Raw genomic sequence first — 114,195 nt, 5'->3', positions numbered from 1 at the left:
AGCGTAGGCCCCGCTAGCTGTTCCCCGGCAGACCCCAAGCAGCTGGGGAAAGAGGGCGGCTGGGTCACGGTGAGGAGGAAGCATAGTCCTAAACAGAAGCCCCAGGTACACCACCAACCCGTTCATGTGTCTAACCGTTTTTCCCCACTCTGCGACACACCCGCCGGGGGTCAAACTCTGGTAATTGGTGATTCTGTTCTCAGACATGTGAAGCTAGAGACACCGGCAACCATAGTCAATTGTCTTCCAGGGGCCAGAGCAGGCGACATTGAAGGAAATTTAAAACTGCTGGCTAAGGGTAAACGTAAATTCAGTAAGATCATAATTCACGTCGGCAGTAATGACACCCGGTTACGCCAATCGGAGGTCACTAAAATCAATATTGAATCGGTGTGCAACTTTGCCAAAACAATGTCGGACTCTGTAGTTTTCTCTGGTCCCCTCCCCAATCAGACCAGGAGTGACATGTTTAGCCGCATGTTCTCCTTAAATTGCTGGCTGTCTGAGTGGTGTCCCAGAAACGATGTGGGCTTCATAGATAATTGGCAAACCTTCTGGAGGAAACCTGGTCTTGTTAGGAGAGACGGCATCCATCCCACTTTGGATGGAGCAGCTCTCATTTCTAGAAATATGGACAAATTAATTAAACCCCCCAAAGTATGACTATCCAGAGTTGGGACCAGGAAGCAGAGTTGCAGTCTTACACGCCTCTCTGCAGCTTCTCTCCTCCTGCTACCCCCCCCAAAAACCCATCTCCATAGAGACTGTGTCAGCTCCCAAATAGACAAAAAACAAACTAAAAACCAGCAACAAACAACTTAAACATAAACAATTACAAAGAAAGAACAATAAAGTATCCACATCTGAACCAAAGAGTAAAACAGTGAAATGTGGATTATTAAATATTAGGTCGCTCTCCTCCAAGTCTCTGTTAGTACATGACTTAATAATTGATCAACAAATTGATTTACTCTGCCTTACAGAAACCTGGTTGCAGCAGGATGATTATGTTAGTTTAAATGAATCAACACCCCCGAGTCATTCTAACTACCAGAAATCTCGAAGCACAGGCCGAGGGGGCGGTGTGGCAGCAATTTTTCACACCAGCATATTAATTAATGAAAGACCAAGACAGACTTTTAATTCATTTGAAAGCCTGATGCTTAGCCTCGTCCACCCCAGCTGTAAAACTCAGAAACCAGTCTTACTTGTTATCATCTATCGTCCACCTGGGCCTTACACAGAGTTTCTGTCTGATTTCTCAGACTTTATATCTAATTTAGTTCTGAGCTCAGATAAAATAATTATTGTGGGTGATTTTAACATCCATGTAGATGCTAAAAATGACAGCCTCAACATGGCATTTAATCTGTTATTAGACTCAATTGGTTTCTCTCAAAATGTAAAAGAACCCACCCACCACTTTAATCACACTCAAGATCTTGTTTTAACATATGGCATAGAAACTGAACATTTAACAGTGTTTCCTGAAAACCCTCTCATGTCTGATCATTTCCTGATAACATTTACATTTACAATAATTGATTACACAGCGGTGGAGAGTAGACTTTATCAAAGTAGATGTCTTTCTGAAAGCGCTGTAACTAAGTTTAAGAATATAATCCACCCACTGTTATCATCTTCAATGCCCTGTACCAACACAGAGCAGAGCAGCTATCTGAATGCTACCCCAACAGAGGTCGATTATCTTGTTAATAATTTCACCTCCTCACTACGTACGACTCTGGATATTGTAGCTCCTGTGAAAACTAAGGTCTCAAATCAGAAGTACCTGACTCCGTGGTATAATTCTCAAACACGTACCCTAAAGCAGATGACTCGTAATCTGGAGAGGAAATGGCGTGTCACAAATTTAGAGGATCATCATTTAGCCTGGAGAAATAGTTTGCTGCTTTATAAGAAAGCCCTCCGCAAAGCCAGAACATCTTACTATTCATCACTGATTGAAGAAAATAAGAACAACCCCAGGTTTCTCTTCAGCACTGTAGCCAGGCTGACAAAAAGTCAGAGCTCTTTTGAGCCAACAATCCCTTTAACGTTAACTAGTAATGACTTCATGAACTTCTTCACAAATAAAATTTTTATCATTAGAGAAAAAATTACCAGTAATCATCCCACAGATGTAATATTATCTACAGCTACTCTTAGTACCATTGATGTTAATGTGGCGAGACGAGGTTGGGATATAAAGTAAATACTCTTCAGTTTTAAAGAACGACAACGCCACCCTGGGAATTTCACCCAGAGAATACTGGAAATAACACTAAATCACCAAAAAGGCACTTAGGTTCGCTATACTCAATCCAGAGACGAGGTTCAATAATAAACAAATTGACAATTTATTGGTAATTATTTAAAACACCATATAAAAGCACAATCATAAATATTCAAGTACAAATATGCTTAAAAAGGTATTCAGAGCTGAGGCTTACCAGTGGAGGGGCAGGGATGCCACACACAAACTAAAGAAAGAAAACACACCCAAAACACAAGTGCAACACACTATCACACACACTCACACTAATAAACTAAACAAGGCAGGTGTGTACACTCAAGGGATCCCACCACCAAGGCACCCTAGTCTCCTCCACGTCGGCACTCCGCATCTGAATAAAAAGAAACAAAGAAAATTTTAATATATTACAACAAACTAATGTGTAGCACCGGGGGATAACCCAACTGCAGGACCACACTGGTGATCTACAGCTAGAAAAAGGGCCTCCCACCAGTGGTGTAACAAAAATCCAAACTACAAATCAAAAGCAATAAAACAACATACAATCTGGATAAAACTCTAAAATCTGGAGCAAACGGAATCGCCGTACTGCTCCAACTTGCCGTCCACACGACGATAAGTTAACAGTCAATCAATATGCAGGCCAACTGACTCCGATAACCGGCATGCATATGGCCGTCGTCCACGCCGACGTCCACTGTAAAAGCAAGTAAGCCGGGCCACAGAACGTAAGCAGAATAGCTCAGAGGAGGCTTCTATAGCTACGACCAGCCGCGATGGAGACTTTAGAGGAGTAACCCACAAACGATCTCTACCACACCGAGGAAGTCAGGTGACCAAAAAGGAGATCACAGGCAAGCGATGCAGAGACACTCAAATGGCCACTATTTATACCAGCGCCCCCTAATGGGCCAGGCTGAAAGTGGGTTGGACCGAGGGATAACATTCATCCTGCCACATTCTACCCCTCCTTCTTGCATCGTCGCCCCGACGATGAATTACAAAGACACCCAGATTAGTCCCAAGGCCTAAAAAATGCAGAGACAGCATGTACCCTAGGCTCAGAAATAGAGTTAGCAGCCCCTTGTGCCACCTCCCCTGTTGGTCTTGGGAGATGATGGATGTTTGAATGCTGGCCAGCTGTGGACCGGGTTGTTTTTCGCACCACCACATTTCTTGTATCAGAACTCGTAGAGGGAGCAGGAAGAGAGCTAGATGGAACTGGTGCTACACTCGGAGTAACTGTACAAGTGGCTGGAACATCGGAAGTTCGGTCTTCTGGTGGAAGCAACAACTCAGGGCTACTTGGAATCACTGCCATTGGGCTGTAAGATGGTGAAACATTTACTTGAGGAGCTCCTATGCTCAGGAATAACAGGTCACTGTCACGTGATGAGTCATGTCCTGGTTCTGGGGAGGATATTTCTGGGCCATGTGAGCTACTGCTTGGAGCAGGCCCTTCTGATGGTGTAGCTGCCGTTACCACAGCCTTCAACAAGGTACGATGAACATGCTTCACACTGCTGGGATCATCTGCAGGTGCAATGGTATATACTGCCCCACCTCCTTTAGGTGCCTTCAGGATTCTATATACCACGGGTTTCCATCGATCTTGGATTTTACATCTCCCTCTTCCACTCAGATCGCGCAGGAACACCAACTGGCCATTGTTCAATGGTGCCTCTTTCACCTTTTTATCGTGGTGCCTCTTTCTGCGGTCGGCAGCCAATTGCAATCGTTCCTTGGCTCCTTCCTGTACAACCTGTAGCCGGGCTTGATGCTCCTGAATCCACTCGTGCACATCTCCACTGATGGGGTCCGGTACTCTGCCCAACAGAAAGTCCACTGGCAACCTGGGTTCTTGCCCAAACATCAATAAGAATGGGGTTTCCCCAGTAGCCTGATGGGGAGTGGTATTATAACAGTAGAGTAACTGGGGCAAACATACATTCCAGTCTCTTTTTCTGGATACTGGCAGGGTCCGAAACAAATTGTGCAAAGTCCTATTAAAACGTTCACACTGACCATTTCCAGCCGGATGATAAGGAGTAGTGTGGGACTTCTCGATACCATAAAACCTGCAGAGCTGCTGGATCAGGGAGCTTTCAAAGTTACGACCCTGATCGGAATGGATACGCGCTGGTACACCAAACTTCGAAAACCACTCAGTCACGAGAACCTGGGCCACTGTAGCCGCACATTGGTCACGAGTGGGGACAGCCAATGTATATTTGCTGAAAACATCAGTCATCACCAAAACGTTCTCCAGCCCATTCCGGGAAGGTTCGAGCAGGGTGTAATCAATGGCCAAGATTTCATTTGGTCGAGAAGCCAACAAATGTCCCATGAAACTTTGAGCTGCTGGTTGGGTGTCTTTTTCAATTTGGCAACGTTCACATCTCTGACACCAACGAGCTACCTCAGCAGACATACCTGGCCAGTAGCACCGTGAGCGGAGAAGCGCTAGGGTCCTTTCCACCCCTTGATGGCCATGGTCCTGATGAACATGAGTCAACACCTGCTCAATCAGTGCACTAGGCAGCAAAAGCTGAAGTACCACCTCGGCACCGTCAGGGCGATGAACCCGACGATACAGAACTCCTTCCCTTTCAATCAGACGATCCCATTGTCGTAGCAGCACCAGAGCAGGTGGAGCAAGCTGCTGCCGCTCCTCAAAGCTGGGTCGCTGCTTCCGTCTCCAGAACACCAAGATCTCCTTTATCACTGGGTCGACCTGTTGGAGGGCATGAAGATCAGGAGTAGTGAGATGGGGCAAAACCGTAATGGCAGCTTGTGATACCTCAGCTGGTCCCAGCCGCAAGGCTTGTTGAAGAGGTCCAGGCAAGGCTGTACCAGGAACCATGGCTTTAATCTCCTGAGGATCAGGTGGATGCTGGCGAGATAAAGCGTCTGCGTTCTTATTACTCCTTCCTGACCTGTACTTTAAGTCGAAGTCGAACGAAGCGAGCTGAGCTGCCCAGCGCTGTTCAGTAGCCCCAAGTTTAGCAGAAGACAAGTGACTAAGAGGATTGTTGTCGGTGTAAACAATACACTTATGGCCCAACAAGTACTCTCTAAATTTCTCAGTCATGGCCCACTTAAGTGCCAAAAACTCCAGCTTCATTGAGCTATAATTTAGCATATTGCGCTCAGTGGGCCTCAAACCCCGACTGGCATAGGCTATTGGCCTCACCTTACCTCCCTGCTCCTGGGAAAGCACTGCCCCTAGGCCGGCATGGCTGGCATCCACTTCTAAAATAAAAGGCAAAGAGAAATCTGCATAAGCGAGCACTGGTGCTGTTGTCAGTTTAGTCTTTAATGCCTCAAAACTTTGAGCACACTCTGCAGTCCAGTTCTCCACGACACCATGCTCTGACCTCTTCTTTGATTTTCTGCCTCCCCACTCTGCCACCAGTCTATGCAGAGGTGCCGCCAACTTGGCAAAACCCTCCACAAAACGGCGATAATAGCTGGCAAACCCAAGGAAGGAGCGTAGTTCCGAAACAGTCTTAGGAGGCTGCCAGTTAGCCACCACTTCCACCTTGCTAGGGTCCGTAGAGACACCTTGATCGGAGATGACATGGCCTAGGTAGCGAACCTCCCGCTGGAAGAAGGCACATTTGGCAAGCTTGGCTTTTAAACCTTCCTGCTGAAGCCGACCTAGCACCACATCCAGCCGCTCAAGATGTTGCGATACTGTTGATGAAAAGATTACAATGTCATCAAGATAGAGAAGCAGAGACTGGCACTGTTGATCACCGAAAAGGCGTTGCATTAGTCTCTGGAAGGTGCTAGGGGCATTACAGAGCCCAAATGGCATTCGGTTCCATTCAAATAGGCCGAAAGGAGTACAGAAGGCAGTCTTGGGCCTATCCTCTTCCGTAACTGGGACCTGATTATAGCCACTTGCTAAATCCATGGTGGAAAACCAACGGGCACCAGTCAGCGCATCTAAGGATTCTTCAATGCGCGGCAGGGGGAATGCATCTTTCCTTGTCTTGTTGTTCAGTTGCCGATAATCAACACACATGCGCGGGCTGCCATCCTTCTTCTTAACGAGCACAATGGGAGAAGCATAGGGGCTGCTACTCTCTCTAATCACCTCGGCCCCTAACAACTGGTTAATATGCTCTTTCACAACCTCGTACTCTGAAGGGGGGATGCGCCTATAACGCTGCTGCACGGGGATATCGTCTAAGACTGGAATGTCATGGGAGATCAAGTTAGTGCAACCCAAATCAGTGTCATGAGCAGAAAAGACCGAGCTGTATTTCTTAAGGAGAGACCTCACCTGTCCCTGTTCCTCTGCTGACAGTTTAGACAAATCAATCCCTTCCATCTGATCCTGCACAGTAGGAGTGGCGGTGTGAGATGCCATTGTGGCTACGTTAGGGAGTACTTCTGTCACACCAGCGGGCAAACTGACCACATGAACATCTTCCAGGGTCCCTATAACGGTCCTAGGGTAAAGCAAGACCGCCGTAGTCCCTACATTAACAACTGGTATGTATGCAGTACCTCTAACCACTCGAACCAATGCAGGGGACGCTAAAAGTCCAGCAGGCAAGTTAACATCAGTAGGTTCAAATAACACAGTGGCACCTGAATATTGCTCAGAACAGGTGGTGGCCACTACTTTCATTACACCACCCGGAATGCAACATGCTCGCTTACCCCTCACTCTCACATGGCCAGACAAATCCAGTGGGGCTCTTATACTAACGTCATGGCACTTTTGCAGCGCCTGCACAAGGGGTTTAGGGGCCTCGGTGACAAAGCCCAAACTAAACAATGCTTCACCGTGTTGCCCAAAAAGCTCGTGGTAACACTTCCGAATGACATTCATCCCCAATACACCCGGAACCGTGGAAGGTCCTGCACCTGGAGGATCTTTAACGACCAACACGCCACACTGTGGAAGAAACTTGTCACAGAGCTCTACACTTAGCTCGATATAGCCAAGGTAAGGAATGGACAACCCATTAGCCGCTTTAAGCTGCAACCAATGACAAGCTTGGAGACGCTCTTGACCCCAGGACTCAAAATGCTGGCGGAAAAAACTTTCAGTAATGGTAGAGACCATGGACCCCGTATCAACCAAACAAGGTACTTTTATACCGCCCATGTCCACATCTATATGAGGACAGGATGAAATTAATTTCGAGACTGCCTCTGGACCATTAGAAACAACCCTTGAGCCAATAGACACCCCACCCGAACTGTGGCTCGGCAATACGGAGGGTGCTAGTTTTCCGAAGCCGTATTTAAAGGAGAGTGCCTGCGATTATGCAGAGGGGCCTGCGAAGGAGGCCGGGAACGAGGAACGCGTTCCCCATCACACTCCCGAGCAACATGTCCAGGTTGCTGACAACGACGGCATATAATGGAGTCGCCCCGTCCTGAGCGAGGCATTCGATGGGGGCCCTGCAATCGAGCAATGCTCTGAGTGAGCTGATTAAGTTGCTCCTGCTGGCGCTTTAACAATTCCTTCATCTCGCTCATCTCAGACAAATGGGTAGACTGAGCTATTCCTGAGGGACCGCTATGGACCCCATACTGAATGCCATAAACAGAAGGGACAGAACTGCTTCTATGCCTAACGCCACTAGGCAACCCTTCACGTTCCCACCTAATAGCTTCCCCTCTAATCTCCAGCAATGTCAGTGTTGGCTGCCTCCTTACTAGCTGCTTTAACTCCCGCCGCAAGGTACTATCTAAGACCTGTTCAACAAATTGATCTCTTAATAAAATGTCAGCATTGGGCATGCCATTGGGGGCACTCGATTTAACTTTTTCCATAAGACCCAAGAGAGCGAGGGAAAACTCTTGCAGTGTCTCACTTTCCTGCTGTTTTCTAGAGAAGAAAGCTTCCTGCAATGCTACATAGGAGTCTGAACAGCCATACAGTTCTTGCAATATAGTGATTATCTTAGCAGGATCAGTCCTCTCTGCACTAGAGCGATATTTGATCTCCTCACGTGCTTCCTTCTAGGTGGTCAAACAGGAAAAATGCTTTATCAGCCAAAGACAAATGACGTGCTCTAGCACAACCTTCTATTTCCTCCAACCATTCATTCAACCCTATACCCGATTTTCCTCTAAACATAGGGCACTTTCTGTCACGGGGCACAAAAACTAGTCTCTCTGCTACAGAGACACCAGCCGTTGGGGGGTTAACAGATGATGCAGTTGAAGTAGGTGTAGCACTAGTACCTGACCCAACAGCCCTCTCCTGACGCAGCCTCTCATTGTCTGCTTTCAGCTGCGCGATCAAGTCCCTGAGTTCCTGTAACTCTTCCTCCATCTCTATAACACAGCTGTGAAATCCCACACCAAAGTAGCTGCTGCTTTGCCTTTATTCTGTACAAAATAATATAAAAAAACAATTTACGTTACACCAAACAAAAAAAGAAGAACACACGTCTCTGTTTTAAAGAGTATATCCTGTAGACAACGCCAAGTTTGTGGCGAGACGAGGTTGGGATATAAAGTAAATACTCTTCAGTTTTAAAGAACGACAACGCCACCCTGGGAATTTCACCCAGAGAATACTGGAAATAACACTAAATCACCAAAAAGGCACTTAGGTTCGCTATACTCAATCCAGAGACGAGGTTCAATAATAAACAAATTGACAATTTATTGGTAATTATTTAAAACACCATATAAAAGCACAATCATAAATATTCAAGTACAAATATGCTTAAAAAGGTATTCAGAGCTGAGGCTTACCAGTGGAGGGGCAGGGATGCCACACACAAACTAAAGAAAGAAAACACACCCAAAACACAAGTGCAACACACTATCACACACACTCACACTAATAAACTAAACAAGGCAGGTGTGTACACTCAAGGGATCCCACCACCAAGGCACCCTAGTCTCCTCCACGTCGGCACTCCGCATCTGAATAAAAAGAAACAAAGAAAATTTTAATATATTACAACAAACTAATGTGTAGCACCGGGGGATAACCCAACTGCAGGACCACACTGGTGATCTACAGCTAGAAAAAGGGCCTCCCACCAGTGGTGTAACAAAAATCCAAACTACAAATCAAAAGCAATAAAACAACATACAATCTGGATAAAACTCTAAAATCTGGAGCAAACGGAATCGCCGTACTGCTCCAACTTGCCGTCCACACGACGATAAGTTAACAGTCAATCAATATGCAGGCCAGCTGACTCCGATAACCGGCATGCATATGGCCGTCGTCCACGCCGACGTCCACTGTAAAAGCAAGTAAGCCGGGCCACAGAACGTAAGCAGAATAGCTCAGAGGAGGCTTCTATAGCTACGACCAGCCGCGATGGAGACTTTAGAGGAGTAACCCACAAACGATCTCTACCACACCGAGGAAGTCAGGTGACCAAAAAGGAGATCACAGGCAAGCGATGCAGAGACACTCAAATGGCCACTATTTATACCAGCGCCCCCTAATGGGCCAGGCTGAAAGTGGGTTGGACCGAGGGATAACATTCATCCTGCCACATTCAGTTAGACTCTTTTTCTCTAATTGATCTTTCTGAGTTAACTTCAATAATTACTTCCTCCAAACCATCAACGTGTCTTTTAGACCCCATTCCTACAAAACTGCTCAAAGAAGTCCTGCCATTAATTAATTCTTCGATCTTAAATATGATCAACCTATCTCTAATGATCGGCTATGTACCACAGGCCTTCAAGCTAGCTGTAGTTAAACCTTTACTCAAAAAGCCATCTCTAGACCCAGCAGTCTTAGCTAATTATAGGCCAATCTCCAACCTTCCTTTCATATCAAAAATCCTTGAAAGAGTAGTTGTCAAACAGCTAACAGATCATCTGCAGAGGAATGGTTTATTTGAAGAGTTTCAGTCAGGTTTCAGAGCTCATCACAGCACAGAAACAGCTTTAGTGAAGGTTACAAATGATCTTCTTATGGCCTCTGACAGTGGACTGATCTCTGTGCTTGTCCTGCTAGACCTTAGTGCAGCATTCGATACTGTCGACCATAATATCCTATTAGAGCGATTAGAACATGCTGTAGGTATTACAGGTACTGCACTGCAGTGGTTTGTATCATAAGATAAGATAAGATAAGATAACCTTTATTAGTCCCACACGTGGGAAATTTGTTTTGTCACAGCAGGAAGTGGACAGTGCAAAAGTTATGAGGCAAAAATTAGAATACAATAAGAATAAATACAGTACACAACTGTACAGAATAGAATAAAATAAAATACTATATACAGTAGAATAAAATAAAATAAATATACAATAAGATAAAAATAGAATACAAATACAAATACTATATACAACTGAGTAAAAATACAACGATGACAGAAAGGATTATTGCACTTAGTATTATTGCATATGTATGGATGTGTGTGCTTGATCAGTTAAAGTCTTTATTATGGAGTCTGACAGCAGTGGGGAGGAAAGACCTGCGAAATCTCTCCGTCCCACACCGTGGGTGCCGCAGTCTCCCACTGAAGGAGCTGCTCAGTGCTGTCACAGTCTGCTGCATGGGGTGGGAGATGTTGTCCATCAGGGATGACAGCTTAGCCGCCGTTTTCCTGTCACTCACCACCTCCACTGGGTCCAGAGGGCATCCTAGAACAGAGCTGGCCCTTCGGATCACCCTGTTCAGTCTCTTCCTGTCCCCAGCAGAGATGCTGCCGCCCCAGCAGACCACACCATAAAAGATAGCAGAAGCCACAACAGAGTCATAGAATTTCTTCAGGAGTGGGCCCTCCACTCCAAACGACCTGAGTCTCCGCAGCAGGTACAGCCTGCTCTGCCCTTTCCTGTAGAGGGCGTCTGAGTTATGAGTCCAGTCCAGTCTATTGTTCAGATGAACACCAAGGTACCTGTAGCTGTCCACAGCCTCAATGTCCATACCTTGGATGTTCAGTGGTTGCAGTGGAGAATGCTTGTGCCTGCGGAAGTCTACCACCAGTTCCTTGGTTTTACTGGCGTTGATCTGGAGGTAGTTCAGCTGGCACCAGTCCACAAAGTCTTGGGTCAGACCTCTGTACTCCTTGTCGTCCCCATCAGTGATGAGGCCGACTATTGCAGAGTCATCAGAGAACTTCTGCAGGAAGCACTGGGTGGAATTGTGGGAGAAGTCTGCAGTGTAGATGGTGAAGAGGAACGGAGCCAGAACCGTTCCCTGTGGGGCCCCCGTACTGCAGACGACCCTGTCCGACACACAGCCCTGAGTCCTCACATACTGTGGTCGGTCGGTGAGGTAGTCCAGGATCCAGGTAGTGAGGTGATGGTCCACTCCAGAGTTCACCAGCTTGTCCTTTAGAACCGAGGGAAGAATGGTGTTGAAGGCACTGGAGAAATCAAAGAACATGATTCTCACAGTGCTTCCAGCGGTCTCCAGGTGAGCGAGGGAACGATGTAGGAGGTGAATGACGGCATCATCCGCTCCAATGCCAGGCTGGTAGGCAAACTGAAGTGGGTCCAGTGATGAGCTTATTAGGCGCCGAAGCTGAGCCAGGACCAACCGCTCCAGGGTCTTCATCAGGTGGGATGTCAGAGCCACCGGCCTGTAGCTGTTGAGGTCCTTGGGGCGTGAAGTCTTTGGCACTGGTACAACACAGGAGGTTTTCCAGAGCTGTGGAACTCTTCCCAACCTCAGGCTCAGGTTGAAGAGGTGCTCCATCACCCCACACAGTTGGTCCGCGCAGGACCTGACGACCCTCGAGCTGATGCCATCTGGACCCGCTGCCTTCTTGCCATTAATCCTCCTCAGTTCCCTCCTAACCTGGGTGGTTGAGAGAGACAGGCTGGAGCCTTGTGTTGAGTGTGTATTGGATGCTGTTGTTGGGGGTGGGGGGGAGTGAGCAGGGTGAATAGAGGAGGTGTGAAGTGTCTGAGGTGGAACAGCAGCAGTGGGGGTGGGTGAGTCTGCAGCCGATGTTGCAGACTGCCTCATGGCTAAGTCAAATCTGTTGAAGAAATGATTCAGTTCATTTGCCCATCTCACATCCCTCCCAGGCAGAGAGTTCTGCTGTTTGTGGCCCGAGATGGTTCTGAGGCCTCTCCAGACTTCACCAACGTTGTTTTGTTGAAGCTGGTTCTCCATCTTCTGCCTGTAGCTCTCCTTCCCATTCCTTATCAGTCCCCTCAGCTCTCTCTGCACCCTTTTCAACTCCTCTTTGTCTCTGGATTTGAAGGCCCTCCTCTTCTGCTTGAGGACGGTTTTAATTTCTGGGGTAATCCAAGGTTTGTTGTTGGAGAAACACCGTACAGTCCTGGTAGGTACAGTGTTATCCACACAGAAGTTTATATAGTCAGTAATGCATGTAGTAAGGCTGTCGATGTCCTCTGTCGATGTCCTCACCGTTTTATTGACTCTGGTTGGGCAGGTCACATACTGGGTGAAGGTGGGCAGTGTGGAGTCCAGTGAGGCATGATTGAAGTCCCCTGATATTATGAGAAGGGCTCTCGGTGATTGTGTTTGCAGTCTGCTGACCACAGAGTGGAGAGAGTCACAGGCTGCATCCGCGTTGGCCGAGGGGGGGACATACGCTGTTATCGCGATAACATGCGAGAACTCCCGGGGCAGGTAGTACGGACGCATGCTAACGGCTAACAGCTCAATGTCTCTGCTGCAGAGTTGCTCTTTTACAGTGATGTGCCCAGGGTTACACCATCTGTCGTTCACAAAAACTGCCAGTCCCCCTCCTTTCCTCTTACCGCTGTCTCTGGTCCTGTCCGCTCGCAGCAGCTGGAATCCCGGTAGTGTCACGCTTGTGTCCGGAGTTAGCGATGTTAGCCACGACTCCGTTAGCATCATGATGCTACATTGCCGGTACTCCCTCTGTGACCAGGTTAGCGACATGAGCTCATCCATCTTATTGGGCAAAGATCTTACGTTTCCAATAATTACAGAAGGAAGAGATGGTCGATAACGTCTCCTTCTCGGGCGACGGCGCTCCTTCCCAGCACGACACCCCCGTCTTTTCCTCCTCAGCTCGCTGGGAATATCGGGTCTGTCCGCCGGCAGTACCGCTGCAGGACTCAGCGCTAACAGCTGATCCTTACTGTAAACAAAGGATCTCTGCTCTGGGTCCCCAGACACGGGTGAAAAAAGTAGAAATAAACTGAGAAAAACGACCAGGACTAGCACAAAACGGTAGAACATGGTTGCAGAGTCTAATTACTAATACGTTAGTTATAAAAAAATTACGAGAAAAAAGATAAGAAAGAAAGAAACTCAGAATGAGCAGAGCTGCTGTAACAGGCTGCCGCACACGGGGGGCGCCGGATATGTCATATCTTCATATCTTCATATCTATCTAATAGACTCCAATTTGTTCATCTAAATGGAGAGTCCTCTTCACACACTGAGGTTAATTATGGAGTTCCACAGGGTTCAGTGCTAGGACCAATTCTGTTTACACTATACATGCTTCCCTTAGGCAGTATCATTAGAAGACATAGCATACATTTTCACTGCTATGCAGATGACACCCAGCTCTATCTGTCCATGAAGCCAGATAACACACACCAATTAGTTAAATTGCAGGAATGTCTTAAAGACATAAAGACCTGGATGGCCGCTAACTTTCTGCTTCTTAATTCAGATAAAACTGAGGTTATTGTACTCGGCCCTGAAAAGCCTAGAAATATGGTATCTAACCAGATTCTTACTCTGGATGGCATTACCTTGGCCTCCAGTAACGCTGTGAGGAACCTTGGAGTCATTTTTGACCAGGACATGTCCTTCAACGCACATATTAAACAAATATGTAAGACTGCGTTCTTCCATTTGCGCAACATCTCTAAAATTAGAAATATCCTGTCTCAGAGTGACGCTGAAAAACTAGTTCATGCATTTATTACTTCCAGGCTGGACTACTGTAATTCATTATTATCAGGATGTCCAAAAAACTCACTGAAAAGCCTTCAGCTAATCCAAAATGCTGCAGCAAGAGTCCTGACAGGGACTAGAAAGAGAGAGCATATTTCTCCTGTTTTGGCTTCCCTTCATTGGCTTCCTGTTAAATCCAGAATTTAATTCAAAATCCTGCTCCTCACATACAAGGTCTTAAATAATCAGGCCCCATCTTATCTTAATGACCTTGTAGTACCATATCACCCTATTAGAGCACTTCGCTCTCACACTGCAGGCCTACTTGTTGTTCCTAGAGTATTTAAAAGTAGAATGGGAGGGAGAGCCTTCAGTTTTCAGGCCCCTCTTCTGTGGAACCAGCTTCCAGTTTGGATTCAGGAGACAGACACTATCTCTACTTTCAAGATTAGGCTTAAAACTTTCCTTTTTGCTAAAGCATATAGTTAGGGCTGGACCAGGTGACCCTGAATCCTCCCTTAGTTATGCTGCAATAGACGTAGGCTGCCGGGGGATTCCCATGATGCATTGAGTTTTTCCTTTCCAGTCACCTTTCTCGCTCACTATGTATTAACAGACCTCTCTGCATTGAATCATATCTGTTATTAATCTCTGGCTCTCTTCCACAGCATGTCTTTTATCCTGTCTTCCTTCTCTCACCCCAACCGGTCACAGCAGATGGCCGCCCCTCCCTGAGCCTGGTTCTGCCGGAGGTTTCTTCCTGTTAAAAGGGAGTTTTTCCTTCCCACTGTTGCCAAAGTGCTTGCTCATAGGGGGTCATATGATTGTTGGGTTTTTCTCTGTATCTATGAAGCGCCTTGAGGCGACTTATGTTGTGATTTGGCGCTATATAAATAAAATTGAATTGAATTGAATTGAAAAAGGCGGTACACATTAGATACCAGGTCGGTCTTTAAAGCACCTAATCAAAAATGATGCACTGGTCGTAAAAATCACAGAAAATGCTCACCTGATCTAAATAATAACAATGATAACCTTATATATTTTTGATTTTTGAACATTTAAAAGAGGCTTTACATCTTTAAATTTCAGCGTATTTTTAAACAATTAGTTCCACCTGAAAAAAATAACGATTGGTATCATGTGGTACTCACAGACAGGCCCACACAGCATTACTTTTATTGATTTTTTTTGCCCATATCCTTTTCCTTTTGTTCAATGGGGCATCAAGGAGGAATGTCTGTCCAGAGGACAAGCTTTTTAGACAGATGGCCAAGAATCATAACTGTGTGTCAGGATGGGAGGTCAGGTAAAAACCAACAGAACCTTTTTTGGCCCCTTGTTCCAATAAGCTTTTTATGACCAGCCAGGGCAAAAACCACTCTACAGACACATCCTGTACTCTCTCTCACACACACAGACACACACACACATTTTAGATATGGTGCTAAAAGAGAGATTTTTCAAAAACATAGAAACCTTTAGGCTAACTTTATAGATTGAATTTTGAATGAATAAGCAAATTCCATTTGTGTTGGTGTCAGAAAGGACATCGGTGTCGATTTCATTTTCCAAGCCTGCCTTGGACAGGCCACAAATCTGACAAAGGGGCCACCACAGAAACAAACAACCATTCACACTCACATTCACACCTTTGGGCAGTTTAGAATCACTGGTTAACCCAACCCCACTAATTGCATGTCTTTGGCCTGTGGGAGGAAGTCAGATTACCATCTTTCTGTAAAGCAACAGTGCTAACTGTAATAATGTGAATTATTGTTTGCAAGATGGTTTGTTCCACAATGGACTGTGTTGCTGCACGGACGTTTTAGAGTGACACACAAGTAAGGAGTTTGGGCCAGATTGTTAGGCTGTATGTTGCTGTTGTACATGGCAGAGGACCAATCTGAGTCGCATGACTTGTTAATAAACCTTTTACCCCATTGGGTAGGAAATAGATATTCTGGAGTCTGTCGTGAATGAGACCAGAATATAACACTAACCACAGTGTTGCTGTGCTCCCCTTTATGCTTCTCCCTTGAGATGCTCTCCCAGGCCTCTTAGTGGCACTTCAGATGCTTCAGTAGGTGTGTTTGTAGCTCTCTCTCCCTTCGGTTTTTGTCTTCATTAACTGAAAAGCACGCCATATCAGATTGAGACAGGTGACTGACTGAATATCCCATTCCTACACCTCCAGAAACTCTCTGGTTGCGTTTGCAGTATGCTTTGGGTCTTTGTTCATTTGCACTGAAAAGAACTCATGTGTGAGTTTTGTGGCATTTGGCTGAATCTAAACAGATAAAATAGCCCTGCATACATATTTTATCCTGCTACTTCTAGGAGCAGTTGCATCATCTATAAACACTAGCAACCTCCTTCCACTCCCAATTTCTGCCAAAGTCTCAAGAAATTATTGAGATTTATTATATAACCACATATAATCGCTGTTCTCAATTCTGTAACATAAAAAGGTCCACAAAACTACCATTTATAGTTATCAATAATATTTTTTAATGAATTAACACAGAGAATGTGAAACGTGCTTATTTTAAACTAGTCTGTACATTCAAAGTGGGGGTACGAAAGCTTCCGTGTGTTGGACGCATACATTTGTATCCCACACTCGCTGAAATGGGAGCTCAGGTGCCTTTATCAACTCCCTCCCCTGTGTCTTTGGACTGTGAGAGGACAGCTGCTCCAGGTAATCCAGCGTAGGTCAAACATGTAAACATTAGACAAAAAAGCCCCAGCCAGGATTAAACCAGTAACCTTCATGCTGTGAGGTAACGCCACTAACCACTCTATTTCAGATATCTTGTCTGATGGCATCATCTCACAAAGCAAACTCTCACCTCTGTATGACCTCTGTTCCTTAGACCTTTGCACCATATACCTTTATTTGAGAACAGCCTAAAAATGATAGCAACTTTTAATTGTATTGTTTTTTGGGTCACTCTGGGTCACAGTCATCAGATTTAAGGAAAAAATTTTGAAAACTTTTGTGTGTTGTCATAATGTCAACCCCAGGGTTAAAATCCACTGTGGTGACGTATGGAGGCAAAACTACAAAAAAACAAAGGCTGACTGTCCAAAAGCTTATAGACCTATTTCTACTTAAAGATAAAGGCAGAAAACAGAAGCTAATTACACTTTTTTTTGTGAAATATGCAAACCTCTATCAAGTATTGGTGCATGTTAATCATGGTGTTCTGATCTAAGTAAGCAGGTACATCATTTCTCCTTACATTTGACTGAATATTTATACAGTTCGCATTCGTCTTAGAGAAACTGAAATGTCAGCAAACTAGTCAAGAAAGGTGACCATGTTTAGTCTTTATTTTTGTCTGCTGGTTCCCAAAAAGATTGTTCTCCTGAAGTAACCCAAGCAATGTGAAATTAAAGGCATTCATTTTTTTAAAGCATAGATATCAATCAGATTATTTAGACAATGATTCCTTTTTGTTCCTGTGAGCAGTAGCACTTATGTTGTTTTGAAACCCATAGGATGCCCTTGAGCTAAAGTGGTGTCAAACACCACTAAGAAAAACTTTACAAAGGTTTTTATTAGTAAAACAGAGAGAGGCAGTGTGTGCATCGGTAGAACTTAGATCTTACTGTTTATCTTTTCAAAGGGAGCTAAATTGCCAAAGAGTATTAAACAAAAATGCACTCCTCACAATACTATAACTGGCACATTCAGCACAGACTGTTGTAGTTAAACTGTCGTCTCTGGAACATGCTTATTGTGAAGGAATGCAGAAGAGAACAGGTGTGGCTGTTGTGGTATCTCAAGAGCTGTCGGCACATACTGTTCAAGACTACTGACTGTCTCATTAAAATATTTACAAAAAACAAGAATGGAAATCTGTCACTTCTTCTACAAGAAACATATTTTGTTAACGTAATATTTTGCAGGTTGTCTAGTAATTTTTCCAAATACACAATCGTAAGCTGGGAATTAAGGTGTTGGGCGTCAAGTGACAAGTTTTAGATTGGTTATTTTACACTGAATTAAAACCTGAAGGCGCTCAGGGAATATACTTGTAATTTCTACTGAATTTAAATTTAAATGCAAGGAGTAAGGCTGTAATGTGAACAGTGGCGTCTCTAACGCCATGAAAGTCATCTGAGAGACAGGAAATGAGCCATGACTGTCATATTCCAGAGAAATTGTATTTACCGTTGATTTTTTCTTTAAAATTAATATTAAAAAAATTCTAAAAAGTACACCAATGATGTTAATTCATAGCATTAATTAGAATGGTATTTGTTCAGTACTCTGGTGGGATGAGCTACACAAGTTAATCGTGTCTGCACTCGAGAAATGAAATTTGAAGATCTTTAACCTGCAGGAAAAAAAACATTAACTCTCTTTAAGAGAAGCCAAATATTAATATGGTTATTATAGTGAGCTAGAGGCTACATAGTGGGGTAAAAAGTGTGACAAACAATCTAGGGCTTCAGTGGAGGGAGAACCCTTCCACTACATTAAACTGAAATTTTTGATGTAGTTAGGCTTTTTGTTTTTAATTTAGTGTCATAGTTACATTGCCATGATGCCATTTTCACCCTTTACAAATCATATAAAGTAACCTAGTCCACCCTGCACTCAGACTCACCTTTATAGCACAGCTAAGTTATTCTGAGTGACTGCTAATGCACAGTGTGAGTCATGTATTTTTCCCAGAAAGCAAAAGACAGAAAAAGGAGAGGGAGAGAAAGCAAAGTGAATGAGTTCAGCTGTTACCTTGTTTCAACAGAAAAAGCAGCTGGTTTAGCTTTGAGCAGCTGTTAAAGACGTTGAGCCAATGACAGATGTGAAGCTATATCTATCAAAATGTGCTAGCAAAATGTAACACCATGGGCAGAGTGAGTGCAGGAGTGCACTGTTTCTTAACTGGTGTGCCACGAGGATGATCATGGCATTTTGTCTGTCTGTTTCAGGCATTTTAACTCCTGCTTTTTATTTTAAAAACAAAGAAAGAACTGTTTGTAGGTCGTTACTTCTATACATGCATTTATTTTAGATTTTGCTAGTTCTAATGAAACATGAGCAGCACACCAACATACTTGTGTAAACTCTAACAAATGTTTTTATGTGTTACTAAATCATCCACTATATCTGCAAGACTATTATACACCCTCATATAACAACTTTGAGTTTAATAAAATCAGAGGAACAGTAATATATCATATCATAGCATGTACAAATACCCTAATTTAAGCAAATGCATTTTAAAGCACTACCATTATTCCTACTCATCCAAGTTGCTATAATTGTTGTGCTTCATAAAACTTGCACAGTTATGAAGATAATTACATTAATTAATATTTTATGATGTGCACTGGTTTGACCGCTGATGTGAATTACCACAAAACAGACCGAAAAGACTATGAGGTTGTGAACAGGTTTAGCAGTCCTGTGCTTCAGCTCAGTCACGGGGGGGCACAAGTCAGTGTACACCTAGTGTCAGTCCCAAGCCTGGATAAATGAAGAGGGTGGCATCAGGAAGGGTATCTATCCAAATCAAACATATGGAAAAATGTGGTCTGAGGCCAGGTTAACAATGACCACCATTGGCCAACAGGGTGCTGGTGGAAACTGAGCAATTGTTGACTAAAGACAAAAAATGAAGAAAGGGGGAAGGTAGTTAGGAGCCAGTGAGAGAGAAGCAAAGGCAGGAATTTGAAGGTGATAGTTGGAAGTTCAAATGTAGGGACAAGGACTGGTAAAGACAGGGAAGGAAAGTATTCAAAGAAAGAGTTTGGCAATGAAAAAGTGGGATAATCAGAGAGATTAAAATAGTAGACAGGAGCACTAGGAGGCTAAGCATACAACAAGAGACATGGCATAGACAAAGGGAGAGTCTTAATGTGAGAGTGTAGGTGGAGAAGGTCAGAAAGAGCTGCACTGTATTTTTGCGGATCTATAGAGAGCAGATGATAGAGTGCCGAGAGAAGCAAAGCGGTGCTGCAGGAGGAAGTCAGAAGTGTCAGAGATGTGAGGTTCAGGACATACATGAGGGAAATAGTGTTGAATTCTGTGGTCAGAGTGAAACACCGAAGGTCTGCTCTGAGCCTTTTCTTATTTGCAGTGGTGATTGACTACTTGACAGAGGTCAGGCAGGAGTTTCTGGTGTTCAGAAATGACATTGTGATCTGTAGTGAGAGTAGGGAGCTGGTAGACAAGAACCTGGATGTTTAGATGAGTTAAGATGAGTTTAACACACGAGGTCAAGAGAGGTGAAGAATAGAGCGCAGTCAGGGTGGAGTAAGTGTCACAACTTAGGGCTGATTTGTGAAGCAAGGATAGCAGCAAGTGTGAAAGTGAAGGTTTACGAGATGGAACTGAGAGCTGCTCAGTCTGTGTAGCAGGCTGGGAATAAGAAGATGTGATAGAGGATAACTGATGTTTGAATACAAAACTAAGATTGCATTTTTTAAGCTTTATGTATCCTGAGAATCGTACTGAAGAAAAAATGAAGAAAATAATCCACTCTTAATTTTGATGCGCCAAGTAAAACTAATTTAACTATAAAATTAATTGTACACTAGTATCTTTAGGAGGAAGGATGAAATGTGAGGAGATTTCCAGCTGTGCAGACTTATGTATTTTTATTAAATGTTGCATACAAACAGCTCATTACTGGCTACCATAGCAGCCACTACAGATTGTTGCATACAGTTATTGGCATAATTATTTGTTAAAAATTATTTTATTTTAAGAGATATGTGAGAGAAGGAAGGGAACCTACAGAGACTGCGTATGTATATGACCCAGAGTGTTGTGCTACATCCTTTATGAGAGGATGACAGAGTCGCTCCGGATGAGTGAGAGGTGACCTTGTTGCTACCGATGTTCAGTTCACCACTGAATATGCTGATATGCAAGTTACCCATATGGAAAAGAAATAGTAAAAACTTATAAAAGACTTGCATAAGATGTGGCGTACTTCATACAGTGAATCATATAAGGCTAATATGATTTACTAATGAAAGTGGCCACTTTCTCATTACTTTCACATGTATTGTTTTAGGAAGTTTCATTTATGTAATTTTTCAAGGGATCTTACATCTGTTTTCACTCTTGTATGCTTTTCATACAAGTTTCACACAAGACAGATACAAAATGTATAAGATTTATATATATCTTTTCCATATGGGTATTTCTTATCCCAAAAAGTTGATTCTATTCATCTGGACGCAGCATTTTCAGTGGGAGAAATGTTTTGTCACTCATTCAAGCGACTTCTTCAGTCTCAGCTGACTGCAGGTTTCCCCAACCTTATAAACAGTACCTCTGCAATTTTTGTTACCACAAAACAGACCGAAATTGTCATGACAATTGACCAACAACCACTGATCAAAGACCATTTATCAATGACCATTGATCGATCAGTACTCATAGATCAATGGTCCATTCACAGAGAGTTAGGGAATGGCTGCAATCACAGCATTGTAAGATGATAAAAGATGTACCTTTAGGCCCCCTTCTCGATTCAGAGATGGTCTTTCCCTTTTCACGTAAATGGCGTCCTTGACTCCACGCTCAAACCAGCGTTCCTTCCTGTCCAGGATGTGTACATCCTTGTCACTGAAAGAGTGTCCACTGGCCTGTAGGTGTAAACAGACTGCAGAGTCCTGGCCTGACGAGGTAGCTCTTCTGTGTTGGGCCATCCATTTAGCCAGAGGTTGTTTGGTTTCCCTGCTCTATAAATCATGGCAATCCTCCTGGCACTTTACAGCGTACACTACATTACTCTGTTCGTGCCAGGGGACTGGATCCTTGGGGTGGATCCGCCTGTTTTGGGGTTTGAAAGCCACAGAGATGTGATGTTTAAATAAACCTGCAGTCAATTGAGACCGAAGGAGTCACTTGGGTGAGTGATGAATAGAATCAACATTTTGGGATTTCTTTACCTGGATGATTGAGCATGCATCGACAAGTTATTTCCATGTTACTGGCTCCTTATTCAACCAAACCCTCTCATAAAGTTATACAAGTATATTATAAAGGACAGCTGCTTCTCTGTGAGTGTAGCTGGTCAGAAAAGGCGGAAATAGGTAAATGAAAAGAAATAATGAGTGTTCCAATCTGCTAAACTAGCAATGATGTATCCATATGTCAGTTGGAGAAAGAGCTAGACAGACACACTTAACCAGCACAGGTGCATATAAATAGAAACATTTCTACAGAAATGTTGGCTCTCAAAGAAAAATACCACAGAAAACCTATTGGGCTCATCTACAAGAGTCATAGCAGGCTTCACTTATGACTGTGTGTGTGTGTGTGTGTGTGTGTGTGTGTGTGTGTGTGTGTGTGTAGGTGTGTGTTTGCTGCGCTGAAACGATGATCTGAAATGGTGCAAATATCTGTCACTTTAAAAAGTAACTTAGTTAATGCTTGTTCATCTTCTGTAGTGCTACCTAAATGCTGAAGTATCACAACCCCAACTTTATTGACATCTACCTATATGTACGATAAGTACAACAAGGACAAAGGACGGACAGATGGTGGTGAAATTATGTTTTAGATTTATTGACAAAGCATCTAAGATCATTTGGATCACTTTTACTCCTACCAACGATGATCTTCACCACAGCTTGTCTTGCTTCTATCAAGCTGAAGTAAGAGACCATAATATAAAACAAAATAACAGGGTGGATTTCCCCTTAAATATTGGCCCGAAGCGATACACTTCATTGCTCACAAAACACTCAGTGCACTGTGCAAAAAGAAATGATGCGTATGTTTCGGTAAACAGGTCATACAAAGTCACCTGTTCACATAGCTGGGGTCTGCTGAGGCTTGTTTCACTTCAGGTCAAACTGAATGAAGGGAAAATGTAGCCTTTTTTGTGTACACAGGATGAAATGTGCATGAGAAGTTTTGGCAATTGTTTTAATTTGGTAATTGTATAATGCATCTCCCCATCTATGTCTGTCACTCAGTCTCACAGATACACAAAAACCCTGGGACGTGAAGTACCTGATGTTTGCTTTCCAAGCCGCTGCAGGGAAATAGTTTGCAACTGTCAAGACTTGTTCTTCTAAAGCTTATGTTAAAACCGCACCAGTGCGAACTGATGAGCATAATTATAGCCGTATAAGTGTCTGAGGTTCTTTATGAATGCACTGATTTAGAGGGAAAAACAGGGGCAGGTTAAAAACAAGATCTAAAAGCAAGAAGAAGTCAAAAAATAGACACACACGTATAGAGATTCCACTTGTCACATGTCCTCCCCACCCACATGTGCAGGACGTCCAAGAAGAGAAGTGATGGGTCAGATATGTGACATGACTGCTGGGCCTCATCTTTCAACACACGGTCACACACGCTCCAACTCTCTATACTTGTGCCAGCAAAGATAAAACACTGTTTTCTTTCCCTTTTAAGCAAGAGCTATCAAGTAAGCAGAGAACAGGCTGTATGTTCTATCTACAAAGTCAGTGTTACTGTGCGGTGATTCATGACACAGAAATGCTACATCTGCTCAGGCGTGGGAGTAACGCTACATATATGACTTGTGCAAGTGAGTGTGTACTGTATGCTGCATTCCCAAGGTTTATCTCCCAAACTGCCCTCCTTTTGCAGCTAATATTTTCAAGCATTCTTCCTCTACCACCTCACCATTCGGTTCAAAAGCCCTGCTTTCAAACACTGACTATAATTAATACACACATACATGACTTAAGTGTGTGACACAATAACAAAGAGTGTGTTTGTTTTCATAAAGTCTGGATCAAATATTTTGAGACACACAACACAGGGTACTCTCTCTTCATCACCTCCCACACAAACTGTCATACCTTGTCACTTAGTGAGTTCCCAGTAATTATGACATTTAGTGCAAATGCATAATTTGTGTTAGGTTTACTTGAGTTTTCAATTATTGTATCGTAGATGTCCTTGTCCTGGAGATGTCTCTTCTAAGTTGCTGTCCTGTTTTGTTCATAAATAAAGTGCAAAGGAAAAAAATAAAGGTCGTTTACCATAAAAAAACAAGGTTTACTTTACTTTTTTCACAGTCTTGTTCATCATGCCCTGCTACCAGTGTAAAACCATGCATCCTTTTATTTTAGCATTGTTGCAAAGAACCAACAAATGTTGCAGAAATGCAAACTTGCACTTTTGCAACTTCATTTGTAATCAGAAATGCACTTGCAAAAGTATCTATCTATCTATCTATCTATCTATCTATCTATCTATCTATCTATCTATCTATCTATCTATCTATCTATCTATCTATCTCTCTCTCTCTCTCTCTATATATATATATATATATATATATATATATATATATATATATATATATATATGTATATATGTATATATATATAGATAGATAGACAGATAGATAGATAGATAGATAGATAGACGATTTTCAATTTTCTTGTAGTTTATTGCACTTTTTTGCAATTAATGTAGTTACTATGGACTTAATGCATACATATTATTAAAATATGGGCTATAACAGTTGTATAGCAACTTGAAATGCTCCCACAAATGGCACTACAACATGTAAAAAAATTATATAAGCTCTGGCGGACTTGGTTCTATAGTAGGTCTTAAAGGGTTAAATAAATATCGTCAAATAATCGAGATCTCAATTTCAGTGAAAATAATCGTGATTATCATTTTTGCTATAATCGAGCAGCCCTACTATACGCTTCTTCTGGGCAGAGGTGGAAAGAGTACTAAAATATTTTACTCAAGTAAAAGTACTATTACTTTGCTGAAATTTTACTCAAGTACAAGTAAAATTACCTGTCTAAAAATGTACTCAAGTAAAAGTAAAAAGTAGCTCATTTAAAATGTACTCAGAGTAAAAGTTACATAGTTACTTTTCTGTCAGCAGGAGGACAGCCGCTTCTGAGTAGTGCAAAAAAAGACAGTGGGATATAAAAGTAGTTCTTTTTTAGTGAAAAGAAAAACTTTACATATTAAAGTGCAGTGGCAGTTAAACTGCAAGTCTATACATGAAAATGGATAATGGTCACCAAACCAATCAACCAAACTGTCAGGTATCACAGTGTTTTCAATACAAAACCATATCATTCTTTCACATGAGAATGTGTTCTAAACTGTCAAATAAGAGAACAAGTACTGAACTGAACGGCAGCTGCTTTAAAAAAATTTTTTAATTTTTTAAACTTGGCCCTGCCCTACTGTACCTCTAGATTAAAGTTCCTTTGTATCCATCCTAGAGTGTTACTCTCTGAACTTCCTGTTAATTTTGAGGAGCAGTTGATTTTCAAAGTTAGTAGAGTTCATACTTGCTCACTTTGCAGTGAACAGTAGTCCAGCACAGCTAAAGAGACACTCGAAGGCAGCTGAGGCAGGCCAGTGTTACCGTAAGTTTGAGAGAAAGTTTTTTGACGTCCCTAATAAGACATCCATGCATTACATAGCTACCACTGGTAAATTATGCCAATATACCTCGTGTTTTTTTTATTGGAGGTTGCAAGTGCTAATTAATTTCCCCTTCCTACGCCTTCGATGCTTACCTGCCCCATGATGTGGACGTCGGGTCAGCTGGCAGCGCAGCCGAAAGATTGCAGCAGTTCCCAGATCAGATGTACACACTGTGTTTATTGTGTTATGATATCCCCTACCCAACCCTGTGGCTTGTCATGTCTTTCACTATGTGGTGATGTGTCCATTATGCTCTTTTTTTTGTGCAGAGGAGTTTTTTTGTTTCCTGCTCTCGTGCTGTCCTGCCATGGAAGCACAGCATGAGTGGGGGTCTCTTTTTTTCCTCTTGTACCATCCCGTTGTTGTGTATATTTCAGTGTTTTTCCTTCTGTAACACTGCCAATCTCCGACTTGTAACCCCATGTGATGTCTGTGTTATGTGTGTAATGTCGGGGGGGGGGGGGGGGTCCCATTTTCGCTGCAGGGCAACCTGCTTGCGACAAATAAAGCTTGATGATACTGATACTGATACTAATTAACAAGTGACAGAAGTCAGCTGTCTTTGACTAATCTAAGGTAAGTGAGCGCTCTGTTATTCTTTTGCCTGCAGTGTGAACATATGTGGGTTAAGTAAGAAAGTAGCCGCTTCTGTCTTTAATTTAACTATTTTTTAAAATAAACTGTTATTATTAACAAACAGGAAAAACATAGGTAAACACGTTTTCTTTTGGCAATTTACCAACCCAGTAAAAAAAATGTAAGTTGCGTGGACAACAACGTGCCCGATTACAGCAAGTTGCTAGTACCAACCAACGTTATCTGTGTTCTTCACAGATGTCTTAACTTAATGTGATTAATTTGAACACAGCCTTTTTGCTACCATAACGGTACGAGTTGTATTTAACTTACCTCGACATGCTTGCGCAGGTTTGATGTGGAATTTTTAAAAGCTGCTAACTCAGTATCTCTGGGCAAACACAGCTTACACTGCATAATAAAGCTGTTGCCTTTCTTGCACTTGAAGCCGAAATGGTCTCTTAAATACGGCCAGGGGTTCACATCCGTTTCTTCGAGTTCAGGGTCAGCAGAATTCGACGGGGCTTCTTTTTTCACTGGATCCGTAACACCGATGTCAGACTCCATCTTTAAAGTGACCTTAGCGCCAATTTGTTCTACTACCCATCATTCCCTGCAGTATTTCCGAAGCGCAATGGGTTTTTTTATTTTTAATTTACTCTGTAACGGGTGTGATCGAAAACGTAGCGAACTACAATACTTTTTAAAAAATATACTTAAGTAAAAGTAAAATTACAGACTTGAAAAATGACTTTAAAAAGTACAAATACACAAAAAAACGACTCAATGACAGTAACGCAAGTAAATGTAATTCGTTACTTTCCACCTCTGCTTCTGGGGTATACTCTCAGCAGCATATTAAACATGTCAGGTCCCCATAAGGAGAATCATGTGCTAACAGCTGTCTAAATGACTCGGGTAAAGTTTGTAGCATGCGTGCTTGTTGTTTTTGTCTGCTTCCACTTGTCTTTGCACTAGGATGATGTCGGTGTAAATGTGCAGTCATATTTGTTGTGTTCCTAGTAGTGCTGTCAGCGTTAATCTCGTTGAAATGACATTAACGCCATAACGCGGCAAATCTCCGTTAACAAGTTACCGCGGTTCGCCCCGTGCGTGGGGCTGGACGGCGTCAACACATTAACAAGCAAGCTAACTGCGCTAACGCACTAATTCCCACCAATTGAGCATTGCGTGGCACATCCGACATACTGTTTTACTTTTGTCCATGACGTGCTTACCATCATGGTCATACTTCACATGAAAACCAAGATAGTTCCAAACGCCAGATCTGAATGAGGGTGGGGGAGGTTCAATTTGCCATGTTGCAACGAGCTTAGCTTCTGTCTTGCTAGCTTGCGCTGCGCTCAGTTGATCTGCACTCGACAGTGCAGCCTAGGCGGAGTAGTCGAACTCAGATCCACTGATCGCTCAACACAGACAGCATCGTCAGAAGAAAAGTTGATAAAATAAATTTAAAAATTTGTATTGTTCGATACATATGCGTACCGAACCGAAAGCACTGTATCGAACGGTTCAATATCGATGCGAGTATTATTGCACCCCTAATACATATGTATATGGGAGACAGAGAGAGAGTTGCTAAATTATTAGTAAAATAACAAGTTTTAGGAGGACAAACTTCTGTTCCACAAAGGTTAAACATTAAACACAGCGATTACGCTCAGACCACAGGCACTCAGCCAGTATATAAATGACATATTATGTCTTATGTATTACTGCATAGGAATACTAAAAAGAACAAACATTTATCACATGTAAATATTTATTTGTGTATTTAGTTAAAAGGTAAAAGATGTCACTGCTATAAAGCTATCACAGATTTTTTATGTTAACCTCTTATCAGCACTCTGTCAAAAGCCCAAGCTGCAGCTTTTTGCTGTCACGTCTCCCTCAGTGTTTACCTTTAAATCTTTTCTAAAGATCCCACTGCTAACACAATTTTTGGATTGTTTATTGGGGTAAACTCAGAATACATCCACATCCCCATAGCTCCAGCTTTAACCCGAGCTGCTTCACAGGACTAGGGGCAGTAACCTGAGTCTCCAGGGGGTTTACTCCTTTCTAATGACGTGGGAAGGTTGTGTGGGGTGGTGTGATAATAGCTGGACTTTCTCTGGAGCAAACACCCAAGAAGTTTAAGCCATTTTTGGTGCTTGGCTTTTCTCTCTTTATTGGCAGTGTCATGATTCCACTGTCTTTTTTTTTTTTTTTTTTAATTTAAATAAGAACTGGCATGGAGTAAAGACAAATCCGGACTTGCCACTCAGACATTCATCCCCTTATTTAGAACTGAGAGGATCTTCAAGCTGTATTGGGCATCTTCAACTCTTGGCAAACTCCGAAATGTTAGAGCATAGCATGCATAGTCATACACCGCAACAGTAAAATAAACAACATAAGACAGATCTGCACTTGTACAAGAGAAACAGAGTACGCGATCCTCACTGACACATAAAATGATAATTAATTTTCTCTGCTGTACTCATGAAAATCTATCCTATGCTCTCAGGGGGTTACAGTGCAAATGCATTTCTGGAGCCAATCTGTTCTTATGATAAATTCTGTGTTCATTAGTCCTCCGGGGAAGTCCACACTAAAAAGGAATCTGAGGATTTGTCACATGACCTGACTTACACTTGGCTCAACTCCCCAAAGTGGACCTGAGTTCATGATGAGGAAGAGAAAAAAGGATGGGAGCATGGGGGCTGTGGCGGGTGGTGATCTCGGTGCTTATGCCTCCCTGGGGAACTCAAAAATCTGTATGGTTTTCCCAGGCTGGGACAAAGCTCCTTTTTTTCTTTTCTTTTTCTAGGATCAGCATTCCTGTGCTACATGTACACACACCCATGGTAGTTTATTCAAGTTGAAAGATTTCAACCTATGAACTCGTCACTCTGTGCACATCAGTCTTATAAATTCAGTTTTGCTCCAGTTCAGGTGCAGGTGAGAACTGACATGTCAAAGATCCCAAAGAAAATGCCTAAACATATAGTAACGATTTACAAATCCGATCAAATAGTAACACTCCAATGAAAAAGGAGGAAAATGTAATTGCTAAACTAAAAAGACTTTTTAAATACTCTTATATTTACTAAAGCAATTAATAACTGCCGAGTGAAGTGGCTTGTTGCAGTTGTCCCAAATGCCTTCTCTCAAATAGTTAATCATTTGTAATTTTTGCATTTTACTTTGGACTCTGCTCTGGGCTGTTGCCATTTACTTTTTCAGCCATTCTATTGGAGATTTGCTGTTGTGTTTTGGATTATTGTTCTATAACATGAGCAAATTTCAGCCCAGCTTTAGCCATTGGACAGATTTGGCTCTAGAATACTTTGGTATATGATTCATGATTGACTCAATGATGTCAAAGTGTCTAGGTTCTGGGGCTGCAAAACAACCCAAAATCATCACCCCCTCAAACACTGTGCTTGACAGCTGGTATGAGGTTTATGTGCAAATATATTATTATGTTTATGTGCCTTGTTTGTGCCTCTTTGGTCGGTTGTTTCAAAGGACATTGTTCCATAAGCCTTGTAACCTATTCAGAAGAGACTTTGCAAATCTAAACTGTGTTTCCACTTTTTCTTTAGAAAGCAAAATAAGCTTTCCCGTGGCAACCTTTCCAGACAAACCATACTTGTTTAGTCTTTTCCAAATTTTCCTGTTATTTACTTTACCAATAAACAGGCTAATTGAGTCCTGTAGAGTCTTAGATGTAGTTTGTTGCAGTTTCTCATAGTCTGACCTTGGGGTGAATTTGCTTGAACATCTATTCCTTGGAAAATTGCAACATTGCATTAACACATACCCAATGGTTCAGACTAGCAGGTTTTCAATACCTGTGGTTTCATGGAGATGCTCACACTTGTCGATGATCAGTAAATCAACTGCTTTTGATTAGCAACACTTGGCTGCTGCTTACCCTCCTAATTCCCATGGAAGCACCAAGGGTCAACTTAATTTGTCACAGGTATGCATAGAGTCCTGTGAAAATTTCTTTTTTTACTAGACTGTACACAGTCATGTCATGAATGAAATGTGAGGTTTTTGGAAAGCCAGTGGTTAGTTCACCTGATTTTCGGTCAAGACAATGAACCGCAAACTGTTTTATTATTTAGCTTGGTGATGAATCTAAAATGAAACCTAGGCATATCATGTTTACCACAGTTGCTGTATAAACATTGCAAATGCCCATCCTGGAAGAGTATTAATGGCATATCATATTAACTCTCGGTTCTGAGTCATATTTGCAAACACTATCATCAAAAATGTTTAGCAATGTGAAACCATAAAGATCCATAAAGATTTGATCACATTTCAAATATCTAACTAATTTGCTGAAGAGCCACAGCATACACGTCCTTGTGCTTACATCATTGTTTTTGTTTTGTACTTGTGCTTTGCACCCTTGGGTATTTGCAATTGTATCACTGCTGCCAGCAGTCATGCCTCAACAGTTACAGTAAATGCTTGTTTGCCTCTTTATTACTGAGCCAAAGCCACATGAAGTGTAAGCCAGAAAGCAGTACCCAGTTGCCCATTTTGTTTAGAGAGACTAGTAGCTGCTGCCCTAAAGGGAAAAACAAGTGCAAGCCAACATACTACAAGTGTAAAACAGTGTAAAAGTGTAAAACCCTTAAATCTATATATGGTCTTTAAATGATTTGATTTATCTGCATATAGTTTAAAATGAGATCTGAAAAATATGCCACTATATATAAAAATGTCTGTAATTCTTGAAAAGTTAATACAACACTTTCAAGTGGTAAATTAATCTACACTTGGAACTCCCTGCGTCGGTGTACAGAGGCAAAATTATAAAAACTTTGTCCTCATCCAAATAGTTATGGATCGAACTGTATTTAGGAGTTATATATACTTGGTTTGCTGGCAATGTAGAGCAATGTAAACCTTTCTGAAGGGTGGGCCATTTATATGGATAATAAAATGGGAATGGTTGGTGATATTAAAGTCCTGTTTGTGGCCAGTGTTGGTCAAGTTACTTGAAAAAAGTAATCAGTAACTAATTACTGATTACTTCCCCAAAAAAGTAATCCCGTTACTTTACTGATTACTTATTTTCAAAAGTAATTAATTACTTAGTTACTTAGTTACTTTTTAAAAACACGATTTATCACCTGATTAGGTGATAAAGTGATAGATCTTTCAGCACAGTTCTACTTTTTCTGCATAATCCATCATACAAAATGTAATCAAATGGAAAAGTCTCCTTTTTTAAAACTTGTTTTATCAGTTTTAATCTTTTAACTTTATGCATCAAGCAAAAATTAAATTATATGCACCATTCTCTGACTTGAAGAAATTTGTTTAACATTTAAACCTATTTTCTGCACATTCCAGCACATAAAATAAAATATTTTTTGTGTTTACACTCAGTCTTTCAAATAGATGCACGTAAAACACAGCAGAAAATAAATAAAATCAAAGACTCAGCGGTCCTGTTGCTCTATTTTCACCTGTAAAGCAGGCAGAGGTTTACCCTGGTGCAGGTGTGCCGCAGCGATCAGTGGAAGAATCCGCGAGTTTCTCTGTGAATTTCCCATTACGTCGTAGCGCACTCGGTGCTTGTTTAGGGTTTTTTTCGCTGTAAAAATAAGTTTTCTTCCCACGCACAACAGACGCTAATATTTTTGTCACTTTTTATGGAATCAAACTCAAAGTAAGGTAAGTAAGTAAGTAAGTAAGTACTTCCACACTTTAAACGCTGCACGCTCATACTCTCTCCTGCACTCGATATATGATCCATTGTTGATCTGCACACAGCTGTTGTCACGAACGTCGCACTCGCTTACCTCACTGTCATGAGACATTCTCGCAAAAAAATCACGGTTTTAGTAACGCAGTAACGCAGCATTCCTACGGGAAAGTAACGGTAATCTAATTACCGTTTTTGCAATAGTAATCCCTTACTTTACTCGTTACTTGAAAAAAGTAATCAGATTACAGTAACGCATAACGCGTTACTGCCCATCTCTGTTTGTGGCACATTATTATATGTGAGGGGGCAAACTCCTCAAGATGGGTGGTGACCATGGTGGCCATTTAGAAGTCGGCCATTTTGGATACAACTTTTGTTTTTTCAATAGGAAGAGGGCCATGTGACACATCAAACTTAATGGTAAAGTCACAAGAAAAACACTGGTGTGCTTGGTTTTAAAGTAACTTTATTCTTTCATGAGTTATTTACACGTTTCTGACCACTTATAAAATGTGTTCAATGTGCTGCCCATTGTGTTGGATTGTCAATGCAATCACTAACCATTCCAATTTTATTACGGTGTATCCATATAAATGGCCCACCCTGTACAATAACAGGAGTGTTGAAATAGATAAATAAATAAATAAATAAATAAAATAATCTCAATAAAGGGAAATTCTCTCTTGCAATTAGGACAGGAGCAGTGAAATGTGACAGATCTTTGTCCAACCCTTTTGCCATATAAAGTGGGGTCAAACAAGGATGTTTGCTGGCTCCAACATTTTTTAGCTTATATTCTTTTGCCTACTTCTACATGACACATTCGAAGAGAGCATCACACAAGAAACAATGTTAAACTTTTCATCACTGAACATTGGAAGAAAAAGACCAAAGCATGAGAAGTTCTGATCCAAGATCTAGAATTTGCTGATGATGCAACACTCATTTCCCGCCCGGGAAAGCACTACACTGCTTGACAAGTTCGCAGCTGCTTGTGATGACTTCAAGCTGAACATCAGATTAAAGAAAACCCAAATCTTGTGCCAAAGAACATCTGCTGTCTCAAAGCTTCTAATCAACAGCTATGCAATGGATGCTGTTCCACATTTTGCTTCCCTTTGCTACACAACTACCACAAACAAGTCCATGAAAATAGGAATTTGCAAAAGGACTGGCCTAGCTGCCACCAACATGTTCAGCATGTTTCTCCAAGGAAGTGATTCCTGGACAACCTATGCTAGGCAAGAACACGGGCTGAACACTTTCTACATAAGGAATTTACAACTCCATTTTGGGCATTACATGGACAGACAAGGTCACTAATATGCTCATGCTTGCCAGAACAGTGATACCTACTACCAACTATGTACACTATCCTCAAAAAATCAGACATTTGGACTTGAACATGTCAGAAAAATGGACAATGGACGCATCCCAAAAGACCTTGTAAGAAGGCAAGCACCCCTTTGGATGTGTGTAAAAGAGACATGAAGAGGAGTGGCATGGCCACTGGCCTTTGGGTGAAGTTGCCTTGGACCATTGAAGGCAGAAGTTGAGTGACCTCTTAAACAAAATAAAGAGAGGATAGCTGCAACATCCCATCAGAAAAGACACCAGCAAAGAGAGGCTGTCAGACAATAAGCCACTCCCATAATTGGATTCATCTGCAACAGAGTGTGCCTTTTAAGAATTAGACTTGCTGGCTGCTTTAGAAAGTGTTCCACAACTTCATGGCACTAAACATGAACTTTTCTCTGATATTTGACTACAATATGAATTTGTTTGCTTTCTGACAAACTACCGGCTTAGAGACACAGCAATGCCATGAAACCTCTCAGAATATGAGACTTGCCATACCATTAATTAAACCTTTCACCTTGTACCTAGTTGTTACTAGAGCAAAGTTACCCATTAAAATGTTTTTTTCTGATATGAGTTATCTTTTTCTTTGTTGGAAAGAAAGCCTCACTGTGTGGTCAGAAGAAGTGCTACCCCTTTGAAAGTTTCACAAGTGTTGTGGTGGAGTAAGTGACACATTTGCAGACCAAGCTAGCATACAAACACTAACATCCTGCTCTAAATCATCTTGTTTACAAGTTACAAAAAACAGAATTGATTTGTTAGTCATGACTTGTTTAAATCACAACTATCACAACAACTATCAACTTCCTGACACGTGCCCTAACAAACATTTCGTTATGTACCTGCTGCAGCTGTTATTGCATCGCACAGTGTAAATGCCCATATTAAAATGTCATACATTCAGCAAACATAACATTGTGTTTGAAGTTGTATAGTTATAGCACTTTATATTATTTGGATTAATGGCTACTTTCTTAAATATTCGTGTCAATTTATATAATTGACATAGTCTTGCAAAGTTCTGAGGTGACTCAGTGGAATGTTTACAAGATGGGAAATGGTGGTTCAAATGTGTCTTTACCACAAGGTTAAAACCTACCACTGGCTGACGTAGACGTGTGTTCGACACGTTTTGATCTTTGAACGAAGTGTGAAAAGCAAATTAAGAACTTTATACAGCAATGTTTGCATTCATTGAGAGCAGCTTGGAAGCTTGTGCACATTTCCAGCTGTAGAGTGGATTCCTGTAAACTAGCATGTGTCACAATCTTTGTGTGGAAATCTGATAAGAAATGTGACAAAATACTATTTATAGATCTCTTGCCATATTGTCTTGTGGGATTTTTTTTTCTTTTTGTGATAACCTTTTATGTCATAGGAATCATTTGAAATTGTTTTGGTGTTAGCCAGTTAAATACCGGCGTACAGAACAAACTTGCTGTGCTTAAAAATAAGTCATCGGATTATTTTCATTTCTATGTCAGAGAGGGAGCACGGCAGAGGGAAGTACATTTTCTTCATCATGCTCATTAGCACTTTTTATATGACTAAAGCTGCATGAGTGTAACCCACCCAGTTAATTCTGCGTTGCTCTTAGCATAGAGCATAGCAGAATTAGTATACAGCTACAGTATACAGCTGACTCATGATAGCAAAGGTCATACATACATATATAAGCAAATACATCAGTGGGCTACATGAACAGTCTTGAAACTTTGTTTGTAAAACAAAATATTGATATGCTGCAGCATGCATTGCAGCAGCTTCTCTAGCTCTCCTGTATCAGTGTTAAAGTCTCCATTGCTTGGCAGTATGCAGCAATATCAAAACCTCAAGAACTGCAACAGAATCACTGGGAGGTGCGTGGGGTGGATGGTGGGCGTATAGAGCACACACTGAAATTTGAATACTTCCATCTGTGTTTTATTTTTTCATTTAAAAACTGCTTTGCTTAAGTCATCTTAAAGATTGTGGTTTTGGTTTAATCTTGATGGAGCAGATGTGTCTGCATGTCACTGGGGAATTCATCTGTTTTAAAAGATCTCAATCTAAGCTAAGTGAGATACTGCCTGTAGAGGTGTAAACGCAGTCATCATCAGTATTATCACTGGTTATGAATGTATTTTGAAGCAAACGTGTTTACCAATGTGGCAGCCAAACAACTGTTTCAAATTTACCTTTTATTCCAAAAACCCTGATCTTTGGCTAAATGTTTACCGTAACTGTAGCTTTGTCAAATGTTCTGTTTGGACAAGCGAGAATTGTTCAAGGCTCCTTGTTGGCTAAAGCCTTCCTGTGTCACGTTAGCATGTTCTCTGTGTACCTGCATGGGTTTCAGAGTACAGATTCATACATTTTGTTCACCAGGTACTTGCAGACATGGTGACTTTTATGACTGAGACATAATTTGAAAGAAGTGAACGTCATCAACTGAGATAAAGAATTTGGTTTGATCTTTAAAATTGTCTGATTTAAAAGAGACAACAATTTTAATCTGGCCTAAATCAAATGCTCCATATAGAAGAGTAAAACCAGACATCGCTAAACATGAATTAATTGAGTTACAGAATTTAAATAGTAAAAAAGTAAAAAGCTATTTGGTGATTGGAGTCTGATAAAGCAACAGAATGACAGGAAGTAGGACAGGGCCCTTCGAAGTCTCGGTGCTGGTGCTAGTTTAGATGAAGCAGACTGAAGCTTGGAGAGGGTCTCTGATCGACCAGGGTGAAGTGGAAATGGCGAGGAGGTGGTTTGCGCAAATGAGAGCATCAAAGGCAGAATGACAGGAGAGCACTGACATTTAAAACATATGAAACAGAAGGTGGGTGAGAATGATGATAGCTGAACTTAGTTTGACAGCATGTGAAAATGAAAATGAAAATAATTTAAACCTGGCAATGTAGACAGATGAGTCTTCTCTTGGGCTTCACTTGGGGATGTCAGGTCTGGTGATTTCAAATGCCGATTGTACATGATGGAGGTGGAGGTGGACTTACCTTTTCCCCTATGACTAATTTGCTTTATCATTTGCATATATTAAAACTCTGGAAGTAAAACTTTCCTTTGTTTTACAAGAAAAATACAGCTGATACATTTTCCCTCTCACCCAGTTCTTGGGTATGATCATTTATAGACTCTACTTACACTTTTAATCTGGGTGCTGTTTCTCATCCTGCCCCCGGGTTTATCACTGACCATGTTTTAGTACTCACCACACTTTTCTTCATTGTGACAGGTTACCATTTCACTTAATTTCACAATGCTTAATCTGTGTCCCACACCATATCAAACTCTTAGAATGTAACTAAAATGAGTTTTTCAAAATTATACCAGTCAGTTATGTTAAAGTACTTGAAAACCTGGATAAATTCACTGTGCTAATTTTCAACACACTATTAAATATTGCAAAGGCATGCAAATTAAAACCACAGGTCCCGATAGACAGGTCCCAGTAATGGGGATAAAAAGAAGAATTTTTTTTTGTGCTTTTTTTGTTTTGTTTTGGGGTTTTTTTCCCCCCATTCATTAGGAACTAAAAGATTATTCCCAGTTCACAGTGACTCATAACCTCTGAGTTTGTGCTGACTGGTGACTTTTTTGAAAAGGGATCGAACAATCTGCAGCCTTCTGTTTCCTCATTCAAACAGACGGTAAGTCAATTCTTTCTCAAGCTTATACTTAAAGTGCCAATCACAGTGTGTGTCATGCTTCGACTTTGATCATTTTACTTTGATGGAGGTATACGCACAAGTAGCAGTCGAACAAAGTAAAAAAAAAAAAGTTTAAGTACATTAAGTTCATTTTTCAGCTTAATTTTTCCAGCAGAGTGGTTTATGTTGTAATACATCAATATGACCGGGTTTATTCATTCTTTATTCATTTCTTGAAGCAAGTGAAAAATGACTACATAACCTGAAGAGTACCGTGCATCATGATCAAGATAACAGCGCATCAACACTGTATTTGTGTTGTATGAAAATAAGTCGGGAAACTGGTGTGCAGAGCTGTTTTGCAACTGTAGCGCAATAAAAAGTGCGACTTTTCCCTCTGTGTAAAGACAAAGATGAAGCAGGCTTCTAGACTTTAGTTAGACTGTTTCACATCATTTGAGTTTCCTCTGATTCTGGAAAAGCACTAAATCATCTCCTGCTATCTTTTAATTTGCTTGATAAATAAAGTCGCTTTTTCTTTTATAAACCACACTTATATACTCTATTTCATTAGATATTTTTTATGCATGGTTATTCCCAGTTTAATTAACTATTCTGGTTCAAACCAGCTGTTGTTATGACTTTTGCGGTGACGAAGACGTTGATAAACTCACGTCCTCGTAGGTGCACACTTGGAAATCCAATCATAAAGAAGACCTGAGACACTCATTTCTAACCTGCGCCTTCTTTCTGGCGGCTTCTCTGCTGCAGATGGTGTTTGGTTGTGTTGCTGCGCGAAAAGCTCGCTGGTTAAAGGAAATACAGAGGAGGAGCTGCCGTCAGTGACCCAAGAGGAAACTACTCTGTCAGATGATGGTGTAATTACAGCGTGAAGCGCAGCTCGCAACCTCGGTCGGAGCATCTCTTGCAAAGCAAAACCACCTGAGTGAACGTTTGTCTCCTGTGGATCCGTACTTTCACCAAAGATATGGAGTATAAATTCTGTGCGTAAAAAGAGCCGTTTTGGAGATATGGGTTTGGTTACTGGAGAACTGGAGGAACGAGCATTAATGGGAAGTGTCACTGCTTTGCTCAGCGTGAACAAGTGAAAGAATTCATTGCAGTTATGAATTCCACGAAAGAACAACCCGGATTTCGTACGCCCACCATCCCGGTGATTATGTTCATCTTCGGGGTGGTGGGGAATGTCATCGCCATAGTTGTTCTGCGAATATCACGAAAGGAACGAAAAGAGACGACTTTCTACACACTTGTGTGTGGCCTAGCGGTGACAGACCTGCTGGGCACCTTGCTGGCCAGCCCCGTCACCATCGCCACCTACATCAAAGGCACCTGGCCTGGAGCTGATCCATTGTGCCAGTACTCCGGCTTCATCCTGCTCTTCTTCTTCGTGGTGCAGCTAGGCATTGTATTTGCAATGTCAGTGGAAAGATACCTGGCGATAAACCACGCATATTTCTACAACGAGTACGTCAACCAGAGACTCGCAGCGCTGGCTCTTTTAGCCATATACATTTCCAACGTTGTGTTTTGCGCGATGCCCAGCATGGGGTTCGGTCGTGTGAAACTCCAGGAGTCTGAGACCTGGTGTTTCATCGACTGGAACAGCAGTGACACAAGTGTCAAGACTTTTAATTTGATGTACGCTGGGGTGAACTCGGGCATCGTGCTGGCCACTGTCATATGCAACGTGGTCGTGTGTGGAGCTCTGATCCTGATGCACAAGCGGTTCATCCGCCGCACGTCTCTGGGAACAGATCCGCGGCGCGTCGCGGAGCTCCGGCGCAGACGAAATTTTGGACGATTAGCTGGGGCAGAGATCCAGATGGTGATCCTGCTTATAGCTACATCCGCTGTCGTCCTCATCTGCTCCATACCTTTAGTGGTGAGTATGGCGAAATGGTAACGAGCAAGCGCGCCACTAGTATATGCGCGCGCACTAGACTGTCACAGAGTTGTAACAAGCTGGTTCTTTCGAGACAGAAAAACCAGGAAAGATATTGTGTTAAACTTGATCAGTGTAATGAAAAAATAGACTGTGCGCACGCAAACACAAATACCAACACAGGTTTTACGCATATGCTTTCTGAATGTTGTGTCCTTGGTTTAGAGCTTTGTGGTCTGATGACACACTTTGTGAGCCGTCACACGTTTCGCTGTTAACACCCTTTGTGCTTTCACTTCAGCATACACACGTACACACGTACACAAGGGAATACGTGTGTTTGTGTGGGGGACTAATGCGAGTATTTACAGTAACCAGTGTCGTTAAAGTTGCTAACTTCAAAAGTCTCAATTCTCAGTTTATTCTCAGCTTTATCAGCAGACGTCATTGTCCAACCTGAGATAATGTCAAGGAGCAAAGTTTTGAGTGTTTTTGTTAAAACATCGTCCTCTTTGTGTTACTTTCGCAGAAGTGAACTGTGCACTAAGAGAACTGTCGCTTCAATTAGTACAACCCAGACAAGTGGCACGTTTATCTTTTAGATCAACTCAACAATACATTTGCAAAAGCTTTATATTCTCACTGTGCCCGTTAGAAACGTTTTAGGATAAGGATTTTTTTTTTAATATCCGTCAAAATTATGATGTAATGATTAGAAATTATAAGAAGCAATTCATTGTAATGTTAGTAGCGATAACTGAGTGCTGTTTTAAATCTTAAGATTTAAACTTCCGGGCCTGCGGGTCTTGAAAAAGACAACTGACGATTAGACTCGGGGGAAGCCCAAGTGCCAAAATCTCATTTGCTATTTGAGAGCAAGAAATGTGGGAATTTCTTTTATTGGCTTCTTGCCCTTTGTACTTTATCTCAGTTAGCAGAAGTCAGATAGTGTCTGTTTATGCTTGACTATTCCATTTCAACTGTGTAAGAATATTAAATAAATATATAAAATATTACTCTTAAATGAAGGAATCAGGTGTAGCCAATCAAGTGTCGACAAAAACCAAAAAATTGAATTGTTTGTGAAATGTTATAAATAAATAAATAAAAATGTTCTTAATGCTTATTAAACTTTTCTACCTTTCTGTTTTCTCTGCTTGCCTCTCAGCTGAGGATCTTCATAAATCAGCTGTTCAGAAACCGCAAAGACGAGAACTCGATACTTGACGACCTGCAGGCCATCCGCATGGCTTCTGTCAACCCCATCCTAGACCCCTGGATCTACATCTTGCTCAGAAAGACAGTTGTTCTCAAGCTAATGGAGAAAATCAAGTGTGTGTTCTGTAAAATGGGTGGACGGGGACGAAGCAGTGGCAGGCACTTCCTCTGTGCTGACGGTTATCTCTCCTCATCCATCGTCTCTCGGGACTCACCATCACTGATGTCCCGTGAATTGCGGGAAATGGTGAACACATCGCACACCATGCTGTACCCATCAGAAAGAAACATGCAGGCGCGTGGGTCAGTTCAGGCGGGAGTGCAGGGTGACTCTAGCATTCCTGCTGTACAGACATTGCAGGTCCCCCAGGAGGTCCACGGGTCTAAGAGGGGACACGGAGTATTAGAGGACAAAGTGTCGGAAACACCACTGAAAGAGCCTCCAGTGTGTCCCAAAGACCCACCTCTACATGTCACCTTTACAGATGAGACAGCAGATATACAAGAAAAATGTATATAACCATAAGCATAATCACCAAAATAAGACTTTCCCCTCACAGATGGGAACCAGTGAAAGCACTGCAAACAAAATTTGGAGACTGAAAATTCTGTCAGTCTGTAGATATCTTGTGGACTGCTACAAACATTTGACAGATGAATTACAGACCTTCTGTAAGTACCCGTTATCAGTGTATCACTCCACATTCATTCTTTGCTATATTGCTAAACTCACATGAATACAATCACATAACTTTTATTAGTACAAGCCCACCGAGGGAGCATCATAAAGCTCTCCTGTTGCACTTTTTGGATTTCAGTTCATTGCCAGGTTGTCTTTGTTTCGCTGTGATTCAACAACCTGCATGATGTCTGTAAAGAATTTGTTGTGTTAAAATGTGAACAGTGTGCCAGGATGTTAATTTATTTTTAGTGTGAAATTGTACGTTACTGTCTTCTCCGTGAGAAGGTTCAGTTAGTTTGAAGATAGGTGCGGGATGAATGTGTGTTCGTGTTTTATTTTGTTTGTTTGTTTGTTTCAAACATTAAACTTTTATTGGTTGTCAGAGCAGCTCTTTCATCAAAACTATGATCATGCCATCCCCTGAATCCCATAACAAAGGCAGCTATACACTAGAGTTCCACAGTGCAGACACTGGAGGACGTTAGACTTCAAAGTGACTCCTAAAAATCCTTCTAATCCCGTCATTTTATTGATTTAATTTGTAATGCAATGCGTAATAATCCCAGCTAATCAGAGTTTATAAGGAAGATAAGGCAGGAAATGAAAGCTGAAGCCATGACCTCGATATACTGCTGCTATAGACGTATATAAATATAAACACACGTTCATGTTCAGTGTCAGATTTATCACAAAATGTTGTGTAAATGTGTCTAATGAAAAAAACAGCAACAACTTATGTACCAAATTTATAAACAAAATAAAAGTGTCTAAATATTCATATAAGCTAATAAACGTCAGTGTGTTGTTTTCTTTTGGAATCAACAGGAAGAGTGAATGATGATGAATGATGTGCAAACAAGTATTAACAGCAAATAAATGCTTGATGATGTACAGCTACTGTACGTCAGTAAGTTCTGGAAGAATGGCACATTTTTTTGAAGCTTCACTTCTGTACAGCACCACAGAGGATTTTAAACAGTCAAGATGTGACTGAAGCGCAGGTTCAGCTTTAATTTGTTTCATTAAGTGTTTAGAAATTACAGCTATTTTTATACACAGATCCACATTAAAAAGGATTGTTTTAATGCGTTAATGAAGTCAGTGACTGCTTGAAGTCTAGAACCCAATGTTGTGTTTGTCTTGAGATGATCTACCAGGTCCTTGCTTCAGTTGCCTTTAGTTGCGGTTCTATTTGTGGAACCGCAGTGTCTGATCAGTTTTGCAGCATTTGCTGAACCTCAGCAGAGAGTATTCATCCTCTGCTTTTAGCAGCAGTCACGTCATCAATAACCAGCAGTGACCCGGTTCCACAGGCACATAACAACATCATGTTTGACAGATGACTTGCTGTTCCTCTCCTTCTCCACGTGTTTCCCTTCATTCTGGTGCAAAATAATCTTGGTTTCTTCTGTCCAAAGTTTTTTTTTTCTTTTTTGCATTTTTTCAAAACTCTGCATGCTCTTTTAGATGTTTTCTGGTGAATACCTTGCTGGTTTTCCTGTTTTTTAGTCTGACCAGTGCTTTGCGCCTTGTTGTAAACCTTCTTGATTTCCCTCCACAAAGGTATCTCCTAATTATGGACTTTAGAGCTCTTGTTGACATCTCTTTGGACCTCGTAATGAGAGTTCCAGTGACCTGTTACCAAATACAAGATCAGCATTTGAAATGAACCCAGATGTTTCGTCTGCTGTGATGGAATAATGAAGGGACAGACATCGCCTGGTCATGAGACAGCTTGTCAGTCAAATGTCCGATTACTTCTGAGCATCTGAAAATGGGGTACTGTGTCTGCACTTCAGTCACATCTTGACTGTGTGATTTTAAAAGCTACTGCTGTGGCATACAGAGGCAAAACACAAAAATATGTGTTAATGTCCAAATACTTATGAACCTACTAACATTACAAGCAAGTGCTTCTCCGAGTCTACTGAAAACAAGATTGATCAGTCCAGCAAAGACTGAGTTAAAATCATTAGTTATCACTTCAGGGTTAATGGCGTTCACCACTTTGTCAATTAAAACAATGAGGCTGGTTCAATTCTGTTCAGTTTATGTAGCACCAATTTACAGTACTCATTTAGCACTTTCTATTCTAAGGTAAGGATCCTACAGTATTATAGATAAGGGATCATGGATTGTTGGGTGTCAATGAGCAAGTACGTAAGGACAACGGGGACAAATAACATGACTGCGTGTGTTTAGGAAAAAAGCGAAAAGCGAAAAGAAAAGGATAGAAAAAAGACAACTTACAGAACAAAGCATATACTACAGAGAGAGAGAAGACCAAAGTTAAATAGTGGTCGGTAAATGCAGAGGAAGTAAAAGGGAGTTTTTAGGAAATCCGGAGATTAAGGAATTACAATAGTCCAGCCTACAGGTAACAAATGCCTGGCCCCATTGTGGAAGTGATTCTTTGCAACAAGAAAAAAGCAAAAAGCAAAACAAAAGGGAAAGTAGACGACTTCAACACAACCCAAGTGAAATTTAAACATTTCTATGTTATGGATGTTTATAAAAGACGTAGCACCTGCCATCCCCTTGGTCAGCACTGACTGCTTTGAGCAAATTTAAAATCAATAGCCGGTTCAGACGGCAGGATATCGTTCACTTGCAGACAGCTGGTTTCTTTACCTCTGATGATTTCCAGTTCCACTGTGGCCTCCGTCCAGAGCCTTCCGAGAGCAATGAAATGCCCCTCTGAGAACAATAACCCTTTAAAGACAGCTCTGACCTCAGAAATCTGTTAAAGCTGTAGAGCCTCTCGGGAGACAGGAAATAGTGACTGACAAAACAGCTGTGACAGGATTTTAGCAGAGACTCGGAAGGAAAAACGATTCTCCTTGGAAACTTGTCCCTTCTCTCCCCATCTCATCAGCTCGCGCCGCTAACATGTGACAGCCTGTTTTAGACATTTAAACTCTCGCCATGATGAGCCTGTGAAAACAAAGGGTCATTAGAAGATGCCATTGAAAAAGAGGCCAGTTGTGACATTATGGGCTTTTAGAATAACTATTGCACTATTTTAACTTGAGCTGTTGTTACCCAATCAGGATATTTGAGGATGAAAACAGAATCAAATTGATTTAGACGATGTTTGTCAGAGAGTAGCTGATGAATAATGGCACTTATTAGCATTGCAAACCATTTAAAAAGGTTGTAATTATTTCTAGCTGATGGCTTACCAAACTATACTGTGCACTAATCGTTTTCATGAGCTGGAATAGAATGGCTGATCTTGTTTTTATCTTGGGAGTGTGTAGCTTCATGGCAACACGACCATAGCAGGAACTATCACAAAGGTTGTTCTGAGTATTTTGGCAGATGTATCTGAAGGCAGATTTTGTCAAAACAATAGCCTCTCTGCAAAACTGTGTAGGCTGCAATCATGAAACTTTAAGACGTGTAGCTTATATTGAAATAAGAGCCAAGAAAGGTGTGGTCCGACACATGGCCACTTAGTGCTCGTGCAGTAATGCAGAAAAGACAACTGAGTGACAGGTTGTGCAATCCCATCCCAGCATGCTGTCATGTGTATTCTGTTGCAATGCCTTCAGGACATATTACAGTATCGATCAGCCACTGAATAGTGGTGCTGGCTGCTTCTTGGCAGTTTATAACTTTATTTATACGACTGGAGATAAAGAGCAATGCATGACACATTACGCCATCTCAATATTTATTTCACAGAAACAAAAATGCAGAAGTATTGTGTAAAAAAAAACTAAGCACACCCCATGATTCAATAGCATGTAGAAGTACTTTTACTAATAACTGGAAGCAAACATTTTCCCATTTGATCTGATTTAGTCTCCCACACTTTTGAAGAGGAATTTTGTCTCATTCGTCTCTACAGTGTCGCCTCAATTCAATGAAGTTTGCAGTTATGCACGGCTTTTTTAAGGTCCCATTTCTGTAAGTTAGAGGTCTAGGCTTGATTGGGCCACTGTGACACCTTGATTCTTTTCTTTTTTAGACATTCTGTTGTACATTTGGTGCTGTGTTTGAGTCATTGTCCCGTTACATGACCCGACAGTTGGACAAATGGCCCAACGTTTGATTCTAGAATACTTTGGTATACAGAGGAGTTCATGGTCGACTCAATGACTGTAAAATCAGTCTAAATTATTATGTCTCTGCCACTGTGCTTGACAATTGGTCAGAGGTGTTTGTGCTGATATTTTGGTTTGTTCAGATGCAACTTTACACATTTAAGCCGTGCTGGCATGCTCTTTTTAGATATAAGAGGGTTTCTTCTGGCAACCCTGGGGATATCTGCTCCTGAGAAGATGGGTAACTATGAATAATTCTCACTGTGGAATGACTTGTGGACTTCACTTTGATTTAACATGTCCCTTTAAGCCTTCCCATGGCAGCAACAATCACTTCTTTATAACCGTTGTAGATGCCTTTGTTTGAACCCACATTAATTGTTCTAGAGAAAAAGTAAACAGAGTTATCTTAATCTGTAGGACTTTTTGTCTGGTACCAAAGCGTATTCAGCAAATAAGTAAAATTCATCCTCCAGGGATGACTTGCCTTGCAGACATCTTCACTTAAAACCACCCAATAACTGCTGAGACTGTTGATCGCAACATGAAGTGGCAGATTGACTAATACTTTTATCCCTTGAGCTACACTGTTAGAATGGGGGGGGGGAAAGTTCCCAAAACTCTGCTGAAGAGTAGGAAAAAGCCAGTAGCCAGTATATACCTGACGGCGTCAGAACAACTTCAAAGCAGCCGTACTCTTAGAAAAATAAAAGTTTTGACTTGTCCCAGAAATGCTGAGGCATCTGTGAAGTAGGAGGTGCAGGTTCGGCTGAGCAAAGCCAGTTGGTTAACAACAGTTCCTTTTTTTCATGCATTTTCTTTTATTTCTTTTGGAAAGTTTGGATTTACATTGAAATTGAACACGTGGCTTGACCAGCATTTGAACCATCCAAATACAGTGTGTTTAAAATCACTTGGCGTACCCTGATTATACACAGGTGACCTCCATTCATCTTATTATGCAACTTCTAAAAACAACAACTGCGCCAGCGATGTTTTTGGGTGTGTCTCAGACAAGCGTGTCACAACTTATATAATCTTTATATATAGTATATTATATAAGTTAGATTACGTTGTAGAAATGTCTTCTTTTTCTCTTTGCCATATTTCTCTATTTCAAAAAGTGTTAGTAGTTTGTTTTCTTTCCTGTTATTATTATTATTACACAGTGTTCCTGTCAGTCATCTGAAGCACTGACATTTATCACCACTGAGAATCAATCTATATCCCGCCTCATTACCCATCTGTGGTGCTGACTGATCAAGTAATTAATTATATGCAGTTTACGTTCACCTTCCTAATCGTCTTTTTTTTAACTGAAATGAATGTTTTTCCCATCCTTCCTACAAACCAGACAAGAAAAGGGAAGTGACTGCTCTATGCAAATAACTTCAACAGTTTCTTGGAATCAGATGTTCCAGCTAATCCGGTGAGACTTCACAGATGTGCCCCTCACTTGGAGGCATACAAATTCTGTAATGACCAAATCTGCTAATTTTTTGGAGTGTGAGAGCTGTACCTTGATCATAAAACACACTAAGCATGCACTTTATTAGGTACACCTTGTTGGTACCTGGCTGGACAGCCTTTTCCCTTCAGAGCAGCCTTAATTCTTTCTGACATGGATTTGGTTTAATATTTGACATGATAGCATCACAGTTGCTGGAGATGTGATGACTGGACATCCATGACATGAATATGACATTCCAACACATCTAGAAGATGCTCTGTTGGATTGAGATCTGCTGACTGTGGAGGCCATTGGAGTACAGTGAACTAACCATCACTATTCAAGAAACTGACTGAAAGAGCTGGGGTTCTAATACTTCCAAGACACTGATGGAAGCAGTGTGTTTGCATGGAAGCATGGCAGAGGGAGAGTCATGGTTTGGGGCCTTGATGAGTCCTTGATGACTTACAAATACTGAGGAAAAATAAATTGAAAACTAAAAAAAAAAATGTAAAAAACAATTACCAGAGATAATCGGGATAATAGTTCAAGAGATTAAGCTTGTAATAGCTTCAAATAAACAAGTTAATCAAAAACACCAAAAAACAAAAACTAAAAACTCCCTAAACAAACATTTTTTGAAATGAACAAGTGAGAATCCTGACTTTAGCATGCTGGGATCCTGTGGTATCACATAAAGAAAATGGTTCACTTACAATAGGGTCAGCAACTCACCAGCCGCAATTCAGGATTAGGGTTAAAGCCTAATCCTCTTAATACATATACTATATGTATTAATTTATCCTCTGTCTGTCTGTCCCTCTCACTTCACTCCCGTCACCTGTCCATCTCATCCCAAACCATCTCGACTTGGTTTAGGTCAGGTGACTGTGGAGGCCAGACCATCTGTAGCAGCACTCCATTGACGCTCCTTCTTGGTCAAATAACCCTTACACAGACTGGAGATATGTTTGGAGTCAATGTCTTGTTAGAAAGATAAATGATGGTCCAACTAAATGCATACTGGATGGGATGGCTGTGGGAGCCATGCTGGTTTATTATCCCCATCAGTGTCACCAGCAAAGTACCCCCACAGCACCACAGCTGCTCCTCCATGCTTTGTGGTGGAAACCATGCCTATAGAGACCATCCGTTCACCTTTTCTGCATTGCACAAAGACAAGTGGTTGAAACCAAAGATCTCAAATTTGGACTCATCAGACCAAAGCGCAGATTTCCACTGGTCTAATGTCCATTCCTTGTGTTTCTTACTCCTAAACAAATCTCTTCTGCTTGCTGCTTTTCCTTAGCAGCTATTTGACCATAAAGTCTCGATTCTCCTCTGAACAGTTGATGTAGAGATGTGTCTGCTTATATATATTTATATTGTACAGTAGATCGTACAATAATACATACAGAGAAAAACCCAACAATCATATGACCGCCTATGAGCAAGCACTTTGGCGACAGTGGGAAGGAAAAACTCCCTTTTAACAGGAAGAAACAAAGGGTGGCTACTTTGAGGAATGTAAAATATAAAACATAAAACAGAGTTTTTATTTTGAGTTATTGTTTTTTTCTTTGCTACATAATTCCATATATCTTGCTTTATATAATTGATGTCTTCAGTATGTATCTACAATGTAGAAAGCAGTAAAAATAAAGAAGAACCATTAAATGAGAAGGTGTGTCCAAATCTTTCACTAGTAGTGTACATAATAAACGTCTGCACAAGTCAATTCTTCTTCTCCGGTGAAAGTAAACTGCAGGAAACACAACTATGACATTTTTTTCATTGTTTATTTACTCACTGACAATTTGCTGAGCATAAATCGTGTTTTAATCCACATCCTATTTCACAAACAATCATATTCACAAGAGTAAAATGTAACCACAAGTCTCGTGAATTTTCTCTGTACTTTACAATCGCACATAAAGATTGTGGCTGTAGATTTTAACAAGCAAATGTTGTAATTTTCATGTAAATCAGGGAAGTTAAAGTCTCTCAATTTACGTGTCCACATTATTTTGAAACACAACTAGAAGCAAATAAAGTTAATATTTCTACAAATATCAGGATGAATCCTCAGTAATTAATGAACGGACCTTCACAGATTGAAATCTGACCCTCAGCCTGTTTTTACTGTTGTCTGAAACCACATTATGTTACAACTTAATTATCACATGCACATTTACTACTATTTACATGAATGGGATTCAGACACACATGGGTAAAACTCAACTGTCTTAATTTGTACATATCAACATTCACAATTCTTGTGAATGTTGATATGTACAAAAAAGACAAAAACAAAAGCGGAACCTTGAAAGTCATTTATATTCTCTTCAAAGTCCTCTTGCTTTGACAAACTCTTCCTTTGATGGTGTGGCTGAGTTCTCTGATCCCTCCTCCCCTGTGAGTACATTTTTTACATTCCCCTCAGCATCTATGATTACAGCGGTCCTCTTTAGCTCCTCATACCGTGTCTGTCGCTCAGCGACGGCCACACAAGCAGCTAGCACTTCGTCAGACTCAAAATCATAGTCCTGATTGAGCTCAGGGGCATTAAGGATCTCTTTTTTAGTCTCCTCCTCTTGTCGAATCTTCTCCTTGGTTGCTGTTTGCTGCTTCTGTAACCTCCAAGCCCAGGTAAGGTCTTCCTGCCACAGGGTGCGCTCTGATGGGCACTGGTGGATGGCAATCTGGAATGACCTCACAGCCTAGAGGGACAGTAATGACATGCGCTTAGGGACATATACAAGATTTCAGACTACTGTCCTAAATGCTGCAGGTGATTGCAGCATCAGCGTTGTAATGAGCACGACCACAAGCTTCATTGTGGACAGATTGATCGTTCCATTAAAAGGAGCTCAATAACTTTTATATGACTGTGGGATGGGTTCGCACATTAGTTTGAATGTTAATAGTTATACTGAACAGAAAGATTCATGGTCTATAATTATCTATGTGACCACACATCACTCCTGAAATATGCTGCCTGGTTTCTTCTTCTTCTTGTTGCTCTCTTTAAGGGGTCGCCACAGCAGATAATCTACCTCCAATCAATCTCTAGCATCTTCTTCTGTCACACCAACCTTCTGCATGTCCTCCTTCACTAATTCCATGATTCTTCTCCGTGGTCTTCCTCTTTTCAACATCCTTTGTCCTGTATACCCAATATCTGCTGTCTGCACATGTCTGAACCATCTCACCCTTGGCTCTCTAACTTTGTCTCCAAACAGCTCTGTTTTAGCAGTCCCTCTGATATACCCATTTCTAATCTTGTCCATCCTGATCTGTACCAATCCTGATCTCTGTCAGTGCCAGTGTCCCCGCACAGTATACATCATAGCAAATGGGAAGGTTTACAATCATCTTGTAAACTTCTGTCACACTCGTCTCCACCCACACCACCTTGCCTCTACTCTTCTTCACCTCTCTTGTGCACTGTCGGTTGGCCCCAGGTACTTAGGTGCTTAACTGTCACATCTATCTCTCCTTGCATTCCTCTTCTCACCAGTGCATAACTCCACGTCTCCAGGCTCTCTACCACCTGCTGCCTACTCTCACATTATTGCCTGACAATGTCATAGTCCACGGAGACTCCTGTCTGACCTCCCATTTTCCCATAAAAGTAAAAATTAGAAAAAAGAAAATCTGTTACTTGTTCATTAAAACACAATTCTTTAAAGGATAAGATAAATGGTGTTTTCTGTAATCTGGAGATTGCTTTTCATGCTTGAATTGCTAGCCTGCATTAATCTCCTGATGGGAATCTATCAAAACTACTTGATGTTAACATTCCTCACCTGTAACATAAATAACATGCGCTGTCAAAGATGATGACAGGTTAATCATAATAAGATTTCTGAAAAAAGTGCAACCGTCTGTGCCTAAAACAACACATCAAGTATAATCTTGAATCAACTAGAGCCAAATCAACCTTTATAAATGAAAGTAATCCTTCAACTGCTACTGCAGGAAAAAAAATCATCACTCTTTTCTATAAAACTCATGGCCAAACAAACTTTATGCTAAAACGCAAATCATACATGGAGACTATGCATTTTTCTTGAATTGGATTGCAGGGGATAATAATTAAAGAAGGGAAGGACTAGAGCAGAGCCATGGAAAGGAAACATGGAAATCACTGTGTTCACATTTGCACAAACATGTGCTACTCAAACATGTTGGTGCATACAAAGCTTTGAAACTCGACTGAACAAGTCAAGCTAAAAATAGATGTGCCGTATTTTTCTTTTCCATCCCAAAAGCTTCATTACAGAGGGAGGTGTGTCTATATTTGGTTTAGTTTTAGCTGTAACTTTCAACACTTCCTATTGTTGTTGTTGGTACCATAGGACAGGTTTCCCGCTCTGGGGCGTGTAGGAGCAACATTAGCTGAAGGCGTTCTGAGTTCACCCCTGTTTGTTTGGCTTGAAAAGGGCCGAGCAGCAGAACTGCGAGTTTCGAACACCCACAGGTCCCGGCGTGTTCTGGGGCAATTTAAGCAATCGTCCAAGCCCCAGGCACCTGGGTGTGCTTTCATAGAGTTGCTTTGTCTCACAGAGTTCACAAAAAAAGTAATAGTAAACACAGTAAGTCATCCATCTTAACGGCGCTCCAAATTCGAGACAACTGACTTACAAGTATCTACATAAACAGGCATAGTTTATTGCAAAATCAAATGCATAAATTAATCCTTCCAGTAAAGACCATTAGCGACTGCCTAAGAAAAAAAAAAGCCATCAACTGTTATGCAACACTACTGATACAGCACAACTACAGCATAACTAAATGTGGATTAAGGGTCACCTAATCCAGCCCTAACTGTAAACTTTATCAAAAAGGAACGTTTTAATCCTAATCTTAAAAGTAGAGAGGGTGTCTTGTCTGTCTCCTGAATCCAAACTGGGAGCTGGTTCCTCAGAAGCAGGGGCCTGAAAGCTGAAGGCTCGGACTATCCTTCTACTTTTAAATAGCCTAGAACGCCAGGGTAGAATGCCTAGAGTGGCAGCAGAGAAGTATCACAAGGTATCACAGTTGTGTGGTGGGATCTGACAAAAGCATGAGGCCTTTCCATGCGAATTTGCATGTTAGTCGTCTCTTTGCACCTGTTCTTTCCAGGTACTCTGGCTTCCTCTCACAGTCCAAAGATAAGGTTATTCGGTTGGGCGAAACTAACCTAATAAAACTGCAAATATTAGCCTGAATGATTGTCTGTCTTTCTGTGTTAGCCCTGTGATAGACTAGTGAACCGTTGAGGGTGTGCTCTGGCTCTCGTCCAATCAAAGCTGGGAGAGACTCCAGCCCCACCGTGACTCTGAATTGGATAAGCAGTTAAGGAGGTCAGTCTGCAGTAGTTGTGACTTAAAAATACCATTTATTATTTGCATTTTCTTGCAGCCCTGCCTTCACAGGACGTTTTTAATGCATTGCCAGATACACTCACTAGGTCCACCTCTCCCAAGTTGAGCTGAGCCCGACCCAAGGTCTGCCAGCCCTTCCACCACAATGGCCGGAACTTCACTGCCATCTCTGCTGCCTTCACAGCTGGAAAGATTTCCTGCAGAATGGTCAGCACCTGACAACAAAGAAGGTTAAAGATGATGCACGCATGCCATAAACAAAACAGCAACAAAATCAAAGAGAGAAAAAAAGATCATCGAGATCAGAAAGTACACAGGCTTTAAACTGTCTTTGCTTACATTTTGTAGTGTGACTATTTATTTATTTATTGTTGCTTTATATCTTTTCATATATCACACCATTTTATTTTCAGCTTGATACTGGTCAGTTACCATATTAAAAGTAAATAATTGATATCTCCGTCCCTGCAGACTGATTTGTGGTGACTCACTGAACCACTGGTCCTGCAGTACAGTGTAGAGCACCTTCACGGTCACAAGATTTCTCTCTAAATCACTGACATTTTCTGTGATCGCATTTAACAGTGTAAAACTGAAGTTGTTAACGTCTTTAACCTTGTATTATAAAGTCATCTATTATTCAGACGCTGGCCCTTTTTGATTTTGCTTTTGTCATGCCTGAAGTCAAGACCTGACAACTTTGTGCATGTATTTGCATAATAAACAAAAACTATTTTTGAAGAGGTTCTCTTTCGCTGGTAATGCCGTTAAAAATAGCATTATTGTCTTTTACAATTTTTTTATATATATGCAGAGCAAAGCGATGCTGACAAAAATAAAGCTAAACTGAGTATTGTTGTTAGGACATTTATGCTCTTGCTATTGCTGGACACAGGTTTACTTTTACTTCCTCCTTTTTCAATCACATTTCAACATGAGACTTAGACGTGAGAATAGCACCAGTGTACAGCAAGATGCACCAACACAACATGTTGAAGTCTAAAGACTGCTTTAATACCATAGCTTGATACCCACTGATACGCCAGGAATACCTACAATGTCTCTGTCAGAACACCGCAAACCAAAATGCCTTCAAAGCCATAACATTTTGAAGACATCTCATTATCAACAGGATCCACCATAGGTTGGAATCATTAATTTATAGCCAGTAAGACGGAGTAAAAGGTTTACAAACTGGACTGATTTCAGCCACACAGATATACAAGTGGCAGGACACAAGTGGCACAGATTAAATTAAACAGGAAGAAAGTGATGAGAGGAAGTAAAAGGCCAGCAGAGTCACTGTAACCAAACTCGTCATCTGGGCCAGTAATAGGCATTTGATGAGAACCAGCCCATTTTCAGTCTAACGACTGTGAACAACATCAGCAGTGCTAATGGATACTAATAGGTGAAGTGGGTGTACATGTGTGTCCAAACACACTGAAGCTCAATCCAAGTAGAAATGGTATAAGGCCAGTTTGAATTTATGCTATAGCTCATGTCATTCCTGGAATGAGGAAAAAAAAAATCATGCTGCGGTGTTTTCCCAATACCCTAATAAATGCTTCTCTAACGATTTCCTTCTCAAATTTCTTATAATGGATGATATTATATTAGGCTTGGAGTACTCTGTGAGATGTGAATGACTATGGAAATAATGGAGGAAATAATGGAGTTTGTGAGACTACACCCACGACTTCTTTACTTTTCTTGTGTAACAAGAAAAGGAGAACTGAGGCGCAGCCAAAATACCTAAAGGAAGAGTAACTATAAAAACAAAGAGGAAAAGAAAGTTGAGAAAAGTTAAAAAAAAAAAAGATTAAAGATTATTTACATGGTACTGAAAATAAGCAACAGATGTTAATATCAAAGTGGAAGCGGGAAAAATGGTCTATGTAGCCATGGCCACCGGCAGCTTTCATTAATTTATCATTGCTGATAAACACCATGATATCACAAAAAATATATTTTTTGAAATTTTATGCGACTAAACAAGAAAATTTTAACTATGGATTCCATGGACTGATTATAAAAGATTGATGTTTGTGGACTATTGCTTAAAGTCTCAAGATTAGCATTTGGTGAATTTTTTAAAAGGCAGAACTGGACCAGAAGGTGCAGTGTTAAGCTAGGTGTTAATAATAGAATTTAAATGCTACACTGGCAACACTGAAGGAGCTAGTTTAATGAGTCAGATTAAGGTAGGTAAGATAGGTAATGCCTGACATGCCCATTGTGATATGCAATTAACTGAATCAGTTGCTTGAAAAATATTGGCTATGGATTATATTATGAAAGCTAATGTTAACTGCGCATATTTACTTCTGCTGCTGAGCTGGGCATTAAACTGTAACGTTCTACAAGAACTGACCCACTTGTGGAGCTAGCCTCACGCAGTTACTGCAGTTTTTGGTAATTCTGCACTAGTTTTGTTTTCAGCTCTGACGTTGCAACCTGGTTTACTGGCATAACTGAATACAAAACTCCAAGTGTAAAACAGCATCTTTTAAAGTTTTGAGGTTTCGCATCTCACAAAAATTCTACAGTGTATCAGGAAACAGCAGAACAAAATGGGGTGGCTGTTTCAACCATGTGGTTAAAGACAATGTTAACCACATATGCTTTTTAAAGTACATTTTCTCACAAATGAAATATGATACTGCACTCATGTCAGATCCAAGCCATACATACTGGAACCGTGATCCCTTTCAAATGCAATTTCAATGGAAGTGAAAATAAATTATCATTAAAATGGCACTAAGATCACATTTCTTCAGGGCTGCTACTGATAAGAATGAATTTTAAAAATCTATTATTTGATCACTAAGCAAAACTTGAGTAAGCACTTGGTGGAAAAACCCTTGTTGGCAAGCACAGCAGTAAGACATTTCTTCTAGCTGGTCACCAGGTTTCACACATCTCAGGAAGGATTTTGGCCCACTGCTCTTTACAGAAACTCTCTAAATCCTTTAGGTTTCTTGGCTACAGTTTGGCAACTTAAAGCTTTGGCTCCCTTCACATACTTTCTATCAGACTGAGGTCTGGAGACTGGCTAGGCCACTCCATGGCCTAATGTGCTTCTTCTTTAGCCACTCCATTGTTGCCTTGGTGGTTTGTTTTAGCTCATTGACATGCTGGAAGATGCATCTGCGACCCATCTTCAGTGTTCTGGCTGAGGGAAGAAGGTTTTCATCCAAGATCTGACTGTGCATTGGCCTCTCCCGTTACATAAAGTCGCCCTGTAGTTGCCCTTTGCAGAAAAACAGTCCCAAAACAAATTGTTTTTACCTCCGTGCTTGCCTGTAGGGATGTTGCTCTTTGGCTCATAATCAGCATTTTTCTTCCTCCAAACACAACGGGTCTGTTGGTCTGCTAGGACGTTACCAGTGGTACCAGTTGGTGACTGTGGTCCCAACTGTCTTCAGATCATTAACCAGCTCCTTTCATGCAGTTTTAGGGTGATCCAAAACTTTTCTCATGATCATCATCACCTCATGAGGCAAGATCTTGTTTACTTGCTATCATAAAATTTGAGATTGCTCACTTACAAAGATGTGAACAAACTTCAGTAGAGGATCAACTAATTATTTCCACCACTGTTTGTTGAGAAAATATGTCTGTTAGAGAATATAATTAATGATATACCTGGGACTTCATTTCATACAGTAGTGGGTTGTCTGGAGTCAACTGAATGGCCTCATCCCACTTCTTGATGGCTTCCCAGTGCCTGAAGAAAACACACACTGTGGTTCAAATCCAACTGAGAAAAGTGGGATTCAGGTATCTATAATCAGAGTCGTAAAGGTAAAGCACATTCACTTCTTAATAGTCATGCATTTATGAACCATGAATGCTTGCTGTGTTCACTGTGAATTTACACAAAGCCAATCTAAACATTGCCAACCTACACAAAACCAAACATCCAGACGTGGCTCACAGCACCAAGTTAAACACAGGTTCATGATGAACTTTGCTGAGGTTAAATTCTGCAGGTAATGCAGCACTGAAGCGCAATCAACTCAAACAGTAAATAATATAATGCAGTGAAATGAGACACCCAGTTTCACCATCTCCACCCAGAGATTTGATATGTTATGCAAACTAACATGGGTCCACATGCTTGTGGACATCATAAAAGCACTTTCCCCTAATTATTTCTATTGTTGCGTGCTGTAGAAATGCCACCTAATTTGAAAGCTGCCTCTGCCCTACTTTTCTATTCTTTCAGGCAACTCCCTAAAAGATTAGAAAACCAGACTATTACTAACATGGCTGTATCATGTTTCATTTGTTTACTACAACCATAACCACATGGTTGGTTTTGTGCTTTTTTTGTCTTGCCAGTTAAAAAACAAAGAAACCTAAAATACATTTATCATCTTTATAATAGGAAAAAGTGGGGAAAAAAGAACAAAGAATTTCTTAAAACTATAAAGCTGCATGTGTACGCCACAACATCTGCCCACTTCCGGCAGCAGAGAGTGCACACAGGCTGCAGCAGGTTACATAAACAGAAAAAGGTTGGCTGAAGTGAAGAGACAAACGGTAAACCAAAACCTCCCTTGGTGGTTTCTTAGCATGAGCTAATTACGTTGTCTACTAGTTCCTTCCCAGACATTAAAGCAGAACGATAGCAGAATTTGCACGAAGTCACATTAAGCTTCTCTAGAACCTCACTCCAAGCAGCTGTCACCACTATAGTTAACTGCTTTGCATAGATTTGTATACCAGGATTCACAAGTCTTCAGGTATTTCACCACATATGCATACACTCCAGGCGATTCTAGGAACTCTCTTCCTCTGGTCAATATTGACACAACACTGTTTTCCTGATCAAGATAAAGACAAGAGGTGACGTCCCGGGTATGTCAAATCGACACCTTTTATAGCTTTATGGAGATGGATATCCTGAGAAAATCAAAAGCAATTCAAATCACACAATGAGACAACTAGTGGTCATCACCTACAAAGTTCAGACTGCAGTCAGAAAACATGCCACTGCCATTCAAAAGGCAGAGAGAACAGTGAGGAAATGGAACTAAAGGAGTGTGGAAATCTTTCCATTACAAGAAGTAAAGAATACTGCAAAATCATATGAGGAAATTAAGCAATGAGCTATAAACCATGTGAGGCCTGCAAGCTAAAAATGGCTCTTCTAGTGGCATCATAACTGTTTATCAGTCAAAGATGGGTTAGAGAGACGGGACAGTAACTAGTATCAATTTTAAGAAAGTCCATTATTTGGGCAGCTATTTTGAAACGTAATATAAATTAATATAAAAACTGCATGCACAGAATCATTTTTCAAATCTATCTTTAAAAAACACACTTAAACAGTTTGCCAACTCTTTTCCAGTGGAAGTTATATTCCTCTGATTTTACTGTTGCAAAACTCTTCCACGGATTAAAACAAACGGCTAATGGCGGCTAAGCTGTCATCCCTGTTGGACAACGTCTCCCACCCCATGCAGCAGACTGTGACAGCACTGAGCAGCTCCTTCAGTGGGAGACTGCGGCACCCACGGTGTGGGACGGAGAGATTTCGCAGGTCTTTCCTCCCCACTGCTGTCAGACTCCACAACAAAGACTTTAACTGAACAAACACACACATCCACACATGTGCAATAACACTAAGTGCAATAATCTTTTCTGGCATCGTTGTATTTTTACTCAGTTGTATATAGCATTCGTATTCTATTTTTATCTTATTGTATATTTTTATTCTATTTTATTCTACTGTATATAGTATATTATTTTATTCTATTCTGTACAGCTGTGTACTGTATTTATTCTTATTGTATTCTAATTTTTGCGTCATAACTTTTGCACTGTCCACTTCCTGCTGTGACAAAACAAATTTCCCACGTGTGGGGCTAATAAAGGTTATCTTATCTTAAACGTTTCCTTTAGTGGTTTATGTCTCTCTTATAATGCCTCTGCTCATAGCCTAATACCGTTTGAATGATTTAAGTGCTTACTTGTTATTAGTTTAAAGAAAGAGTGGAAAATTATGAAATACAGTAGAGGATGGATCATCATTTAACACGCTACTGTCCAAAAAAGGAGAAAATCCCAGTATGCTCCTATCATAAGAAACCCTCATATCCTTACTAGAGATGGACCGATCCGATATTACCTATCGGTATTGGTCCGATACTGACCCAAATTACTGGATCGGATATCGGCGAGAAAAAAAATGTAATCTGATCCATTAAATATCAAAAAAGCACCTCACAAAACTTGCTACATGGCGTAACTCGGCTCATAACCGTAGCACGTCGCAGCAGTATGCATCACGTGATAAAGCGGCTGTGTGTATTTGTAGCCTTGCTACCAAACCAGCATTTCATCTCCGAGGAAGTTTTCCCAGAGAGAAGTAAAGCAAGTGTGTAAGTTCATCTCTGAATGTTTGTAAAGCATTCCCACGTTAAGCTTAACAACAGATATATGGAGCGACTGCCTCTTCTCTCTCTCTCTCTCTCTCTCTTGCTGCTACTTCAATCCTGAAACTGCTTAATGATCAGCTGATCGGCTTTTCTGTCGGAGTCCGTCTCTCTTCTTTGTTTTTGGCCCACTTCTCACCAGAAAGAGGAAACCAGCGGCTGAACAACAGCAGCACGTTTAACCTTGATAAGCTGTTGTTAGAATTTATTTAATATTACTTTCTACACCAGGATCATTTTCTGCGTAGCTGATGGCTGGTAACTGTACAGGTATAACAGAATAGCTTTAGTGTTGTTAATTATTTAAACTTGAGTATAAACTTATACAAAATGCAGCAAGATATTAAAAAAAAAAACAGTTTTATTGATTAAAAAAACACTATATCGGATTCATATCGGTATCGGCAGATATCCAAATTTATTATATCGGTATCGGACATGAAAAAGTGGTATCGTGCCATCTCTAATCCTTACTACACAATAACATGTTGACCATTTCAAAGAGATTTCAAATATCATATTTGGCATTCTCTGCTTTTGAGAAAACACAACTTGCTGGACAAAATTTAAAAATAAAAAAATAATAGACATACCTAAGATGAGCTATTACCTTATATTTTACCTTATAAACGCCTTTAAACGTCACGTTTTGTTTGTTATGCAACCTCCTTGAAATGATGATTGTTTCACTGTGAGGCAGACATTTCGTTTTTTTTAAACACATATGCAGTTTGTGAATAAATGTGTCAGTGAGCCCAGTCATACATATACAACAACGACGAGGCAGCTAATCTCCTAAAGATGGCAACAACAGCCCAAATTACAGAAAACTCTTTGGTAAGCATGACATTTAGTGTGTTAGTGGGAAGTTTATATTACTCTTAAATTAACTAATGTTTCAGTAACACTAGGGAAATCCATGGTGTTTCCCAAAATTAATCTGAGCGTGTGCAAAGAACTTGCAGCTGAGTTGGATTTGAAATGGTTGTTTCAAAAGCATTAATCAGGTCTGCGATCACTGGCAGTTACTTGCTGCATCAACATGATGATAAAAAAGCAATAAGATGGAAGCTGCGGTCAGTTTGTGACAGAATGAGATCAAGTTGGCAATAATATGCAACCGATTTGTGATAAAGCAGCAATTAACTGACATAAACCAGGAAAAACTGCAAATCTGTTACCATCAATTTTTACAATTCACATTAAAAACAAATTCATATTAACTATTTATGGAGTTAACAAATATTTAGAAATTGCTCCAAAATAGAAATGTAGTTGCTGCAGAATGGCAACCTTGCTTTTATATAAGAATAGAGCCAAAATGCAACCAGTTGGATCGACTCCCCTACTGCAAAGAGTTGTACTCCAGATAAGGTGCTGCCCTCATCGGCGCACATGGACTCTAATTAATTCCAACATGATGGCAATCTGACTGCATTTATACAGCAGATGGTAATTATTTGTCTGCCACTTTATTTGTTACTCTGTGTGTGACTGAGCCATCGCTGAAGTATGGCAACACATTATGCACCATAGTATCACAATAGAGCAATTTTGATATTTACACTGCAAAGCTGTTAATTTTATATCAGTTCAGTTAATAAGCTCTGATGTAGTGATGGTAATGATGATGGTAAAGAAGTGTTTTAAGGCAGCTATGGGAGGGAATCCACTTAAAGCATCTTAATCATATATGGATATTTAGCAACAGGAAATAAAATTAGATAAATATCAAAACAAAATACATTTGTGGCAAATATAAATATTAACTGTGGACAGTAAAACCTTTAGGTAGCAAATAGATGTTAACATAAAGACATAATTGTAGAAAAACAGGCAAAACATAACCCCCCTACTATTCTGCTCACAGAACAAGTGGGTACTATAGGAGCTGTTCAATTACATCACAAACATCTAAACCTTTGTAATATCAGGCTGACATCACAGATCAATGTTATTAGAGGGAAAAGAAAAAAAAGACATGGCTGACATCCTCGACCAGACACCATTTCAAACCACTGAACTGCAATTATGGAGCAGTAAGACATAATTTCCTCAGTAAAATCCACTTTCTTCTCACAAATATAATTACAGGCAGTCACTGTGGACAACAGCATTACGTCTTCTGGACTAGGAAGCTTTCACAATGTGATTGTTATTTGGTTAAAGAGGTTAAATTATCACAAAACAAACATAAAAACAGCTTCTGAAAGAGGCTTATTTTTTTGTAATATCTGTATCTATTTAAAAAGAAAAAAATTTGAGTTGAAATGGTGAGTATCCATTTAAAATAAAATAAAAAGCTCTCTTAAACTGACCACATTGCTTGTTATTAGTCAGTCTAACGTTAGTTCTAAAGTTTACTTCGGGAACTCTGACAGTAGAGCTTTGAGTAGATTTAAACCTTTAAATCCCTGCTCTGTTTGAAAAGCTTAAATAATGCGGCTGTGTTTTTATTTTCCCCTCCAATATTAAATAGAGATAATCTGACCAGATGATCTGAGAAGAACAAATGCTCTTTGACTTCTGAAACATGTGCTAGACCTTTCACAGAAAAGCCATTAAATTAAATACAAGGAAAACCTCAACCTTAGATGCCTTTCTAAGTTACACGTCTCCTTGGATTTAATATGTTTTTAATGTAAATCTTTACTAGAAAGCCAACAGAAATATCTAAACTGTGATCGATATGTCTTTATTGTCTGTACAATGCTGCCCTCCTCTGGAGAGGATCTGAAGTAACTTTACTCTTACTAACAGCAAAGCTGAGGAGGGAAAAATGTTGAAACTGACAGTTCTCCCAGAACTTTTCACAAGGGAATCTAGCAGCACACTGACAGGATGCCATTATTACCACAGAATACAAATATGTTTCATGCTGTAATCCTACTTGGCACACAGTGTGGAAAATTACTTTGAAAGAACGCGGCTTATGTATACAGCCTTTTTTTCACCACTGGCTGTTTTTGCCAAGGCAACAGCTGCACAAATATTGGATTTCTATTGTCTGATTTCATTAACAACTACAGCTTTATTGAATTGCAGTGCTGTGCAAAAGACTTGAGCCACCCCTCATTTCTTTATTATTTGCTTCCAAATCAGGCTTTCTTGTAATTTTTTAAAGTGGTCTTGAAAAATAGTTGTCCCGTCTTTCTGATGGTCTTTCAAAGTTTTTCTCTGGACATTGGCAGCTTTTTCACTAATTTTCAGTCCAGTCCTTGTACCTGATTATTTTCAGAGGAATGATTTTTTTGTTTCTCAAACCTTTTAACACTGAAGTACAAATCATTCACACACTCAAAAGGCACCTAACTAAAGGGATTAACCAGTGTGTTTTGTCTACATATAACAGACAACTTAGCCAAGAACCAATTTTAAATTGTATCTTTAGAAACTTTGTTACTGGCAGCTTGTAACAAAAAACACAATTTGTTTCCGTTTCTTTGTCTGAATCTATGAAAAGTGCCAAAAATAACACAGACTGACACGTATAAAATAATATTTTTGTTCCAACAAGGTTGATTTCTAAAGAGCTATTAACCTTCTATATCTTGGTATGGTGTGCAGTGCGTCCTTAAAAGAATTTGAGGAAAGTGGACAAGTGGAGGACAAATAAGAAGAGACAGGCCTTAAAAATATATATATAGCAGATGAATAGTATCTGGAAGTAATTTCCTTAAGAAACTGGAAAAAATTCCACCAGAAACCAGACACAGAACATCTGGCCCTTCGGTTTATCAATCTACTGTTCACTGAAGTCTCATCAAAAATGGTCTCAGTAGAAGGCTGTCTTTCAAGTAGCCATTATTAAGGAAGGAAAATGAAGACAACACACTGAGGTATCCCAGATTACACAAGAAGTGGACTGGTAGTCAGTGACAATGGGCACTATCAGTTAGGGACTGGCCTCACCATAGCCCAGAAATGACAAACTAAATTTACATTGAGGGCCACATACAGACCACTTTGATCTTCAGTGGGCCGGACAAGTGAAACGCCACTTTCTGTCAGTGTAAAGATGGTTAACTACACATTTAATGCCTGAGATATCTTAATATATAAAAGAAATGCAATTTCAGGAGCACAATTCAGAATTGTAGAATTGCAGAAAAGGTTCCGATAGCTCACTGCCCATACTGTTCCATATTTATAAAACCTAAACGGTATAAAAATACAGTTAAGTCCAAAAATGAAAATACACATTTTCCAAAGCAATCAAGGGAGCTGGATTGGAGTTTTTGCTGGGCTGTGTTGAAAAATAAAGGCGATCATACCATATATTTACACTAACGATACAAACTGTTTCTGTCCTATATAATGCATTTCCATTTATGTTAGCACGTTTCAATAAATCGCCACAACCATTTCTAAGGCTAGGTTCACACTGCAGGTCTTAATGCTCAATTCCGATTTTTTGATCAAATCCGATTTTTTTGGCTACTTGTTCACACTACAAATAAAATGCGACAGCAAACGCTCTCTAGTGTGAACCAGTCATTGGTGTGAACGCTCAGAGCAGCCTGCATGCGCAAAAGAAGATGTCACACACAACGCTTCTCTGGCGCTGATAATTGGCGTCTGTCTTGTGTCAGTGACGTAAAAGACTGATTTAATGCGACATGACCATTCAAACAGCAGTCGCTTTCTAAAACATCCTTTATGTATCGGATTCAGTAGCACATACGAAAGTGACCCAGATCGAATTTGTGCCGTTCACACTGTCATACCATGATCGGATATGGGTCGCATAGGGTAAAAAAAAAATCGGATTTGATGCGCTTTCGCCTGCAGTTTGAACGTAGCCTAATTTTCCAAGCTAAGGGTAAGGAAATAATAAATGACAAAAATAAGAGGTGGATCAAAACATTTGCACAGTACTGTGTGTTAGGGTGACCATATTTTGATTCGCAAAAAAGAGGACACTTGGCCCAGTTTCTGTGTGCCTGTCAGAATGTGTTTGCGCCAAGCACTCTCACCTGCCATGCTCAGCCAACAGGGCACCCTCCTCCTCCAGTCTCTTGCTCTTGGCAGCACAGTCCTCCAGCAGGATCTCCCGCCGTCGTTTGATAGCGTGCAGCCAATCCACCTCGGGGTCCTGACTTGGCCCATCATCCACAGCTTTCTCCGCTTCTGCCTCAAACTGCTGCACCGCTGACTTGGACACCTTCTCCCCAACTTTCCTCTTCCAGCCAAATGACGCCATCCTATATGAAAAAAAAACGGGATACGACGCGTGGTGGCGGTGGTCACTTATCATATATATGCTCGATTTCAGCTTTAATCACGACAGAGTAGTACAAAATTGTACATTATTATGAGCGCAAGTCTGGCCTGCTTTTGCCATCTAGATTCGTATACATGGCCGCTGAATGAGTTTCCAAAATACCGTAGCAGAAAGATTTATATTTTATTTTGGATATTTAACGTTTATTATGGCAATAACATCCCCAAAACTCGCTCGAAAAACAAATTAAACTTCGTCATACTGACGCCAGCTAACGTTAATTCGGGCAACTCAGCTAAAACTTGCAATTAAAACTTGACATGCCAGTAGGCTTGCCTACATAAAATTAACTTCTTTTAATTTTGAAGGTATGTTTTTATACTTCGTTATTTTAGAACAAAGTGGGGACATACGCACATTCATCCACGGCTTTCCACGAGCAACAGTGGATAAGCTGCAGTTAGCTAATCGTTAGCCACATTTGTTGACCTTCACGTTGCGTTCAGGTCTTATCGGTTTAAAGCCAACATCCCATCGTAAATACTGGAAAATTAGAAGAGCGGGGGGGGAATCAGTCCGTTTTTGCACAATTCATGCAGTTTCTTTTGGTAAGTATATATCTCCAATTGAAACTACAGACGTGAGGGAACAAAAGTGTAACTTTGCGTTAACACTGGTGAACTTTTCGGAATGAAATGTGTACGCCCCTTTTTTTTTTTTTTTTTTTGAACTTTGCCTTGAACCGGTCCAACCCCCCTCCCATTCTGTGGAATGCGCGTGAATGCAGCATGACCCGGAAGTTGTGAGAATGTTTACAGTCTTTTAAAGAAACAAGAACCGTGTTTTAAATCTTTTAAAGCGCACGAAAATCAACGTGAAATCAAAATCGGTTAATATAGATTTAATTTAAACGACAAATATGAAATTTTAATAAAATTACCAATGCCTGCGATCACATTCCAAAATACAAGTCCAATGCTATTGCTGTAAACAGAAAAGCTTAGTATGGTAGTGGTAGATTTAATATTCTATATATTCTTCACAGTATGTTTCAGGTAAAAACAAACAAACAAACAAAAGTCAAACATAAATGTGCATTTTAGCAGTTTATTATGCAGTTGTGTATATAAATGATTCAATACTGTCCATTCAGATTTACACTGATCAGTCTGGTTGGGTCCCCTTACACACCAAACAAAAACAGAACAATTATTCTTTGAAGCAGATGAAGCGGATGCTGAACTCAGACCACTAGGACAATGCTCCATCAGAGGCAAAAAGAAAAGAAAACTTTTTTGCACACATTCTTTCAAAATGTATCAAGCAAGCCATGAAAAGCAGTTTATAACCAGAGGTTGCAACTCCTCCCCCCCCAAAAAAAACAAAACAAAAACAAAACCCCACCATAGTGTTTGTGCCTTTACCATGATCCATATATTTTGTCTGTGAGACATGAAGGTCAAATGTGGATATGAACAAAAGATGCAAGTTGGTCACAATTATCGTCACTCCTGAATTATCTCTGAAAAGTAAAATGCTCATACAACAGATAGTTCAGATTGCTGACATTTGCTAATAAACATGTCAGATAATATTCTGACTTTACAGCAAGGGCATACAAATACTTTAATTCAAATAAGAACCACCCCCAAATTATCTTAAAAGTTTGATTTAACTTGATCCTGTTGACATCGTTTTAAAGATGGCAGTAGTTACTGATGTCTATAAAAAGATGACAATCAGATCTTTTAGGTTTTTGCAGTTAGAATTTTTTCCCTTTTTGGTAATGCAAAGCACCTAGAAAAATGAATAAACCAACCATAAAGAAAGTGTAATTAGATTATTTTAATCCTCAAAACCGCAAAAACAGCACCAAGAATTCTGACCGGCACAATTTCCAACTTTTACTGACATAAAACTGATAAACAGTACTGATAATGATAAGGCAGCCAAACAGGCATAACTTAAAACTTTAAGACCACGGAGAGGCAATGGATAATGAGATACATCACACTTATAATCAAAGACATATCCAACTCTACTTTGTGAGCCTGCAAGTTACCAGAAGTGCGATCTACCTCCCCGATCTATGTCATTCAAAGCTCATAAGTCTGTTTCAGGTTTAAAAACATAAAACCTTTAACAAGGTCAAACTTCAAGGGAATGTACAGGAAATTAAAACATGTCCAAAAATGACATTGTGGATGTATTCACTTACCAACAGACATTGTCCACGCGCTGCATGTAATTGCTACTACTCACTGAGCCCTGAGGCCTATTCATGTGTGATGGCATTTACAAAACAAATGTAGGCAAAAGGCATTTCACTTAGTAATCATACTGAAATCGTATTCATTAATCTAAAACAAAAACACTAAAGAAATAAGAGAAAATAAGTAAAAATCAACTTGTCATTCTAATGCGACATGGAAAGTTATAGTTCTAGATTTTGACTGTCGTGGCAAAAAGCTGTCTAAAGTTAAATACAAAGACAATCGTGTATCAGAATAACTGATTGAATGAAATAAAATTCATTATGATTACAAGCCAGACTGTTAAAAAAAAAAAAAAGATATAATATATATATCATCCAGCAATAGATCTTATTGCAAGAAAGAAAGAAAGAAAGAAAAAAATCAATTTCCTTTACAACCAACACTCCACCTACTTAATGCACTGATAAATATGTTTACGTCTTTATATATAAAAAGGTGGCGACAGACAAATTCAAAAACACATTTTTACAACAGGACAAAACCATGAAATTTAGTCTGACAATTTCTTAAAAAGAATTAAAAATAATAATAATAATAACCCAACATAAATTTGATGAACGCATTCTTTAGTCCCTGACGCAAGACAGAAATACAGGAGTCACAGAACTTCTTCAGACTCCAATGAATGTGATGGGTTTGCCCACCCTAGTTATATATAACGCTTCGGAACATGTGCACCAATTCTCAGATCCCTACTGAAAAGAAACCAAAAAAAAAAAAAAACCCCAAAAAAAACAAAACAAAAAAAACAACAGCAGCAGGAAATAAAAGAAACTTGTGCAAAAGTGCTTCCTGCATCCCGTGACTGCCACCCAAACACCCAACCTCCATGTGTGGCTTCCTTTTGTACAGGTAAGAATGTGATTTTGCTCTCTGTACTGAAAAGCAGTGCTCACCTGACTACAGTACAGAAAATTCAGTGTAATCACTTGCGCATATGTGTAGTTTGGATGTAGACGCTTGCTATTAAGTTGTTCAGGAAATTGTAAAACCCTCGTTCCTAAATGTTCTGTCCTAGCTAATTAATCAGCTAGTCATTTGTCTTTCCCCCAGTAACCCTTTGCATCCCCAGTCAGCTCAGTATACATCCCTTCAGCTTAGGGAACACCAACCTGCATCAGTGCCATGGAACAATCACTTCATCCTCAGCCGGGATGAACTGAGCCACGATTCAGTTGCATGCTTATTGCTATAAAGACACTCAGAGGGAGAAAAAGGCTAGCGATTGTTTTGCGAGCTATCGTGCAAGTAGTTTAATAAGATTTGCACACATCTCAAAGAACTCGATGGTGTGGCTTCCTGGTCGAGGGACAGATGCATTGTCCCCGCCTCCTGTGGAATCGATGGATGAGGTCAACGATGACGTCAAAGAGCCTTCTCCAGTCTTGGTGGGGTGCACGGTACTAGGTGTACCTGGAAGTTCTGCTCCATCTACATCGTTCTTAATAGCGGTCCGGTAGTTGCCCACAGAGCCAGAGCGCAGAGGGGTAGCACTTCCAGATTTTGTCTCCAACATATCATCTGAACAATAAGACAAACTGATTTTCAAACACAAGAAGTTCAATGGGTATCACTAGGGTATCTACAAGTCTTGGAAAATACTCAATTCAATTCCTGCCACAGAGACACTGCTGTAAACAGTGAAATTAATCACTAGTTTATACTTAGTCGATTGTTTAGGTTAGGGATAAAGTGTAAGATTTTTGTAGTCAAAAATAAAGATTATTTTCTTCCTTTTAACCTAATAAACTGTAATATAGATATTGCACTGCAGACACCCAGATCATCCTGACACCCAGAGTTTGAACAATTTTGGGTTCAGTTCATGAAATATGCACAAGCCAAAGCAGCGTTCACCATTTCCTCTCAAAGCAGCTGTGGCTACACAGTCCATGGCTCTAACACCCACATACATCTCTGTTCACTGACTTCTTCTTAGCCACCATTTACTGAGATAAAAAGCCTTTGGTTCATGAGGGGTTGACCAGTAAACAAATTTTAATATAAGCTATTCGGCTTTCTAAAATGAACATATTCTAAATGCAGCTATATTTGCCGGTGCATGACCTGCCTCCTATGAATGTGGTTATGCATTTTGTTAGTACCAGTTTTAATGCTGGAAACAGACTGCATACAACTGTATTTTAATTTTCTCGATCAAAATACTGCTGACCGTGATATATTTATGAGATTACTGCAGTCCCAATGTCCACTTTGCTTGGTCAAATTATTATAATCTGGGGTGTTAGACACACACTTGCAGTGACAGGAGGTGTCAAACAGTCAAGGTCTTGAGCCAGCCCTCATTTCTTTATAATTTGCCAGGAAAAATAGCTGGAACTATTTGTTTATCTCTTGAGCTCGGTCCCTTTTCTGTGATTGAATGAGTCACAGGTTAGTGTTAAATGGCTTAACAAACAAAATGTTAAGGCTACGTCCACACGCATTTTTGAAAACGCAGATTTTTCTATGCGTTTGCACCTTTCGTCCACACGTAAACGGCGTTTTTGGTCACTGAAAACTGAGATTTTTAAAAACTCCGGCCAGGGTGGATATTTTTGCGCCACGTTATTGTTTCGGTGAAATGAATTTCTACAATACTGTTAATTGTACTCTCTGCAGTGTTTAAATGCTTACATATACACACAGTTACTGTCCCTCCACACATACGACTCGGTTCTGCTTCTGTGCCCCAGCTTTGTTTACTTTTCCCCACGAGGCTTCTAGACTTCTGATTGGCCAACATTTCTGCACGGTTAGGAATCTAGCGCCACCTGCTGCTTTGGCATGTTCATAGCAGCGTTTTCCTTCATTTCTGCCTTTATGTGTGGACTGGATTATTTTTGAAAACGAAAACGGTAAATCTCAGTTTTCAAAAATACCTGTGTACGTGTGGACGTAGCCTAAGACAGAGGGATTGGACTTCAAATGAGTAAAAAAGTAGCCAATGTCCAAAGAAAAACCCTCAGAAATCCTGGAGAACTATTGCTCAAGACCCCTTACACAAAAAAAGCTCTCGCTGCTTGGAAGCAAAATATAAAGAAATGAGGCAAGTGCTGTATATATAGGTGAAAATCTTTCTTGTAATCCACATTCACACATCCCTTTCCTTCCCATGCAGTGTCAGAGGATGCATCCAACTTTCCTGATCTGGTGCCCGATTTGTGCCCAATTTGGTTGTGCCTGAACTGCTGCTGCTACAGCAGTCCTATTATGAACTTGCTAACAGCATTAGCACCCAGGTTCCCAACAGGAGGCAGGACTGTTGCACTGATACAGCTGCTGATGGCTTATACTTTTTACAACTTCTCTCATAGTCCTCCATGTTGTCCACCAGATGGACATTTAACAATGCCGAATCTTGCTTGATCAAACCATTTAATATGTATTAATATGTTTGCAGTCTCTCAAACTTAGTTCCCAGATAATTTTGTTAAGACCTGCAACAAATATTACTGCAGGTAAATGATTAATTTAAGAAATGCTGCTAAACTATCACGCAAATAGTTTAAAACCTAAATTAAGCTAAGCTATAAATCCATGCGATTAATTATGTGTAGTTATAGACAAATGTTAACAATCAGCATAATATTTTCTATATTTCTGAGTCATCAGGTATAAGTTCAGATAAACACAAGCTTAATGATGGACTTTGCTGTAGCCCAAAGCCAAAGCTTCACATACTTTAAATGGAAAGCCTGTGATGTATCAGAAGCACACAACAGCTCTTCAATCTCATGTTTTCCTTTGAGGTAATGCCAAACACCTACACAGACTTCCCAAACCATCATCCATGAGTTAATCATTTATAAATTCCACACTGAGGCAGCATACTAGAGGACAAAATCCAGATAAACACCGAAGATACAGAGAACTGAGTAAAGGGCTTACCTGAAGATCTAGGTTAACTGGTCAAATGTTGCAAAACTGAGTGTAAGTTGTATGAGACTAGTTTTAAAAATTAAATATATTACAATACAAGCAATCAAAACTTGATCCATCGGTAAATTACAACACATGCTGTACTGCTGCCATTGAGCTTCATGAGTCAAACAATGCCCAAACACTGATGTGTTATTACTGCCCTTTAACACAATTTCCTCATTTTGCACAGTACTGTGTTGAATCCCCACCTGTCCTTGTTTGCATTTGTATGCTGGTGTGCAATGTTCCCTCTAAGCTGCGCACGTGCGCAATTGCGCACTGCTGGCAAGGTCTCTGCAGGTATCAGGCTGTTGTTCTCCTTTATCTCATAGTGGACAGAAATTATTTTTTCGAGTGGCACAAATAATTTGTGTGGCATCAGATTTGATGCAGAACAGCTGATTGTTCTGTCAATAGTTTGAAATGTTTCTTTTAAAAAAAAAACGCCTTGGCTGCATTAAAAAAAAAAAAAAAGCTACAAAAAACGTTGTTGTTTGCATAACTCAGTCATTTTTTTGAAGAACTATATAATTAATTGCCCAACATTGGTCATTATATACTATATTTTGCAGGCAGAGAGTTACAGGACTCTCTCCCAGACCACAGATTCATACTCATAAGTCAGAGCTTTATATATAATGAAAAAAAAAAAACAAAAAAAAAAAAAAAAAACACATCTGCTGTCGCTCACAGTGGTCCAAGGGATCGCTCAGGGAGTTTGTGTGTTCGCTCAGACACGTGAAAAATTAGAGGGAACATTGCTGGTGTGTCTGCCATCATAATTGAAACCGAGCAGTTCATGGAACTAATAAATCTCGAACAACAGTTATCTTCCTGTGTTTCAATAAAAGTAAGGGGAATTCACAACTGACCTTGAGTTTATGCACGTATCGCCAGAGGTAATAAAATGAGACACAAAGGCATCTACACTGGCAGAATATTAGCCTCTGCACAGCATGTAATTACATTCTATTACATCTTGTTTCCCTGTGGTATAATCCATGTGCTAATCAATAAACAGATATTGACATCTGCGTCATATGTAGTTACATTTCTGGGAATGTGCGGGTCAGGCTATGACACAGATTTAATGGTGCACTTTGAATCATCACAAATAACGGCCTCGTGTATGATCTTTCATGTGTTTTATTCTCTAATATTTGAGCCATACACAGGTTAGCTATGTAACCTTATCAGTGTATCCTGCCGGGTGCTTATGCAAATGAGTGGTGATCTAAATGCAGACTGTTTCCTCACCTACTGCTACAGACTAGTGAAGGTGAAACTTACCATCTATGCTACGGAAGTCAAGGAGGTAGGTTCTGCTGTCCACTGTGTACAGTTGAAGGCTCATCTTGGCAAGCATCCCAGTAACAGGATTCTTCCTTCTCACACGCAGATAGTATGGATTCACAACCTAGAAAATTATTGAAAGGAAGGATAATGTGTCTTTGTGATGCTTTAAAAAGTACACCTGGAGCTTATTAAACTTTTAATACAATCCAACTTCAATAACTAACTGTGAGATTACATTTTACTACATTTTTTTTTAAATTGTAAATATTAAGCCTTTCCTCCTATATCTTGTCCCTCTTCTTCCTTACCTTCCACTCATAGTCCAGCTGTTTCATTGCACGGCACACCTCGGTCATGATATCATTTGGTCTACTTTGACTGCGTATACCCAGGTGCCACTTGGCTCTCCTAACACCCTGGTGCTTGGACTTCTGAGGGTTCAGTTCATCCAGTGTGTGACGGATACTCCTGGGAGGAGTCTCCGCCACGAGAAAAGGTACACGCTCAGGGTGAGGCTTCACTATCGCTGCACCTGATGAAGTCAGGTGTTGGTCATCTAGAAAAGAGTCAGGAGGGCTAGATGCCAAGTAGAAATCCTTGGCTTCGCTCATGATGCGACGATTGTCAATGATGAGATGGTAGGCAACAGCCAATGGATCCTGATGGTTGCGACTGTATATGCAGGCAAGGACCTCCTCCTCTGTGCACTCAAACTTCTCGCAAACCTCCTTCAGGGCCTCGTCGTCGATCATGTTGTTGCTGTAGGAGGGGTCCTCAGGGAACAAGTACTTTGGCAGATCTTTTTTGAACCACTCGTCCTCTCTGTGGCGAAGAATCATTTTGGTAGTTAAAAGATCATGAATGCAAACAGCACCAACAGAACTAATTTTCTACGCAGACAGTCCCTTGCCATCATGAAATAATGTGATTTACAATCTAGACAACCAAAAACAAACAAAAACAAAACAAAGCCTATAGGATTTTTGACTTTGTAAATACTCCGCCAGGCTTACCGGATCTCTTTGATGGTGGCTCTTTTCATCGGGTCCACCTGCAACATGTGTTTCAGTAAGCTTATTACTGCAGGGTTCAGATACTGTGGGGTGAAGAAGATCCCATCACAGATCTTCTTAAAAAGTGTTGGCACATGATCATCATCAAAGGGAAGTGTTCCACACAACAAGGCGTAGAGAATCACCCCACTACTCCAAATATCCACCTCTGGTCCAGCATATAACCTGAGGAGGCGTAAAAAGAAAGAATCACAAAATCTATTTTTAACTAGGCTGTGTTTTTGAGTTGTGTTTCTGTCTCACTTCGAAATGTAAGTAAAGTATCATTAGAAGAAAAGAAAAAACCAAACAGAATTTAAAATAAGCCATTACCTTCCTGAGATGACCTCAGGAGCAGCATAGTTTGGAGAACCACAACTTGTTCTGAGGAACTCTCCATCTGACATCATGTTTGACAAACCTGCAAAAGATTTTAACTATTATATAATATGCACACTTTTCAAAACACAACAACTTCAATTATTTACCTCACATAAACATTTAATGTTTTTAATGCAGTTTCAAACTATTCTAGTTTGGTTTTAGCTTAAAGTGCTTTATTAAGTATATAACTAACGTGAAAAATACTAAAGCAGTAATGTTTCGTTTTCTGTCGGCCCCCCAAAAAAGCTGCTTTATAATTAGCTGTACCATTTTTTTAAGATTCTCCACTTACTGCAGTTCATCCTCTCAGCAAGGAGACAATGTCTTTTTCACTGGTAGCAATGGTGAACATGATTCATGAATTAACAGAAGAGTGACAAAAATACTTTACTAAAGATTCAAAATAATTTGGAATAACTGCAGGTTAAATAACAACCAATGCACACTAGAATAGTTTAATATTATCAAAGTCTTGAATGTAGTTCTGTATATTTGCTTAGCCAAATTTAAGGAATGTATGAAGGATTTTCTGAAACATATTTTATGTTTCTGGCACACTACTGCCAGAAATGATTGATCGTTGAAATAACAAACTGTTATTAGAATGTGTTTTCATGCTCGCACTAAACAACCCTGGAATCTGCTCATGGATTATGAACCTATGTGGTAAAAGCTCACACTAAAAACCCATCAAAATACCAAATGTAGTCAGATTTGGAGGACAATTTTTTGAAATTCTGTTTCAAATCTGGAGGTTTTGTAAAAATCTTTTGAGAAAGTAACTTGTAATCAAGTTGTGAAATACTAGTTAATATATGATTTGTCTGCCTTTCAAGTTAACGACTCTACAGAATCGGCATTTTTAACGGTGGTAAATGATCTGTTACTTGTGTTGGACTGACTCAATCTCTGTTCTCTTGTTATTAGACCTTAGCGCTGTGGTTGAAACAGTGGACCACAAAATACTTAAGAACAGGTTTATGAAACACTATGTCATCTCAGGTGTGTCAACAGTTGAGACCATACTTTCCAGAAAGATCTCAATATAGGCTTTAAATTATTTTCTGTGTCGTGCACTATTAAGTATGAAGTCTACATGCAATGATCGGGGAACATTCTTATTTTCATTGTACCTGTGATAATGACAATAAAGTTTCTGATCTGATTGATCTGATTACAAGGGTCAGTCCCTGGCCCACTTTTATTTTCAATAATATGCAGCACCAGTGGGTTAAACTCAGCTAAAACTGAGATGTCAGTGACTGGAATGGCAAGAGTGAGTCATAAATATGACCAGTTGTCTTTGTGTTTTGATGACTGTGTGATCCACTGAGGATTTGGTAAGAATCTTGTTGTTTTTTGATCAGAGCCTTTAATTTGCCTTTTAATTTGGTGAGAAAAATGGCTACAATCAGACATATGATGGCGCTCAAGGACGCCAAGGTTCTAGTTCATGTCTTTGTGACATCTTGCATCATAGCAATGCTTTACTGTGAGGTTTGCCCAAGAAAATCTTTAGAGGTCTGCAGTTGGTTCATATTGCAGCACCATGGATTTTGTACTGCTGCAGTCTTATAAAATATTAACTAGCAGAGCACCAAGCTACCCGAGTGATCTCGTGAGACCATATGTACCTATAGGTCCCCTACACTCTCAGGGGAGTGGTGTCCTGAAGGTCCCAAAGGTTAAGAAAACAACATATTTTTATATCATGCCCTAACATTATGGAAAAGCCTTCTGTCTGACATTAGACTGTCAAGTTCAACTGACACCTGTTTTCTATTGTATGTAGTTCTTGGGGTATTATTGTCTTTTTGTTTATTTATGCTTCAGTTATGGATTATGGTGTTTTAATTATTTATTACTGTGTTTGCTTTTAGCTTTGTTTATTCTTGGCTTTGGAAAGGACTTTTTATGAAAGTGCTCTAAACATTATCATTACTATTAGGGCTGTGCGATATGACACAAAATCTCATATCCCGATATAAGACATCTATCGTCCGAAACGATATAAAAATCACAAAAATGTAAATTCTTTTTGTAAATTCTGTGAATCTCGGGCAGCTCGACTTGCGTGAAGTGTTTCCAACTGAGCGTCATGTAGCTGGAGTCGAGTGTTTTAACCAATGCATGAAACGATACATTTTTTAGACATAAGTTGTAACGGCTGCCGTTTTCTTTGTGAGTATTTATTACACGGCGTGGTGCAGGGAAAAGCCTGTTCTAACGTTTGAGTCTAAGGTTTACTTTTTAGCATCTGACGGCTAGAGCTGGGCTATATCATACCGTTCACGATAATACCGGTGTAATGTTGGGCAACGATAGGAAAATGAAATATCGCGATAGAATATGGGTAAAACGCACATGCGCAGTGCCTTTGTTTACATACGCACATAGCGGCGACGCAGAATGAGAAGAGCGAAAGCGGATCGTTAAATGAAATAGATGAACCAGAACTGGTTTGTAAAAATGCTGCAACTTCAGTGGTGTGGAACTGGTTTAGCTTTCGTCCGTCAGATACACAACAAAGGACTATTTTTGGTAGCGCATGCTAGCGGGCCGTCGTTATTACCATGTTGTTTTGGAAAATACGGCACACTTAAAATCAATCCTTTGATTTTTCTGAAAATCGACAGTGCCCCTTATAATCCCGTGTGCCTTATGTATGAATTCTGGTTGTGTTTACTGACCTCAAAACGATTTTATTTGGTAGACTGTGCTGGAAAAATCTGTCAAATGCTTTAGTACAACTTTGCTAAGCTACGAAGCCGCACCGCTTGATGGATTGTTGGAGCATTATGGCTATCGTAGGCAGGAGCCTCGCGGAGTGATACGTACTGTGCTTCAACATAATATTACCGTACTGTGGTGTATAACCTCTTTTTTTAGTTTTGTGGATATTATATACGGTTATGCCGGCCAGTTTCCACTGGAAATGCCTTTTGGTTAAACTGTCAGAAAGGAATTTGCATTTGCACTGTTAAATTTTTATATAACTTTAATGCGCATTTAAAAAAAAACAAAAAACAGCTGCTTGTTTAAGAGAAAATACATTGATGTTTTTTGGGGGTTTTTTGCACTAATAAAGTTGAGGAGTTGTAAAGTATTTTGTCTGGTGTCAATTATATCGTCAGTTATATCGTTATTGCAAATTTTCAAATGTATATCGTGATAAATATTTTTGGTCATATCGCCCTGCTCTACTGACGGCTCTTTTTTGCTTCTCATCCGAAAATACTCTGCATACTCTTTAACGTGATTCAGTTTATTTTGAAAAGTCTCAACAGGATCTTGAGCTTTATTGTGAAAAGTTTGTGGTTTTACCGTCATTGTTGCTAAAGACAACGCATAAATACAGGCGCTTGTCCGTCCGTAGTGTAGTTATATTGAATATAAGAGAAAGAGAGAACTTTAAGAAATTAATATAGCCACTACAGTGACCATCAAAATGATGAAAAAAATATTGCCGTAAACAGTTTATTTTGCGACACCACGAAACAAACGATAGCGTAAAATTAAACGATAGCCGTTTTTATATCGTCATCCGATATATATTCTTATATCGAACAGCCCTAATTACTATTACTAATATGTGTATAATTAACAAACTAAAACAGTGGTTCCTGCTGAGACTTCTCGATTCAAGTCCAAGAACTACTCACCAAAGTCTGCAATCTTAGCATTCATATGCGCATCAAGCAGCACATTTTCTGGCTTAAGGTCTCGATGTACCACCATGTGTCTGTGGCAGTAGTCTACTGCTGAAATGATCTGCTGGAACAGTCGTCGACTCTCCTTTTCATCCAACTGTCAAAGCAGAAATTATTCATTAGGTGTGATCTTTCCTTCCTCAGTCAGAACATCACTGATGACTAAGCAGCACCTCATGTTGTGTTTTGAATATCTTTTTCAGCCTTCACAGTTTACAAAGTTCAAAGATTACTTTATCTCCACTGTAGTCTGATGATGACAAGTGTATGATACTTATCTGCGTTATCTTTATCTCACTAATGATAAACTACACAACATCTGTGCAATATGAAATGATGGAAAGGGTTAAAGAAGTTTGGAATCAATATACAAGTTTCCAGTCCTAAAGTACCTTTCCATTTTTGCAGATGTAGTCAAAGAGCTCTCCCCCTGAGACATACTCCATCACCATGAAGATATCTGTAGGGGTGCTGATAACCTGATACCTACAGTCAAAACACAAGTCATGTGGGTTATTAGGAGTTGGAAGGTATTATACAAGAAAACATTTAGACATGTCTGTTACCATTTAATAATTATTACAAAGAATAATCGGAATATGTGCTTAGTTTTGGACAGCTGACTCAAATTTTTAGTTTTCATGTTACTTTGCCAATGGTCTATTTTAGCCCATTTATGATTAATTTTAACAAAGTAATTTAATCAACCAGCAGCTCAGTTCAACCCACAGGAGATTGTTAACACATCTAATTTTTGGTTTCCTGTAACAAAGAAAAACAATTCCTCACAAACAGGAAGAAACTTAGTTGCCATGGAAGAAAATTGGTGTGCTCAGTATTGGAAAAAAAAGTGTATGAGAGCAGCACTTTGTGCAAATGTTGAATATTATAATATAATACAAAAACAATTGAGCATTTTTATGTTTCTGCTGCCAGACAGACAACAGACTGAGCTATGAGTTAGACTCCACTGCATACTTGCAGTCCATTAGTGGCATTCATCATACCTGCATCTATTTGCACTAAAATGCTGTGTAGCTCTCTTTGCACATAAGCCACATCTGTTGCTGTTTTACATAACCATTATCAAGCTGTAGAATCAAACCAGGAGAAATTCTTGATAGCAAGTCCCAGAAACCACATTGTGTGCAGCCTCTAAAGCTCAGATTTTACAAGTTTTAAATACAGACAACAACAACAAAAAATGCATTGACAATGTGACAGTGTTAAGATATTTTAAGAAAACATTCAGAGCTTTTGTAAATCCAATACACACACAACATACGCACTACCATGCTGGATAAAACCAAAGGCAATAATGTCTGCCATGCAGTTTGTAGCTCAGCAGATGTTAGAGATGTTCACTAACTGTGAATCTGATGTGTTGCAATTGCAGAAAACATCCCATCAATAAAAATGAAGCAGTATTATGTTACATTACTCGATCTGTTATCCCCGCTAGACAGACAATGTTATGTACTTTGCCCCAGTGGTCTGTGCACCCTGCCAAAGATGGAATCAGTCTCTCATGCGTAGACACACAGACATAGCTTACATTTTTTAACATGGAACGGGTATTTCAGGCAATTATACCCCCCCCCCCAGTCAGTTTAATGACCCTGTAACTGTGGCCTCAAGTCTGTGAACATTCCCTTACCAAACAGGAAGTCCCCTGACAACTGTCAAATAGTAAGTTTAGCTTAGAGCACCAGAACATTATGGCACAGTCAGCTCAGACTATGACGTTAAAAAATTACTCATTTGAAATGACACACTTATCTGTTTTAGCCTACCAGATGTTGACAATAATACCAGCAGAGCAAGCTACACAGCTACCCACAACAAAGGCAAAGCCAGTGCACTTTTGTACGTTAAAATGAAAGACCAACTGAGGGAATAACGAAACAGTCAATACTGCACAATAGGGAGAGGTCAGAAGAGAGAGTGGACTGAGTCAGACAGATACTGTCCTAGATGGATGCATTCTAAAACAACACTATAAAGGCCTGAAAATAGCTCAGTGGGTGGCATTAATGTGGTGGCAAGGGGATTATGGAGCAGCGAGCAGGGTGTAATCTAGGACTTACAGTTTAATTATGTGAGGGTGCCTGAAAAGCTTGAGGTTCTGGATCTCCCGGCGAATCTTTCCCACCACGTCCAAACTGCGGATCTTCTGCCTGTTCAAGATCTTCACTGCCACTTGATGCTTGGTCAGCTCATGTTGGCCCACTGAAGGATAGAAAGAGAGTGGATGGAGCATTTCTATTACAACCAAGGCCATATAAAATAGGGAATGGTGAAGTATTATGCAAAACAAGGCATCTTCACACAACTTAAGGAAAGGTGTAATTTGTTGTTTACACTATTAGGATAAAGGTTACCAGACATGCTACGAATCTTAGAGGTGAAACCTATTTTGGAAACAGAAGGCAGCATGGTGGATGAAGGACAGCAGCAATAGGACCAATATCCTGAAGTCAGTGTGAGGAATGGGAGATCTAAATCACCACCTCCTATCACAATTTTAAGAATATAAAAAAAATAAAAACATTCAAATTAAAGAAAAAAAATGGAAGAAAGGGAAAAAAAGTATTTTGTTTTCAGTCAACCATATTCAATCACTCAAGCATATCAAAGCATAGCTTTGTCATTTGGTATTATGGAAAGACTGTAAAACAGTTCTCTTGTTTTTTGCTGAAACTGGCTGCCTACTGAGTGTGATAAATCTAATGCTGAAACAAAAGTCCTTCTAGAAGCAAATCTTGCCACGCACAATGTTGAAACAACTTCCAGCAACATTAGGGCACATACTTACTAAACATCAGTCAAAGCTAACCAAAACCTCTAACAAGTTTGCAAATTTTACTTCTATCTGCTGTTTCAGCATTCTCTCAAATATGTAAATTCAAGAGTCTTTGAACGCCACATCTCTACTTTATAAAGTCTCCAGCTGAAAGTTATATTTTAAAAAAAAAAAAAGAAAAAAATCCTAGCACATGCTAAATGATCTGTAAAGATGAGTGGGGATACACAGTCAATACATGAGCAAATAGGTCAAATACAGAGTCCTCATAACTGAAAGCGGTAAAAAGCCGCACAAGATACAAAAAGATAGCATCTCAATGGATGGTGGGAAGACAGCGCATTTGCCCATGGGAGTTAGCAAACAGCTGGTTTTGATTTACCAGCTGTGTCCGTAGTAATCAAGACCATAATCACACAGCACCAACTCTAGCTCTTTTCCCTCAACATCAACAAATAGCTGAGAGCTGGGAGGTGACTCATTGGGAATTAACCGATCACACAGCTTGCGGTGGTTCCACTCCATTTCGATATATATTGTGGTTTCAGTGTTTCTACTGAACAGAACAGCCTGTAAGGTAAACAAAACGCACAGACACGATTACTTTTAAGAAATAAAACAGGTTTTTAGTCCATTGCGTGTTGATACAACTCAAGTTGTATATTGACTTAAGCTTCTAAGCGTTCAGCCCTGTGCACTGACAAAGTGGGCGTAGATTCAGCAGAGTTTGTCCAACTCTTTCCATCGAAATTTCAGAAATAACATTGAATGCTTGAAACAGGCAACAAATACGACTCGTGGGGAAAGAAGTTGTGAATAAATGTAGCGCAGAGTTGGGTTTAAAGGCAAGAGAGAGGAAACCGTACTTTACCGATTAAAATGTACTCTTGCTTGCGGCAACATCAATGACGAGGGCTGACTTCCCGGTGTATGTCTCAACAAGCGCTTCGCTCGCTAGCACGCAACCGACGCTAAATGGCAAACTATGTGACCAGCTACAGCCCAATTTCATAAAACTTGCAGTGTCTTCTTTATCTTAGAAACTACAACGACATGCTCTAAAACCTGCGTTTTGTCACACACACAAAAAGTTCAGAAAATAACGCGACAACAAGTGTGTTGCCTCCCCAGCACTGCGACAAGTTAGCTTTCCTAGTATGCTAGCTTAGCAGCTAAGCTAAAAGCTCCCTCTCCCACCGTCTCGCAGCTGGCAGGATGCACAAACGCCTGAGACAGTTACACATACCTTTAACCTTCCCAAACGTCCCCACTCCGAGAGTGTCTCCGAGAATGTAATGTCCAATTTTAACTCTTCCTTCATGCTTCACTTTTTCCGTCGCCATCTTCCCGCAGTGGCCTTGCTGCGGGGTTAGCTAGCTGCGGTAGAGATGGACCGGACTCCGCTATGTGTTTCTCCACTCTAGCGGCTCCGCTCAACACTGAGGGTGGGAGGCGTCCCGGCTCCTGTGCGATTCGTCAAACTCGTCAACGACGTAACATGTTGCATTTAAATGCTCTCAATAAACTCCGAAATTGTTAATCTGGGTGAAGTTCATGTTGTAAACTTGTTTTGGCTGGAAATTCTACCGTATAGGCTAAACCAGGGCCAGGAAGTGAAAGGAGAGAAAATGTGCTTTAGGAATATATGAGATTGATAAATTATGATGTGCCCAATCAAATACTATGGAAACTCTGGATAAAGTCAGCAGTTTTCTGCCTATATAAAAAGGATTTCTGGCTGCTCTCTTACTGGGGCCCTATTTTTATCTGTCTAAATACAACATAAAAAAGATTTTAAAAACTGACAAAATACCATCAGGATTAAATACATTAGAAATACATTAATACAGTGAACTATGTTTCATAAGAAACCATTCTCATAATCGTCTCAAATATATTTTCCAAACCTTGTTAACTTCATAAAAAGTATATAAACAAAAGCTGCACTCCAGTCCAAACTATCCAAATTACAATAATGCCGCTTCAGCAAGGGCAAATTAAACAGGGTTATTGTATCCACAGATTTCTGTTGCCTGGTGACACAATCAGGTTTTGTGGGTTTATACTTAAGGCACACTGTACAAGTGAAGGAACATTTTAATGTAGATAGTGCACAGCACTGTTTGGAAGCAGAAAGCTCAATGTGGCGAATGAATCAGCAAACTCAGCTGAAATATGACTCCTGGTCCATAATTCATGCTGGAAAAATCACGTTGAAATGAGTCATAGCATGAAGATCAGTAAATATGGCTCGATTGTGTTGGAGTAAATATATAATGCACCATTCTTTCCCCTATACTATTCAGTTCTGCAACATGGCAAATCCAGTTCATAGTTGTGGTTTTAGGCTCTTGTTTATGAGGTGGATATATATTTTGCCATCATCCCACTCTGCAGTATTTGTTGCACTTATTGTTAACTGTTAAAAATATTGAAACCTTTCAAAGGTAAATATGGTAGATTACAAGAAGAAAGGACACTCAACTGTCTAGAAACAGAAAGATGTGCACAATATTCATGGGAACCAGATTTCACAACAATTGTAATTATTCATTTTATGGAGTAAAAAGTCTTTGAAATACTTGTTAAACTATGCTACATTTAATATGCAAACATATCCAGCAAGAGAGGAAAAAAGACAGTTTGACCTTGCTGTGTAGTCTGACTACAAAACTCCATAAACCTTGTAAAGAACCACTCCTACTGTATGTCAAGACCTGAAGCATGAAAAAGCCTTACAGACATGCAGGGAATTTCAATGAACTGGTCAGGAGGAGAAAAACTCCTCACTGACAGTAATGCATGACCACACGGATTATGGTTCTAAGGAGTGTCAGGACTCATGTTTAAAGCATGGGACAATGAACCTGAAAGATCTTAAAAATCTTTCACTGCCCTTTTTAAAAAATATATTATTATTTTTCTTAAGTACAAACTGAAAAATACAGGTTTTGTTCAGTCAGTGATTATTTCAAAAAAAAAAAAAGAAAGGCTTGGTGAACAGTTACCATGACTCCCTTGAGAATTCTGGTAGGAATTAACAGTGAGTACCAAAAGTCCTGTCAGTGACACTTAGTGTATTTTTGCAAGTGTGAATGTTGTACTTTGTATGCAGTTTGAGTCTCAGTACGTAGGGATCTGGCTCACTGCAGTACACATAACAGGTATTTGATTGAGCTTCTTAGCACACAGAGAACTCAGTATACATCCCAGAAGTACTGCACTCAAGATACCCAAAATGATGATTTAAAGTAATTTGATTACATGTAAAAAAGAAAAAAAAAAAGAAAGAAGAATTCAGTGTAATTTGGTTACATAATTACAAAGTAAAACATTATATTAAATGGATTATATTATATCTTTTTGATTGGTTCTTGCCATAACATGAATGTTAACAGTTGTGAAATAGGGCTATGTACCAACACAACACAACTGATGATCCCAACCCCATTAAGAAGGCAAGAAATCCCACAAATGAACCCAGAGAAGGCACACCTGTGAAGTGAAATCCAACTCAGGTGACTGCATCATGAAGCTCACTGAGAGAAGGCTAAGGGTTTGCAGTGCTGTCAACAAGTGATAACATATCATATGATATATATGATATATTATCACTTGAAGCTCACCAAAAATAAGTTTTTGAAGTTTTCTTTAAAAAAGTATTATCAAATATGTTATGGTGGCTGGTGTCAGCTATATAATCATGACAGCTATATACTACTGGTTGTCAGACACAAACAGCACTGTATCTGAGGGGCACTAAGAAGGGTAAACTGGCCACGTTTTGTTTGTTTGTTTTTTTTAACCGTACAAATCTTTGCATGTGTGTGTCATCACATGAAAGTATGTTCTTGAAGACACCAACTGCAGGAACAGTATTGTATTGTTAGTACAATATTGTATTATAATACAATATTGTTGTCAGTTTTGTATAAGTATTGCTTCATATCTTATTGCAGTATTTTTGTTTGTTTGCATCCACTAAGCAGGTCATGGGTTACAGTTAGAGCCTGACCCATATACGATTTTTAAGACATCACTATTTGAGAATTTAAAAAAAATCCAATAGCTTGATATACCAGTCCATATTTGTTTTTCTTTCTGGCACATACATAAATAAATTGCCCAAATATTTGTTATGTCTAGGGATTTCTTTACTTCTTTAATCTAGGCCCCACTCTGCTCTGATCAGCTGGTTGTATCCAAAGGTAAGTTGTTAACAGAGAAGTTACAGAGTGGCCTCTGGTGGACAAAAAGTGTAAAACATCAACATCCATAGCTTGGTTGAAGTGTTTCTCCCGTCTCTTCTTCACTTTTTTAATATTTCATTTTACAGTCATTATAAATGCTAGATGATAATAGATAATATCGCCTGAAAATATCAGTCTGATGATAAATCGTTGGGGCTCTAGTTACATTTCACACCATAGCAAACTTAAATGTCATGCAGATGATTGTGGCAGCTCAATGAAAAAGACATATATACACAATAAACGCATTTAGTTGTATAGTTAGTTATGTCATATGCCAAAGTGGCTTACGTGTCCACGTGACAATTAAAGGCATCAACCAGAGACTGTAAGGATGCTAAATGCAAAAATAAATAAATAAATAAAAAAGTTGTAAAGAGAAACAATGCATATTAAATTAATGACACTACTTGAACAACATGTCAGGTTTATAATGTGGTTCCAGCAGGAAAAGTACTAAGAAAGCAGAGAAGCTAGCCAAGTTTCCCAAAAGCTGAATGTTTCTATTTTCATAAGTGTATTTCTATGAATGTTTAATTAGTGACAGTCTATTGGTTCATTACAGCCTGTATGTGACTTTGCTTTTATACCACCAGTTATCCCCTTTTTATTTTTCACGTTTCACTTTTACATTGCGTTTTTACCAACAAAGGATAGAAACCATGCCATAACTTGGACTGTCCAATAGGTGGCGATGTCTGTGCAGGATCTGGTAAGGAGACAGATGATGAATATGCTGCCCTGCAGTGCCCTAAATCTCATACACACATAGCTAAGGCAAAATTTATTATGGTGTGCAACAAAAAGTGGCAAAAAATAGTTTTGTTATTGAAGACCGAATACGGGCCTGCGGATCGGTGTCTTTAAATAATTTCCCCCAGGGATCAATAAAGTATTCTGATTCTGATTAAAGAGAAACCCAGCAGTGCCAGCAAATTCATCTTCCTCCACTATGCTACCATAAGCTCCTGACAGTTTATTACATGCAACAGTGGTTATCATTTTAATTAGAGACAGGCTTATTATAATCCTACTGGGCCCGCCTGTTTGCATGCTTGTTAAAGTATTGCTCATTATCCTCTACTCTGTTCCACACACAGGCAGCTGCTCTCCCCCCTAACAAGGAAAGTGAATGGGCCTCACATTTCATACAGAGAGCACAACACATTCAGACCAGTTTAAGAGACTGTTAATGCTCACGCTATTTTACCTGTTCGTGAAAACAAGCAAAACGAAAAGCTCGTGAGGACAAACAAGTAGCCTAATGCACTGAGACAATGACCCAACTTTGTGTGTACACCCAGATTCTCTTATGGTACACACATCACTTTTGTGTGTGTGTGTGTCCATGCAATACGGACATGGATATCTCCAAATTAGATAATATATCACCTTTTTCTGCATTTGTCAGCACTAAGACAAAGGATGTGCTGTAATCTAGCATAAGGATTCCCACTTTAATGGTCTGCCAATCTTTATGACTGTGGTGCCATTCAAGGACACTCACCTTTGAATGTACTGTAGCGAGATAAAATTACTATTTATCAAGTGAAATCTGTTGCTGTGTGGCTGCTGCTACATTCTAATCCAAAGTGCAGACTTTCGTCTGTAATTCAAGCAGTTTCACAAAACTGTTTAGGAATTACAGCAATGTTTCTACATAGCATTCAATTTCCAGAGTTGGACAATCTGAAATAATGTTTAATATTATAATAAGGTCCCCCCCGGATGCTGTTGAGGTGGGAGTTATGGGATGGGGGCCTCTGCTACACCTTCCCAGCGCACGGCCAGGCTTCAACTTACAGGCAGCAAGCCAAAAGGATACAAGGACACCTTCCCCTGCCCGCCGCCTCTCACTGAGGGCAACTCCAGGTTGGAGTCCAGCCTCTCTCCATGAGAATCCAAGCCATGCATTGAGGTGAGGCGACTAGGTGTCTCTCGATCTCAACTAGCTCAGATTCAGAAGACGTGTCCCAAAAGCCAAACCTTAATAGCTGGAGAAAGTACTACCAGGGCCTCTGCCTGACTCACTTTTGCAGTCAATTATTGCTTATGGCCTTGAAACCACTGACATACTTAAATGATGGCTTCCTCTCTTGATATGTTACACCTTCAGTTTCTGCTCCTTTGGGGGTCTCCTCTGCCTTCTGTTTTATTTCAGTAAATGAAAAGCAAGCATATGTTGGGCTGACTTGACCCCTGAATATCTAATTTCTTGGTGATGAGAAACAAGCGTTGCTTTCTGATCTGCTTCGCAACATTTGGCTGAATCTGAGCAGGTGTTATAGCCCGATACACTTCAGGTTTCATCTTGCTGGTTTTTATCAGCATTCACATCATCAGGAAACTCTAGTTACACCTACAGCCATACATGCATAACGTGCCTCCACTTTCTGACAAATGATGTGCTATGATTCAGATGTAAAAGTGGTTAATGCAATACTTTTGAACCATTTTTATTAAAGCAAGAAGTCAGCACTTAAATCACTTCCTTTGATTTAAGAATCCACTGGGCTCCTGTACAAAGGCCAAGTTACAAAAACTATATCACTGTTCAAATACTTACAAAACTAACCATCTGAAACTTGCTAACCCTAAAATCTTACCAGTTTAAGACAAGTTTTTCCACAGTGAACAACTCAACACTTGTGCCCAGTGTAAGAAGACTTTTAATTGCTTTGGCGTCGGCAAAACAATGTGTATCTTAACAACACTAAATATGTAAAATAACCACCAGACGAAAGACAAAGTATCATAATGGTGTTAAAACATGTTATGTGTCAAAGTACCAATTTCACAGTAAATACTGTTTGTTAAAAGAACATTTATACTGGGGAGACAAACACAGTCATAAATTACTTAACATGTAGGAGAAGAAACCATGTTAGAGATAAATGGCTGGCTTATGGAACAATGAGGAAGACAATTCGACAAAGACAAATAACCAAATATCAGGTTACATTTTTTCAGTGGCATACAAATAATGGTTAGAAAAGGGGGAAGAAAAAAAAAGAACAGAAAAAATAAATCCACCATATGTGAACCTCACTCACTCAGAATATTGTGGAAACCAGTAACAAAAATACATCAGACACTTCAACAAACATCATTAAAACTCTCACCAAACACTAAATGATAGCATCTCACGGTTTTCTTGAATTCATACACTAAAAGGACTGCTTGAACTGAACACTAGTGTGCACTCCCTCCTCCAAACTGTGTAAGCTCTACAGTATCTGCATTTTGAGGCACTTGGAAATAATATGATTGTACGATGTGTAGTATAATATGTACATCTGTTCTGCTTGCGTGCCTGTATGTCAAACTTAGACTAGCGGTTCTAAATAGAGTCATACTTACTGCTTTTCAAGCCACACAAGGACACTGAAAGTCAACAACATGCCTTATCCTTTTACTAACATTGTGACTCACAAAGTACAGCAAGTACACACATGTACACCAGTGTGTTGTTTTTTTTTTATATATCATAAAGTGGGAATGATAACTTGGTTACTCATTCCAGATCAGTACTTTGACTCAAAAGGGGCTTTAGACCCAGAGGAAGTGGGTAGGGCTTGAAATCTCTGGCATCTGATCTGAAGCGAAGATGTTGACCAAGATAAGCCTGGCAGGAATGCATGAAAGAGTGCTAAGAAGAGTGCAAAAATGTGTTGGAATAAACTGTTCATTTTCCTTGTGCTTTTCCAAAAGCATAGTGCTCTAAATCATTAAAATCAATGTGTCAAAAAGAAAAAAAAGAAACAGACCGTGGAAGCAAAAGAGACCTCTGGAGAATTTTAAGTCTTCCCTTAAAATGCAACCATGAAACACACTACAAAATGTAATTTATCAAGCTGATTACAAGTTACTATTATCACTGCTACATTTTAATTAAAGGAGGGAAAAAAGAGGAATAAAATATTCACAGTCAAACAATTTTAGTGAGTTTTGGGCTCAGTCTTTCAAACAGAAAACTCACACACATATATTCACAAAATGACGTTCTTGATCACTGGTCCCACATGAACACGACACTCCACATTATTCCACATAGCTATTGATGGTCCCTCAGCTCCTTTAGCAGCATGGAGGCCTGACACTTAAGGAAGGCTAGCGATGTCCCGCTTTGGAGGGGGTCCGGCCGGCTTGCAGGGAGAGCCATTGGCTTTGTCTTCAAAAACCAAAACTCTGTGGAGAGAGATGAGTCATGGGCAGTTAACACAAGATCTCCATTTAATGTTAATTTGAGCGTATCCCAGCAGGGAAGTTGCACCCTCTATAGGTCCATCACAGGACCAGCAGAGCAGTATTTACATCATTGTCACCATGCGTAATTGCAGCTCAATGCAATTACGCATGTAAATATGATGAACATGGCTATCTGAAGTTCAAACCCAGCCTCAGAAGGGGAACAAAGGTGATTTAGGAGAGTGTGAACATGACAGGTTGTTGCTGGTCTGGGTATTTCACTTTTAAAGGCTGATCTACTGGGATTTTCCCACACAACCAGTTGTAGGATTTACAAAGAATGGACTGAAAGAAAATATCCAATAAATGTTGATTAAAATCTGTTGTTAATATAAGAGGAATATGGCCAGATTGCTTTAAGCTGATAGGAAGCCCAGAGCAACATGAATAACCACTTTAACAAAGAATAATAAAGAACATCCCTGAATGCACAACAGGGCAAACCTTGAACCAGCTGTGCTACAGCATCAGAAGACCACTCCTGTCAGCTAAGAACTGGAAAATGAGGCAACAATTGACACAGACTCACCAAAACCGGACAGAAGTTTGGATAAATGCTGCCTGGTCTGTTGGTTTCTGCAACATTTGCCCGTAAAAGCATAGCTCTACCCTGTATCAACAGTTTAGGCTAGTGCTGTAAAGGTGTGGGAAACGTGTTCATCACAACCTTTGGACCAATTAGCACCACCTGAGCATCTTTTAAAACACCACAGTATTGTTGCTGACCAACTCCATCCCTTTATGACCACACATCTTTAGAAGAAAAGATAATCTGTCACGTCAAATCACCAGATCTCAATCTAATAGAGCATTGGAATGTAGTAAAATAAGAGTCACACCAAAGATGTGCAACTGGCAAATCTGCCACAACTACGTGATGCTATCATGTCAATATGGAGCTAAATCTCAGGAATTATTCTGCACCTTGCTGAATCTGTGAAATGGAGAATTAGGACAATTCTCAAGGCAAAACAGTACTAGCAAGATCCTAATAAAGTGCCTTGGCATGTTCCCTTCAGCACCACGGAGAGAGGCATAAAGACTGTAAAATATTAATTTAGATGTAAATTTAAAAGACTGACAGTAGACACAGGATGTAGCAGTCAGGCAAGAAGCAGCTGAGCAATAAGTGAAAGGAATGGAATGAAAGGAAACCACAAAAGGACCGAAGGCAACAGTGGTTCAGACTGGACACAGCACAGTGAGTGATCTGACAAGAGCTATTCAGAGCAAATGCCTGCCTTTAACTTCCTTTTTTGGAAAACTCTGCAAAGCTCCAGTAAGCTCATAAGGAGTAATGATCCCAGTGACGAAACAGGCACTCAGCAACTCAAACTCTGGCACATTCCTCTGACCACTACTCTCACTCATTTTTCTTCACACTTAGGACTTGTCTGCCATTCTACCCGTCACCACTAATATTCATCAATGTAATGTTTGAACTGAAGAGTTTTCATGACCATTGTGACCATGTTCTGTCAGCATAAGGATTTGTGATTTTTACAGAGATGAGCACACATCTGTATTTTACCCAAAGTGCAAGCATATTTTAAAAGGGGTTGAGGTGGGAATTCTGGCATCTTAATAGCAGATGGCCAATAGTTTTAAAGGGAGCGACTCACGTGGACTTTGATGCCTGTGCAGCCAGACCAGCTGCAATAACATTGGACTGTTTAATGTTATGGCATCTATGTGTGTTGTTTAATCAGTGTGACTTTATTATCTGATAAAGACTCCATTACACTTATCTCTTCAAAGAGCAAGGTTTCCTTTGCTGCTCTCCTGCAAGACCTTTAACAAATCCCTACACGGCTCATTTGTCAATCAAAATCTTGGTCTAACAAATTATGACTGTGTCTTCTTTTGTACTTGTGCACTGCACTAACACTAACTTAGCCCAGTTGCGGAGCTTGGTGTCATTCATTGCCCTCTAATTACAACCAAAATCAATTATTGTCCTGCCAAATGCTTTGAATAACATCAGTCTAAAGCTGTTCCGTGGCCTCAGCTTCTCCCTCTCATATCCTCTCGAGACCCCCCCCCCCCAAAAAAAAACAAAAAACCCACATGAAATAAAAGCTATACTATACGCTCCTTCTGAGGTATAGTCTCAGCAGCATATTAAACATCAGGTCCCATAAGGAGAATCGTGTGCCAACAGCTGTCTAAATGACTCGGGTGAAGTTTGTTGTTTTGTGTGCTTCCACTTGTCTTTGCACTAGGATGATGTCAGCGTAAATGTGCAGTCATATTCGTTGTGTTCCCACTAGTGCTGTCAGCATTAATTTTGTTAAAATGTTGCCATGTTGCAACGAGCTTAGCTTCTGTCTTGCTAGCTTGCGCTGCGCGCAGTGGATCTGCACTCGACAGTGCAGCCTAGGCGGAGTAGTCAAACGCAGATCCACTGAGCGCTCAACACAGACAGCATCGTCAGAAGAAAAGTTGATAAAATAAAACATTTTGTATTGTTCGATACATATGCGTACGGAACCGATATATCGAACAGTTCAATATCGATACGAGTATTGTTGCACCCCTAGTTAGTAGTTAACCATACAGATAATTATTTCATTTTTCTGTAGAACAAGAAATATGATATGCATGTATTACATATATTAGAAAGTGTAACCAAATACTGATAATGATAAATGTTATTTCTGGATGCAACAACAGTGTTACTAGATTATCAGCAAGCAGACAAGAGAAGCAGGAAGGGATTTAAATGTTTATAAATAGCAGCTGTGGGATTATGGGATACACTTTTGAACAACATTTGAGTGTTGTTCAAAAGTGAGGAGGAAATGCTATGCATTTTCTCTGCTTGCTGTTTTTCAGGATTATAAGATTTGTCTGCTAAAGGGTCCAGCCAGCTTAGTCCAGCAGAGCTGACACGCAGCAGCCATTACAGGCTCTAGCTCCTGTAGGTTGACCTAGTGCAAGGCTGCTTTAAAAGGCTTACACTGGCTACATTAACACATTTAAAAACAGGTGCACCACTTTATCCCCTGGGGAGCATGAAAAAGTTATTACATATTCTATAGACACCATTTCTATTGTAAAGGGTACATTTTAATGACACAGTATGGTAAATTTTGGTGGCTTTGTCAGGCCTATGCAACCATAAGTGGTTAATCAGCCTATTCTCAGTACCCTAAGATTAGGATCCCCACTACAGAGAGGGATGAGCTGACTATGGATAGGCTACCGAGATGGGTTTTGTTATCATGCTGATTAGCAGCCAATGCAGCATGTGGGCTGTGACATCATCCCTTGTCATCCCTGAACCCCCTGCTGTTTAAGGAAGCAATTGGCTGACACAGCACACAGTTCATATCCTCCCTATTAGACATGTGAACACAAGCAATGAACCAGCACACAGTCGTACATTAAACAAAATATCACTGTTAAAAACAAAAACAACCCCAAACACACATGCACACACACTAAAAGGGGGTTTACTTACAATTTGAGCACAGCTGAGCGCTTGCCAAGCATCATCTTGACAAAGTCCCTGTAGTTAATGGTGTTGCTGCTGCCGCCTGTCACCTCCACGATCATTTTTTTCAACTCCAAGTGGGTCTTGGGCACTCCCAGTTTCTCCATCATCCGCTTGAGACCCATCAGATCTGAGACAAAGTGGAGTTGACAAATGGATCCACGATTAGCAGAAAAAGGTGAATTGCTTTCCTATTTATGTACAAGTCTTTCTTTTCCACAATAATATGAAGAAAAGAAAAAAAACTTTCAAAAACGCTAAATTACATCAACACCTACAATAGACTTGACTAAATTTACACAGAAAGTTTCAAGCATTTATCACACAGAGATCGTTTCTGTCTAACAGTTTTATAATGTCTGCTTCTGACAGAAATACCATTTATTTCAGCTGGAATGAGTTTAAAATACATTGTAATGATTTGGTAAAAGTGCTTCTGAATCACAAAGATATCTGTGCAAAATTATGGAAAACCAATATTAATTGTGCAGAGACCAGAAAACTGAATAGGGGCTAATATTCAGAGATATTTTGCTGACTGGGGAAGTTTTATAGGACATACAGGAGCTTGTTTTAGGAACCGCAAACAGATCCTGACACTACAGTTGGCCCCACACCTGTTTCAAAACCTTCCACAACAATGGACAGAACAGTCTCACTTCCCATGCAGCACACAGCAAAGTAACATGAGCCTGTTTAAATCCTGCGCCCACTGGGGGCAGACAACACACACACAGTATTAATTACTGTTGTCTCATGTCAACATGGGCTTGAGCGACAGTTGTTATCTGGGTTGTTTTTTTTACTCACCAATCTCTCCTTGGTCGTTCAGGTCAAACTCAGCATATTTATCTGCAAAACAAGCACAGGAGATTATTACCAACAGTGGTAGTTCATTCACCATCCCCCACACACATACACACCTCGCAGTACAACACTAACAAGCACCAACCTCCAGAGAGCATATTACATGTCAGCAAAACAGTTAGCACACTCTGCCCACTGATCTCAACATCTTCCACTGTGCTGACAGCTGACCTAGCAAAGACACAAACAGCTGATAAGGACAGGTGGGTTTTTGTGTGTGTTCTCCCACATCTCTGAGCAGGAAGCAAGCAATCTGGCAGCTGCAGGGAGCCGTGGCAGCCAGATTAAGAGTCAGAAGGTCAGGAAGTTAAAACAGTACTTCAAGTTTAAACAGAGTGAAAAGAAAGATGTTTGGGCCCAAAATCGCCAAGCACAGCAGCATACAGACAGTTCATGGGCTGTGAACAATCTCAGCCCACGAGGGCCGGTGTCCCTGCAGGTTTTAGATCTCACCTTGGGTCAGCACACCTGAATCACATGATTAGTTCGTTACCAGGCCTCTGGAGAACTTCGGGACATGTTGTTGAGGAGCTAATTTAGCCATTTAAATCAGCTGTGTTGGTTCGAGGACACATCTAAAACCTGCAGGGACACCGGCCCTCGTGGACTGAGATTGCCCACCCCTGCTCTATACTCATTTCACTATAAAGAAACAAAAGTTGTAATTACTGAACATTCGAGACACTAACACATTGTCATTGTTGAAAACACTCCCTTAACAACTCCTCATTCGTGGTTTCAGCTAAAGAAAAAAAACCCTTGTTATTTATGCGATAGAATAACTTGGATGTATGTGACCAAATGTTACAATTTTTTTTTTTTAAATTAGCATAGAACAACATTTACCATTAATACTTGGAGGGAAACTCTTATAATAGATGCAGTGAAAACTTTAGGAGAAATAAATCTAGTATCATCAATTTAGTATCCTTCTAAACGTCAGTTAGGGACACAATCTCTGCAGCTATGATGGTGAATAATGATCTGAAGAGTTGATGGTTTTGGCAACATTGTGACATCACGAGGTAGCTGACCTGTGACCTCTTTGAATATAAAATGTTGAATTGAAATTTCATTGGTTTTTCTCGAGTCTAAGTGAACTATTGGGTCAAATCTGAAATTCCTCAGGAGATATCACAATTGTGAGAACGGGACAGATGGAGGGATAGCCTGAAAACATAACGCCTCCAGCCGCAGCTCTAACGGGAGCATGAAAATCTCATCTAGGACTAAAACAAGTCATGACTTTCATCACTGATAAATCAGACATTTCTTTTCTTTTCTTCCTATTGAAAAAAAAAATCACTTTGCTGTATCACACCAAAAGAAAACAATTCACACATTTTAAAACATGGAATTGAAAAAGTCGGTTGCTTTTTTTTTTAAAGCTTTCATTTCTAAACTGGGATGGAATGAAATGGAATTGGCCTAAAGATTACTCTTGGTATATCGTCTAATCTAAGTGGTTTTAACCACAGACAGGCTTAAGAATAAATAGTAATTACTAACCACTGGATTTGCATTCACTTATAAAAGCACAACATAAACATGTCAATGAAGTGACTGCTTCTTCGGAAGCGGACATTTTTCCGCTTCTGCCTAAATTTTTCTGTTCCCTTTTCCCTGGAAGAGCACTTTAGTCAGATTACACTTGCTATTTCTGTACCACAATGGGAGCTCTGTGTGTGTGTGTTGGGAGGGACAGAGAGAGGGTACTGTGTTAACTGAGCGAACCCGTGGGGAGTGGGACGGGACAATGCCGACCCTGTTCGTAAACTCTGAGGAGTGGGCCTCCGCACACACATGCGCACACACACAGCAGTTTTTGAGTGGGCCACTTGTCGTAGCGCAGCCTGTTGATCATCTGCAGCCACAGAAAACGGCTCAACTGCACAAAACTCAAGTCTTCAGTTGCTCCTCCAGACCCAAATTCTTTTGGCAAGTGATGCTAGAAAATAAATGGCATCAAATTCTCAAGAAAGCCTTAAATATACTTTATTTTTTACTTTTCTCTGACATTCATAAGGAGGTCTGAAGTGTAAGTTTGATTTAGACAAAGTTGTTTGTCTACCACCCACTTAGTCAGCTCATCAAAAGGGATTTTCCATTTTTAAAAAAGGAGGGTGACTTGCTGATAAAATAGCTGCAATGGACGGTGACCGCACTGACTTCCTCTGCCACTTTGGCCAACAGATAAACACAAGGATTTCCCATCACTTTAAAAGACCCTAACCCCCAGGGCAGAGGCCACTGTCAATTAGCTTCTGTTTAGTCAAAATAAAAACAGCCCCCCCCCCCCAAAACACAACTTCAGTTTTCTTTTTGGTTTGTCTGAGAGTGATGAGAAACAAAAACAACCTGTGGAACTCTAAGCAAAGGTACAGTGCTAGTTTGTGTCTGTGTGTGTGTCTGTGTGTGTGTGTGTGTGCGCGCGCGCACTAATTCTGAGCAAATGCAGGCTACATACTTTAGCTCAATCGGTAGTTGATTATCAGCACCATCTTTTCATTTTAGTCCCAGATTAGTCTGTGTTTACTTTGCCAAGTGGCCACAATTACCAGGCAAGCTAACAGGGGGGACTAACACGCACACTTTACACTTTTTTAGAATTTGTGGTTGCAGAAGTTTGTTTTATTTAAACTTTTTAACTGTAATCGAGTTAATGGGACTGAAAAACTCAGACACAGGTTGATGCGTTCTGTCCTCTTTGCGCTTCATTTTGGGCAGCAGTGGTTCAGGGGGTAGAGATGGTATGACTGATGGACTGATTCCTTAGCTACTCCAGTCTTCAAGATACTGAACTCAGAGTTTCCCTGGACACTTCTCCACAGCAGTGCGTTCACAAATGTTAGACAGGGTGCTTGGGTATGAATGTGTGTACTGATGATTCGACACCGATACTGGTATGTATTGGACATGGCAGGAGTTGCATCGGTGAATCCCTTGGGCTGAAGTAGCTAGGGCTGTACTCTCCAGGTTGATTAGTGGACTGGTTTGTTAACACAGTCTCATTTGACCAAATACTCATTTGTTGGATAACTGCTGCTGTTAGAAGGAGAAAAGATCTGTACCGATGAGTACAATTTATGTATGTACAATGCTTGAGACTAAGGCTCCGTTCACACTGCAGGTCTTAATGCTCAATTCCGATTTTTTGATCAAATCCGATTTTTTTGTTTGGTTGTTCACATTACAAATAAAATGTGACAGCAAACGCGCTCTAATGTGAACCGTTCACGGCCCTAAAGCGGCCTGCATGCGCAAAAGAAGACATCTCTCTCTCTCTCTCACACACACACACACACACACACCTCTGTTTAGACTCAGACCAAACAGTATTGTTTGATGGCCCTTAATATAAAGACCTGTTTCGGACTTTACATTTTCCAATTTTGCTTGAAGTTTTTTTGTTATTTAAATATGACCTAATAATGATCCTTATTGCTGTTTTAGAGAGGAGCAGTGTTTCAAAGGATAGCTGCAGAGTTCTGTCAGAATCTGCAGATTAAACAGTACAAATAAAATGTTCACATTTCTCCAATGTTGTCTTCCAAACAGTTTCACTAACATCTACACTGGATGGCCAGGAAGCGATCACGATGTCGTCGGGCGCTTCTCTGGCGCTGATAATAGGCGTCTGTCTTGTGTCAGTGACGAAAAAGACGTATTTAATGCGACATGACCATTCACACAACAGTCGCTTTCTAAAACATCAGATATGTATCGGATTCAGTACCACATACGAAAGTGACCCAGATCGGATTTGAAAGTATCGGATTTGTGCTGTTCACACTGTCATACTATGATCGGATATAGGTCGCATAGTGTCCAAAAAGTCAGATTTGATGCACTTTTGCCTGCAGAGCGAACGTAGCCTTAGAGTGTGAGAATAATAGAATCAATACTTTGATATATTTGGTCTAAAAATTGTCCCCCATCCAAAATCTGGGTGTAAAACTTAATTTTTCATTAAAACTGAAAAAAAAAAATTCACAGTTGTAATTGCTCAGAACAAGAGGCTTATTAGTGTTATTGCTCATTAGTTAGAGTGCTGAAATCACCAGCTGAAACAGCTCTATTTTAAAAAATCATATTAATATTGGAAAGCTTATATTGGTCAGCTCCAAAACTGTTATTTCTGTAAAGTAACTTTGTTAATGTGATTTAATATGTTTCACACACTATATTTTCACGTTTTTTAGATTTCATTTATGTTAATAAGGCCAGCAGCCTGAGTACCCTGTGGCTGATTAATTTAATCTAGTGACTAACTGATAGGAATAACTACATTCAGCCATGAAAGTAGTAACAAGTGTCCAAAAACCAAACAAATCAATGAAAACTTCAATATAGAGTCACCTGAATATGCAAAATTAATTTAAAAAAAAAAAACCCCAAACCTGCATTGGGTTTTATGGAAGTGTTAAAATAAAATAGGACTACATTTTATCTTGGTTTTTTTTGTTCCATGTGCTGGGTTGCAATGAGTCGATCTGACTGGTAGTTAAAAGTAGTGTGACCTTTAAGCCTCTGGGACAATGTGGAAAAGACGGGGGGGGGGACGACGACCCAGCAAACCTCCCAGGACCCTGGTGCTTGGTCCCATTTCTGTTTATATATTACTGCTCCATTTCCTCCAGCAAGCATGCAATGTAAGTAGGACACTGGAGCATTTTTTCTTCTTCATTGCAATACTTACGCTGTTTTTTTACAATAAACTGCGTTTTTGGTCTGATGTGAAACCGATTAAAAAACTCACACCGACTGTAAAAAGAAAAAAAAAATCTACATGCCTTAAATGTAAACGCAATATCTGTGGAATGGGGAAGGAGTTCTTTTCTAAATTGTGCAACCTTTATTCCTGTATTCAGCAAGTATCAATGTTTTTACTCCTGTTCCCAGGAGCTAGGAGTTTACCCAGGAAAGCTCCGAATATTGCAACAACAAGCAGAGTCACGCCCCGGCACATTCCTACCAGGCCACTAAGGACTTGGCCTTACAAATGTTTTAGAAATCACAGCATTCTGTCTTTCCCACAGAGAAAAACAAAATGCTGAAGACTAAAGGATTGTGTGTGTGTGTGTGTGTGTGTGTATATTGCCTGCCAAGTAAAAAAATATTTAAGCTAAGACAAAAGCCAGGAAAAACCCCAGCCACACCACCGCAGATAGCCATCAGCTGAAGGAAGGGCTGGATTTTCTTACTTTTGAAACCTTCCAACTTTTCAGCCAGGTCTTCTTCATCACTGTATTTCTGGTCTTCCAGGTACTCCTGAGAAAGAGGAAGGGGGTAAAACAAAAGTGAAGCTGGTCATAAAATACAGGTTTTACAAGTTTAATGAAACTGGGACTACTTTTTCATCTTCCTTGTTAGATTCCAGCGAATTCCCCACACATAAACAGAACTTTCAGCACACCAAATCTGACTGTGTCCTGTCCAAATTTTGAACTGGAGACCAACGACTCCCTTTACTGTCGTCACTTATCACCGCGTTCATTAAGTGGAACACCTCGCAAGGGTATAAAGCTGCCAGAAGGGAGCTAATGTAATAAAATTATAATGATGCAACATGGCGTGTGGGAGTCATCCACAATCCTTGCAGGACAGAGCGAGAGCCAGAACGACAGAGCGTGCCGTTGTTCTTCGTGCTGACCTCAGTGTGTCTATCGAACTTGCAATTAAGTGTAAAGAGGATAAACACCACGACTGGACCTTTATCAGGGATGCCTGACTCAGCTGTGCTGAATCACACAGCAATTTCCCACACAGAAGTGTCCTGCTAGTCATTTACGTTATGTAAACAAAGGGAGGGCCAGTTTTATGAGTCGTGAAAATCTATAAGGAACGGTTAAACCGAAATACAGATATATGGATTACACTTTACATCTATGAGCAAATTACAGTCATTTTATTTTGTTTTCGGTCATGAAAAACAAGAAGAATAGTGCCAAAATTTCCTTGTCACGTTTACATATCTTGCACATGTTATTAGTTCCTCATTAATGGAGCCTTAATAAGAAAAATAAATAAATAATAGAGAGTGATGCCAGAATACAGAACACAGAAGCTGAGATTTGAGATCGGGAACTACAAGATGCAGTCATGATAATACAGCGGAATTAAATGGATGTCACTGTACAAAAGAAAATCCTGGATTTAATCACAAAATAACTGATATTTTTAGACAGAGCCGCTTAGAAACCAGGGGTCATTTCTCTAATGAACAAATAAATACAAGCAGTGCGTAGTGGCAACTGGGACTGCTGTGCAAATACATTACTGTCACTGGCTCCTTTCCAAGTGGCCTGCCTTTTTTTATTTTTATACATATATGTGTACATTTTGCCGCAGCAGTGAGCTGATGACATCCAAAGCAGAGGAGGAAAACAGATTACACAGATATCTCGTCAAACTACGGCTGACGAAGCGTGTTAAACAAAGAGCTCATTGTAACACCTGTTTCCCGTCGGCACGAAACGCGTTTTAAACGTTTCCCACATTGATATAATCGGGACAGAGGGAGACGTTCACGGTCCTTTAGCACGGAGCTGTGTGACAGCATGCAACCATTCAACAAGTGCACCCCAGACCCTGCAGTTGGTGACGGAGGGAAATCAATAAAAATGCATCATCAACAGCATGGTCACGGCCAGCTTCAAAACACGAGACAGTGGCGTTTTGATTTCTAATTCACCGCACTCCTGAGACAGTTACCCGGGAATGCACCGAATCCTCAAAAACGAGGCCAAGGCCAAGTCAAGTGTGCGCGAGCTCATTAAAATTCAAATTACCGTGAAGTGCCGTTAGAGAAGCTCGCGGCAAATAAAGAGAACACGCGTACCTGGTTTATTTCTTCCAGTTTTTGCCTTTGCTGGTCTTTTAACAGCCCGAAGGCTTTTCCACCTGCCAAACAAAAGAAAGTGAGGTTATTTTTATTAAATAGCTGGTTAATACTAACACAGGCTTAGCCTGGACGGTAGCCGGTCGGCCTGAGATGCTCTATTGTAAAGACTAACATTAAGCTGTAGCTAGCCACAGACATAAGCAGATGCCCGCTAAAGGGGGGCATGGCAGTCCGTAACCATTTTATTTATTACCTTGGAGATTTTTACTTGAAGGCATCCCGGAATTTATCTGTGATGTAAAAATCCAGAAAATGAAAAAAAAAAACTTCCGAGCCAGAAGGCTGCCGCAATTGTCCGCCTGGGAGATACTCCTATTTAGAGAATGGGCTCAATAGGCCACTCACTGCACCGGTGTCAAAACATACACTATTATCAACGGAACATCCGATCAGTCCTTTCAAAACAAAATGTTGAAATCCAAGAAAGTTGATTCTGTTCTTCTGGAAGTAGTGTTTTCAGTGGGAGAAACGTCACGCACGCACTGAACTGGAGAGCGACTCCTTCAGTCTCAGCTGACTTTATAAACAGCACATTGGCATAATGACCGAAACTATACTATAGCACCAGTGACTAACAATGAGGTCAGTTTCATGATCAAATTGCCATGACTGCAATCGCACATTGTAAGATGGTAAAAGAGTTACCCTTATGCCCCCTCAGCGATTCAGAGATGGTCTTTCCCTTTTCACCTAAATGGCCTCCTTGACTCCCTGCACAAACCACCATTCCTTCCTGTCCAGGATCTGTACATCTTCATCACTGAAAGGGTGACCACTGGCCTGTAGGTGTGACTGCAGAGCTCTTCTGTGTTGTTTCAGAGTTCTAGCGTGCGGTATGTTGATGTTCGGATTCTGATTACTTAATCGGTTGTTAAAATAATGAAACAGATATTAATCATAGACTTTCAGCTTTCCAGAGCCCAATGTGAGGTCGTGAAATACCTTACTTTGTATTGTTTTGCCAAACGCAAACGCTTCCCACTGAGACATATGGGCACAATCTGCATCAATGTTACGAGTCTATTTAAAACTCCACGCACATTACATGGGACAGCCACATTTCTTCTGCTTTATTAACAATTTGCTCTTATTTTGAAAGGTGAAATATCCACATTCCGGTATCACGACGCAGAAACGCTCCTCTCGTCAGTAAGTGATGCGCTGAGTAAACTGGAACGCCTTCGCCATCACGTGGCCTCTGAGGAATCTGCTCACAATAAATCCGTGACCAAGACAATACACGGGCAGTGAAGGGTAAATATCCACATCGGAGCAAACAAGCTGACTGGGATGAATTAAAAGGTGAAATAAATGTGCAGAAATACATTTGAGGTAAGGTATCTATACAAACATCTTTTGTGAAACAATCGCTCTATAGTAAAAAAAAAAAAATTGCATTAACATATTATTCCGCAAAACTGGATTTCAGCACATCCAGTAAAATGTTAATTTACTCCCCTGATTTAATCTGACTCGCCGTCCTTTCATTGGACGAGGCTTTACACTCGTGTTAAAAACGACGTTTTTGTTCCACGTGTAACACATTTTGTGTGAATTTTAACACGTGTAAAAAAAACACCCAAAAACCAAAAAAAAAATCTTTCAAAACAACACGTGTTGTGTTAGATCTGACACGCCATGTTATTCAGGCACCAAATGTGCTAAAATCTAAAACATAATACAATATTGAGGAAACACAACTTGTGTTATATATGAAAGTACATGATGTACAGCATCAGTGTGGAGGAATTTTAAGGTCATGCCAAAGAATCTCAACCTGATTGAAGTCTAGATGTTAACTAAGCCACTCCAACATCTTTATTTTATTTTATTTTAATATTATTTTGAGTCATTCAGAGGTGGACTTGCTGATGTGTATTGTATCATTGTCCTGGTACATGACTCAGGTGCTCTTGAGCTTCAGGGTGTGAACTGATGGCCACACATTCTCCTTCAGGATTTTCTGGTAGAGAGCAGAATTCATGGTTCTATCAATCACAGGACTGACAATAAACTGGACTGGGCTAAAACACCACTGCAGTTTACAGGAAGGGCCAGAGCTGTTTCTATTTTCTGAGGTGGCTGAGGTCTTTTAATACCTGTCGGATGCAGAGGCTTTGCTAGTCTGTTGTGGCCAGTGCTAGCCTCATGCTGTTGCATGCTGGGGCACAGTACACACTGCATAGTGCACACCCTTAATATCAAATCCTCAATAGAGATAATCATTATGATAAGGACAATATGTGTAATATCCTGGATTATTTATAATCAGAGCTGTGTATTTATTAAAGCTATTTTGTTATATTTTGTAATTTTGTAATTATTTTATTATTTAATTCAGTTTGGTAGTCTTGGTAGTCATTAGTGCCCTTTTGATAGGTTCCTCAAAAGATTCACAACTGTTCCCAGCTGTAGAAATGGCTTTGTGACGCTTTCCAGACCGATAGATGGCAATGACTTTGACCATCCTCTGTTTTTTAATTAATTAGTTAATTGTTTCTTCACTTTGTCAGACAGGTTCGATTTAAGTCATTTTTTTATTCAACATGTTTGGCAGTGGTCAGGCCAGGGTGTGGCTAGTGAAATAGAACTGAGATTATCAGCAAATTATATTTACCTTCATCCAAATAGCCTTGATAAATGAGATCGTCTTTTTGTTTTTAAACTGCATTGTCTTTAGTCAGGTTATTGCTAGCTAATATTCAGATTTGTATGATTAACACACTTAAGTGTGACAGATATGAAAAAACAAAAAAAAAAAATCAAGAAGGGGGCAAAATGTTTTTCACATATTCTCCGTCAATACTAATGCAATGCCATTATAATTTAATTAGATAACAGCCACATTAAAATGTCTGGTACATACATTGCTCATGGCATTAGGCCAGAAAATCAATAATCTTTACCAAGCTCAAAAACATTCAATAGCCCACACTGACCTTGTGCCAAATTTCATATTGCTTCCCAGGAGATATCCAAACTTAGAGAGTGATTGGTTGTGTTTTTATTGAACTGTTCAAATAAAATTCTAATTCTTTCCAGTTACACCAGTTCATGCCGATCAATTCAAATAAAACTCCGTCGTCAGTAATATAGAAATTAATCTCTACTTTCAAATTCCTCCTTGAATTTTCGGTGTTGCTACTGAAACATTGGCCAGAGAAAATATAGTCATTGCAATTTGTCGCCCCCTTGTGGTCAATTTTGCAAAGCCCTACAAATGAAATGTATGTTTTTTTGTTTTTTTTCCAGGTTACAGGTCATTATTTTTTATGTTTTTCTTTTTTTTCTGGTCAGCTTTGGGTTGCATATGGTTAGAAACACTGTAGATATATGACAATGCCATAGCCATGTTATTTGTTTGTTTCGGTGTTATTCATGCATTTATGTATTCCCACTGAACATTATTTATGATATCAAGCCACTGAGGCATGCTTGATGGCAGAGAGAGCATAACAGAGTATATGGAGAGCTATATAAATCACTTTCTCTGTAGCACATTTTCTGTGCTCATGTGCTCTATTTCTGTTCCTGTAGGCCTGTCAGTACTATTTATTTAAAACCGACCGCTGCCTGTCATTGCAATGACTGAAACTAGACAACTAGATACAATTAATTATTGCGAGTGATTATGGTGCAATTACTGTCCATCAAATGCTGACAAATTTGCATAAAAGTTGTAATATTAGTATGGTAATTTTATTTTAAGGTATAACACAAATGTCACCATAATCAGAAAAAAAAATCCCTCCATTAGCAATTAGAACAGATCTTGTAACATATGATCAACAGCTGAACTGAAAAGAATCAATCTGCATTTAGATCATTTAGATAATTAGTGGTTATTTGTAGAAACAGAACAAGATATACATCTATGGTGTTTTTTCATTTAAAGTAAAACAAAAATAAACATAAATAAATAAAAGCACATAAGCTGATAAAAACTTATGTTTTTATCAGCTTGTGTATTATTCAAAACAGCTGGTTTTGGATTGTGGTTGAAGAAACATGAAAGTTTTTATGATGCTTCAGAAGTCCCTTTTTATAATGTTTTATTGTCTAAATGATTGATCAAAATTAACATGACTGCTACAGGATCATATGGTTTCATCAGATAATCAGCTTATAAATCTTGTTTGTTTTTGTTGTTGTTGTTGTTGTTGTCTTCCTGATTTAATGTGTTTTGATAATGTCAGAAGTGGTTTTGCCAAACATCATGATTTCACAGTAAGCTGACCTTTTTGGAGTGAAAGTGAATTTCATATCATTGCATTTGTTTCCTATTAGACCAGGTGTCAATCTCATTTGAGTTTATGAACCACAAACTATCCAAAATGCTCTCAAGTGGACCGGACCAGTAAAATCACTGCATAATAAAAATAATATTTCTCTTTCTTTCATGTTGAGAATTACATTTTGAAAGCATTCACTTGGGTCAGAACAACAATATTTACAGCCACATGCCAAAGTAATAAGAACCTTTTATACCATTACATTAGAACTTTGCCAGACAACAGAAAGCATTATATCTTGTTAAATTACTTTACTTACCTAATGAGATTTAGCAATCTGACATTGCCAGAATAAGTGATAATAATAATCAGAATGCATGTTATTGAAAAATTAATTGCAGTTAATTGCAAGTTTCTCACATTGCCTTTGTGATCTAGTGGACCGAATTTGACTCTTTCCAAGACAGTTGTGGCCCCCAGGGCACATATTTGACACCGCTGTACTAGTTAAGTATGGAACATTTTTGGCAAAGGTAACTTATGAAGTTTTGGGTTATGACCAACAGTGTTTATGAGGTCAAAAAATTCTAATAACTTCCAGTTCACGTTCACAAGACATTCCTGAGATACATTGCCTTCAAAGGATTTCAATCCAGAGACAATCCAGGAACATAATACCTTCAACCACAGCTGTGGCTGGCGCAGGGAGAGAAAAATAACTCCCAGACTACTGACTGATAATGAAAATAAATGTTAGGTGCAACCCCAAATCAAAGAGTGACCACAAAGTTGCAAGAAAGTGGCCAGAATCAACCCAACAAAGACTCCAATGTGGCCCGCTGAACTGCTTTGGAAAATGTAAAGGAGAGCATAAATTTTGGACTTTTCACTAAGTGTGACATCTTTTCCTACTAATAAAGACCTCTCTGGGCTATTCAGACTACACCAAAGTAAATAAGTAATCGAGTAATAATGAAATGACAGAAGAGTTCCTGTTTTTCTTACATTTCTTTCTTCTGTTTTTCTAATTTTGACATCCCTGCACTAGACAAACAAACAGCCAGCTGATGTGGTGAGAGCACAGGGAGGAAATAAAGTCAGATCACATCAGTTTTGCTTAGAAACCTGAGTAGCACAGATACCTCAGTCAGCTTTGTAGTCTATATATTTTATACCAAAAATATAGATTTCAGTGTGGACAATCAGGGAAAGGAAACTGCAAAGAAGTTTTAATTGGCTAAGCTCCGTCAGTGGTGGCACCGGACGTTTGAAGAGTCTGGTAGTGTCAGTCCTTTTGTCTTAAGGGGTGTCATTTTCACTAACTGTGATATAGGCATTGTCAAAACTTCTTGGAGTGTAACTGGGGGCCTTATTTTGCCCGATTAGCCTTTTTGATAAACTTGAATGTGTATGTGTTGCTTTTTTTTTTGTGCTTTTTTTTCTGCAAAACATTTTGAAGTGTCTCACTTAATTGATTGGATGGCGCTTATTTGCACATGGAAATTCAGGGGTGATATTTGAAAAACATCACTTCTTCTGTTAAGGGCCTTGCTGCAGTGAATACAAACACAGAACAAAAAGGCAGCTGTGGGCAAAGCCTTTATCAGAAGTTGAAGCATTTTGAAATGTATTTCTTTTGTCATTAAACAAAAAAAGGCTACACGGGAACACGACAGACCTGTTTAGTTAACAGAAGAAAATGCATTTTTGTGCTTTTTACATATATTCACACAAGTTTGCATTTTATAGGCTGTAAGAAAGCAGGCATTGTATTATGTTTGGTTATGTTACTGTACACCCAGAAAAACCTTCAGGAATTTATGGGTGCATGCTTTAAAATTCACGTTGTTCAGTTCACCACAGTGGTTTTAGTTTTATTAAAGGAGACGCTGTTAATACTCACCAAAAAAAAAAAAAAGCTTGATTGGTCTTCAGCTGGAAAGCCTAGACTGCATCGTATTAATCAGCAAGACTACACTGGGAGCCCTTTTTTTAACATTCATTAATTCAGTGTTACATCACAGGGCTGCTTGGTTTTAAATAAATTATGGCCTTGGCAAGACCACAGTCTGGTACTAAATTGCACTTGCGATGTACTTTCATATCATAATGGGTTGCCCTCCCAGTGATTTCCTAGCGCTCTCATATTTTTGTTGATGTTCAGAGATGGGAACCCTGCAGAAACATAGCCTGTAGACGAGCCATTGAGATTCAGTCTTGATTCAAAGGTGACATTTTATGCTTTTCATAGCAATGGGCATAGCTTCAAATAATGAGGTCAGTGTATGTAAAAGTAATCTCTGTGAGGCAAAACCTCAGTCTAAACACTCGCTATTCGACATCTATTCTTGTGCCTCGCTTTCTTTAATATAATGAATGATTTTCTTTTACCTGTGAATCATGCAACCGTACCCTAGAGGACTCCCAGAAAAAAAAAAGAAAAAAAGAAATATGGAGGTGGAAATGAGCATAATCGGCCCCCCTTTGAGAACTGCTTTAATAGTTTTCTTTCCACCTCTGTGCAATAGATCTGCACAGCTGCCTGACTAGAATGAAGTTTCATCCTACTGCAGAAATTTTAATCAGGTTTTGTAGTGTCTTTGTACTGCACTCACAATGTGACAAGATTAAGAATATCAGAAATTATGAATTCTAAATATGGTCTTTACCTGTTCCATTTCCTGTAAGTACACAAAAATATACTATAAATGCAGTTGGACAGAACTTCCATGCTGATGTTTGGTAACAGTATCCTCTGGGTTAACATCTTCAGATGGAACGGTTGTGCTTAGAGTAAGAGCAGTTAAGAGTCATACATAATACATTAAGAGTAGAGAATGAAGAAAAATAGGCATTAGTCTTACGTTTTAATATAGAATAAACATTTACTGGCCACTTGGTTAGCTAGAATTAAGTTTATCAACTTAATTCTTGTTGACAAACCCCTTCATCACCAGCATCCGCCTCAATGGTTATGGGATAGTTTCATATTGTTTACGCCCAATTCTGACTCACATGTGACTGTATCACAAATGAAGACTCATCAGACCAGGCAACGTTTTTTTGGTGAACCTTTTGTGACACGTAGCCTGAGTTTAATGTTCTTAGCAGACAGGACAGTCACATAGTGCGGTCTTCTGCTGCTGTAGCCCATCTGCTGCAACAGAGGCGGAGGCAGACATTTGATACATCCGGGGCTTAGCCCTAAAGGGTAGTACGCATGTAGGATTTGGGGGGGGGGAGGGGGGTTGAAATGACTGAAAGATTACTGGGCTCTGTTTTTTTTTTTGTTCAAAAAAAAGAATGACTTCATATAGGGAAAAATATGTATCACATATGCAGGACACGGGCAGCACGGTGGCACAGTGGTTAGCACTGTTGCCGCACAGCAAGAAGGTCCTGAGTTCAATTCCACCATCAGGCCGGGGTCTTTCTGTGAGGAGTTTGCATGTTCTCCCCGTGTTTGCGTGGGTTCTCTCCGGGTACTCCGGCTTCCTCCCACTGTCCAAAGACATGCACTTAGTGGGGATAGGTTAATTGGTTAATCCAAATTGCCCATAGGTGTGAATGTGCGAGTGAATGTGAGTGCGAATGGTTGTCTGTCTCTGTGTGTTGGCCCTGCGACAGACTGGCGACCTGTCCAGGGTGTACCCCGCCTCTCGCCCTATGACAGCTGGGATAGGCTCCAGCGCCCCCCGCGACCCTGAACAGGATAAGCGGACGCGAATGGATGGATATGCAGGACACCTTAAACTAGTTTTTTAATTAAGCAGCAAGGCAGAACAAAGTTGGGGCTGTATCAAGACATGCGGACTAAATCCCAATCCAACCAGACCCAGAACTGATCCGGAATTAAAACAGGACTACTGTCACGGCTGGCGGAGGGAGCCGTGTGGTGTGGAGGAAAAGGAGGACCCAAAATGCAGCAAACTGATGATACGAGTGATGTTTATTTACAAGGTGGAGGTGGCAAAAACAGGCAACGCAGCATGAGCAATTACAAACGGAAACCTAAACTGGGAGAAACTAAAGAGCAAACCTGAGACCATACAAAGGGGTGCGGGGCAGAGAGCCGCAGAGTAATGCAGGCAGATAACGCAGACGAGCCGACAAAGAACACAGACCGACACCCACTAAATATACACACACAAGGTAATCACACACAGGAGGGAAGAACAGCTGAATCTAATACACATGAGGACCGGAGGAGACACAGACTTTCAGAATAAGACAGGAACTCTAGGACACGAGCCTACGAAGTAAAGCAGGGAACACACGGACTGATTTACAACACAACACGGGGACAAGAACAGAGCACCAAGGACAGACACAGGTAGGGCTGAATATACACTAACTTCAGGTTCAACCCTAAACCAATACAAATCAGAACAAACACAAGGCACAAAAATGAACTTCAAGAAAACACAAAACGCTGGGTCAAAACGACCCAGGACCGTGACAACTACATCCTGTTTTTATTCCAGTTCAAAATCAGGACTACTTAGGATTTAACCAAGACAGACCCAGAATCAAAACTAGATGATAGTAGCACTAAAAATCACCATAGACCTGCACTACACTTATTTTTTAATTCTACCAAAGTACACTATTTAGATTGAGAAAAGTTTATATAATTATTCAGCCTTGTTGTGCAAACAAGCCTGCATAACTTAATAAATGTAGAATTTGAAAAATAACAAACCTAAAAAGAAACACTAGGTACGAGATACATGACTACCTATGATACGGTGATACTTTTGGTAAACAACCATTTGACTAACATGTCTGTCTCACCTGCTCTTGTTCCATCTCTGTTCCTCTGTGGCTCTGTGTTTTGCCTTATATGCATCCACAGCTGTGCCACCAATTTACTCACATGGACTCTACTAACCTATCAGAAGCTTCTTAAGCTCAGAATGGAATCGTCTGGAGTTTTCTTATTAATTAACAATAAACTTAGTGCATATGTACTCCTAAATTTGATGAAAATAATAAAACAATAGACAGCTCTGTCTCTCTTTAACTAATTCAAAAGATATTTCAATATTTATTTATCCAAAACAAAACAAGTTTACTCTAAATTGATGTTGTACAGTAAAAATGTTCTTGTGTTTTCCATAAAGTGTATGTAAATATCTGGTTTAAACTGTGGATATACTGCTGTGTACTGAAATCCCTCTTGTTTTTCATAGAAATATACTGAACAACATACAAAGCATAATATATAAAATAACATCTACCAGAGTTTTTTCTTTGAAAGAAGCCCCTTATGTCCATTCTTGTATATCAGTACATTACTTAAACCGATTTATTTAGCCATGGAGGGTAACAACTGAAAATATGAAATAAACACACATGTAAACTAAGACTCTCTAAAGAAACAGCATTGTTGTTGTTCGGCTTTTCATTTCTCCATTTGTTGATTCACTTGAAGAGCAAGTAACGTAATATGGGTCAAGTGATCAGTTTGATATCAATCTTTCGTGATTCACCGTCATATTTACATTATTTGTACAGTACGAATGATTTGCTTTGGTACCTGGTCAAACTTCAGTTCTCCTCTGTCTGCGCTTCTCCAACAGCGCACTCGCAGGCAGCAGCTCCACCGCCCCCTCGCTCAGTCGCTTAGTGCCTGAGCTCGGATCATACCAATATTAGGGGGGATTTACGCACAGTCGTAAATTCCCACAGTGTGCACTATGTGCTCCAAATATTGTGTGTAGTTTTTGTTTTATACAGTTGTCAGCCAGGCATGTAACTATGAAAAAACAACCCGGGCTTAAGCCCAGTAAGCCACCCCCCCGCTCCGCCACTGTGCTGCAAGTGTCTTGATGCATGGTCATTCATCCAGGTAATGAAAGTCCTGACAGTTGATTGCATTCATCTGAATGTTGTGATCTCAGTGGGAGAAACATTTTATCACTCATTGAAAATCAGCACCTCCAAATCTGAGGCCATGTTCCTCAACTGGAAAAGGGTGGAGTGCCCACTCTGGGTCAGGGATGAGTTCCTGCCCCAAGTGGAGCAGTTTAAGTATCTCGGAGTCTTGTTCACGAGTGATAGGAGAAGGGAGCGGGAGATTGACAGGATTGGTGCTGCGGCTGCAATGATGCGGATGCTGTACCGATCCGTCGTGGTGAAGAGAGGGCTGTGAGTAAAAGCAAAGTTCTCAATTTACTGGTTGATCTACATCCCTACCGTCACCTATGGTCACGGGCTGTGGGTTGCGACGGAAAGAACGAGATCGCGGATACACGTGGCAGAAATGAGCTTCCTCCAAAGGGTGGCTGGCCTCTCCCTTAGAGATAGGGTGAGAAGTTCACCCATCAGGGAGGGGCTCAGAGTAGAGTCGCTGCTCCTCCACATCGGAAGGAGCCAGTTTAGGTGGTTTGGGCATCAAGTCTTTGTAAACAGTACTCATAGCTATTGATCAATGGTCATGACAATGTGTATATTATTGATGAAAGTAAGCTCACAGTCCATTAATTAGTCAGTGGTGCTAATTTTGGCTAGTATGTATCATTGATGAGGTTGGCAAAACCTGCAGCTGAGACTAAAGAAGTCAATTGGATGAGTGATGAAAAGTTTTTCCTGCTGAAAGCGCAGCATCTAGATAACCATAATGAAGTTTCTGCTACACGTCAAACCTTGAAGTTTCTGCTTCAAGGTTTGACATGTTGTGCATTCAGAGATGCACTTGTTCATACCATGGCTGTAACTAGTGGTTTGTTTGAATTACTGTCTGGTCATTCTCCTCTGACGTCTGGCATCAACTGAGAACTGCACCTGAATCGATGTTTTCTCTTTTCAGGAAAGTTCCCCTAAAACCCTGTAGATGGCGGTGTGGAAAAATGCCAGCAGATCAGCATTTTCTGAGATACTCAGACCAGCCTCAGACCAGCCCCAACAAACATAATGCGCTCAAAGTCACTTAAATCACCTTTCTTCCCGATTCTGATGGGTAAAGAAAGGTGATTTAAACAGTTTGTCTTGTCTGCATGCCTACATGCATAGAGTTGTTGCCTCGTGACTAGATGATTATTAGAGATACACATGTATGTCTAATAAAGTGGCCACCATGTGTAGGTTATGTTGCACTTATAGTGCACTTCTACAACTAGCAACTTTCACACGCCCCTTGTTGTTATTCTTTCCCTCGAGATCGATAGGTCCACAGTGAACATCTGGCAGGTCAAAGGTCAAAGGAGGTTGAAGCCAGTGCAGAATGAGAGAACTCCTGCAGCGTGAACACACAAAACATTCATGTGCGGCAGACATACTGAATCTGGAATGTATGTGTGTCAGAGGTGATGACAGAGTTGCAGTGTTGCATTCAAAGATGGAAAAGAAGCAGAAATGTAGCAAGGCCTCTGCAGTTTGATGTAGAACTGAGACGGATGTAATGACCTGACCGCAGGGTGAGCAGGAGGGAGAGAGTTAAAAGGTCAGGCAGCAGATATCACTTTGGAAATGAGTTTTTGGGCTCTTGTACAGAGAAATGGTAATTCACAATCACTAGTCATACAGGAGGCAGTGAGAAAATTAGGTTAAGGTTTAAAGGTTAATTGTATCCTTGCAGGGCGTCCTTTTCTTTCTCTCCCCTTCTTTTTTTTTTTTTTAAATCAGGAGGAAAAAAAGAGCAGTGAACCAAATATAACGGAGTGAGAAAATACAGACAGGTGCAACAATTTCAACAGTTCATTCTCGGAAAGCTGTCGGATAACTGCTGACAACTTTTGTAAAAACTATATTTTGCTATGAATGACAGAAAAGAAAAACATAACCTGTACTTCACATGTAACACAAAACATCCTACCCAACAGATGGAAACAATCTGAGACCAGGTAAAGAAGGTTTCGCTTTGCTTTTCTTTTTCTTGGGCGTACTCAACATCAAACCCACCACACGGGGGCAGCATTGGTTCATGCTGGCATTGCCTCTAAACATGGCCGTTATTATTACTGCAGGCAGTATATAATTTCAAACACAGAAGGTGTGGGAAATCTGTAACAAAACATTCTAAAGAAATACGAACAATGAACTCAAACCCGATCCTTAAATTCATCACCGGGGAGAACCGGACGGATCGATGTGTAGTTATGCTGAATGCTGAATCCGAAGGAGGTCAGTGATACCGCTGGAAAAACTGGTAAATCATCACAAAACATAAATGCTGCAGAGTGGTCAGTAAATATTCTTAGAAAAATATGTGCTTCACTGAATATCAGATTTTGTTTCATGCTGAGCTATTGAGCTTCCAAAGACAAATCTGTATCAAAAAAAGGGAATGGATTGAAAGCAGGAGTGAACATGGACTTAAATAGTGTGTTGTGTTAGTGTAAGCAGCCATGAAGACCTGACAGTAGATCCTGTATTTATTTAAACTATAAGTATTACATTCTTATAAAGATCTATTAATATTTGGGGTGAGTGAAACTGTTAACTGAAGCAAAACTAACAAAAACAGACAAGTGGGCAAAATGACATGCCTTAATGTCATAATGTTCATTAAATCATCTAATTTCTGTAAATAACTTTGGGAAAATATCTTGTGATTTGTTGTTATGTTGCAATTAGCTTCTAAATAATGACTAATGCACTGCTTTAAAATATTCATTAGTGTTACTGATATTCATTACCTTTATCTTTGATTACACCATGCAGTCGCATTAGAGCATGAATGGCGATCATCCCTAATTACTCCTTACAGGAAGCTCATAAATGTAAGATCACGTTTGTAATATCCTTCTATCCATTCATCAATCCGTCTGTCCTGTTGCTCAAGTTAAAGCAACAATGGCAGCAGCAGACCTGTGTGAGCTGGTAAATAATAATTGTTTATTCTGGTTCAGAGTCATTTATTATGTCTCCATCTCTGCCTCGGAGAACCGATTTTTCTGCCTCTCTGACAGGATTTCCCATGTGGGAAATGTCTTTGCGGGTGTTTTCTGCACACCGGTGTGATGGAAACATCATCAAATGTTTGACAAATATGAAGCTATTATCACTGCACCAGATTACACTTACACATTTATTATGCACGTTTATGAATGCATGGACAGATGAGGGCCAATCTGAAGAAGTGGCAGCTGGAGCCCAGGTTGAGGAGGGAAATTGGCCTTTATCTGGAACAATCTCATTGTCCCCCCCCCAAAAGCTTGTTGCTAGTGTAGGTGAGTGTTGGAACTATAGCTGACCTCTAAATTGGGCGTTGTGCCTCAGTTCCAGGTGCAGCCAGGACCAGTACAGTGCCTATATTTCTTCAAGCAACTAATGTCAACTAATGTCAGCCTTCTTCTCCTGTTTAGGAATAAACAGCCTTTTTTGTTGTTGTGTTGCTGTCTTGAATTGCCATTTTATTATGAAGTAGGTGTGTGTGTGTGTGTGTGTGTGTGTGTGTGTGTGTGTGTGTGTGTGTGTGTGTGTGTGTGTGTGTGTGTGTGTGTGTGTGTGCTGGTGATACTTGGAGGAACATGAGCTTCTTTTAGGGACACTTGAGGGAAAGCAGTCTGCACAGAGAATCGTGCCCAGACTAAACAAACCAGGAGCCAGGCATGGTTCATGGTGTTCTTACCCAAGGTAATAACCCCTGATCACGATGGACCACGTGAGCTAAATGAGCTTAAAAAGATTAAAGTGTTTGTCAAAGTTGCCAACTTAAATATTGACTCTTTCCTGAGGTTACCACTGTAGCGGTCAATTCAGGACTGGTTTGGAAAAATTTAGCGTAATATACAAGTGAAGTTAACCTTGTGTGTGTGTTTGTTTGAATTTGTTCTCATGGAAACTGCAGCATGTGATGCAGGGAATGCAGTGACAGTCTCACACTTGATAAAGAGAGAAAAGCAGACGATGAAAGGAAAGCCCGTGGCTTGTTTTCATTGCGGTTCTTTGGAGGATTGTACATGTGTAAATGTCTGTGTGTACGAGTACCACACTTTGAAATGTCATTTTTTCTTCCATTATGTAGTTCTCTTGTCAACCAAATATATCTTAAACTAGCCATCTGTGAAACAAATGAGAAATAACTTTGAATGTTTCCCTGAAAGGTCTGAATTTGTCTCATCAATACTTCAATCTGCCAGCACATCTTCAATCTTTATTTCTTCACACTATCCCTTTGCATATTTGCAGATACACTGTATTGCCAAAAGTATTCGCTCATCTGGCTTCACATGCATTTGAATTGGAGTGACATCCCATTCTTGAGGCATAGGGTTTAAAATGAGTGTGGCTAATCCTTTGCCGCTAAAACAGCTTGAACTATTTTTTTTGTCAAGGCTTTCCACAAGGTTTAGGAGTGTTTATGGGAGAGTTTGACAATACTTTATGAAGCACATTTGTGAGGTCAGACACAGATGCTGGATTAGAAGGTCTCCGCTCTCAGTCTCTGCTCTAATTCATCACAAAGGTGTTCTGTCGGGTTGAGGTCAGGACCTCCGTGCAGGCCAGTCAAGTTCTTTCACACCAAACTCACTCATTCATGTCTCTATGGAAATTACTTTGCGCACTGGTGCACAGACATGTTGAATCATTAATACTTCCTTTCACTGGCACTTTACACTTGATGCAATGCCAAACACAGATTCATCCATTGGATTGTCCGGCAGAGACCCGTCATTCATCACTCTAGAGAACACGTCCATTACTCTAGAGTCCAGTGGTGGTAAGCTTCACCCCAACTCCAACCAATGTTTTCCATTGTGCTTGGTGATGCAAGGCTTGGATACAGCTACTCGGTCATGGAAACCCATCCCAGGAAGCTCTATGCAGTGTTCTTGAGCTGAACTGAAGGCCACATGATGTTTGGAGGTCTGCAGCATTTGAAGCTGCAGAAAGTTGACAAGATCTGCGTGCACTAAGAGCCTCAGCATCCGCTGACCCCACTCTGTGATTTAATGTGACCTACCACTTTGTGGCTGAGTTGCTGTCATTTCCAATCACCTCCACTTTGTTGTAATACCACTACAATTTGACTGTTGAATATTTACTAGTGAGGAAATTTTCTGTCTGGACTTGTTGCACAGGTGTCATCCTATCACAGTGCCATGCTGGAGATGCTGAGAGCGACCCATTCTTTCACAAATGTTTGCAGAAGCAGTCTGCATGCCTAGGTGATTTTACACACCTGTGGCCATGGAAGTGATTGGAACACATGAATTCAATGATTTAGATGGGCGAGTGAATAGTTTTGGCCTGATTCATCTCCTATTCCTGGCCAGAAATTTGTTATTCTGTGTCTGCTGATCCCCACTGTGCATGTTAGTTTACTTTTATATTTTTTATAACTGATATTTTAAAGCTGAACGACCAACTAGCAGTTCACTGGCAACACATTTAATATGAAGCATTTAAACAATCTTTATAGCAACATATCAAATATTCCATCTTATCAAATGTGAATATTGGCTAATATTCAATAACATTTGGCTCTCTGTCCTGCCATCCTCACCTACAACTGGTCGTGGAAGATGGCTGCCCCTCCCTGAGCCTGGTTCTGATAAAGTCATGTTCTTGCTAAAAGGGAGTTTTTCCTTCCTGCTGTCACCAAGCATTTGTTCAAAGGGGGTTGTTTAATCAGTGAAGGTTTCTCTCTATC

At 40.2% G+C, this 114,195-nt stretch overlaps 4 protein-coding genes across 4 annotated transcripts; 1 reads left to right on the top strand and 3 right to left on the bottom strand.

The window, feature by feature from the left end:
- The first annotated feature begins 37,683 nt into the window (after positions 1-37,683).
- Positions 37,684-41,408, top strand: ptger4b (prostaglandin E receptor 4 (subtype EP4) b). The gene is made up of 2 exons (XM_026173364.2): positions 37,684-38,716; positions 39,885-41,408. The coding sequence occupies exons 1-2, from the start codon at positions 37,937-37,939 to the stop codon at positions 40,452-40,454; spliced, it is 1,350 nt and encodes a 449-aa protein (XP_026029149.1). The 5' UTR covers positions 37,684-37,936; the 3' UTR covers positions 40,455-41,408.
- Positions 41,409-47,895: 6,487 nt separating this feature from the next.
- On the bottom strand, positions 47,896-63,851 carry ttc33 (tetratricopeptide repeat domain 33). Its single transcript, XM_026173373.2, has 5 exons — positions 63,572-63,851; positions 62,907-63,134; positions 55,133-55,214; positions 51,568-51,699; positions 47,896-48,835 (listed from the first exon to the last, which is right to left on the bottom strand). Coding segments are annotated over exons 1-5 (819 nt in total). The 5' UTR covers positions 63,574-63,851; the 3' UTR covers positions 47,896-48,460.
- Positions 63,852-66,524: 2,673 nt separating this feature from the next.
- On the bottom strand, positions 66,525-80,071 carry prkaa1 (protein kinase, AMP-activated, alpha 1 catalytic subunit). The gene is made up of 9 exons (XM_026173363.2): positions 79,846-80,071; positions 77,884-78,025; positions 76,189-76,282; positions 75,749-75,893; positions 72,036-72,123; positions 71,664-71,888; positions 70,959-71,472; positions 70,645-70,771; positions 66,525-66,951 (listed from the first exon to the last, which is right to left on the bottom strand). The coding sequence occupies exons 1-9, from the start codon at positions 79,940-79,942 to the stop codon at positions 66,668-66,670; spliced, it is 1,716 nt and encodes a 571-aa protein (XP_026029148.1). The 5' UTR covers positions 79,943-80,071; the 3' UTR covers positions 66,525-66,667.
- A 5,429-nt stretch (positions 80,072-85,500) lies between these two features.
- On the bottom strand, positions 85,501-98,742 carry aif1l (allograft inflammatory factor 1-like). Its single transcript, XM_026173380.2, has 6 exons — positions 98,558-98,742; positions 98,302-98,363; positions 96,665-96,731; positions 91,404-91,445; positions 90,561-90,723; positions 85,501-87,037 (listed from the first exon to the last, which is right to left on the bottom strand). The coding sequence occupies exons 1-6, from the start codon at positions 98,580-98,582 to the stop codon at positions 86,950-86,952; spliced, it is 447 nt and encodes a 148-aa protein (XP_026029165.1). The 5' UTR covers positions 98,583-98,742; the 3' UTR covers positions 85,501-86,949.
- Between the last annotated feature and the right edge of the window lie 15,453 nt (positions 98,743-114,195).

This window comes from Astatotilapia calliptera, chromosome 7 (assembly GCF_964374335.1).
Source record: "Astatotilapia calliptera chromosome 7, fAstCal68.1, whole genome shotgun sequence".
NCBI classification, from domain to species: Eukaryota; Metazoa; Chordata; class Actinopteri; order Cichliformes; family Cichlidae; genus Astatotilapia; species Astatotilapia calliptera.
This window is presented reverse-complemented; position numbering and strand designations above follow the sequence as displayed.

Excerpts from the sequence above, each read along its gene's own strand:
- ptger4b (XM_026173364.2), top strand. The coding sequence starts at position 37,937 with ATGAATTCCACGAAAGAACAACCCGGATTTCGTACGCCCACCATCCCG. Across the intron at positions 38,717-39,884 it reads TCTGCTCCATACCTTTAGTG|CTGAGGATCTTCATAAATCA; the intron begins GTGAGTATGGCG and ends CTTGCCTCTCAG.
- ttc33 (XM_026173373.2), bottom strand. Across the intron at positions 55,215-62,906 it reads CTGTTGGCTGAGCATGGCAG|GCACTGGGAAGCCATCAAGA; the intron begins GTGAGAGTGCTT and ends TGTTTTCTTCAG. Across the intron at positions 51,700-55,132 it reads TGTATGAAATGAAGTCCCAG|GTGCTGACCATTCTGCAGGA; the intron begins GTATATCATTAA and ends CTTTGTTGTCAG.
- prkaa1 (XM_026173363.2), bottom strand. The coding sequence starts at position 79,942 with ATGGCGACGGAAAAAGTGAAGCATGAAGGAAGAGTTAAAATTGGACAT. Across the intron at positions 72,124-75,748 it reads TGCTAAGATTGCAGACTTTG|GTTTGTCAAACATGATGTCA; the intron begins GTGAGTAGTTCT and ends AATCTTTTGCAG. Across the intron at positions 66,952-70,644 it reads TGACTTCCGTAGCATAGATG|ATGATATGTTGGAGACAAAA; the intron begins GTAAGTTTCACC and ends CTTATTGTTCAG.
- aif1l (XM_026173380.2), bottom strand. The coding sequence starts at position 98,582 with ATGCCTTCAAGTAAAAATCTCCAAG. Across the intron at positions 96,732-98,301 it reads AACTGGAAGAAATAAACCAG|GAGTACCTGGAAGACCAGAA; the intron begins GTACGCGTGTTC and ends CCTCTTTCTCAG. Across the intron at positions 87,038-90,560 it reads CGCTCAGCTGTGCTCAAATT|AGTTTTGGTTTTTGAAGACA; the intron begins GTAAGTAAACCC and ends CTCTCTCCACAG.